The sequence below is a fragment of the Ovis aries genome, chromosome 24 (assembly GCF_016772045.2).
Source record: "Ovis aries strain OAR_USU_Benz2616 breed Rambouillet chromosome 24, ARS-UI_Ramb_v3.0, whole genome shotgun sequence".
NCBI classification, from domain to species: Eukaryota; Metazoa; Chordata; class Mammalia; order Artiodactyla; family Bovidae; genus Ovis; species Ovis aries.
This window is the reverse complement of record NC_056077.1, coordinates 27,658,640-27,794,863: the sequence shown is the minus strand read 5'-3', so window position 1 is coordinate 27,794,863 and position 136,224 is coordinate 27,658,640. Positions and strand designations below refer to the sequence as shown.

The window sequence follows — 136,224 nt, the reverse complement described above, 5'->3', positions numbered from 1 at the left end:
CGGATAATCATGATGGTGTGATCACTCATCTAGAGCCAGACATCCTGGAATGTGAAGTTAAGTGGGCATCACTACGAACAAAGCTAGTGGAGGTGATAGAATTCCAGTTGAGCTATTTCAAATCCTGAAAGATATGCCAGCAAATTTGGAAAGTTCAGCAGTGGCCACAGGACAGGAAAAGGTCAGTTTTCATTCCAATCCCAAAGAAAGGCAATGCCAAAGAATGCTCAAACTACCGCACAATTGCACTCATCTCACATGCTAGTAAAGTAATGCTCAAAATTCTCCAAGCCAGGCTTCAGCAATGAAGCCGTGAACCGTGAACTTCCAGATGTTCAAGCTGGTTTTAGAAAAGGCAGAGGAACCAGAAATCAAATTGCCAACATCTGCTGGATCATGGAAAGGCATGAGTTCCAAAAAAACATCTATTTCTGCTTTATTGACTATGCCAAAGCCTTTGTCTGTGTGGATCACAATAAATTGTGGAAAATTCTATGATGGGAATACCAGACCACCTGACCTGCCTCTTGAGAAATCTGTATGCAGGTCAGGAAGCAACAGTTAGAATTAGACATGGAACAGACTGGTTCCAAATAGGAAAAGGAGTACGTCGAGGCTGTATATTGTCACCCTGCTTATTTAACTTCTATGCAGAGCACATCAGGAGAAACGCTGGACTGGAAGAAACACAAGCTGGAATCAAGATTGCCAGGGGAAATATCAATAATCTCAGATATGCAGATGACACCACCCTTATGGCAGAAAGTGAAGAGGAAGTAAAAAGCCTCTTGATGAAACAGGAGTGAAAAAGTTGGCCTAAAGCTCAACATTCAGAAAATGATCATGTATGGATTTGAGATAGTCATGTATGGAGCAATGTATGGATGTGAGAGTTGAACTGTGAATAAGGCTGAGCGCTAAAGAATTGATGCTTTTCAACTGTGGTGTTGGAGAAGACTCTTGAGAGTCCCTTGGACTGCAAGGAGATCCAACCAGTCCATTCTGAAAGAGATCAGCCCTGGGATTTCTTTGGAAGGAATGATGCTAAAGCTGAAACTCCAGTACTTTGACCACCTCATTTAAAGAGTTGACTCATTGGAAAAAAGACTGATGCTGGGAGGGATTGGAGGCAGGAGAAGGGGACGACAGAGGATGAGATGGCTGGAAGGCATCACTGACTCAGTGGACATGAGTCTGAGTGAACTCCGGGAGTTGGTGATGGACAGGGAGGCCTGGCGTGCTGCAATTCATGGGATCGTAGAGTCGGACACGACTGAGCGACTGAACTGAACTGAAGCAAATAAGTGGGGTAGGAATTTGTTTCAGAAAGAAACGCCAAGAAATGAAAATCAAGTTGGAAGATGACAAGGACTGCATCCTGGCGTCAAACCATTTCCTGACTGTGAGAGCTACAGAACCCAGGCACTTCGTTTTCCATCTGCAAAAACTTGTGAACAGCCTATCTGCCACTAGGCAGGTGCTCAGTTTGTTTCTCCCCTTCCTGGGAAAAAAAAACCAACTGGTTAACTACATGATCTAATCAGGGTCAATCAAACTTGAGTATCACCCTCAAAGTTTGTTTGAGCCCCACCCTTAGAAAAGTGCCAGAACTCCTTAAAAGGAACAAAACTGCTAAAAATAAGCCCACAAAAATCAGCACATCAATCAACACAGAAGAAAAATTTCCACATGGCTGGACAAAAATGGGGGGCAACACACGATGTTTTTCATTTACCCCTTTCATTCATCTGATTTTGACTGTGAATAGAGAAGTTTAATCTCTACTTTCAAGGATACACTTGACCTTTGCTCCCCTGAACCAAGTATCAAACACTTTATTCCAGTTCCTGCTGAGCGGGAACAAATAAATTTATTCCAGTTCCCACAAGGCAGGTTGGTTGATCTGAATAGAGGAAAAACTCCCCACGTTCTTGACCTGGACATCCACGCTCCAGGAGAGTGAAGAGGGGGTAAAGGAAGAAAATTTAACTAAAATGATGGTTTTTAATGGGAACCAGAGGTATGGTTACAGTTACATAGTCCGACACAAAAAACCCGTGGGTGATCAGGAGGTGGAAGGTTACAAAATAATGAGGGCAGTAACACTGGGTACAGGAAGAAAGCTGCTCCAAGGCCTCGGGAGCCAGGCTAGTACGGCCTCTCCCTGCGATCCTGTCTGTGCTCACCCCTGCAAGAAAGAGCATCCATGAGGTCTGGGTTCCAACCTCTCTACCCATCCACCCCCAAAACCCAACCTGCCCTGCTACCCACCCCGAGAGACAGCTCGTCTCCCTGGGCACGGAGTGCACATGGGCATCCAGACTAGCTCCCCCAGGTAAGTCTCCTTCCCTTGTCTCCTACCCAAGTCTCAGCTTCCCAACCCCGCCCTCAAAATGAAACCACGCTCCCCAAACCCTGCAATCCCATGACCTCTGGTCAACTGCTCTAGTTCCCTTTCAATTTAGTCTTACTTACCTGGAGTCCATCTTGCCAGGGCCGAAACCACCTCTGTCCCCACCACCCCGGCCCCCTCGGAAGCCCCCACGGTCCCCTCCTCGGCCTCGGTAGCCACCCCGATCATAGCCTCCTCTGCCACCACGACGATCATCTCCGTAGTTACCCCCTAGGAAATAAAGAAACATGATTCAACCCTCTATCACATCCCCCAGACCCCTCCTCCCTCCCCCTGTCTAGCCTCCTTGCAGATCCCAACACCAGCTCTGCCTCTTCCTTACCCATATGAGAGCCTCCTGGTCCCCCTCCTGGGCCATCTGGTTTAGGGGCCTTACACTGGTTACATTCATTCCTCCAAGAGAAGTTCATGTTTTCACAGGTACTAAGGAAAAATAAGACAATTAATGTGTGTAGGAGGGGGGTGGAAATGGCCAAGACCTAGAATTATGAAAATTCCAGTGACCCCAGGGATACGTGAGGAAAATGAGGCCTCGGAAAAGCAAAGAGGCCCGTTTCTCAGGAGCAGAGACAAAGACTGCAGGTTACTGAGCCCAGTCTAGATGATTCCCAACCACGCCTATCCCTGACATTAGCAGAACTACAAGCTCTGTCCTAAGGTCAAGGTGGTGCTAGTGGGTAAAGAACCTGCCTGCCAACACAGGAGACATAAGAGGCTTGGGTTTGATCCCCAGGTTGGGAAAACCCCCTGGGGAAGGGAATGGCAATCCACAGTCCTTGGGGTTGCAGAGTCAGACAGGACTGAAGCAACAACTTGGCACATAACTTAACATCAAAGGGCACATGTACAAGAGGGCTGAGAAAAAAATTAAGCAGTTTCACTCACGGATTAGGACACTTCCAGTCCCCTGCTCGCTGCTGTCCTCCGCCACCGCCACCGCCACTGGGGAATCCTCCTCGGCCACCGCCGCCGCTGCCACCACCTCCATAGCCTCCACGGCCCATAGGTCCTAGAACAGAGCGAAGAACAGGTCTGCTCACCTTCCAAGTGTGGTTAACCTGTCTTTCCCACACAAGCCCTTACCATCCTCCTTCCCTCTTCTCTCCCCATCACTTCTTTACAGCAACACAAAGAGCTCCTTACCTCCTCGCCCTCGGCCTCCACGACCATTGCCACCACCCCGATTGAAGTCTGCTCGCCGAGTAGCAAATGAGACCTTGATAGGATTCCCAGAGAATTCTTTACCTATAAGAAATAAAGGAGGTATAAAAGAGACTTCTAATTAAGACCTATGACCTGTGGGTCCCAAAGTATACCTGGTACAATCAAGAGAAGACTCTGCCTTCTTACAAATGTTTACAATCTCACGAAACATAACCAAATATAAGACTACACCAACAGGGTAGTGCTGTTAAGTCTTGGAAGACTCAAAGAAACCCTCAAAATGCAGCCTGTTTCCCCAAGCTAGCTGCCCTCTCCCCCAGCCTCCTCAGACATACCATCAAACCAGTCAATAGCTGCTTTGGCGGAAGGTGGATCATCAAATGATACGGTGGCCTCTCCCTTCAGCTTGCCTGTTTCCCTGTCTGTGTACAGATTAATCATGGGCTGTCCTGTTTTCTTATTTGTCTGAAGAAAGCAACATGAGATCACATCAGTCTATCAGAGAATACAGCACTATCAAAACCATACCTTCCTATTTCATACATAACTTGAAAGAAAGCCATCGACTGTTAACTGCTTCTCCCTTCAATATTAAATGACAAAGATTATAGACTACAATTCAAAAGTTTTAATCATCTTTTTAATCAATTGTACCTTTTTGTGTTAAAATGATTCCCTTTGGAATGGCAACAGTTAATGCTTTTTCCTCAACAAATGAAGCAGGCAACCATTAAGATTTCTATTTTCACTAAGGTATGAAATCCCAAAGCCTGCAGCACTAATAGAATGTATCCACTCTGCCCCAGAAGTACCTTTCGGGGCTGGGGGGGACATAGCCACTCTTTATTGGGGCCGGGGGGATCTTAGTTCCCCAATGAGGAATCAAACCCGTGCCCTTGCAGTAGATGCGAGGAGTCCTAGCCACTGGCCTGCCAGAGAAGTTCCCATAAGTACCTTAATGATACCAATCTGCTTGAAGTAATCAGCTACAGACTCAATTGTAACATTCTCGCCCAGCCCTTGCACGAAGATGGTGTTGTTGTCTGAATTATCCTGTTCTGCTTGCCCAACACAGCAGGAAACATGGAGACAGAAAACAACCAGAGATAAAATAAGTCAGTGACACTTAGTAACCTGAACTTTGATACTTGATAGTTAGCTTTCCAAGAAAGAAAATTTCTAAACCAATTAATATAAAGCACTGGTGCTGTAGGTCCGACAAATCTCCAACTCTACTTCATTATGAGTGCCTGTATGCTAGCCGCTTCACCAATTAAAATTTAGGTTTACAACTACCCCTTAAAATATGTTGAAATTCGTAAAAGAATCCAGGGCTCAGGATTTAACTGCCCAAGACCACACCAGTGTTTGTCAACTTTCAGTTGAAGACCCCCAAAGAAACTAATTTTACACTAAAACGCAGCATTCCCACCAGGGAAGCCCTATACAAACATCATCAAAACAACACATACACTAAGTGCGTCCCTGTGTCTTTCTTGTTAAATACACTATTCAACACAGCTACTCCTAACTAAACGCTCTTCCCCGCTCTTCTCTAGCCCCGCTCTTCTTCAGATTCCCTTAAGTTTGAACAACATCCAAGGAAAGTCCTGCTACCACTTTTGCCTTTCTTTCCTGCCACCTGCGGACTTACCAGAGTCATGACGTGATCCTTGGTCCCGAGGGCCTTAAATGACATAGAAGAAAAAACAAAAACAAAAAAACAAAAAAACAAGGAAAGAGGAGCCGTTAGTTAAGAGGCTGAGAAAGACAAGCAAAATAATTAACACCAAATCCAAACTTTTGCAAAATATCAGGTAAGTGCTCACAGCCAGCCTCACTCCAAACCCTGTTCTGGGTCGCCTGCCCAGAGAAAACCCTAGGCAGGTCTGGGAAAGACACAGGCCCCTTTTCTTAAGGTCTGCATGTAACTTGAGTCCCCACAGGGACAACTCCACACTTCAGAAAATGCTGCCTCCCCCAGCTCAGGCTGGGAAATGTCCTCAGCACAGACTGGGAGGGCCAGGAGGGAGACCCATTGAAGTTAACAAACCAACTCATAGCTTGGCCCTCTTCTCTCGCCCCAGAGAGAAATGGGCTCACCACCAGCAATGTGATATGCATTCATACAGTTTCTCCAAACTTTAGCACCAAAGACACTTATCCCTTGTAGAACAATTTTTAATGTCATCTTTCGAAACCAGTCTTAAAACCATGTTGTTTCCCCAAAAACCACATGAAAATAAAAACCATACAAAATAGCTATTGTATGTTTTAAGCATGTCCCAGGGAACAGACCAGAAATCTTATTTCCATAATGCAGCCTCTATTTTTTTTTTTCCAGAGACCATCTTCGCCCAAAGTTTATCTGAATTCACCATATATAAATGTTGTACCCACACTCAATGACACACCTAAATCATGAACCCAAGCCTTTGGCTTTACATGTTGAGACAAATCAAGAAACCCTTTGTTAGTTAACCAGACCAGAAAAGTTCCAGCTTACTGGGAGACTTCTCCAATTTGCCATTTTTCCATGAATTCAGTTTGTGCTGTTATTAAGACCTGATTATTTCCCATGAGCCACACATGCTCCCAACCTTTCTTGGAAGCAGTTCACACCTTCCTGCCCAGAGCTAGTTGCTATTTAGCCCATCTGAGTTGAGTTTAAATACGTGTATGTAGGATTGCATTGACACCATTCAGTATTTAATACATAAATATATACCAACGTCACCATCCTCAGGGCAGGGCAATACTTCATCCCTCGTCCAGAATTAAAATGTTTGGAGGTTGTCACACACACACACACACACACACACACACAAGCCTCGGACACACTGATCAAAGGATCGATCCTAAAGCCAAGTTGGCACCACATGCTCCAGCACACTCTCCAGTTTCTCGCAACGGTGGTCACTAACTGCCGGGTGTGGCGACACTCGTCAAGAGGCCTCCTAAACACCGCTTATTAACCTGGGTCAAACCAATTTGGTACCAGACGACTGCTGAGTCTTACTCCCTGCCTGCCTCCAGGTTAGCACACATCTGGCAGCAGGTGGCATTCCACCCCACCCCTTTCTGGAGGTGGATATGGACACTCCAAAACTTTTGACACTTAAAACACGCTAAGACAACTGCAAATGAACAATCAGACAAAGCATTGCTGGGAGTTGGGAATTTTGGAAACTCTGTTCACTTACCACCAAATTTATTGAAGCCACCACGGTCACTTCCGCTGGAGAAGACAAGTTAGAAGAAAGGACATGAAGCTTCCAACGGCTACAAAAGGGCGGTTTTTGGTTTTGTTCAACATTCCCCAAACATAGGTAGGTGTTTTGGGAAAATGATAATGCAAGTGGCTACTAAAATACATTCCCCTTCCTGACCAACCCTTGTCTGACCTGTGAGCATGTCACACACACGTGTGCAATTTCTCAGACACAATTGTTAAGGATTTTGCTTAAAAGGTTATATATCTATTTCCTCTAGGAAAAAAAAAAAAATGACCCATTTTCCTTGGCCGTTCTTCCGACGTAGCAGATGTTTTTCCTCTTGTCGCAAGCAGTTGCCAACCCAGTAGTTGGTTTAAAAAACCCTACCCCCAGTTTACCCAGAAGACACTTCACACCAGGCTGGGGTAGCCCTGAACACATTTTTGTGATTTTTTTTTTTTTTTTGCTTTGAAAGCAGCAAGCAGACCCAACCCCTTTCCATAAAAAGTCAAAACCAAAGGCAATTTCCCCTTAAAGCGAGACAAAACTTAGCTAAGCCCTTCCCTAACTACTGAGCTGGTTTTGATCTCTCCCCACCCCCGGGGTCACCCCTTCTACACTGCGAGAAGAGCGGAGTATTTTGCAATGTCACCTTTCATACCTGTGGCACATAAAATGCAGAGCAAGTTAACAGTCACATAACAGTTGCTTTTCTTTTTTTAAAGTTTTGCATTATAAACACACGCACACAAGAGTTTTCCTTATTTCTGTAAGGTTTATGGCACTGCCCCCACCCCCCCTCTGAATACTTACCATACACAAACTCTTTTTTAAAAACTTACTTTTTCCCCAAAAGGAGTAACACACTGACATTCCTCCCCTTCTCAAGAGAGACAGAGAAGGGTGCCTCCAATCGTTATTTACCAACAGACTTGACAAATGTTCTAACATCAAATCTAAGGTTTTACTTCAGCTTCAGCAGGAAGGGGAGGAAAGACGGTCCAGCTGGACAAGTAACCGGAGGAAGGGGGACAGTGGAGCAAGTGGGTGGGAGACCACTGTCGAGTGTACTGTACTTTGTCCAAAAGGTCTGCACACTTCAGAGAGCCCCATGAACCAAGTCACACACAAAATCATTACAGTCCGTCAGATTAGTACAAGTCAAGTTCGTGGATTCAAGTGACTAGAGAATACAGGAAGAGAAAGTAGCCAATTCCTGGAAGCTCAAGTCAGGTTAACCATTGACAGCTCCTTTAGCGGACACATGGGAATACAAGTAACAAGTTTCCCTGTCACCAGGAGTGGGATCATCGGTTTCCCTTGCAGAGAAAGAAGCCTTTACTTCCATGTTTCTTGCCTAGGATATCAATGACTCCAATCCACATACACCCCTACATTTCTTTTTCTTTAGAGATGAAAGTTGTCAGTACTCAAATCTCTGTACAGAAGTGTGGGTAGAAGTTCAGGCTCCCAAGTTCTCACAAAAATAAAACGGGGATGGATGTACGAAAAAGAAACAGTCAAGACCCCAACTCAAAGCCCTTACAAATTCCCAGATCAGACTAACCATGCACTACAGGACTAGGCGTCAAGGGAGACTCATGCAACCCTCCTCCCGTCCCACTGATGGTACTCCCTGGCTCACAAGACACCTACCCCATGCCGCCTCTGCCTCCACGGCCACCTCCACGACCTCTGGGTTCATAGCCACCACTGCTGCGGTTGTAACCACCGCCACCGCCCCGGCCACGGCCCCCACGGTCCTGCTGGCCTCCCCCGTAGCCACCACTCTGGTCCTGGTTGCCATAACCACCGCCGCCGCCGCCACCACCACTCATGGAGGGCTGATCTTGGCCATAGCTACCTGTCAGGAAAGAACAGCTTGCCTTTAAAAAGGACAAAACAGACTGGGGGGTGGCATGAAACAGTTCAAGAGTGCCAGGGAATAAACTTCAATAGAAATGCAGATAAAGCTGGGGTTTTTAAGAACCCTTTCAGGGTAACGGCCTAGAATACAATTTCTTGCGAAAAGCAGGGATGAGACAGAGCAGAAGGAAACCTCTCACCTCCGCCACCCCCTCCGCCGCCGCCACCACCACTGCTGTACTGGTTCTGCTGCCCGTAGCCCTGAGGCGGGTTATAGCTCTGCTGCTGCCCATAGCCTTGCTGCTGCCCACCATAGCCAGACTGCTGGCCATAGCCTCCACTCTGGGGCTGCCCATAGCCGCTGCTTTGAGAACTGCTACCGTAACTAGGGGAAGAGAAAAAGACAAGAGTCACAACGCCAGTGTGTCCAGGACTTCACTTCTGGTACATCCCATTCTCTGCCCCAACAGAGACCACCTCTCCTCCATTACCCCTGATAATTACTCCCACTGCTGAACCCCTAATCTTTTCAGTCCTCTCCACACCCACTCCTTACCTTCCTGAGGTGCTGCTAGGAGCTGGCTGCTGGCCATAGCCAGGGTACGAAGACTGTTGCCCGTAAGACGACTGAGAACTCTGGCTACTGCCATAGCCACCAGTTGAGCCATATCCCTGGGGAGCTGACTGCGTGCCGTAGCCTGCTACAAGGAAAGGAAAAGGGAAGTCACAGAAGCTATGAGGAAAGAGAACAGGCAGGGAATGCACTGAGAACAGCCCTGTATACCACTTAGTGCTTCCTGTACTTGGTAAGTCAACTTCTTAGAAAATGCTTGGCAATCTTGCAACTCATAGCTAAAGAGATTACCTTTTCTACCTGAAAGCTGTGTTTCAACTTCTACTCAAGTTTTAAGTTCTAACCTCATACCACACACCCCCAAAGCCAGCCTCCAGGACCACCACTAGTCATAGCCCAAGAGATCTCTTGTCACTAACAGCACTTTAACCTGCCCGCCCCTGGCAGAACAAATAAAGACAAGGCGTTTTATTTACACTCCAGGGACCTCAGGGCAAATTCCACTTCCTGGTGTATCCACGTGATGCCACCTGACTTCAAATGTCTTCAAGCAAGTCATTTTCCCTCTTTAAAAGCCTAAAGCATTTCTCCCTCTAGAGAATATTCCTCCCACCTTCATTTCACTTTCATGCTTAGGGGAAATTGGGAAAATAGCAGCATAAACAGAAAAGTAAAAAGTAACAGAAAATAAAAGGAAGCAGGATTACAAACCAATTAAGTCTTTTTGTTTCAAAGGACTCAAAACATCCAAGAGCTTTAAGGGTCAAAAACCGGTTAAGGGGAATGTTTCAGCACTGCTTAGGTTTAAGAAAAGCAACATTCACAAAAAAAAAAAAAAAAAGAAAAGCAACATTCACAAAGAGCAGAAGAGGTGGGGTGACCCACTAAGACTCACTATTCTGGGTCTGTCCGTAAGAACCACCGTAGCTGCTCTGGCCATAGCCCGAAGTGTCTGCAGACTGGCCGTAGCCACCGTAACTCTGCTGCCCGTAGGGTTGACTGCTCTGCTGTGAGTAGCCTTGCCCAGGCTGAGTTGGGTAGGCCCCATAGCTGGAGAAAAAACAGTGCTCTCAGGAAAAGACATCTTAACCACCCTCACCCTCTACAAACTCTGGAAGTCCAGAAGGGACACTCACCTTTGGGTTGCTTGTTGGGTATAGTCTGCAAAAGAAAAACAGGATTATATTACCTTCAGCCATTTCTCAGAATAGACGAGCTAAAAGACTTAAGCTTCAGGGTCCCCAGATAAGAAAATCAACAAAGGAGGCATATATTCCCTCATGAAATTCTATGGAGAGGGGCAGTCTGTGAGACCCCAGACAAGTTTTCTTACAATGAAAAAGGCAACGAGAAAGCGCATTTCCACAAAACCAAGAAAGACGCCTTAAGTACTTGAAAAAGCAAGAGTGCTAACGGACAGCAGCAACCTGTCCGCAACTTCAATCGATGTCAGAACTGCAAAGATTTACGCATTTCTTTCCCACGCTCCCTTGAGAAAGAAGACATCGCCAAGAGTTAGGCTGAAACCACACAGCTGTTTCAGCAGGACAGGTTTTTAATTCAAGCCAGAGGCAGAACTGTTCCGAAGGGAGCCTCCGCTTTCTCAATCCAAAGAACAAGAATGTCTCACAAAACGCCACGCTTCACCCTTTGCCCAATCTTGGAGCCTGGAAATGGGAGCTTCTGGTGCAAAGCCAGCTAACCAAGGGAAGAGAGCACTCTGATCAGCACGTTGGCTGGTACTCAAGCCCCCAGCCCTGTGGCTCCCAAACGAGTGCGTTTTCCTGTCCCTCTTGGCTAACTCGGGGCTGCGGGAAGACTAGGCGAATCCAAAGCAGCGAAAGTGCTTTTTAAAACGCCACATGGAAGACGCACGGGCCTGATCCGCTCATCTCCTCGATACAGGAAACGAGGCGCTTCCCCCGCAGGAAAGAGCCAAAGCACCGAGAGAGGGTGTGGCCCCAGGCGACAGTTCTTTTCAGTTCCCACCTCTGCAAGAGGAAATTCAGGCGGGAAAGGCCTCGGGCCCAGTCCTCAAGACCGTTGGACCACTCCCCAGCCCCCCACCCCCAGCCGTTAAGCGGGCGCGCGGCCCAGACCCCGAGCCTCCGCCTCTGGCCGCGTGGCAAGCGAGGCGGGAACGAGGCGGTCCCGCCCCTTCCCGAAGGACCCCGGGGGCGCGGCCCACACCGGACGCGCGCCGCGGAGCCTCCAGCCGAGGGTCTCGCGACAAAAAGCAGGGCAGACAGGAGACCGGGGTGGGGGGGGCGGTTCGCGCCGCCAGAAAGGGGAGGAGGGGCTAGCAAAGCGCGTGCGCGCTCCTCCGAGTGCCCGGATGCAGCACTGCGACAAAGCGGGCCCGAGCGCGGGGCTGGGGACGAGGGGGAGAAGAGGATACGGAGGCCGAGCATTTCCATCCATGCCTCCCATTCCCAATCACTAAGCCGCGTCTCTCCCAACCCTCACCTCAAGGAAGGGGGCAACGAAGGGACGACCTCCCGCCCCACGCGAGGCGCCAGATGAGCAAAACAAAATGGCGACATCGGCCTCCCCCTTCCACCCCTCTCCGCTGCTTCTAGCCAGTGGTGCGAGGAAAAGATCCTGCACTCGATAGCCGCCCGGGTCCCACCGAAAAACAAAAGCCGGACTGGGAAGGAATGAGGTCCGGGGCCGGCGCGCCACGATCGCCTCGCGCCCTTACTTACCGTTTGAGGCCATGTCCGCGCACGCGCGCACAGGCCGACAAGCAACAAGGTTCCAACACTACAGAGCACCGACGCCTCGAGGACTGAGCAACCCCGCCTCCTGCGTCGAGGTTTATGTACGCCTCCCCGCCTACGTCTCCCGGGGGAACGTACCAACTACGGAAAGGAAAGGGGGAAACATGGCCGGACTCCTGGCACTCTTCAGGGAGTATAGAGGATCCTAGCAGGCAGAAAGGAAATATATTAACTAAGAAACGTTCAGATCATATAGATAACCCTTTTTTTTCTGACAAAGAACTATTTGCTTTGCAAGACTAGCCCACGTTTCACCTCCGCCCCTAGGATGGCATAATGGTACGATCCGATTAACCCCTGGGGGCGGGGCAAGGGGCCCAGGGCTGCTGCGGGCGGAACTGTAGTCAAAGCCGGGAGTCGTAGGGCGGGAACCGAAATTCCTCAGGCTGGCCCCTTTCACTGGGCCTCACTTTCACTCGGGGTGTGGAGTTCCTGCGTTCCGTTCCCCTTCCACTTTTTCAGACGCGAACTCCCTCCGGCACATCCTCCCTCTCTGGCTCTAATGTTCCTCCCAAGACAACAGACACAGACCCTCTCTCAGCGTCTCGGTTTTCACTCATCGTCTTTTTGGCTTACCTCTCTTGAGTCCTTATCAGGGTTTGTAGATTGTGCCTTTTGACATGAAAGAAATAAAGCAGGGAGTTTAGCCCAGACCCTTCGGTCCTAGTTTGATCAAGCACTGATCGCCCACCCAGCGTCCTCAAGCCTTGGCCCCTGACTAGCTGTTGGACGGGAAAGCCCAAACCCTCCGGATCTCAAAGAGCGTTGAGATTAGATAGGTATCTCCCACCCTTTCACAGATGTTTTCCTGAAACTCTATCAAGAAACCAATGTGGAGATCCAGTAGTAAGTGATATTTGTATAGAGCTGAAGTCGTTTCAAAATGCACAATTAAATGCTTTCCCAACACAGTCTTATGAAGAAAGTAAGCTATCCCCATTTTATAGAAAAGAGAAATAAGACACCGACCAAGAACAATCCGTGATTATAGAACAGGTATCCTGATTCGAATCCAGGTCTGTGCAGCTACAAAAACACTCCTTTTGTTGGTTATGTGAACACTTTGCGGTATTCTGAAGTCTTTTCACTCTCTACAAGAACGAGGACAAAATGTGAAATTCAAATTAACTTGCAACTTGCACTCTAGTCAAAGTTCCTAGAGAAGGAAATTTGAAAGTATCTACTAAAACAAGACAAAGGAGGTTATTCCTGGTACATGTGCCATACAGATGTTCCCTCCCAATTTACCTTTGACCTGAGTTACCAGAACTTTGTTTGTAGACACGTTTTAGACACGTTTTCCTAGAGAAATACTTGTGGACTATACCCACAAACTTCTAAATTTCTGATTTAGGCCCTAATGGCACTTGAACACCCTGTCACCCACCCCAGCCTTACTGGAAGGGCACTGTCACACTAGAATGAGGACAAACAGAGGGAATTCCATCACTCATGCATTCATTGATTCTGCAAATATATAAAAAGTATCTACAGAGTTCCAGGGACTGTTCTGAGTAACAAGGATGCTTTAGGGTACAAAATAGATGAAGCAATTTAATAACAAAGATAACATCTAATAATAGTATTTATAGGGTTTCCAAATCCACCTGCCAAGCAGAAGATACGGATTTGATCCCTGATCTGGAAAGATTCCACATGCATCGGAGCAGCCAACCCTGTGAGCTGCAACTGTTGAGGCTGTGCTCTAGAGCCAGGAGCCGTAACTACTCAGGCGGTGCGCCCTAGAGCCCATGCTCCACAAGAGAAGCCCCTGCTGTGAGAAGCCCATGCACCCTGACCAGAGAGCAGCCTTCACTCGCCACAGCTAGAAAAAAGCCTCCGCACAGCCAAAAATAAATAAATACTATTTATATAGAGAACGTATTTATAATAACATAGCACTTTGATAAGACTTTTTGAGTATTAAGCACTGTTCTGAGTGCCGAATGTAGCTTGTTTAATTTTCTTCTTCACAGTAAAATGTTGACCTGAGGATTACATTTTACAGATGAACAAATAGGGATGGAAAGGTTAAAAACTGTGCCCAGGGCTACGCAGAAAGTGGAAAAGCTAGGTTCCTAGCCCAGGCAACCTGGCTCAGAATTTCTGCCCTTAACTCCTGTGCTTCAGCAAACATCGCTTGAGCACTGCATAGTATGTACCAAGCCTGGGACAGACCTAGAGAGGGAAGGATTAAAAAGGACCTTATTGCCTGGGGGTGAGATGCAGGTGAGACCCACCGAATCCAAAGTGTACTTGGATCAAACGTGGTAACTGATGTAACTTGAAATCAATGACTGTGGAAACTTCCGGGAGAGCGAGTCATCCAGCAAGTAGACAACCACAGAAGAGGAAAGAAAGGTGGAAACACTGAAGCCAGGGTAAGGGGGAGTTCACGAACCAGCCAAGGAAGTGCTGGAACAGGCAGAAGGGATGGCAGAGTCAGGGAACCACACTCATAGAGCAGCACGCTAGCGCTCGCGAGTAACAGGCTCCAACTGTGACTTCTGAAACGCTCCCTCACATGACTCTTTTTCCAGGCTTATCTCTCTCAGTGAACCTCTTCTGAAACAAAGGGGCCTCTCACTTGTCCTTCAAAGTCTCCTTACTGGCCATCCCTGCTCCCCCTCCCACCTTTCCCTTTGGCCATTTAGCTTCTTCCCTGCCTTCTCCTCTGCTCGCCCTGCAGATAGCAATGAACCCTAGTACTTCAGAGTTCTGTCTTTTTTTGCTTCTCCCTCAAAGCCCCAAATGCAGTCTGGTGGTGTGAAATGCAGCAGCCCTCAGACCAGTTCTCTGTAGCCTACATGTTGTTTTTAATTTTTTTAATATTTACTTATTTGGCTGCACAGGGTCTTAGTTGCAGCACTTGGGTTCTTCGATCTTAGTTATGGCAGGTGGGATCTAGTTCCCTGACCAGGGGCCTTCTGCATTGGGAGTGAGGAGTCTTAGCCACTGGACCACCAGGGAAATCCCTCAAGCTTGACTGTTAACGTTCTCAAAAATGTGGTCACCCCCTACTATAATCCCTTTCTGCTTAAACTAAAGTAAATCATATCATCTGCAACTAAGAACTCCAATTTATACCACTGTCACTACAGCAGGGTCTATATATCAAAATATTAGAAACCACCTAAATGGTTATCAACAGAGAATCTGGCTAACTGAGTTATTATACAGCAAAATTTTTCAGTCTCAGCACTATTGGCAATTGAGGCCAGATAATTCTTTACTGTGGGGACTGTCCTGATATTGTTTCAGTTCAGTTCAGTTCAGTCACTCAGTCGTGACTCCTTGCAGCCCTATGGACTGCAGCACACCAGGCTTCTCTGTCCATCACCACCTCCCAGAGCTTGCTCAAACTCATATCCATTGAGTCGGTGATGCCATCCAACCATCTCATCCTCTGTCGTCCCCTTCTCCTCCTGCCTTCAATCTTTCCCAGCATCAGGGTCTTTTCCAATGAGTCAGTTCTTCGCATCAGGTGGCCAGAGTATTGGAGTTTCAGTTTCAGCATCAGTCCTTCCAATGAATGTGCAGGACTGATTTCCTTTAGGATGGACTAATTGGATCTCCTTGCAGTCCAAGGAACTCTCAAGATTCTTCTCCAACACCACAGTTCAAAAGCATCAATTTTTCAGCATTCAGCTTTCTTTATAGTCCAACTCTCACATCCATGACTACTGGAAAAACCATAGCTTTGACTAGATGAACCTTTGTCGGCAAAGTAATGTCTCTGATTTTTAATATTGTTGTTGTTTACTGTGTAATGTTTATTGTTGTTTAAATCCTAAGTCATGTCCAACTGTAGCCTGCCAGGCTCCTCTGTCCATGGGATTTCCCAGGCAACAATACTGGAGTGGCTTGCCATTTCCTTCTCCAAAGGATCTTCCCAACCCAGGGATCAAACCGGGGTCTCCTGCATTGCAGGCAGACTCTTTACCATCTGAACTACCAGGGAAGTCCTGTGTTTGGTGTGATATTTAGCAATATTCCTGGCCTTTACCCACATTGGATGTTTGTGAAAACCCCAGTCCTAATAACCAAAGTCTTCTCTTGACTGGAGAGGGTGGGATACAAAGTCACCCTAGATTGGGAACCACTGTGATATAGCTATAACATGAGATTAAGAGAATGAGGTGAGGGACTTCTCTCCTGGTCCAGTAGTTAAGATTCCACGCTTCCATTGCAGGGGGTGCAGATTCAATCACTAATCAGGGAACTAACTAAGGTCCTGCATGCCTTGCGTTGTAGTATGGCCAAAAATTAAAAACAAGAAAGAAAGATGGATCTAAGTGTACAGACACCACACCTTGAGACTTTTGTTATTTAATGAGGTGGATCTAAACCCACAGATATAAAGACTATTTAATCTCTATTAATAATGGGAAGGGAGGAGCAAGTACTAAACAATATATATGTAATATATTATTTAGGTTTTAAAGTAAGGGGGAAGTGTTACTGATTTACATGTTTGTTTATGCATAAAATATCTATGGAAGAAGAAAAACCAACTAGTAACAGTGGTTATTTCTGGGAAAAGAATATGTGAAACTTGGGATTGGGTGTATGAAGAAAACTCACTTTTCCCTGGATCCTCCTTTACCTTTTAATTAAAAAAATATATATATTTATTTATTTATTTGGCTGCACCAAGTCTTAGTTAGGGCATGTGGGGTCTAGTTCCCTGACCAAGGATGGAACCCAGGCCTCCTGCCTTGGGAGCGTAGAGTCTCAGCTGCTGGACCATCAGGGAAATGTATATTGACCAAAAAAGAAATTGACTCTTACAAAGTGACATAGCAGTAGGTGGTAAAAGGATATTGTAGGGTGGGACCAGTGGTGGGTAGTAAAAGGGTATTATTATAGGAGGATTAGTTTGGCAGTGGTGTGGAATGGATAAGCCTTCCCTGATGACTTTTCAGTTGGGAGTTTACCAGATGAACAAGGCATTTATCTGCCCAAGAATGACAGGAACAGAGGAAGAGGGAGGAGCCAACTTGACTGAGAGCCTGTCTTCTGGGCGCTGTGGCTGGGTCCCTGACTATAGGGCCCCAGCAGAAGAGCAGGCAACATCTGTCTTCTTAGGGACTTCGACAGGTATGGAGTGGGGCTGTGGGCCAAACCTCGGCACTTCTCACCTGCAGTGCATCTTTGTGTGACTTGAGAAGGCATCCCTTCCTCCAGGCCAGGACAAGCCATTCCAAGTCCAAGGCTTAAGGAGTAAAGTAGGAGCTGAACTTCACTCAAGGTGGGACAAAACCCTCACCAGCCTAAGCATAAACTCTGAGGTGTGAGAAGACCCCACTACTTCCTATAACTCAAGGTAAAAATGAAAGAAAGCGACCTGGTAGGTCTAATGTCAATATCAAATGATATTTCCACCTGCAAATCACCTGTATCTCGGCCTAGAACATAATTGCATGAATAAATGTCCTTCCTCTCTCTCATATGTCCTTCAAGATGCCTAGCCTCAAGGCTTCCCTGGTGGTCCTGTGGCTAAAACTCCAGGCTTCCAATGCAGGGGGCCTGAGCACCATCCCTGGTCAGGGACCTAGATCCCACATACCACAACTCAGAAATGAGAAATAACTGCTTTATTATTTCCCTGGGCAATGCCCAGGATGGGGAGTGTCTCTGTTGGCTGCTCTGGATTCGTATCTCCATATGAAGTTGTCATGGTAAACAGTTGTTGTTCAGTCACTAAGTCATGTCTGACTCTTTGCAACCAGCTAGAAAAGGGCACATGGTTCACTGGCTATGAGCAAGAATGGCAGAAGGCCTCCGAGGAGGCAGAGCCAGGAGACAGAAAGGACATGGGGTGAGGAGTCTGGTGGTTATGGTGGCATGAAAGGGCACAACTGTCCATTGGAGTGGTACATCCACTTCCAAAGGGGTTAGAGGTCCCTGGGGAACAAACCGGCCAAACCCAAATACTGGTCCCCGGTTCATGAAAATGAAACATGAAAGGCTCTGGTGGCATTTCCGCATCATTGCCTGTGAGGAGAGTCTCTTGCTCTGAAGACAAAGGAGAAAAGAGAAGGGCCAAGAAAAGGCAGCAGTACAGGGGCTTCCGGAGAAATAAGCAGAAACTCTAAGGAAACGTGTTTTTGCTTGACTTGTTTGTGCAAAGACCTGAACCCTGACATGCCAAATATATATATTTTTTCTGATTCATTTGCATGTTTTGACAGGAAGCAAATGCAAGTAAAAGTTCTCCTTATTTTCTTTATAGGGCAACTAAAATGAAAACTACACATATAAAAATATATCTTTAATGAATGTACAAAGGAACAATCTAGAGCCTTTAGATCCGCTTCTGTACTTTTAAATTTTCTAGGCCACATTTTAAGAAGTAAAGCAAATCAGTGAGATATTCTGCCCTATTATTTTTTCATCCTGTCTTCAGACCTAGTGAGTTACTGCTAGAACCTAAACAAACTGCACTTACCAAGAATATACAAACCGTCACAAACACACACCTAGAAGGGCCTCTGTTATAATTTCCACAAGGAATTATATTTCCTACTAAACAGCTTTTCTTTAAAATTCTTTTTAAGAATTTTACTCTAAGGCTGTCTCCTCTTAGCTGTCTAGAAACCAGAGAACTTAGCATCTCCTTTCTTTAGTGAAAGCTTCGTATGAAATAACTTAGGAAAGTCTTACTTAAAAAAAAAAAAAATGTGAGGACTTCCTGGTAGTCCAGTGGCTAAGACTCTTTGTTCCTATGCAGGAAGCCCAGATTCAATCACTGATCAGGGAACTAGACCCTATATGCTGCAACTAAGACCCAGCCTAGCCAAATAAATACATATCTATTTTTAAAGTGTGAAAAAAACATGGCATAACAGAATTAGATTTGCTTCTCATTTCAGGGGGTTTCCATTTTTAACATTATCTGTTTATTTTTTGGCTGCATCGGGTCTTAGGTGTGGTAGGTAGGCAAGCTCTTTGTTGGGGTGCTTGGGCTCAGTAGTTACGACATGCAGGCTCAGTCCCCACCTCCATCCGCCCCCCACCCCCAGCACATGGGATCTTAGTTCCTCGACCAGGGATTGAGCTGGCATCTCTTGCATTGAAAGGCAGGTTCTTAACCACTGGACCACAGGGAAGTGCCTCAAGGGTTTTCTTACCTGCTGATCCCTACTGAAATAAGACATTTCTATGGGTAAATTTTTTTTTTTAATTTTTGTACTTTACATGTTGTTTTTTGGCTACACTGGGTCTTCATTGTGGTGCATGGGCTCTCTAGTTGTAGACCTTAGTTGCCCCACAGTATGTGGGATCTTAGTTCCCTGACGGGATGGAACCAGCGCCCCCTGCATTGCAAGGTGGACTCTTAACCCCTAGACCACCAAGGAAGTCCCTCTGTGGGTAAATTTGGCTTTAGCAGTTTTTCAGTGGAGCAGTATTTCTTCTCTGCAGTAGAAGAAACACATCATTCCGTCACCCAGAAACCTAACCACCATGGTATGTAAAATTGGAGATACAAGCATGGTCACCCAACTGTATTTAATTGAGGCTTCTGTTCCTTTTTTTTTTTTTTTTAACGGTTTCTCCTTTTGATGAAGTTGTTTCTCTGAATGCATTGCTGGTCAAGAGTCAGTTTTCTAGTTTCAGCAGTTTTTGTCATAAAACACCAGGAAGGACCTTTCCTGGGTATAGTCTCTCTTGTCAGAGGGTACACAGACTGGAAACCTGTTGAGCTCACATTTGGGTGACAAGAAGAGGAAGGAGGGAGAACTCTCAGATGCTTTTAATCTAGAGTCCACATGTCATGCCTCGGAGCAGCTAAGCCCATGGCCCACAGCTGCTGAAGCCCACCCACTCTAGAACCCACGCCCCACAACAAGAGAAGCCACCGCAATGAGAAGCCCATGCGCTTTAACTACAGAGCAGCCCCCGCTCACCATACTAAGAGAAACCCACTGCAACAAAGACCCACAGAGCCTTCAGGGGTCTTCTCTGGTCTCTGTATGGGCCACCAAAACGTTGACCTAAAATAAACCCACTGCCAGATATTTTTCCAGCAAAGATGGGTTTATTTAGGATCAATGGCTGCACTTATCTCACACGCTAGTAAAGTAATGCTCAAAACTCTCCAAGCCAGGCTTCAGCAATACGTGAACCGTGAACTTCCTGATGTTCAAGCTGGTTTTAGAAAAGGCAGAGGAACCAGAGATCAAATTGCCAACATCCGCTGTATCATCGAAAAAGCAAGAGAGTTCCAGAAAAACATCTATTTCTGCTTTATTGACTATGCCAAAGCCTTTGACTGTGTGGATCACAATAAACTGTGGAAAATTCTGAAAGAGATGCGAATACCAGACCACCTGACCTGCCTCTTGAGAAACCTAGATGCAGGTCAAGAAGCAACAGTTAGAACTGGACATGGAACAACAGACTGGTTCCAAATAGGAAAAGGAGTATGTCAAGGCTGTATATTATCACCCTGGTTATTTAACTTATATGCAGAGTACATCATGAGAAATTCTGGGCTGGAGGAAGCACAAGCTGGAATCAAGATTGCCGGGAGAAATATCAATAACCTCAGATATGCAGATGATACCACCCCTAAGGCAGAAAGTGAAGAGGAACTAAAAGCCTCTTGATGAAAGTGAAAGTGGAGAGTGAAAAAGTTGGCTTAAAGCTCAACATTCAGAAAACGAAGATCATGGCATCTGGTCCCATCACTTCATGGGAAATAGATGGGGAAACAGTGGAAACAGTGTCAGACTTTATTTTGGGGGGCTCCAAAATCACTGTAGATGATGATTGCAGCCATGAAATTAAAAGACGCTTGCTCCTTGGAAGAAAAGTTATGACCAACCTAAATAACATATTCAAAAGCAGAGACATTGCCAACAAAGGTCTGTCTAGTCAAGGCTATGGTTTTCCTGTGGTCATGTATGGATTTGAGAGTTGGACTGTGAAGAAAGCTGAGCGCTGAAGAATTGATGCTTTTGAACTGTGGTGTTGGAGAAGACTCTTGAGAGTCCCTTGGACTGCAAGGAGATCCAACCAGTCCATTCTGAAGGAGATCAGTCTTGGGTGTTCTTTGGAAGGAATGATGCTAAAGCTGAAACTCCAGTACTTTGCCCACCTCATACAAAGAGTTGACTCTTTGGAAAAAACTCTGATGCTGGGAGGGATTGGGGGCAGGAGGAGAAGGGGACGACAGAGGATGAGATGGCTGGATGGCATCACCGACTCGATAGACGTGAGTTTGAATGAACTCCAGGAGTTGGTGATGGACAAGGAGGCCTGGCGTGCTGCAGTTCATGGGGCTGCAAAAAGTTGGACACAACTGAGTGACTGAACTGAACTGAATGGCAAATTGCAGTTCAGGGTCGGCAACCACTGGGAGCCACATACAAGTCCCTATATAGCAGGAGAAGGAGAACTCTTCTTTTTCTAGAAGGGAAAAGGAAGTTGGGAAGGTTGTAGTAATCAAAGAATCCACGGCTTTTCATTGACTAAGTCTTTTTGCCAGAAAAGAAGAGGAGTCTTTCTTCTTTCTGATGTTGCTCTCTTTCCTGTTGCAAACTCTTCTGGTCTCCCAACTCTATTTAATTGAGGTTTCTGTTTATTTTTTAAAAACCTGAAATAATGTGCTTGTTCTTTATTAATATAGTCTGAATGGGTTTCTGTTCCCTACAGCTTCTCCCCTCATACACACTCTCGTTTTGTATGTTTAAAATTCAGAAAACCCAAGAAATATACAGGAGAAACATCTGCTCCAGTATGATTACCCAAGGTCCCACCTTGCTTCATTCCTCATCTTTACAGAAGCGTCCAGTGAGCTTTCAAACTCAGACCTCCAAGTCAAGGCCTTGTTGCCATGGTTGCTTCTCAAAAGTCTTGCCCTTGGCGCCTCCTCCATCATCTCCTGGCCTCCTCTCTATTCCCAAGCGCTAAACCCCGCTCAGCCACACCCATCCAGTTTGGAGAGCCCCACAGCTGCTCTCCTTCGTGGCAGAGGATCTGTCTCCCAGACCCCAACCCAGATCCTTTCCGCTCTCTCAAAAACCACCCTCCATGTGGCACATAGCACATCTCACTAAAACTAGTACTCTTGAATTAGGACTGCTCGTTTGAGACCAAAGTGCTGAGTCCTGGGACAATTTCTGTCTCCAGTACTCCTCGGCTGCTTGGGGGCTATATTGGAGGCAAGGATGGGAGACCGCGGTGGTGACATTGTGCCAGCGTGGTCCCTGGAGACCACGTGATAGCGGCAGCGGTGGGGGTGGGGGTGTCTGGTAGAGTGAAATGGAAAGCAGAAGGGGTTATGTTTTCCTGCCACAAGGGGGAGCTTCAGGAGACTTCTTGACCATACTGTCAACTTGGCTTCTGGTACAGATTGAAATCAACCCTGTCAGACTTGATTAATGATCTTTCAAATATTCCCACTCAGAGGAACACTCCATCCAGTAATACGGTACATGCATTTTAGAACCCACCTCAAGCTATTTTGGAGCACACTTCAGAAAGTCTCATTCTTCTGAGTAGAGAGGCAATAACACAGTAACTTAGCAAGACAATGTTATAGCCAAGGGAATAGGATTGCCAAATTTAGCAAATAAAAATGCAGGATGCCTAATTTAACCTGAGTTTCAGATAAACACAAATAAGAATTTCCCAATATTGTATGGGACATAGTTATACAAGAAATTACTCGTTGATTATCTGAAATTCACATTTAACTGAACATCCTCTATTTTATCTAACAGTCTCACCAGGGGTTACATCTACTTTTAACAGTTTTCCAAAATACAAAATGTTTGGAGCCTTGCTGTGTGATGGTACCCTTCTGGTGTGCGTTAGAGCAGACACCCCAGATTCTTTTCCAATTTTTGCACATCCTCTTTTCACAAGATGGTGTAGGACTATCTGGCTTAGTCACATAGTGTACGTGGTCCTATCCTTAACCTGTTGAAACAATCTCCTGCTCCTTCTGCTCAGTTCAGTTCAGTCGCTCAGTAGGGTCCGACTCTTTGTGAGCCCATGGACTGCAGCACGCCAGGCTTCCCTGTCCATCACCAACTCCCAGAGCTTATTCAAACTCAGGTCCATCGAGTTGGCGATGCCATCCAACCATCTTATCCTCTGTCATCCCTTTCTCCTCCTGCCTTCAATCTTTCCCAGCATCATTGTTTTTTCCAGTTCTTTGCATCAGATGGCCAGAGTATTGGAGTTTCAGCTTCAGCATCAGTCCTTCCAATGAATATTCAGGACTGATTTCCTTTAGAATTGACTGGTTTGATCTCCTTGCAGTCTTCTCCAACACCACAGTTCAAAAGCATCAATTCTTGGGCACTCAGATTTCTTCTCAGCACCTTTCAAAAGCTTGGCTGAGATAAACAATATTTTTTTAAAGATTATCTGAAGAATGTCTTTTTTTTCCTAGGTCAGTGATTATCAAGTTTTTTAGTGAGAACACTGATTCAGAAAAACAGTAACTTGTTACCCAATTTTTAAAAAGAAGCTATCTTCTTTATCAGGAATGGAATATCAACAACTTTGTTTTACTGTGCTTTTATTGTTTCTCCAATCACTACAGGGCTTCATTCTTCTGGTTAAACTTTCAGAAACTATGTAGTATGCCAGCTCTGGTGTATCTGATGGAATGCGCCACCTTTTACCAAAGTCCATGGTCTAGGCAAGAATTTTTGGAGCTGACTCAGTTGTTTTTCCTTAACAGACCCTGGAATCCACTTAATTGTAAAGTGTGTTTTGTCATTGTTTATTCAGGCTAAATGACCATACAGTAAAATTGCACAAAGTGTGCTAAGTTTAAATCTTGATGAAATTCTACATTTGTATACATCTGAATAACCACCACCTAAATCACGATATAGAACTTTCCTGCACTCCAGCAAGTACTTTTGTGCTGTTCCTGGTCAATGCTTCCACCAGAGGTCACCACTATTCTGACTTCTATAATCATTGATAAGTTGTGTTTATTCTGAAATTGCATATAATTGGATTCATACAGTATGATACTGATATTCACTGAACATAGTTTCTGTGAGATCCATTCATGTGGGCACACGTATCAGTAATTCATCTTTTTTATTGCTGCATAGTATTCCACTGTATGACAATATCACAGTTGATTTACCAGTTTTCCTGTCACTGGGCATTTATTTTGGTTCTCATGTTTTGGTCTTATGAATACAGCTTCTACAGACACCCTGCGATGCTCACGTCTCTTGGTGCACTCATCTCTTACATCTAATTGTAAGAATATTGTTATTGAATCATGATAGAGGTATACGTTCAGCTTTACTGAATACTGCTGCTGCTGCTGCTAAGTCGCTTCAGTCGTGTCCGACTCTGTGCGACCCTAGAGACGGCAGCCCACCAGGCTCCCCCGTCCCTGGGATTCTCCAGGCAAGAACACTGGAGTTGGTTGCCATTTCCTTCTCCAATGCATGAAAGTGAAAAGCGAAAGTGAAGTCGCTCAGTCGAGTCCAACTCTTCACAACCCCATGAACTGCAGCCTACCAGGCTCCTCCATCCATGGGATTTTCCAGGCAAGAGTTCTGGAGTGATTACTGAATACTACCAAACAATTTTCTACCCACCCTCCCCACCCCACAGCAATGTATGAGAATTACACTCAGTCTGCACCTTTTTTTTTTTTTTCAGTTTATTTGGCTGCACCCATCTTAGTTGTGGCACATAGGATCTTCAATCCTCCTTGGGTCATGTGGGATCTTTAGTTGTGGCATGCTAACTCTTAGTTGCAGCATGTGGGATCTAGTTACCTGACCAGGGATTGAACCAGGGCCCCCTGCATTGGGAGAGTGGAGTCTTAGCCACTGGACCACCAAGGAAGTCCCTAATTATTTAATTGAAGTATTTTGCCTCCCAGGTGGCATAGCGGTAAAGAATCTGCCTGCTAATGCAGGAGAGGCAAGATTGTTTCAGGGTGCAGTTCCTGAGTGGACAAGATCCCCTGGAGCTGGAAATGGCAACCTACTCCAGTATTCTTGCCTGGAAAATTCCATGAACAGAGGAACCTGGCGGGCTACAGTCCATGGGGTCCCAAAGAGTCAGACACAACTGAGCACATGAACATGAGAGCACATATCTGATTTACAGTGTTGCGTTAGTTTCAGGTGTACAGCAAAGGGATTCAGTTATACATATATACATACAACATATAATAGATACGAGATACTATATTACGTTATAAGTAGATAACACTATGTTATTATCATAATAATACAATATATTATTAATATATTAGTATGATTATATTATTTAAATTATATATTATATAGTATATTATATTTTAATAGATAACATATAATAATATGACATATAATATAGTATATAATAATATATAATTACATAATATTGTAATATATAATTACTATAATATATAATATTATTATATAATAATATATTATTATATATTCTAATTATGGGATTATATAATAATTATATTTATATTTATATATTTATATAATTATAACATATATAATATATTTATAATTATATAACTATAATATATTATAATAGTATTACTATACTATAATATAGTATACTATAGTATACTATAAAATAGTATAGTATTAATATACTATAGTATATTATATATACTATATAGTATATTTTATATTATAGTATATTATAGTATATTAATATACTATAGTATATTATAATATACTACAATAATTATAGTCATATAATTATAAATTAATAATATTAATGTTAATAATTATTAAATTATGTGATAATATTTATAATTATATAATTATAACATAATAAATATATAATAATAGAATATATAACAATATATTATATTATATAATAATATATAATAATAAATATAATTATACATAATCTATAATATATCTATTATATTATAATATATTATGATAATATAATATAATATTTTAATATATTATAATTACATTAAATTTATATCACATATTAAATATATATTGTATATTAAATGTTGATATATTATATATTAAATGTATTAATATATTAATAATATATAATAATAAAATATATGTTATATAGTTTGTGTAATATATTTATACATAAATATATTGTATAATATAATTAAATATAATATGGAATGTTTATATATAGCACTGAATATATATATATTCCTTTTCAGATTCTTTTCCCTTATAAGTTATTACACAATATGGAGTATAGTTCTCTGTGTTATCTGTTTTACACGTAGTAATGTGTGTATGTTAATCCCAAGCTCCTCTAATTTATCCTTCCCACTCTTTGTTAACCATAAGTTTGTTTTCTGTCTGTGAGTCTATTACTGTTTTGTATATAAGTTCATTCATATCATTTTTTAATGGATTCTAAGTTACTAGGTTTGGGGATAGTTTATTACACACCAACAGATAACTGAAACAAAATATTTTGCCCCTTTTTTAAATTGAGTTGTTTTGTTTTTTTCCTTAATGATCCTTAATTAAGGATTCTTTAAAACAAGAGTTTTTCCACTGCAAATAAGACACACAATCATATCATATAAATCAATACCCTTAGGACCTCCCTGGTGGTCCAATGGCTAAGACAAGGGGCCCAGGTTCAATCCCTCAGCAGGGAACTAGATCTCACATGTTACAACTAAGAGTTCGCGTGCTACAACTAAAGCCCTGGTGCAGTAAAAAAATCAAAAGATAAATATAGTTTCCCACATGTGTGCATTAGCTGTTTCATAAGCCATCCTCCCAACCTCTGAAATGCCTGGAATGAGTCAGTATGTTTTCATAGCCTGCATGGACAAGAAGTGCAGAATTAGGCTAATATTGGTGTCAGGTGAGTTCCAATTTCCCCATTGAATATCTGGGACTTCCGAATATTTGATCTTAGAATACATTGGAAAGACAGGTGACATAGTGCTCACCACTTCTCTGGCTGTGGTAGTCAGGATAATGGACCCCAAAGAGGTTCACACTCTAATACCCCAGAAACTAAATATTTTACATTACATGGCGAGAGAGGCTTTATAGATATGATTAAGAGTGAGACTTTGAGGACTGCCCTCGCGGCTCAGTGGTTAAGACTCCACACTTCCACTGCCAGGGGCACAGTTTCGATTCCTGGTCGGGGAAATTCCACATGCAGTATGCTGTGGCCAAAAAAAAGAGAGGAGTATGGCCTTTGAGACAGGGAAATGGTCTTGGATAGTGCAGATGAGGCCAGTGTAATCACATGAATCTTTTTTTCTTCCAGTTTTATTGAGATATAATTGACATATAGCACTGTATAACTTAAAGGTGTACAGCATAATGTACACACGAAACGATTATCACAATAAGCTTAGTGAATATATCTGTCATCTCATATAGACACAAAATTAAAGAAATAGAAAAAATACTTTTCCTTGTGATAGGAACTCAGGATTGACTCTCTTAGATTTCATATGTAACACGGGGCACTGTTAATTATATTTATCTTGCTGTACATTACATCCCTTGTACTTATTTATCTTATAAGTGGAAGTTTATACCTTTTGACTACCTTTATCCAACTCTCCCCACCTCCACCCCCTCTGATCACCACAAACCTGATCTCTTCTTCTACGAGAAGTTTTGTTTTTTGAAGTGTAATTGACCTACAACACTATTTCAGTTCTTCGTACACAATATAGCTGGACTTCCCTGGTGGCTTAGATGATAAAGAATCTGCCTGAGATGCAGGAGACCTGGGCTCAATCCTTGGGTCAGGAAGAGCCCCTGGAGATGAGAATGACTACCCACTCCTGTAACCTCTCCTGGAGAATTGCATGGACAGAGGAGCCTGGCAGGCTACAGTCCACGGGGTCACAAAGAGTCAGATATGACTTAAGTGACTAACACATTTCAGAGGCAGCCTACATGAAGTCATAAGGTACTTGTCTTTCTCTGTCTGGCTTACTTTACAAAGCATAATGTCTTCTAGGTCCATCCATGTTGTAAATGGCAAGTTTTCATTCATTTTTATAGCTGAGTAATATTCCATTGTGTATATATATATTATATATATATACATTTTCTTTTTCTGTTCATCTACTGATGGGCACTTGGGTTGCTTGTATATCTTGGCTATTGTAAGTAATGCTGCAATGAACATAGAAGTGCATACATCTTTTCTTTTTTGCTTACTTACTTATTTATTTTGACGGCCCTGGGTCTTGTTTGCTGCATTCAGGCTTTCTCTGGTTGTGGTATTCGGGATTCTCATTCTGGTGGCTTCCCTTGTTGCAGAGTACAGGCTCTAGAGCATGGACTCTGTAATTACAGCGCACGAGCTTTGTTGCCCCCGAGACATGTGGAATCTTTCCAGATCCGAGGTTGAACCTATGTCCTGTCCACTGGACCACCAGGGAAGTCTGCATATACCTAGTCTAATTAGTGTTTTCACTTTTTTGGATAAATACCCAGGAGGAGAATTGATGGATCATATGGCAGTTCTGGGCTGCCCTGGTAGCTCAGCTGTTCTATTTTTAATTCTTTGAGGAATTTCCATACTGTTTTCTATGCTAGCTGCAACAATTTGAATTCCCACCAACAGGGCACAAGGGTTCAGATTCCCCTTTCTTTACATCCTCCCAAATCACATAAACCCTTAAGCTCAGAGAACCTTTCCTGGTTTTGGTCAGAGAGAAAGATGTGAAGACAGAAAAAGGGTCCGAGAGATGCTACAGTGCTGATTCTGAAGATGCAGAAGGGGAGCCATGAGCTGTGAATACAGCCTCTAGAAGCTGGAAAAGGCAAGGAAGTGGGTTTTCCCTTAGAGCCTCCGGGAAGGAACTAGTCCTGATGACCTGGTGATTTTAGCTCAGAGAGACCCCTGTCAGACCTCTAACCCTCAAAACTGTAAGGTAGCAAATTTGTGTTGTTTTAAGCAACTGAATGTATGGCATTGTGCTACATCAGTAGCAGAAAACTAACACAATAGCTGATCTATACGTTCCCCGCCACCAAATACAGCAGCAGTGAACCGCGCGTCCATGCACTGCCTCTCTTACCAGAGGCATCGCCGTATAATTAGTGTGTTGATGATATTTGATCACGGTGTTATTGGCTGACATTCTGCCATACTATAAAAGTCAACCTTATGAAACTTCTTGCTGTTTTTGCCAGAATGATACTGTTGAGGGAGATTTCCTTACACCAAGGTGTCCTCTCCATGAGGACCTACAGGAGAAATTTATATTCTGTCCTGGTTGCTCGGGTTTCCCTCTTTGTGTTGGCTATTAGGAAACTTAGAGCAGTGATTCTCAAGCTAGGGCATGTTGGGGTAGAGGAACTGTCAGAATCACCAGGGCAGCTTTTGCTAACTGCACTTGCACTCCCAGAAATTCTCATCTGTCTCCCTAGAGAAGAATGTTCCCTCTACTTCCCAAGATATATATTGCTTTGGTGACTTCCTGTCCTATTTAGAGAGGTAAGTTCTATTCCTCAGGCCTTTGGGGTTGGGGAAAAGGTAAGAATTATTGTCTTTTGGAGGGGGTACATCCTGTGTCAGGGAATTTTAGTTCCCCGCCCAGGGATGGAACCCACACCCCGTTCATTGGAAGTGTGGAGTCTTAAACACTGGACTGCCAGGGAAATCCTGGAATTAGTCTTTTTTTTTTTTAAGAATTATTGTCTTTAAGCAGTATTTCTCAAGTATTCTTGGTAGCCCCTGGAGAGACCCCAAGACCCTTTCAAGGGGTGCCCAACAGCAGAACTATTTTCATGACATTAAGTATACAGTGTAGGTTTCCAAAGGATTCTTGACAATGATAACCCAATAGACTGGGTGCAGAAGCAGATATGGGAATCCAGCTGTATTCTATTAATACAACTAAAGGAAACACTAAAGGGAAATCCACACAGTCTGGTGGTTAGGAGTCTGCACTCTCACTGTTGACAACCGGGTTCCATCCCTGGTCAGCCAACTAAAATCTCACAAACTGCCCAGCGTGACACTCTTATTAAAATCAGCTCTCAATGGCTGAGCTGTTGCCAGGAAGGGAGAAAACCTTTCTTCCCCTTGCTGGGGGGTAGAAAAGTAGTGCCACTTTCTGCTGGAGATGCAAAATACTCTAGTGTCTCTTCTGATTGGGACCTGTATAGACATCAAGGAGTGTGTGCATGGGGCTTCCCTGGTGTCTCAGATCATAAAGAATCTGCCTGCAACGCAGGAGACCCGAGTTCGATCCTTGGGTCCGGAAGATCACCTGGAGAAGGAAATGGCAACCCACTCCAGTATTCTTGCCTGGGAAATCTCATGGACAGAGGAGCCTGGCAGGCTACAGTCCCTGGGGTGGCAAAAGAGCAAGAGTTAGACATGGCTTAGTGACTGAAAAACCATAACCAATATGTGCATGAGAGCTCCTCCTTCTAGCCTCCCAACTCCATTTCAGTGAGGTTTCCCTTTATTAATTTTCACACCACCTCATTTACCTTCATTGCCAACCACGGATTAGCTAAATTTAGCAAGATTATCTGGAGAAAGCAATGGCACCCCACTCTGGTACTCTTGCCTGGAAAATCCCATGGATGGAGGAGCCTGGTGGGCTGCAGTCCATGGGGTTGCTAAGAGTCGGACACGGCTGAGCGACTTCACTTTCACTTTTCACTTTTCACTTTCATGCATTAGAGAAGGAAATGGCAACCCACTCCAGTATTCTTGCCTGGAGAATCCTAGGGACGGGGAAGCCTGGTGGGCTGCTGTCTATGGGATCGCACAGAGTCGGACATGACTGAAGCAACTTAGCAGCAACAGCAGCAAGATTATCAGTTGAATCCAGTCAATTGTTGGGTCTCTGTATTTGCATTTCCTCTCCCTGATCATTTCTCATTTTCCCTAACTCTTGCCACGCTGGGATTGTACCTCCCCAAAAAGCAAAAGTACTTAGGCTTTGCCTAGACCTCCCAAAGAAAGGCAATGCCAAAGAATGCTCAAACTACTGCACAATTGCACTCATCTCATACACCAGTAATGTTCAAAATTCTCCAAGCCAGGCTTCAGCAATACGTTCAAGCTGGTTTTAGAAAAGGCAGAGGAACCAGAGATCAAATTGCCAACATCGGCTGGATCATGGAAAAAGCAAGAGAGTTCCAGAAAAACATCTATTTCTTCTTTCTTGATTATGCCAAAGCCTTTGACTGTGTGGATCACAACAAACTGTGGAAAATTCTGAAAAAGATGCGAATACCAGACCACCTGACCTGCCTCTTGAGAAACCTGTATGCAGGTCAGGAAGCAACAGTTAGAACTGGACATGGAACAACAGACTGGTTCCAAATAGGAAAAAGAGTACGTGAAGGCTGTATATTATCACCCTGCTTACTTAACTTATATGCAGAGTACATCATGAGAAATGCTGGGCTGGAGGAAGCACAAGCTGGAATCAAGATTGCCAGGAGACATATCAATAATCTCAGATATGCAGATGACACCACCCTTATGGCAGAAAGTGAAGAACTAAAGAGCCTCTTGATGAAAGTGAAAGTGGAGAGTGAAAAAGTTGGCTTAAAGCTCAACATTCAGAAAATGAAGATCATGGCATCCGGTCCTATCACTTCATGGGAAATAGGTGGGGAAACAGTGTAAACAGTGGCTGATGTTATTTTTCTGGGCTCCAAAATCACTGCAGATGGTGATTGCAGCCATTAAATTAAAAGACACTTCCTCCTTGGAAGGAAAGTTATGACCACCCTAGACAGCATATTAAAAAGCAGAGACATTACTTTGCCAACAAAGGTCCGTCTAGTCAAGGCTATGGTTTTTCCAGTAGTCATGTATGGATGCGAGAGTTGGACTATAAAGAAAGCTGAGCACAAAAGAATTGATGCTTTTGAACTGTGGTGGTGAAGAAGACTCTCGAGAGTCCCCTGGACCGCAAGAAGATCCAACCAGTCCATCCTAAATATCAGTCCTGGGTGTTCATTGGAAGGGCTGATGTTGAAGCTGAAACTCCAATACTTTCGCCACCTGATGCAAAGAGCTGACTCATTTGAAAAGACCCTGATGCTGGGAAACATTGAGGGCAGGAGGAGAAGGGGGTGGATGACAGAGGATGAGATGGTTAGATGGCATCACCGACTCAATGGACATGAGTTTGGGTGACCTCTGGGAGTTGGTGATGGACAGGGAGGCCTGGCGTGCTGTGGTTCATGGGGTCACAAAGAGTTGGACACAACTGACCGACTGAACTGAACTGAAGACTGCTGTTTTCTAGGAAAATTGGACAAATTGAGTATTTTTAAAAATCTATTTATTTGACTGCGCTGGGTCTTAGTTGCTGCTCACAGCTTCTTTTAGCTGCATCATGAGAACTCTTATTTGCAGCAACCACACTCAGAGTTGGGGTTATGTGGGATCTAGTTCCCTGACCAGGGTTCGAACCTGGTTGAACTTTGGGAGTGCAGAGTCTTAGCCACTGGACCACCAGGGAAGTCCCTGGACAAACGGAATATTGTTAGTAGTGTTATTAGTTTATATTATTGTTAAGAAAATGGATGTATGTGTGTGGATACTGTTTGTTTGACCTTCCATTTCCACTCCCTATACTTCTCCATCCTGATCTGTCCCCTCAGAGGGTGACCTTTCTGGGCCACATCATGGGCTGTCTTGCACCCTGACTTCCAGTAGGTTTCAGGTAATGGGAGGAGCCGGCAGGTGACCAAAGGGTAGAAGAGTGAGATGAGGGCTTTCTTCCTCAGCTGCCTCCCTGCTGAGCCACTGGTTGATAAAGGTTTTTGTTTCTCCCCTGAGGCACTCCTATTGGCTGGTCCTCTCCTACAGCCCAGCGCTCTCTTTCCCAGCTCTAATATCTGCTTCCTCTCTCTGCCTCTTCAGAAGGGGCTCTCCAATATTGCTGGCCCCCAGGTGCTTCACCATCCCTGATGGTTGCCCAGTTCCCTGCCTACCATCTATAAATAGTTCCTTCCTTAAACTGTCCTCGATTCCTCTTTGAAGCATCGTATTTCTTAAGTCGACTCCTACTGTACCTGGGTTGAGTGACTTTCCTGAGGTCATACGAAGTAAGTGGCACACCAGCTGAGAGTACTTACGCTAACACAAAGAAGGGTAGAGCCTTTTTCGGGCCCTACCAGCCTGCCCAGCCCCCTCCCAGAATCCTCTGCCCTGCCCCAAGCTGCCGGAATCTGTGATCCCTTTGTTGGGATGGGATTGAATTCCCTAGGGCTCCCGTCCCAGACCTGGCCAGCAACTCCAGTAACCAGAGCTGTGTGAGAAGAAAAGGCCAACCCATTGGGGTAGCCGCACCCTAAAGAGAGATGAAGAATCAGGTGAGTCACACCACTGAGGGGCCACGTTCCCTGTCCCAAGGGCCACTGCTGACCTGCCTCACCAGGGACCCAGGACTTTGGCCTCCTAGCCTCTGGCCATCCTTCCCTTCCCCCCTTGGGGGTTCTCTGCTCCTCCCTCCCCCACCCAGTAGGTGTCCAGGAGCTATGACCTCTGCCTCCCACCCCCACCCCGGGCCTCTAGAGACGTGAGATGCGCACAGGGCTCTGGGTGGGGCCTTCAGGCTCCCTACTTCCTCCTTCCAGCCCCAGATCCACTCAGATTCCCAGAGATGGGCTCCAGCCAGGGAGGGCGGGGTTCTTTCTGGACCCTCACGAGTCACGGGGTGCCGAGGCAGAGACAGAGCTGTGTGGCAGGGAGTGGATCTTCACCCATCACCGTGCCTCCACCTGACTCAAACGGACCATGTCCCAGCACCTGCTTCTCCCGCTTGTGATCCTTGGTAAGCTCGGGGACAGGGCATGGCTGCAAAGGGCCTGGGTCCTAGCCTCTGGGGAGCTGGAAAGCAGGACTCCAGGGGTCCACCTGGGGAGTAGGGTGTCAGAGGAGGACACCAGAAGAAGATGAGAGAGAGGTGTCGGGAGGGGCAAGAGGAATAGCCTCTGAGAAGAAGGGGCATGGAGGTCTGGATGCCATGCGGAGATGGAGTACTTGCAAAGTTTGGGGGAGGGGGCCATGGAGGGCACATCGTCCTAACTGTAGGTCTCCAGCCTCTTCCTGCCTCCATCTCTCCAGCCATCAGCCCCATCCCGGGAGCCTTCCAGGACTCAGGTAAGGCAATGCCACTGGGGGAACATCACCGGCAGAGGCAGAAAAGATGGGACGGGTAGCCTGGGTGCTGGCAGGGCGGCTGAGAGAGCAAGGAATTGGGGAAGAAGAAAGCAGGAAGGTGGGGGCTGTGCATTGTCAAGAGCTGGAGGTCACCAGTATTTTCCTCTCTTTACCCCTCTGACTCCCAGCTCTCAGTCCTACTCAAGAAGAACCTGAAGATCTGGGTAAGGAATAGGGGTGGGGAGGAACCTCAGATCTTAAAAGAAGTTAAGGTTGGCTAGGCAATGAGGTTAGAGAACATCACCAACTCAGTGGACATGAATCTGAGCAAACCCTGGGAGATAATGGAGGAAGAGGAGCCTGGAGTGCTGCGACCCATAGGGTCTCGAAGAACCAGACAGGACTTAGAGACTGAACAACGAAAGGTGATGAGAGGTGGAAGTGATCAGAAACTTAAAAATGTGAAACTTCTGTTTGTTTCTTTGCGGGGGACGGGGGGGGGGGGGGGGGGGGGGGGGGGGGGGCAAACTAAGGGGAGTGGGCGATGGGGCTTTGTCCTGAGATACCTGGGCCTCCGGCGTGGGGGGCAGGGACAGGCGATGACCTCCACGGTACCCCTTGCAGACTGCGGTCGCCCCGAGCCGTCTGCCCGAATCGTGGGGGGCTCAGACTCTCAGCCGGGCACCTGGCCGTGGCAGGTGAGCCTGCATCATGGCGGGGGCCACATCTGCGGGGGCTCCCTCATCGCCCCTTCCTGGGTCCTCTCGGCTGCTCACTGTTTCGTGACGTGAGTATTCGCGCACGTCCAGTCCCTCTCCTTCAAAAAGCCGAGCCCGACCGGCAGCTGGACCTCGCGGACCCAAGCTTAACTTGGAGCCCGGCCGCCCCGCCCTCCCCACCCTCCTGACGCTAAGTGCTCTGCGGGGTATCCGGGTTCTGACTATCTGAGGAGGCAGCCAGCGGACTCGCCCCGTCACCCCACCAACTATCCGAATCTGAATTCCATCTTTCCAGTTCTCCGCCCCAACACCTCCAAATCGCATTCGCTCCTCCCCCTTTTACGAAGCTAGCTCAACCCGGATCGCCCCAGCCCTAAGTCTAGATGGGACGCACCCCTCCTGGGGTCTGGCTGACCCCACCTTTTCCCTGACTCCGAGCCCCCACCCCACGAGGGTCTGCCCGCTCCCTCGGGTCCACCTGACCCCCTTCCTGCCTCGGCGCAGGAACGGGACCTTGGAGCCCGCGGCCGAGTGGTCGGTGGTGCTGGGCGTGCACTCTCAGGACGGGCCCCTGGACGGCGCGCAAGTCCGCGCGGTGGCCGCCATCCTGGTGCCGGACAACTACAGCAGCGTGGAACGGGGCACCGACGTGGCCCTGCTGCGCCTGGCCTCGCCCGCTAGGCTGGGCCCCTCCGTACGGCCCGTCTGCCTGCCCCGAGCCTCGCATCGCTTTGCTCACGGCACCGCCTGCTGGGCCACCGGCTGGGGGGACGTCCAGGAGGAGGGTGAGTGGAAAAGGGGGGTGTCTCAGAAGGTGGGCGATGGGGTCCCTCCCCGGGTGCTTGATGGGGCCATTCCTGCGATGATGATGTCGGGAGAGGAGCCGGAGGGGACACTGATTTTGGATGTGGTGGGTTTAAATGCCATGGCGCAAGGAGACAGAGATGCCCAGAAGACAGTCGCAGGGGACCTAGCCGTTATTGTTCAGTCTCTCAGTCGTGTCCAACTCTATGGGACCCCAAGGACTGCAGCACTCCAGGCTTCCCTGTCCTTCACCAGCTCCTGGAGTTTGCTCAGACTCATCTGCATTGATTCGTGCCATGGCGCATGGGGACAGACATGTCCAGGAGAGCCCAGGAGGGTACCAGGCTAAGCCCTGGGGAAGAGAGAGCTGCGTCCCTGCCTCACAGCTTTCTTCTCTGGTTCTGTCCACAGAACCCCTGCCTCTCCCCTGGGTGCTACAAGAAGTGGAGCTGAGGCTGCTGGGAGAGGCTGCTTGTCAGTGTCTCTACAGCCGGCCTGGCCCCTTCAATCTCACTTTCCAGCTATTGCCGGGGATGCTATGTGCCGGCTACCCGGAAGGCCGCAGGGACACCTGCCAGGTGAGGGGAGGTGCCTGCACCTGCCTGCAGGGCCAGGCAGAGCCCTAACCAATAGGAAGCAGTGTGAGGAATAGACTAATCCTCCCTCTTCGTATTTCTGAACGTCATCCGCAAAAAGAGGGCAAGATTGCCAGCAGAAGGGATCGATGTGAGGATTATAAATGGACAGAACTTGGGGCTCAACAAACGGCCACTATTACTGATGGGCAGTATAGTGCAGTGGATGTCCAGTTTAGAAGCTCAGCGCCATTGCTTGTGAGCTGTGTGGCCTTGGCCAAGTTATTTAACCTCTCTGTGCAGACTTTCTCATCAGAAAGATGGGGATGATAGCGTTACCTACTTCGTCAGGAGGTTATAATGATTAAATAAATTTGTACATGTAAAAAGTATTTCTGGAATCCCTGATGGCTCAGTGGTAAAGAATTCGCTTGCAGTGCAGGAGACCGCCTGTAATACAGGAGACATGGATTCGATCCCTGGGTCGGAAAGATCCCTTGGAGAAGGAAATGGCAAGCCACTCCAGTATTCTTGTCTGGGAAATCCCATGGACAGAGGAGTCTGGTGGACTATAGTCCATGGGATCTTGAAAGCTGGACCCCACTTAGTAACTAAACCACCACCGAAAAGGATTTAGAACAAGGTCTGGTCCTTGTGCATGCATGCTAAGGCGCTTCAGTCATGTCCTACTCTTTGCACCTCTATGCACTGTGTAGCCCACCAGGCTTCTCTGACCATGGGATTCTCCAGGCAATTATCCCATACCATAGCCTAGAACACAGGACCTATTACTTAGTGGATACTCAACAAATAGTTCTTTTTAAAAGAGAATTAATCCTTCACAGAAGGGAATTTTCCGGATAATGGGCTGAAGGCCAAAACATGATATATTTTAACCATTGTCCCCAGAAATGTTCCTCAAACGGCACACATTTTTTATGGCACTCAAGCATGCATGGTAGTGATGGGAATTCAGTTTTGATGATTTTCAGGGTCCCTCCCAATTGATTTCAGGGTCCCTCCCAATTATGAAAAAGGGGATTCCGTGGTATAATGGTGAGCACTCCAGACTCTGAATCCAGCGATCCAATTTCATGTCTCAGTGGGAACTTTCTGTTTGAGCTTCCCTGGTAACTCAGCTGGTAAAGAATCTGCCTGTAATGCAGGAGAACCCGGTTCAATTTCTGGGTCAGGAATTCCCCTGAAGAAAGGATAGGCTCCCCACTCCAATATTCTTGGGCTTTCCTGGTGGCTCCGTCAGTAAAGAATCTGCCTGCAGTGTGGGAGACCTGGGTTCGATCCCTGGGTTGGGAAGATTGCCTGGAGGAAGGCATGGCAACCCACTCCAGTATTCTTGCCTGGAGAATTCCATGGACAGAGGAGCCTGGCAGGCTACAGTCCATGGGGTCGCAAAGAGTCAGCACCACTGGGTGACTAAGCACAGCACAGCACCCAGTTACGAGGTTCCAGAACCTATGGACATAATCCCTGCCTCTTGAACAGGATTGCCAACAACTCAGCTTCCTCTAGACCAGTGCTGCTGTCCAATAAAACTTATGATGATAGAAATGTTTTTCTATCTGTACTGTCCAGCATTATAGTCACTAGCAACACTGGCTATTGAACATTTTTTTATTTATTTTTAATTGAAGAATAATTGCTTTACAATATTATGTTGGTTTCTCCCATACATTATTGAACGTTCGAAAGGTGGCTAGTGTGATTGAGGAAATGAAGTTTTAATTTTATTAAATGTTAATTAATTCAAATAGTCACAGGGGCTATCACATGTATCATATTGGACAGTACAGTTCTGGATAATTCTGAGCTTTCTCTGTAACCCTCCTCAGGTCACAGAGATGCCTGACCTGGATTATAGTCATATCTTAGGGACAATGCCCCAGCAGTAAACGGTCCCAGAACCCTTGTTTTAATGTCTGTTTCTTGTAATTCTTCCTCCTTAATTTTCTACAAACCATTCTTTCTTGGTGCTTTTCTAACAGCCTTTTCCTCCTGAATGCTGACATCTCTGATTTACTTTTTTTTTTTTTTGGCTGCACGGGTTCTTAGTTCACTCGGGATCTTCAATCTAGTTCCCTGTCCAGGGATTGAACCTGGGTCCCCTGCATTGGAAGCAAGGACTCTGTCACTGGACCACCAGAGAAGTGCCTCCGATTTACTTTAACAGTTTAACAAGGAATTCTAACAGCTTAGAAACCAAAGACAGGGTTTAACAATTTATTGAGGAATCATTTGGCTCTGAATGAGACCGGCAGGCCTCTCAGATGTGGCCTTTACTGCATTAGCCTGGTGCTCTTGGCTTTGGTTCCTCATCAGCCTTTCTGTTCTACAAGGCTTTCTCCTGCTCAGAGCTGTAGGGGTCACAGAGAACAAGGCAAAGCCCACGTAGATTTCCAGGAGAAGGTGGCTGTGTGTAGGACCAAAAAGAAGAGGTAGTCCAAGATAAGCTGGTAGGTCCCTGGGCTGATCCAGTGACACTGAGTCATCTGCCATCAGGGAGACTCTGGGGGACCCCTGGTCTGCAAGGAAGGTGGCCGATGGTTCCAGGCGGGAATCACCAGCTTTGGCTTTGGCTGTGGACGGAGGAACCGCCCAGGAGTCTTCACTGCTGTTGCTCCCTATGAGGCATGGATAAGGGAACAGGTGTTGGGCTCAGAGCCTGGGCCTGCCTTCCCCACCCAGTCCCCAGAGGCCCAGTCAGGCCTCCCTGAGCCCATGAATGAGAACTGCACCATTGCCCTGCCAGGTGAGGAAGGCAGGACCCCTAGATGTCAGCTGGATCTGGGAGATTTGAGTTCAGGTGAAAACTGCCTGGGTTCAGGAGGCCCTCTGACTCAGGCCTCTCACCCCTCAGAGTGTGGGAAAGCCTCGAGGCCAGGGGCCTGGCCCTGGGAAGCCCAGGTGATGGTCCCAGGATCCAGACCCTGCTATGGGGCACTGGTGTCTGAAAGCTGGGTCTTGGCACCTGCCAGTTGCTTTCCAGGGTGAGTGAAAACCCAGTCTTGGGCAGATTCTTGCTCAGTCTGAGATACTATCTAACTGGCCCCAGCCATTCCCTTGGGTAGGATAGGGGTAGGGGTGTGGGGTCCCATTGGAGGTGTATGATCCAGCTCAAAAATCAGGGTCCTAGTCTCTCTGGGGCAAATACAGGGGTAATACAAATTCGACCCAGGATTGGGCGGAGGGGTGGGGGAAGGAGATGCAGAATCTTGCCTAGAGACCCAGACTCTAAGGCAAGGGTGGAGGTTTAGAGCTGAGCTTGCAGGATCCAGCTCATGTTCCCAGTCTCCCCATCCCGCAGTCACATCAGCTCAGCCCGCCCGCCCAGCGACCTGGACTACTGGCGCGTGCAACTGCCCTCGCGCCCGCGGGCGGAGCAGGTGGCGCGCCTCGTGCCACACGAGAACGCCTCGTGGGACGACGCCTCGAACCTGGCGCTGCTGCAGCTGCGCGCGCCCGTGAACCTGAGCGCGGCCCCACGGCCAGTGTGTCTACCCCACCCGGAACACTATTTCCTGCCAGGGAGCCGCTGCCGCCTGGCTCGCTGGGGCCGCGGGGGTGAGCCAGGGTCAGGCGCCGGCCGGGCGGGGCGGACCCGGGGCCAGACGCGGCGGGAGCGCTGGTTCCCTCCCCTTCTCTCGCAGAACCCGCGCCCGGAGCCAGCTCGCTGCTTGAGGCGCAGCTGTTGGGCGCCTGGTGGTGTCACTGCCTGTACGGCCGCCAGGGGGCGTCAGTACCGCCGCCAGGAGAGCCGCCGCAGGCGCTCTGCCCCGCCTACCAGGAGGAGGAGATGGAGGGGAGCTGCTGGGTGAGCGGCGGGGGCGGGGCCTAAGAGTTGGAGTAAGAAGGAGGAGCGGACTGTAGGCGGGGAGGGACGGGGCCAGGGAGGGGCGGGGAACCCGGAGCCGCGCTGTGGGGGCGGAGACGGGGTAAAGGCGGGGCCTGATCCTGGAAGCCTTTTGGGAAGCGGCCAAGACCCGCCAAGACCGTGGGACATTTTAACTCCTCTTGGTTTAAAGAGAATCCTAAAGTGAGGGCAGCCTTCTTACTCAGATTAGCGTTGGAGCCTGGCTTGGAGGAGGTGGGATTTCTTGTGTCCGAATGCGGGACAGTTTGGAGTCCAGGGAAGCTCCAGGACTGTTGCTGTCCCCTCACCAACTGACACACGCGCGTAAAGGCTGTTAACACACACACCCTCTTGCTACAGAACTACTCTCATTGGAGCCTGCTGTGCCGGGAAGAGGGGACCTGGTTCCTGGCTGGAATCAGAGACTTGCCCAGTGACTGCCTGCGTCCCAGAGTCTTCTACCCCCTGCAGACCCACGGTCCATGGATCAGCCATGTGACTCGGGGGGCCTACCTGGAGGACCAGCTGGCCTGGGACTGGGGACCTGAGGGGGAGGAGACTGAGGCACAAACCTGTCCCCCTCACACAGAGAATGGTGGTGAGGAGGGGGCTTTGGGGCTTAGGGGCCCCTGGGGGTGCTTAGATCCATGATAGGGGCTTTGAGGGTCAGCTGTGGGGTCCCCACTGAGGGGCTCATCTCCTCTCCCTAGCCTGTGGCCTGCGGCCAGAGCCGGCTCCGATGGGGGTCCTGTGGCCCTGGCTGGCAGAGGTGCATGTAGCTGGAGAGCGAGTCTGCGCTGGCATCCTCGTGGCCCCAGGCTGGGTCCTGGCAGCCACTCACTGTGTCCTCAGGTGGGTCTCACCCTTCTTCCTGGCAAGAGGGAGACATTGGGAGAGGGGCCAAAGGACAGTAGCGGGCTGTTCTCCCTTTAGGGCTTTTATTGCACCAGGAATTGCTTGAAGTGTTTTGAGACAGAAGAGAGATTTCAAAGGAGGGCTGATGAAGGAGTTAGTGGAGTGACCCTGGACATCCGTTCCACGCTTTCCCCTGGGCTGGGAAGGATTCATCCGCAGTGAGGGGATCAGGAAGTGACCCTGGACCTTGTTTCTGCAGGCCAGGCTCTACAACGGTGCCTTATATTGAAGTGTACCTGGGCCGGGCGGGGGCCAGTCCCCTCCCCCAGAGCCACCAGGTGTCCCGGTTGGTCATCAGCATCCGCTTGCCCCGGCACCTGGGACTGCGGCCCCCGCTAGCCCTCCTGGAGCTAAGCTCCCGAGTGGAGCCCTCCCCATCAGCCTTGCCCATCTGCCTTTACCCAGGGGGTACCCCCTTGGGGGCCAGTTGCTGGGTACTGGGCTGGAAGGACCCCCAGGATCGAGGTGAGAGCCCTGGGTCCTGGGGACGAGAAGGGACAGGATGCAGAATGCCTGGGACAACCTTCCTTCCTGTCTCTAGTCCCTGTGGCTGCTGCTGTCTCCATCTTGACTCCGCGACTCTGCCACTGCCTCTATCAAGGCCTTCTGCCTCCTGGAACTCTGTGTGTCCTGTATGCAGAGGGGCAAGAGGACAGATGTGAGGTACAGGGCCTGGGTATCCTGGCCCGGTCAGGGCAGAGGCTGTGCTGGGCAGCTGGACGCCAGGGGGAGAGCAGGGTGGGGCTTCGTAGGTGCTGGGTTTCAGATAGGAAGATGCAGTGCTTTCTGACTGGACCTCGGGAGAGACCAGGGGCCAAGATGCCTGAGGATGGAGAGGAACAGTGGTTTGTGACTGGGTCCTAGGAGGCGCAGAGGACCGGAAGGAAGAGTAAGGGCCCCTGTTGCTCTTGGCCCTGATGCTGCAGGTAACCTCAGCACCTCCGCTCCTGTGCCAGACTGAGGGAGGCTCCTGGGTCCTCGTGGGCATGGCTGTTCGAGGCAGCCGGGAGCTGTTTGCTGCCACTGGCCCTGAAGAGGCCTGGATCTCCCAGACAGTGGGGGAGGCACCTTTTCTACCCGCAAGCAGCTTCCCCCACTGGCTCCCTGAAGGCAGTGATCTCTGTCCCCCTGACATGGCCAGGGCCTCAGGTTCCCCGCGGGCTGCTCTTTTCCTGATGCTTCTGACCCCCCTGATCCAGGGCTGAGGGCCCCCCCACCACCAACCTCCCCGGGCCCCCAGGGCCCTGGGCTACCTCCCCTTCACCTCCCCCACCCCCTTCCACCTTCCACTTCCCGCCCAGTGAGGCTGGAATGTAGCCCAACCAGCTCCCATTCCCTTACCCAGAACCTCTGGAGCGCTCCACCCACCTAGACTGCAGCGGCTTCGGATAATTGGGCTTCAGTGCCCAGCTATTTCGGGCTCTGGCATTCTTGAGGGCAGCGGGAGCCAGCGGACAATAAACACGTAAACACAGACACGTGGCCTTGTGGCACGGCTGGAGGCAGGCTGAGGGGGCTGGGGGGCCCCAGGGCTGGGCCTCTCCCTCCTAGGCCTCTGTGAGTCAGGCTGTGGGCAACCAGGAAATGTGTCTGCGATAAGGTGGCAGCTGTCCTTGATTCCTGCCCCAGGGCGGGGAGGTTGGGTGGCCAGCTGGGTGTCACATCCCCAGTGGAATCAGCGTCCCTGACACCTGCTGGCCACCTCAGCCTTGGCCCTGCTGCCCCTCCCCCTCGAGACCAAGAGTCCAGGGGTCTGGGAGTCCCGGGTCTGTCTGTCATATTCTGCACCCACGGGGAGCCTCCCCCATATACACACCCTGATGAATGGTGTCCCAGAGTGTACGCCTCCGGTTTCCTCATACACACACCCCACTTGTACGCTTCAAGGGCCCATCACATCCTGCCCCAAGCCCCCAGGGTCTGGACCCCATCATGAGTCCCTCATCTGTACATCTCACAGCCTCTTCCCATCACTAACCTCTGTGTGTGTGTGTGTGTGTGTGTGTGTGTGTGTGTGTGTTAGTCGCTCAGTTGTGTCCGACTCTGCGACTCCATGGACTGTAGCCCACCAGGCTCCTCTGTCTGTGGGATTCTCCAGGCAAGAATACTGGAGTGGATTGCCATTTCCTCCTCCAGGGGAATCTTCCCAACCCAGGGATCCAACCCTGGTCTCCCAAATTGCAGATAGATTCTTTACCATCTTAAGCCACCAGGGAAGCCACAGCCAGTGTACCTCCATGTATTAATTCAGCCACGTTTCCTGCTAACTACTGACTCCTGGCTAACTCCAGCTAACTCAGGACTCTGCGCTTCCACTGCAGGGGGTGTGGGTCCCATCCCTGATCAAGGAACTATGACCCCCGCACTGCATGGAGCAACATGGCTGGGGCCTTGACAAGTCCATGAAATGCTCCCAGCATGGTGGGGAACACGTGGACTGGGGGTCAGGAGAAAGCCCCAGAGGAGATGATGTTCTAGCACAGAATAAAAGCAAAGGAAGAACCCTACGGGGCAGAAGGGTTGGTTGGGGTGGAAACCAGCCGCTAAGGGTAGCAATGGTTGCTACCCCCCCACTGAGGGCACCTCTGCAGCTGGAGTCACCGTTTGCAGCAAAGGGTATGAGCAGATGGCTGAGTCAATCATATGCAGCAGAAGGTTGACTAGGCAGAGGGTAGGGGGAGACATATAGGAAAGCTGGAAGTTCTTGAAAGATTGAGGGGCTGATGAGATGGACAAAGGATCTTCTTTTCTTTTTGGCTGTGCCAGGTCTTAGTCGCAGCACACAGACTCTTTGCTGTGGTTCGTGGACTTCTCTCTAGTTATGGCGCACAGACTCTAGAGGTCGAGGGTCCAGTAGTGGGGCTGCCTGGGCTTAGTTGCCCCCACGCCATGTAGTATCTCAATTCCCTGGCCAGAGATTAAACCTGTACCCCTTCACTGGAAGGTAGATTCTTCCAGTGGTTAACTGGACCACTAGGAAAGTCCCTGGACAGAAGTTCTTAAAGAACATGGGTTTTTTGTTTGTTTGATTGTTTGTTTTGGCTATGCTACCTAGCATTCAGGGATCTTAGTTCACCTGTCCATGACCACCTCCTGCAGTAGAAGTGCAGAGTTTTGACCACTGGACCACCAGGGAATTCTGGTGCCTGGCTTATCTTTAGCTGTCAGATCTCAAAGAGAATATTCCCTTGAATCTGTCTCCATAGGGACATACACCCCTATCTGTTCCCCATACCCAGTCAGTCACACATATGCCATCCTCCATAAGCATTTAATATGCCCCATTCTCTACCCAAACCCACCCATCATGTCCAGCGTCTTCCCTTCTCCACCTCAGCTTAGACTCCTTCCCAAGTCAGTCTCATCTCCTTTCCCAATCAAGGAATTCCCTGCCCTCCAGCCTGGGCCCTAAAGTCCTGGCTCAGAGAGCCAGATGCCTAGTCTCAGGGAAGGAAGGTCGGCAAATGGGGGCTCTCTTTTTCTAAAGCTTGAAGTCAACACACATTCCCAGTTGCCCGAATTTCTACAGTCACAGAGGAAGCAACCGACTTCCCAGACCAGGCACATTGGCCCCCTGCACCCTCCACTAGAGGACCCTTCACCTGGACCACCCTTCCCCATCTTTGCCTTGTTAACACCTTTTCAAAAGCCTTTGAGGTCTCAGTTTGAAAGGCACCTTCTTGAGGAGCCCTTCTTGATGCCAGCCCGGGTCGGGCTCCTGTCGATGGCCTCCAGAGCCACCCCCCACCCCGCCCCGCACTTCTTTCTCCATCTCCAGCCTCATCTGAAGTTATTCTGTAATTGCTTGTGTCATCCTGTGATTCAGGTCTGTCACCTCAACTTCACCATGAGCTCAGGGAAGGCAGGACGGTGTCCGCTTTGTCTCCTGTACCTGGGACATATTAGGCTCTCAATAAATATGTATGGAATGATGAGCATCCCCAGACACGTCATCACACCTCACCACATGCAGATGAGGTTTCAGGCTCCACAGTAGGGCCTGAAGGAGCCCTAGCCCCGGGGCAGAGCCGGGTGTCCCGGGGCTCAGACAGCAGGCTTCAGGAGGGAAGGAGGGAGCAGTAAGATAACAGAGGCCAGGCCAGGCCCTGAGGGGGCATAACAGGTATGGGAGATCTGAAAGACCTGGGCCCAAGAGCAGTTGGGTCAGGAATCCAGACATCCAGGTTTCCAGCCCTGCCTGGGGCTGCTTAAACAACAGCCCCCCCCCTCCTCCCACCTTCCTGCCCACCACACACACAGCCTAGGGGTCACACACACACACACACACACACACCCACAGCCTAGTCTGGTGAGAGAGGCCGGTGGAGCTGAGCGGCGGGAGTTGGGGGGGGCGGGGCCAGAGGCGGGGCAGGCAGGTAGGTGTCCTTTCCTGGAGCTGCCACTCCGGAAGGAAGGTCGGTGCGTACCCAGGGCAACCTGGAGACCGGTCCTCCCTGCCCGACTGCAGAGACCCCAGCATTTCCCTTGCGCTCGCTTCCTACCTTAGAAGCCAGCCTTGGACACCTGCTTCTCCTCCCTTCCGCGATCCCGACACCGGGAGCTTGCCTTTGAGCCCCAATCTCTTGGCTTTGAGGTCCCTTCCCCTGGGTGCCCAGGGCACCTGGTCCTGGGCCATGGCCAGGAGGTCGGGCCTGGGGCCCAGGTGGCTGGAGGCTGTGGCCACTGTGCTTTTGCTTGGATTATTCCGGAATGGGATAGGTGAGTGTGGGCGCGGGCGGGGAGCATGGGGCTGGCGAGGGTGGGAAGGGGAGGAGGGGAGTGCACTGGGGCCAAGAGTATAACCCTTTTCAGGGGTATGTCCCTTATTCTGGGCTCAAGAACCCCCATCTTCAGCCTCGCTGGCTCTTGGCCTGTCTCCTCAGCTTTGGTCTCCTGGGGCTAGGGTGAGGGGTGGGGGGGCCTGGGGTCTGAATTCTAGAGGTTTCCCTGCTTACCCCTCCCTCTTTCTCTCTCCCGCCAGGAGCCGTTGTGGCCGAAGGTGAGGCTCGCCTGGGAGGAATGGGGGAGGGGAAGGTGAGGGGTGGGGCCAGGGGTTCAGATTTCCATGGAGCATTGGAGCACCTGACCCTCTCTTCTGCAAAGCTGTTTCCTCCACTCCCGTGGTCTTATTTAGGTCCCTGGTAGCACTTGAGCGGGGACGATAGCCTCAATCTTTAAGACAGTGACGGGCAGATAAGTGACTTGCCCAACGGCACACAGCCAGGAAGTGGCTGCGCTGGGATTTGAAGTCAGGTCTGAGTCCAAAGGTGGGTTGTTTTGAGGGTAGCAAACCAAGGGTCAGTCTCCTTGGCAGTCTCTGCTTCACCATGTACTGGCTATGTCTCACGCGGCCAGTCCCCTCACCTCTAAAATGAAGTTGAAGGAATCCCCTGGCGGTCCAATGGTTAGGACACTGTGGTTTCACTGTCAAGGGCCCAGTTTGATCTCTGGTTGGGGAACTAGGATCCCACAGACCATGTAGAGCAAGCCAAAATAAAATGAAGTCAATTCTGTCTACCTCCTGGGGCTGCTTGAGGAGTCAGGAAGATGAAGGAAGTGAAAGCCCCTTCAGGGCCTGGCATTGCTTGAACTGTTGGTCTCTAAATGGTAGCTATTGTCCTTTTTACGAGGAGATGGGGAGGAGCCTGGCTGGGTGGTTTTCCCTGCACCTGAGAAGGTGACTTTGTGAAGGGCATTTGGGTCCTGCTCCAAACAGTGGCCTTCACAGGGGTGGGGCTGTCCTGGAAATGAAATGAGACGCTCACACCCTGGGATCCAGGCTGTTCTATTCATTTGTTCAACACATCCACAACTCCATTTGTGTGCCCAGCACTGGGGACGTGTGAGTCTGCCCTCGTCTCTGCCCCTAGGGAATGCCCAAGTTGGTTGGTTGAAGTAGACAGTGAGAATGCGAACAGCCCTGTCCAGGAAGCATAGACCCTGGGAGCTCTGAGGCATCACCTGTCTCAGCCAGCAGGGTGACGGCAGACTTCAGAGGCTCTGGTATTTGAACCACCTCTATAGGCAAATAGAAGTTGTTGTTATTGAACTCAGTTGCTAACTTTTGGCCAACTCTTTGCAACCCCATGGACTGCAGCACTCCCAGCTCCTCTGTCTACTATCTCCCAGAATTTGCTCAAATTCACGTCCATTGATGTCTAACCATCTCATCCTCTGCTTTTGCCTTCAGTCTTTCCCAGCATCAGGGTCTTTTCCAGTGAGTCAGCTTTTCCCATCAGGGGGCCAAAGTATCAGCATTTCACATTTCAAATAGAAGTGGGGATGAGGAAGACTACCCTAGGCAGAGTGATCTGAGTAAGCAAAGGTCTGAGGTCTAGTGTGTGGCCCGACGTGACAGTGAGTGTCCAGATTGTTGGCAGAGTGGACAGCAGCACCATGAGAGGGCCGGAATCTCTCTTAAGGGCAGAATGGAGCCAGGGAAGGATTTAAGCAGCAGTGTGAACTGGCCAGATGTGTAAGGAGTAGATCAGATGGAAGGCAGGAAGGCCCAAGAGGACAGAGGCTGGGTGAGACCTTAGGACAGCAGGTAACTGGTGAGCTGGGGGATGGGGACAAAGCCTCGCTGGCTTCTGTGAACTCACCCCTGAAGCTCCAAACCAGACTTCCTGGGCTGTGTCGGGTGAGGAAGTGGCCTGGTGGCTCCAGAGGTCCTGACCCTCTCCCCTTCCTCTCCCGGCAGACTCCTGTGGCATGGTCCCTCAAGGACGCATCACAGGTGGTACCACTGCAGCTCGAGGCCAGTGGCCCTGGCAGGTCAGCATCAACCACCATGGCACCCATGTGTGCGGCGGCTCTCTCGTGTCCAATCAGTGGGTGCTGTCGGCTGCTCACTGCTTCCCAAGGTACCCATAGGGTGGGGGGCAGGGTGGGGAAGTAGGGTGGGGGTCAAGATTCAAGGATCAATGTAGGTCAGACTGGGGGTTCTTGGGTTGGATCTAGGGTGTATCAATAAAGCCTGTTAAGGGTCTGTCAGGAGTGAAGGCCAGAGGTCACAGGTCACAGGATAAAACTAGGATGCAGAGTGGGACCCAAAAGGTCAGCTGCTCTGCCTTCACCCCTCTGCCTGCAGTGACAACAAGATAGAAGAATACGAGGTCAAGCTGGGCGCCCACCAGCTGGACTACTACAGCACCGACACCCAGGTCCGCGGGGTGGCCCAGGTCATTTCCCACGAGAAATATTCCCACGAGGGCTCCATGGGCGACATTGCACTCCTCCGGCTCAGCAGCTCCGTCACCTTCTCCCGCTACATCCGGCCGATCTGCCTCCCCGCAGCCAACGCCTCCTTCCCCAATGGCCTCCAGTGCATTGTCACTGGCTGGGGCCATGTGGCGCCCTCAGGTGAGGGACAGGGCTGACGTCTAGAGACACAGAGGGGAGCTGACTCAGGCTAGGAGACCCTGGGTAAGCATCTTTCGCCCCCCACAGTGAGCCTCCCGAACCCCCGGCCACTGCAGCAACTTGAGGTACCGCTGATCAGTCGTGAGACCTGTAACTGCCTGTACAATATCAATGCCAAGCCCGGGGAGCCCCACCTAATCGATCAGGATATGCTGTGTGCTGGCTACGTGAACGGGAGTAAGGACGCCTGCCAGGTAAATGCAGGGGGTCCGGGTGAATGGGGGAAGACAGGTGTGTCTTGGGAGATGAGGGCTTGAGGGGCTTGGCCTGGATGGTTGGAGGCCTGGGGTCCCTACCTGAAAGCTGGTGTGTGGATTTTCTTCTAGGGTGACTCTGGGGGCCCACTTTCCTGCCCAGTGGCAGGCCGCTGGTACCTGGCAGGCATCGTAAGCTGGGGTGATGCCTGTGGGGCCCCTAACAGGCCTGGTGTTTATACCCTGACCTCCGTCTATGCCTCCTGGATTCACTACAAAGTGGCGGAGCTCCAGCCTCAGGTGGTGCCCCAAATGGAGGAGTCCCAGCCCGATGGCCACCTCTGCAGCCGCTACAAGGGTTTCAACTCTGCCCCAGCACAGGGCTTGGTGGGGCCCATCCTTCTGCTGCCACTTGGCCTGACCCTGGGCCTCCTCCGCCCACTGCATGAGGACTGAGCTACTCACGCCTGGGAGCTGCTTTGCTTCTGAGACCTCCACATCACACCCAAGGACGGATGCTGTTCCCATGTTAGGCCCCACCTGGGACACTCTGGGCCCAGGGCCTGACTTGAGTCACTCCCTCCTCCCAGGACCCTGTGGGAGTTCAAGGCACCATCCTGAACTCTGAGCCCACTCTTCTGGATTGTTCTTTGGGACAGTAACCTCCACTCCAGGAGTTTACTGCCTGTGGTACTGGCTAGAACCTCTGGTCACTTCCATCTGCTGTCCACAAGCCTATCTGCTGGGCTCCTATGGAGCCCCCAAGGACCCTCTGCTACGAAAATGGGCCCTGGCTCCCCACCCATTTCTAGAAGACTGGCCAGATGACGGCCACTGAAGAAGGACTGGCTCAGCATCTCACCTGCTCTGTCTTATGAGCCCCATCACTTCACCCTCTTCCTGTCTTCTGGGCCAGGGCTGCCTCTGAAGTGTTTAAGTCACTTAGTTGTGTCCAACTCTTTGCAGCCTCATGGACTGTAGCCCATCAGGTTCCTCTGTCCATGGGATTCCTCAGGCAAGAACACGGGAGTGAGTGGCCACTTCCCTTCTCCAGGGCATCTTCCTGACCCAGGAATCAAACCCTGATCTCCTGCATTGCAGGTGGATTCTTTACCATCTGAGCCACCAGGGAAGCCTGGGGTTGCCTCTGGGCAGCAGGTTTTCAAGGACAAAAAAGGCCCCAATCTTGCCTCACTGGCTGCCATGCCCCCCCCGTGAGCCCTGACTCCTGGACTCCGGAGGACTGAGCCCCCACCGGAACTGGGCTCCAACATGCATCTGAGGTGGGGGGTCAGAAGGAGTAAAATGTTCTGAGCACAACTGGCTATGTGTGTGTGTGTGACATGAAATGAATGAAGCCCATCAGCTCTGGGACACCAGCAGCACTTACTTTATTTAAAAAAGTGATGAAACAGGTCTGTACATATTTACAGGCTGGGGGCAAGGAGGCACGGGTCCAGGAGCAGAGGCGCAGGCCACTCACTTCTTGGAAAGTTTGACTTGCTTGTGCTTGGGGGGTGCCCACTTGAGGCAGACAGAGTCCACTGCAGGAAGAAAAGACAGATGAGAGGCAGGACGGCCCCCCCACCCCCCTCCCCCGATTGGGCTGGTCACCCTGGCTGCTCTGCCCTGGGCCCAGGCCAGGTTTCACCTGCAGATGGGAACAAGGGCAGGCTGATTCCTGGGGTGGGGGTGGGGGGTGGGAAGGGAAGCCCAGGAATGAGTGGCCTGCCTCAGGCTTGGTCCTGGGAGCTGGTCAGACTGGTTTGGGATCAGGTGACAGCAAAAAGGAGGCCTTGGCTCCTGGAGGTCCTTACACCTATCCCCCACCACTCACACACACACACACACACACACACACACTCGCCCAGGGCAGCCCCTTTACCTACCTGTGATGGGTGGTTTCTTATACTGAGCACTTTTGAGGTGTTCCTCCACCAGCTTGGGTGTGACACAGATCACGTGCTGGCCCTTCCAGTACTTAACCATGTTGAGGGACTGGAGGGTGCTGATGATGTCATTCTGAGTGATGCTCGTCATCTGGCTGCACAAGCAGATTAGAGCAGATGCTGGAGAGAGGTCTACTTGAGGGGTTTGGCTGGGAGGGGCCAAGGAGAGGGGATCACGGGCAGTCGGAGGAGAGTCTTTCCCTCTGGAAGGACTTACCTAAGGTCCTTGATGGACAGGGTGCCCCGGAAGTCTCGCAAGATCTCCAGCAGGACCCAGGACCAGTAGCTGCGGTAGCTGAGCTTGCCCAGGTCAGACAGTGGCTTCTCAGGGGAGCCGACCGTGCTCTCCAGCTTTGAGAGCTCATAGCCTGGAGGTGGTGGAAACGAGGAAACTGAGGACCCACCCTGCCCTGGCACCCCTCATCATCGTCGCCCTTCCTGCAGGAACCACTCACTGAAAGCTATGAGGAACTTCCCGTAGCCACGGCGCTGGTAGGGGGGCAGCGTCAGGATGCAGGCCACGTTGTTTCCATCTGGGGACTCCTTCTCCTGCAGGGGTGGGTGGTCAGGGTCTCTGCGGAGACTCAGCCCCTACTCAGGTTCATCCACTCCCTGCCCCCCACCTCCCTCAACCTGGGCTTCCAAGCACCTTTGAGAAGTAGCCGACGATGTGGGCCCCCTGCCTGTCCACCTCGGTCAAGATGTAAAAGACGAATGGCTCCACGTCAAAGTATAGCGTCTTATGGTCCAGGAAGAGCTTGGCCAGCAGACACAGGTTCTGACAGTAAATCTGAGGGGTGGGGGTGGGTGGAAACAGGCTCAGGGGGCAGGCAGAACACCTCCACCTAGCTCCATCAAGGTCTGGGCAGGTGCTGTCACCCTGCCTGTTGCAAGTGCCAGGCTCCAGAGCATAGCCAGTGCTAGCCCGGTGAGAAGTGGGATCCTCACCAGAACGGCCGTGTTTAGCATTGCAAGGAGTCTTAGAGTCACTTTCTGATGGACGAGGAAATGGAAAATCAGATAGGTAGGAGCACTCAAGGAGGTCACAGCAGAGCTGGGCTACTCATGGCTACTGCTGCTGAGTGCTCAAGAGGAGTTTGCTCTTTAGAGACACAGACTTTTCTATTTCAGCTCAGGAAACAGGTTCAGAGACAGTGGCTTGCCCAAGGTCCCCCAGCTGGTGAGCGCGAGGGCGGGACTCAAGCTGGTGTGTGAGTTCTGTCTGCTCAAAGCCGTGCCCTCAGACCTAGCACATGGCGAAGGGTGAACCTGGGGGGTTGGTAAATGTCTGCAGATGAACAACCCTTGAGCCTGACTCCACAGCCCAAGCTATCTACCCCATCGGCCGTGCCAGGCCAGAGACCAATGTCAGGAGGGCCAGTGGGACCTTAAGGTTGGCTGCATGGCAGACATCAAGGACACCTTTTACAACCACTCTCATTTGACCCAACAGTTGTGTGAGCCCAGCACTACTGACTCATTTTGCTTAGGAGGAAACTGAGGATCTGTAAGGGTGAGGGACTGCCTGAGGCCTCAAGGCTGTATAGGATGGAGCTGAAAGAACACCCACGTCTCTGCTCTGTCTCTTTCTGCCCCTCCAACCCCACCCCCACCCCACTGATGTTCAGGAAGGCAGAGCAGGGGGCTCACGTGATGCTATTTAGCAAGCTATTCATCACAAGGCTGGCAAAAGCCCGTGTTTACTAAGTCCCTGCTCAATGCCAAGAACTGGGCTAAGTACTTGACTTTGCTGTTTCATTTATTCCGTTAACAAGTCTCGTAGGTAAATATTAGCATGACTCCTGTCTTAAAGAGGAGAAAACAGGAACAGAAGACCTTAAGTAACTTGTCCAAGGTCAGTAAGGAAGTGACAGGGCGATTTGAAGCCCAGAGCCACTCAGAAGCCAGCCCCTGCATCTTACACTCCGCTGTCCTTGCACAGGAATTGGGGACCCTCGGTGAGACCCTCCTAGACTGACCAGGCAAAGGCCAAGTTGTCCATGACAGCAAAGCATGCCCCAGAGACCATACACTGCCCCACTGAAGTCCTTCAGGAACAAGGAACTTGGCCTCAGAGCCACAGAGCTCTCAGGCAGGAAACCTCACACAGAGCAGTTCCCATCCAGGAAAAACAAACACCATTTCTTCAGGCAGAAAGAGAAAGCAGGTTTGAACAATACCCTGAGGCCGGACAATCTCCACTCTGGGTTCCAGAAGCACTTGAGCCTAAGCCACCCCCAGCTACCCCCTCAGAAGCCAAATCCCTCAGGGACAGAAGAGAAACCCAGAAGCTGAGGGTGGCACCATGGGGAGCTGACTTTGCACAGAACACAGGCTGGGTGCCAGGCTGAGCACAAGCCCGCAGGCCTCTTCTCACGAGGCTGGCCTCTGCCCTTTATCGATGGTGAGGAACACCAGGAAGTGCCTAGCGCGTCCCCCATTTCCATGGTAACTCTGCCCAAGAGCTCACCTTGTGGTCTTTGCCATCCACTTCATACACAGAGATGTTGCTCTTGCGGTAGATCTCCTTTCCCGGGGGTTGCCGCCACTGGCACTGGCCCTGGGTGGGGGTTGAGAGCAGAGAGGCACAGACGTGGGGTCCCAAGTTTCCCCGCTGGGCACTCCATCCCACCCTGTGTGGCTGACAGCAGGCCTCTGCTTCTCTCCACTTCCCCAGTTGGAGACCCTGGGGATCCACCCTTCACCTATATCAAGTAACTCACCCAACCATCTGAGGAGACAAATCCTATTTTACAGACGGAGAAACTGAGGCACACTAACAGGCCAGGTAGCTGGCATGAACATCACACAACTGGATAATTACAAGTCCAGCTCAGCCTGGCTCTGGAGGGCCAGCACCCATGACAAGGTTGTTTCCTAAACTACACACATCTGCCTAAGAATCCACCGTGGGGGAAACACACCACACCAGCCAGGTGGCCCATGTGTGTGGCCGAGCATTCCGACCGCCCAGGCGTCACGGTCCCATGGCTCGGGGCTGTGCTGACTTCCTCTTTTGCACAGAGGAACCTGGCACGGGACAGGCCTTAGATAAATACGTGGTGAGGGCCAGGGACCCCAGAAGGCCCCCACGCCACAGAAGAGGAACCTGAGGTCTGCGGAGGCTCCAGCCACCGCACAGTCAGGCCTGGAAGCCAGGTCTCTCCACCCAGGCCAGCTTTTCCTTGGATCTACGGCTTGTGAGCCTGTCTCTCCTGCCCCGGGCTGCTCTCTCAGGTGTCCTTCAGCCTCGACGCCCATCCCCTGTGCGTACCAGACCCAGCCCAGCCTTACCAAGTGGAAGCGGTAGCTCTTCTCATATTTCATATACTTGAGACAGTACTCGCAGAGCCAGAGCTTGGGCTGTTTCCCATAGTCTTCAGGGAATGGGGAGAAGTACCAGGCGTCGATTTCGTAGTTCCCAATGTGGATCTTGTCCACGTACTTCACCTTGGTGATCTGTGCGCGAGGTGGGAGTGGAGGAAAGTCGGGCTTGGTCAGGGCAAGAGGAGCAACAGGGAAGGGGCAGCTCCGCTTAGGAGCCCTCCCCCTACTTACCGCCTCATGTTCCTTCTCCAAGGCTGCTGTTGTGGGATCCATCTCTGCATAGGTCTGAGTGAGAAAGAGCAGTGGACGGAGGTGAATAGAAGGGGTCAGGTTATCCCTTCTGTTTTCCAGACCTCATCCCTTAAACTACAATAATAACAAGATCGAGCAAGCTCATTTTACCTGGTTTCAGAGCTGGCTGGTCCAAGTTCCTCTCCCATCTGCCCACCCACACACACATCCCAGAGCCCCCTGATGCTCAAGTTTGGACCATTTGCCTTTGGACCGATGAACAGGGCTAGGATCTAAAGGCCTGGCTCCACTCCTTAGGTTGATAACAGCTTGAGTGTTTGCAATCGGATCAATCCAGTTCTGCCATAGTTGTTGGGAGACAGGGGAAATAAGAGGTCTGGTCTTCTGTGTCCATATCAGGAACCGGTAGGGACACCCCAATGTGCCTGGACACCCTTCCTCCAAATGGGACTGCTCCCAGAGGCCCCTCCCACAGGTACAGCGAGCCCTAGGTGTCCAGAAAGGAATTTGGCCTTTCCTCCTACAAACCTGTTCATCCTCCTGGGTTCCTCAACTCACTGGGAAGCATCACCCTTGGGCCAACTGCCCCAGACCAATAATGAGCCTGCTCACAAGGCTCCTCCTCCTCGCTCAGCCTGGCATTCAAATAATGGCCACGTCGTGTCAGCTCTACCTCTTTGTCATCTCTGGAATTGGTTCCTTCTGCCCCACCCCAAATAGCCACTGCCACCATGTCAGATCTAGACAGCTGCTGACAAGGCCTCTGGGGATTCCCAGCCCTCTCTCAGCTCAACCCTGCTCTGCTGTTGACACTCCTGTTCCTGGTCTTCATGCCTTTGCGCATGCAGTTCCTCCCAGCCTCCATGTCCTTCCCTCTTCTACAGCTGCCAAAAAATGCTTACTCAGCCCGGTACTGAGCATGAGCCAGGCAAGTGCCTGACAGGGCAGAGTGTGGTGAGTAATCACGTGTCATTGTTTTTACTGTGCTCTTTCTGTCTTTGAAGGCCCAGCACCCTTTCCAATCCCATCCAAGAGGCCTGACTGGATTCTTCTGAGCCAGAATATATTCCTTCCCAGGTCAGGAATGCCTTGCTCAACAACAGTACCCACCGTCTCCCCCGTCTTGGTTTCCCTATTTTCCAAGTCTTTGGAAGGCAGGAATATAACTCACGTGGCAATCATAGCCTGCCCAGGTTCTAGGCCAGAGGCTAAAGAAGGAACCAAGGCCTGCCTGACAAGTGACCCAGGAAAGCCTGGGACCTACACCAGAGAAGACGGCAGCCTTGCCTTGTGGTTCAGAAGGGAGACAGGGGCCAGTGTCTTACCCAGAGCCCTTTCCACCAAGCACTTCGCCAGATGGCCTCATTTAACCCTTTGGCAATGTGGATACACAATGCTTTACAGAGAAGTAAACAGGGAGAAGTGAGGTCATTCACCCTTGGGGACTAGCCAGCTGCCATTTATTCCAAGTACCAAGTGCTCACATCACAGGCATTACTCAGCACGAGCCTGAGATGGGAGTGCTCACTATCCACACCGCACAGAAGAAACTGAGGCATGGAGAAGTAGGCTCACAGAACCAGGACCAAGCAGAGTGGGGCATGGGCCTCCGGTCTGTCCAACACCAAAGTTAAACCCCTGCAAAAATGAGGGAAGGGAACTTTTCCTTCTCATGTGCCTCTTTAAAGCACATCTCCCAATTCATAAATCAGTCCTCTTCTGCAAATGGGTTAAAGAACTACAAAAACACTACTTTTCATAAATGCTATAATTTATTTAGAATTAAACATTAATGAGGCCCTGGAGAACCTTGCTGATTGTTAACTCACTGATTATTCATTCTTTGGTTAACTTGCTGATTATTCATTCTTTGAGTAAACTGCTGGTTATTCATTCTTTGACCACCACTGGTCCACGGTCATCCACCATGCTGACTGCCAGCTTAGAAAGACATCTTTGAGACTTACTTTACCAGGGCAACCTGGCTGGGGAGCTGAGCAAACCTTAGACTGTGCTGTGGGATAAAGTAGCCACTAGCCACAAGCAGCTACTTAGATTTAAGTTCATTACATTCAAAATAAAATTCAATTCTCAGTACATTTCAAGTACTCAATAGCCACACGTGGGTAGTGGCTACTGTATCAGACAACACAGACAGAGCACATTTCCATTTCCATCACAGGATGTTCAGTAGGACAGTGCTGCCTTAGATGGTGCTTTACAGACATCTTTTGGGTTTTCTTCTCGCCACATGGCTTGTGGAATCTTAGTTCCCCGACCAGGGGCTGAATCTGGGCCATGGCAGTGAAGACGCCGAGTCCTAATCACTGGACCACCGGGAATCCCCAGTGAAAGATCTTTCTAATTCAAAGCATTAAAAATAATTTTTTTAAATGACAGCACTGTTAACCAGTTGACAGTCTGTGTATACAAACTATATTTGTATCTGAAATAAGAGCTTCTCAACTTACCTTTATTAAAGGACAATATACTCTGATAGTTTGTACCTTGTCTTAAGTTATTCCGTTTTTTAAATTTAAATGACCACAACCCAATGCAACTCATCTTGCATTCTACTAATAGCTGTGCCCCACAGTCTGCAAACCATTGCTGCAAAACCCACAATGAGTGCTCAGGATGCAATTGCACTGGGTGAAAATAACAAAAATCTGGGTTCCTTAAGAGCTTCATAAAGCCTCTTCTCATCTGCACACTCCATTTCACAAATCAAGAAACTGAGGCTCAAAGTGGGAGAAAAGAAACCCCCCAGGGGCAGGCTGGCTTCAAGAAAAGAACCCAAATTTTGTTTCTTTTTTTTTAGCCCAGAGGCATGAGGGATCTTAGTTCCCCAACCAGGGATTGAACTCACACCCCCTGCATTGGAAGGACAGAGTCTTAACCACTGGACCACTAGGGAAGTCCCCAAATCCAAGCTTTGGAAATAAATGGCAGGAGTTTCTAGGCTATTTCCAAGTCAAGACTAAGGGCTTGTGCCCCAAAGTAGAACAATCTAGTTGGCAAATCTAATTCATGACTGGGTTCCTAAAACTACCTGCACCTCCCTTATAAACTGGGGATATAGTTTACCTCACAGAGTTGCTGTGAAATTTCAATGAGATCATGTTCTAGAATACTTAGCCTAATACTGTGGCTCACAAGCCAATAAATGTGCCATTATTACTCTAATTTCAGCCCACCCTTTTATATACTAGCTGTGTGACCTTGGGCAAGTTACTTAACCTCTCTGAGTCTGCTTCCTGCTTTCCTCAAAAAGAATTAATTAGCTCTGTGGCATTAAGTTGTTACAGAAGACCTGATGAGCTTATCCAGGCACAGCACTCAGCACAAGGGTTGGCGATTGCAAGCACCCCTAAATCACTCATTCTCTTCCTTCCCTTGGAACTTGCAGGTCCGTTTGTCAATGTGGCACAGCCAAGAGGGGCATAAATGCTGCAAGAGGCCTGAGTTCCAGTCCCAGCTGTGTCAGTTTCTTGCCACAAGACTATGGCCAAGCTCTCACCCTCTCTGAGCCTCAGTTTTCTCATCTGTGAAGAATACCTGGGAGGAGATAGATAGTCCCCCATATACTGCAGGAGCTTAAGCAATGGGAGCTGCTGTGGGTGTGGCACCAGGACCCAAGTTAGTCTGGAGAGGATGCTGAGCCTCCTGGGGCCCTGGGAAAGGGGAGGGACCCGGGGAAAGGGGTGGGCCCAGGGGAAAGGGGTGGGACCTGGGGAAGGGGAGGGACCTGGGGAAGGGGAAGAATCCGGACCTTCTGCACGTGGTTGATCTCATCATGCTTGCGTTTTTGGTTGCGAGTGATCTTGCGCTCCGGCTGCTCAGCCAGCTCGCTCAGGTACTTCTCTGAGTTCTTCTGCACAGCATCTTTCACTGTTTTGGTCAGCGCCAGCCGGTTCTTGTCGACCCATTCATCCAATCGCCGGTTAACTGTGAGGATGGGTCATGAGGGTGCTGCCCTTTCACGTTCTCCCCCAACCCCGCACCCAGACCTGAATACCCTGTCACTCACAGCCCACGTAGTGTACATAGAATTCCTCTCGGCCTTCTTGATCGTTCACTCGAGACTGGATCACTTCAGCAGAATCTGTGAAGGGAAAAGGCTAGGATCACCAAGAAAGAACACCGGGCTGGAACGAGTGACACTGAGGGGCAGGTTGCCAGATTCTGAGGCCAGATTCCGAAGCTAACCTCATCTGTTCACCTCTGCCACTCCCTTCAAACACTGTCTTGAGGTGGGCCAGATTGGGGCTCTTATTCTTATACTAGGGACAAGGAAACTGAGGCTTACCCATGCTCACCTATTTGAAAAGTAATAAGCACTAATATTTAACCGAATTCAAGTCTGGCTCCAAATTCAAGGTCTGTATTAGTATACTCAGTCGTTCATTTGTTCAGAAGCCATGAGAGCTAGTTGTGGACTCACACAGCCTCACTTCCTAGCTATATTTAACTGAACAAGTTATTTCGGCTTTCTGAGCCTCAGCGCTTTCATGTGTAAATAAGGATAACAGCGCCCCCCTCAAACGGTGATAAGCTTTCAGTACAGCAGCACCAAATGGCAGACCATTCAACAAATGACTAAGGCAACCACTGCAAGTCTGGCCCTGAGCTGGGTTGCTGCTGGGTACATAAGATACACTGATGAATCATGAGCGGTCCTGCCCTCCAGAAGTTCACACTTTGATAGAAGACAGACAATGACAACACAATGGTACATATACCGTAGCTCAGGTATAAAGAAAATGTTGCAGGAATATACAGAAGGGAACGATGCACTCTGCCTGAAGGGAGTCAAGAATGGCATCACAGGGGATATGATGCTAAAAGGATGAGTGGGGCTAGCCAGCAGTAAAAGGCATATGGTCTTAAGAGCCTGGTCTGGTCCGTCAATGGCCTTTGCTAGGAGTGCTAAAAAACAGAAAGGTGACAAAGACGAAGGCCATTCTAAGGTATTTGGGGATTATTCTGGAAATGACGCAAAAAAACAGAAGGGAGGGGAAGTTAGTTTTTGTGTTCCGGGAGGTCCTCTCCGCTGGCGGCTGTAGGATAAAAGGGGAAGTCACAGACACAAGGGAGACCAGCGAGGAAGCAGGTTAACAAAAAAAAAAAAAAGGGAATGAAGCCTAAGACTTGGCAAGTGGAATGGGAGCTCTAAAACACAGAAGGAAGACTTTGGTTAAAGCCCAGGCGGCGGGGATTGTAGGCGGCGCCGGGGCAAGTCCAAAAGACAGTGTTCTAACCCCCTCAGGCCCCGCCCCGCCCTTAGGCCCCGCCCCCTGGCCTTGGGCCCCGCCCTCACGCCAGGTGCTATCGGGCCGCCGGCACAGGTAGGTTTCTCCGATCTCCACGGTGACTTCCGGCTCGCCGCGCGCCGGGGTCGGCGGAGAGATGCGGCCTGGGGACGGAGCGGTCCCCTCGACCGCCGCATTCTCCCCGGGTCCGGGCTCGCCCTCCCCCGAGACCCCTGAAGTCGCTGCCGCAACCGCCGCAGCTGCTCCCTGTGCCGCCATCGTTGTAGTGGAAGTGACGCCAGAATATAGCGCCGCGTAGCGCCTTTAGATCCGGGTCAGCGACGCGTGGCGGAGCCCGCAGCAAGCTGGAGGGCGGGGTCTGTGACGTGGCAGGAGCTCGTTGGTTAGTGTGAGTGTCTCCGCGGCGCCGGGCCAGATTGACGTTGACTGTGCCGGTTACATTGGAGTTTCCTGTTTGGAATTGTGGCTGCACCCTAGAGTTAAAAGAGAGGAGAAAGGCTTTCCTGATGTGATGTCTCAGCTCTATCTTTTTAAGACTTCTGGTGCCTGAGGAAGCCAAGATGTGCCAGTTATCGGGCGGCGCTGCCCCCAGTTTACCGGGGCAGAGCCAGAGCAGCCTCCCTGGATGCCTGGCTTCAGGGCAATGAGCCTGAGGTTAACACCCATCCCATGCAATTCCACCAGCCAAATACTGGTCTCCCGTTTTTAAAGACTGAAGAAACTGCGTTCCTTGTTCAGGATGGGAAAAGGAGATCGGATTGGGGAAGCAGGCCCAATTAATCACTCGCACAGAATCAAGCCTTTGTAAAGAAATGACCAAGTTCCCTAAAGAGAAACTAGTCAAAGGCCCTGGACATAATAGAGAGAGTCTTGGGCTTAATGAGTGAGGAATCCTGGGTTCTGACCCTACACTGGGAGTGTCCATTCCCAGAATGTCGTTAAATGTTACACTGTATAAGCCATATAACCATAAAGATTGAACCATATGTTTATCTCTACGTATATAAAACAAGTGCGTGTTGCACAATAGCAGACAGGGTAAGGTATTCAATAAACATTCCTTTTGGCCACTCTGAGTCATATCTGACTTGTAATTTGGCTATTGGGCTTAGAAACAATTCTAAGAGGAGTGGAATGCTTAAGGTCTAAGGATGAGGTTACCGATCAGGAAACATCTAAGTATCTGTGAGTGATGGCAGTGGGAAGAGCTGGTAACTTGGCTTTGGGAAAATAAAGGAGTTTGGAGGGAGTGGTAAATGCCCTTCTGGCAGCATATGAAACAGAAGAAATAAGTCAGGCAAGAAAAAAGTTTAAAATTAAGACTGTAGTACTTGTTCCCTCTCCACCCACCCCTAGAACTATGTTGATGATTCACACAGATCCCACAGAATCATTTTTTGTTGCTTCCTTGTGCTCATATTACCTTTGATGTGCTTTCAGAAGTCAGCACCAGAGGCTTGTTTGGTGAAAAGTCTCTCAAGTTAATGGAACTGTTTTGCTTTGAAAGAGCTGAAAATGGAAGTTCTCAGTCTGGGAGTTTTAAGTACCTGCCCAATCAAATATGGACAATAAACAAATGATATCCAGCAGAGGAGTCCATCAATGACTGTGCTGCTTACCTCTTTTGCCTAGCCTCCTGCCCTTCCCTTTCCTGCCTCCCCTACTCCCTTCTGGAAGCACTTTCTCAACAAATTGCTTGGGTACAAATCTTTGTAAGATGTGCTTCTAGGGAATCCAGGGCTTCTTTGGTGGCTCAGCTGGTAAAGAATCCACCTGCAATGCGGGAGACATGGGTTCGATCCCTGGGTTGGAAAGATCCCCTGGAGAAGGGAAAGGCTACCCATTCCAGTATTCTGGCCTGGAGAATTCCATGGACTATATAGTCCATGGAGTCACAAAGAGTCGGACACGACTGAACAATTCACTCTAGGGAATCTAACCTCCCTTCCTAGCTTCAAACCCTTCCATGGATCCCTGCTACCTCCAGGATATAACTCACACTTCTTGGGCTATAATTTCAAGGTCTTTCACCCTGACTCCCATCTGCCTCTCCAGCCTCCCCGTCCTCCTCCTCCCAGCACTGCAGCAACAAGATTTTCAGCCTGGCAAATCACTAGGGTTTCCCACCACCAGATACAATTTCTGTCTCCTCTCAGTCCCCCACTTCCATCACCAGTCCCACCAAGCAGGCTTTAGGCCTTCTTCCTTCCTGGCAAGATGGGTGGGAGGGGGGTCACCACCACCTGCTCCCTGGAGCCCTTTGCCCTCTCTACCCGGGCCCCACTGTCCTCTGGGGCCTGCCAGGGCACAATCCTGTGTGTTCTTTTACTTGGCAATAGCAGGCACGGCTGGCAGACAGTATTTTTAACCTTCCTTACTCAGGTTTAGGAATCAGGTGGCTCAGAAGAGTGCCCAATCGGGTCACCTTCACCTCTATAACCTGTGACTGCTGGGAAGAATCGGAACTGAGGCCTGAAGCTGGGCCAACCTGGGCCTTCCATATTGTCTGGGAGGCAGAAACATTTGGGAAATGAATGAGAGGTCTGCACAAACTGCCCAACTCATCCCCACTCCAGTTAAATTTACTGTGCAGGAGACCCAGGGCCAATTCCATTCCTGGTCTGCCAGGCAGTGAGGATGGTTACAAGACCAGGACATGAACTAGTTAAACCCAGGGTCCAGGGGACCTGAAAGAGGGCAGAAACAAAGGTTCATCTGCCCTCCCCACACACGGGGCCTGAGAGGGCATTCAAAATGTGAACTTTAATAACAAACAGCAGGTCAAAGTGGGGTTCCCCAGGAACGAGAATGACGGAGCTGGTGCGGGAGACCTCAAGGGTCCCCACTTCCTCCCCTCTAAGGCCTGGAGGCAGGGAAGCAGTGGACCCTATGAAAGAGGGCCGGTGCCTGGCTCCATGTAAGTCCACCTGTTTGGGGCCCTAAGACCCGAGATGCAGCAGTGTGGAGCAGGGTAGTACCCTGCAAGGTCCAGGAGGTCCTGGCAGGGAGTGTAGCCCAGCCTGGGCAGGCCAACTGGCCTAGGGCTGCGAGGTCAGATGCGGAAGCTTTCTTCCCGGCCATCGATGTGACGGAGCCGCAGGTAGACATCTGTGCCAATGCCCTGCAGTGACTGCAGCCGAAGGGAACCACCGAGGTACTCTGCGTAGGCCCGCGAAGTGGGCAGCCCGAAGCCAAAGCTGGGGGTGGGCAGGGGGACAGGACACGGGCTTCAGAGGCTTGAGTCTCCTGGGCTCCCCCCACCCCTCCGTTCTGGCCGGATGGGGCCTCACCCGTGCATGGGTCCAGACTGGCCACCACTTTGCGTGTCCAGGTGGCCGAAGAGGGGGCTGATCCTCGGGTCCTGGGTGCTGGCCTCAGCTGTAGTGAAGTGGTAGTCCATCACCCGATCCAGGTCTTTGTGAGCAATTCCCCCGCCCCGGTCTGAAATCCTGGCAGGATGATGGTAACGGGGGTTTGGCTCAGCTTTGGTGGGGGTTCACTATCTCCCAAGCAATGAGTGCTAAGTCGGCCTTCCTGTCCCTTCCACCCACCCAAACATGGAATGTGGTCACCTGGACTCTTGGGCCTTGCTTTTTGTAAGCTACTTTTCTCCACCCTCACTTCTGCCACTGACTGCTTAAACCTTCTCACAGGACTTGACATTTATTCTCCACCCAGCACCATATTTCTAACTTTCCCTTCTCTGGGCCCCACAGTTTCTGACAAAGACAAGCCCCTGGGGCCTGCAGGTGGCCCCAGATCCACTCATGTCCAGCTCATGGCAATCTCAGGACCAGAGACTGTCCTGAAACACTAAGTCTCACTAAGCTTGAGGTCATTCAGCAGATCAGGAACAGTGCCCAGAAACCCGCATCCATACCACCCAACTCGCACCCAAGGCAAACCTGATGACGAGATCGATATCATTGTTGGCGATGGTGATGACGACATCTGGGACATTGTAGGGAGTGTCAAGGTGACTTTCCATTGTGGCTCTGTGCAAGGGGCCAAATACCAGTAGGTGGTGGTGCCCCCGCCTCACCTCAGTTCCCATCTGCCCCCTTCCAATACATCCAGCAGCCCACCTCATGGCGTTCTTGAGCAGCTCAGGTAGGATGTAGTCCAGTGGCATCGGGATGAAGGGGAAACGGGCAGCCACGTGTCCGTTGATACGGACTCGGGGTGCATTGCCATACTTGTGCTCACACAGGCGTCTGTGGATAGGAGCAAGGGTTCAGACTCCAACCAGTGGGTCTCAACTGGAGCTGATTCTGTCCCCACCCTCCCAAGGACACTTTGCAATCCCTAGCAACATTTTTGTTTGCCATAACTGGGGAGTATTACTGGCATCAAGTTAGTAGAAGGCAGGGATCCTTCTGAACATCCTAACAAGCACAGGCCAGCCCCTTACAGAAAAGAATAATCTGGCCCAAAACATAAACAGTACCACAGTTGAAAAGTCCTGCCCTGGACCACATCCTGGGCAAGTGCTCAGACCCAGAGCTTCCCTGCCCAATGATGTCCACTTCCTTAACCGTTCTAGCCTCACCTGGCAAAGTCCACCCACTTTTCAATAATCTTCTTCGGTGACAGGCGAGTGCAGATGATGCCAACAAAGTCGGGCTGGTAGGAGAAAGAAGGTCAGGACCAGAGATCACCTCTACCCACACCTTGGGCAACAAAAGCTTGTAAACTTTAGACTACGGAAGCAGCCCCAGGGCTCTCCCCAGGCCTGCGGGCCAGGTCCCCAGTTCAAGGGGGCTCCTGGCTCAGCTCCCTCTGGTCCACTTGACATCCTCAGGTCCCGGCGCCCCACCTTGTCCTCGTGTAGCGCGAGATGGTGGGTGGCCAACATACGGATCCCAAGCCTTGAAGTCAATGTCTTGTCTAAGAAGTAGCGGACGAGCTTCTCATCCTATAAAGAGCAAGCCTCAGAAACCCGGTGCCTTTCCCAGGCCCCCCACCAGGTCTGGGCCCCCATTGCGCTGCCCTGACCTCTATGTGCTTCCGGCTCTCACGCAGGCCTTCCGCTAAGAGGGTCACCACATCCTTGTGGTCATCCAACAGCTGTCGCACCAGTTGGCAGTATCGGGCCTCATCCGCCTGGTCCTTGATCTGCAAGCCACAGAGTCGTGAGCGTGGATGGTCCAGCCCTGACCTCTCAGCCCCTCACCCTGCCCTGGCCCAGCCCTCACCGGAGGGAAGTCGGTCAGCTTCTGGAAGGCACGGATGTACAGCTCGTGCTGCAAGGAAGAGGTGTGGGAATTCACAAGGATGCTCTGGGCACAGGTAGAGAACAGTCAGCCATGACCACCTTTGGGGACTGCCATCCACCCCAGTTCATTGGGTTCCGACCCCATCATGGTCTTTCAAGTCTCCATGAAAGCTTGGGGCCGAGTCCTCTAGGACTCAGAAACCTTTAGGTAAGTAGGTCTCTACCACTCTGGTTCCCTCTCCCCATCTGCCCCATGGGTGGTGGGCACAATGATTTAAGGTCCTCTCCTACGCCCCCTTGAGGCCACCTTACCACGTGCAGTATGGTGGGGTTGCAGCCAATGATGAAAGGAAGGCTGCGGAAGCCCTTGATGCGGTGAGCGATCCTCACTGGTAACTCCTGCTGCAAGTAGCGGGCACTTTTCTAGAAGAAAGAGAAGAGGGAAGTTAAGGCCAGGGGCTGGGGGTCTGGGTCAGAGCTCCAGGGCCCAAGAGCAAAACAAGAGGCAAGAATCTTACCAGAAGGTGACTGCCATCCTGAGAGCGGCCTGAATACAGCATCATGGTTGGAGTGAGACGGACTGAGGGCTGGAGGGGCAGATGGCCTTTGAGCATAGTATCTCCCACACCCTGCCCCCGGCCATATTAGCTTCACCCCTTCCCTGGACCCCCACTCCAGCTCCAGACCCAGGCCTCACCGCCCTAGCTGCACACCTTCTCTGCTGCCACGTCGATGGCTGACTGGTTGTAAAAGGAGGTGACGGTCTTAGAGCGCTCCCGTGCCATCTCCACGTGGTGGGTATCAGTGGCTGATGTGGAGCGGGCCCGGAGCGAGAGTGCGGGCCCCAAGAGAGGCCGGAGGGGTGGCCCACTCCGGGGTCCGCTCCCCAGCACCGAAGCCAGAATCATCGTTCTGTTCCTTTGAACTGGACTGGGTGGCCAATGGGGCTGAGGACCCGATAGACGGAGGCGACCCCAAAACTGGGCAAGAAGGGTGTGGGTGGGCAAGGGGCACTTCTCGGACTTCAGGGGTGAGCGCCAGTTGAGGATGCTGACCAGCTCAGCCTCCGGGGAGCAGCTCCCATCTGCCAAGGCGGGGAAAGGGGGAGTTGTACGGATCTGAATCCAGAGGGGCCGTCTCTCTACGTGAGCACAGGTATAATCAGATTCGACCATCTCTGCCCAACCCCTTCAACCACCTCCCCCCCCCCCCCCCACACACACACAGAGGGAGCCTGGATCACCTTGCTTTCTGGAGTTACTATTCTCTAAGGCTTTATCTGGTAGCTTGGAGGGATGGAGATCCTTAGACCAGGCCAGCCCGAAAACCTTGCCCCAGATCTCTCGGATCCGCTGCACCCTCGTTCAGGGGGCGGGGCTGACCCCTAATCCGCCGCCTTCAGACCCCGGCCGGGGTCTGGCCTGCACACGTGTGGCACAAAGAATTGTGCACCGAGGGTCGGCTGCGTGGAAGCAGCGGCTCGGGAGTCCCTGTCTAGGTCCCTCCCTCCGCAGGGTCACTTGGTTCGGCCCAGATCTCCCCCATATGGTAGATGCTGGTCCCCCCACCCCCGCCCTCCACGCGCTCTCCAACGATCCAGCGCAAAGCCGGAGGCTGCGGTCGAGTGATGCGAAGCCTTAGCGGGCATGGTCTGCGCAGGTCGCTCCCCTTACCGCTGGGCCAAAGCCAGGGCCGGGGTCCGAGCGGAACAGCCCAACAGTCGACCGGGCCGGGCGAGCCTAGCCGCCTGCGCCCTCTGCCGCCGTGACGTCGCGTGGGCTATGGGCGCCCGGTGCCTCCTGGGAGTTGTAGTTTGGAGCAGAGGACTCGCACCCTCGCGCCCAGCCCAAAGAGGTTATGTCCCTGCTCCTAGACCACCCAAATAACTCCAGAGTTACCTGGTCTCTCTGGAAAGTGGGCCCTCGGGAAAGAAATGGGACAGGGCGAGAATACCCTGAGATGCAAAGTGCACAGACCAAACGCTATCTGGATTCCCTCTCTGAGGTCTGGTCCTTCTCCTCAAGGTCTTGACTCATTTGTGGAAAACCAAAGTGCCTGGTTCAAAACCCAGCTCAGTCACTCACTATCTGGGGCAACTTACTTAAACTACTCAATCCTTAAATTCCTGCCTTGGTAAAATGAGGTTGTATCAACCTTGGGGTTGTGTGGTTACATGAATTTATACATGTAAAGTGCCTAGAATAGTGCTGGGCATGGAATTAACACTATATTAGCTATTGTTATTAATATTATTACTAATTAATATCAGCAACAAACACTGATTAGGTGACATTTCTGTGCTAGGAGAGATTTGGTCTTGAGTTAGTAGGCCCTTCTCGACCCTGTAAAGGAAGATAGACAATTGATACACGTGCAGTGTGAGTAGGACTCAGCAACTCCTGGGAGCTGGAATGGGAAGGGCGTATCATGACAGAGAAGAGCCTGGAGCCTTGTGGAGTCAGAGGAGAGGGGCTGAATGAGGTGACCAGACCTGTATTTGTCCTGAGGTAGTAAGAAGTTATTGAGGGATTTTAACGGAATAGATCTGCGTCTTAGAACCCTTTGGCTACAGTGATTAGGATGTGAGACCAAATGCAGAGACTACTGAAAGGACAATTTTTTTTCCAAGCAGGAGATGATGGGAGAAAGACTTTTCAGTGTGTTTGTGTGTACTGACTGGATTCTAAATATTTTAAAAATTTAAAGAAGCAAGTAAGCAGATGTCTTTGAAGCTATCTTTTTTTTTTTTTTTTTTTTTCCTTTTTCGGCTACGATCTACCCCTTGCGGAATCTTGGTTTCGGAACCAGGGATTAAATCTGGGCCCTCCGCAGTGAAAGCTGGACCCTTTACCACCAGCTAGCCTGCCTGAGGAATTGGCTGGAAAGTCTGCACAGATCATGAGGAAGGGGCTCCCTGAGTCTCTGGATTTCTTCTTCGCCCTTCCCCACACCATTCCCACTCTCTTTTCCCGCATCCTGGCGCTATCCTGGAGTGAAGCTGGAGGAGGCTGAAGGCAGGCAGGGCTTGAGCCAGCGGAAGAAGGCAGAGGGGAGGATGCTTCCGGTGGGAGGCCAGCGTGCCCATAGAGGCAAAGAAGTGTTTGCAGTGTGCCAGAATTCTGTGCTCTCCTGGCCGCGGTGAGGCCGGGAATGCGGGAGACGGCTGCTGTCACAGAGTCTGCAGACATCCGGGAAGAGCCTCACCTCGTTTGACCCTGCACGCTGGCCCAGAGCCCTGCTGGGACTCGCTGCTGCCTCCCGGCGGTGGAGGTTGGACATGCACCACCGCGAGTGCCCCGCCAGTCAGGCCCTTGTTGAAGAGATTGACGTGTTCGTTTCATCTTCATAACAGTACCTCTGAGGTAGGTACTATTAATATCCTTATTTTTCACAGGACGGGATAGAGCCCCAGAAAGATTATACGGGAGATTTCCCTGATGGTCAGTGGTTAAGACTACTTGCTCCAGGTGCATGGGGCCCAGGTTCAATCCCTGGTCAGGGAAAGAGATCCCGCATGCCAGCAAGGAAGATTCCACCGTGCCCCAAGACCCGGTGCAGCCAAATAAATTTTTAAAAAAGAGATTAAATAACTTGTCCCCTCCCTCCTCTCTGTCCTTACCTCCCATTACACTGGCCCACCTATTTTCCCCCTCTCAGGAGCTGTTTCCTCTGTTTAGAACACCCTTCCCTCTACATAGCTTACTCCCTCACCTCCTCTAAGCTTTTGCCCGAATGTAAGTTGGACGAAGCCCAACTTGATAATCCTATTTAAAATTGCAATCGCCCTCATTCCCCTCTGGCTTCCCGGGTAGGGCTAGTAGTAAAGAGCCTGCCTGCCAATGGAGGAGACCTAAGAGATGTGGGTTTGATCCCTGGGTTGGGGAGATCCCATGGAGAAGGAAGTGACAACCCACTCCAGTATTCTTGCCTGGAAAATCCCATGGACCAAGGAGCCTGGCGGACTACAGTCTATAAGGTCCCACAGGGTCGGACATGACTGAGCAACTGAGTAGCAGTAGCAGCCATTCCCCTCACAGTGCTTTATTCAGTTATTTATTTATTTGGCTGGACTTCAAGGCTTTGAGGCTCTTAGTTCTGGGACCAGGGACTGAACCATGACTCCCTTCAGTGAAAAATGCTGAGTTCTAAGCACTGGACTGCCTGGGAATTTCTTCTGCTCTACTCTCTATTTCATCCATAGCACTTATCACCAACAACATATTATATGAATTTCTTATATTAATTACTCATTTTTCCCCTAAAATGTAAGACCAATGTATGAATATTTGTCTGCTATACTGATTTATCTTGTGACCCTAACACAGTCTCTGGCATGTAACAGGTGCTCAATAAACATTTGTTAAATCAATGAAAGAAACATTGGGCTCTCTGAGCTGTTGAAAGGCAGAGTGACAAAGCTACATCTTTATTTTATTTTTTATTTTTATTTTTAAAGGATCACTTTGATTGTTGCATGGAGAATGTATGTTGGGGTGAGGGACAAATATACCTGAGAGACCAGAGAGGAGGCTACTACATTTATCTAGGTAGGAGCTGATGATGGTTTGGGTCAAGGTAGTGGTCTGCATAAATTACCAGGAGTGAGAGAGACCTCCAGGAGGAGTGGTTTGGGTGGACTGAGGGAGGCCAAGGTTAAAATGGGAAACCCCAGAGAAGAGCCAGATTTGGAGAAGGTAAAGAGCTCAGTTTGCTCTTTGCAAACCGTTCAGATTTTATTTATCTTTTAAAGTTAATTTTTATTGGAGTATAATTGCTTTACAACGTTGTTAGTTTCTACTATGCTGCTGCTGCTGCTAAGTCGCTTCGGTCGTGTCTGACTCTGTGTGACCCCATAGACGGCAGCCCACCAGGCTCCCCCATCCCTGGGATTCTCTAGGCAAGAATACTGAAGTGGGTTGCCATTTCCTTCTCCAATGCATGAAAGTGAAAAGTCAAAGTGAAGTTGCTCAGTCGTGTCCGCAGCCTACCAGGCTCCCCCGTCCATGGGATTTTCCAGGCAAGAGTATTGAAGTGGGGTGCCATTGCCTTCTCCAGTTTCTACTATACAGCAAAGTAAATCAGCTATAGGTATACATACATCTCCTCTTTGGGGGATTTCCTTCCCATTTAGGTCACCATAGAGCACTGAATAGAATTCCCTGAGCTATACAGTAGGTTCTCATTAATTATCTATGTTATGTGTGTGAGTGCTCAGTTGTGTCCAATTCTTTGTGACCCCATGGACTGCAGCCCATCAGTCATCTGTCCATGGGATTTCCCAGGCAAGAATACTAGACTGGGTTGCCATTTCCTCCTCCAGTGGATCTTCCCAACCCAGGGATCAAACTCAGGTCTCCCATGTCTCCTGCACTGAGGGGGATTCTTTACCACTGAGCCACCTGGGACTCTATTTTTATACACAGTATCAGTAGTGTGGGGCTTCCCTTGTGGCTCAGTTGGTAAAGAACATATCTGCACTGCAGGAGACCTGGGTTCGATCTCTGGATCAGGAAGATCCCCTGGAGAAGGAAATGGCAACCCACTCCAGTATTCTTGCCTGGAGAATTCCATGGACAGAGGAGCTGGGCAGGCTACAGTCCATGGGATCGCAAAGAGTCAGACAAAACTGTGCAACTAACTTTCACTTTTTCATCAGTACTGTATATAGTCAATCCCCAAGTCCCAGTTCATCCCACCACACCCTCTTTCCCCTCTTGATGTTCATGTGTTTATTCTCTATATCTATGTCTCTATTTCTGTGTTTATATGTGTGGGGGAGGGTTGTTGGAGTGTTTTGAGCTGTGCTAAGTCTCCATGATGGCACATGGGCTTTCTGTTACACTGACCTCTGTTGCAGGGTTCGGGCTCTCTAGTTGAGGAATTAGGGCTTAGTTGCTCCATGGCATGTGGAATCTTAGTTCCCTGACTAGGGATCAACCTGGGTCCCCTACCTTGGAAGACAGAGCCTTAAATTGTAAACCACTATATCTGTTTTGCAAATAAGATCATCTATACCATTTTCTTGGAGAAGGCAATGGCACCCCACTCCAGTACTCTTGCCTGGAAAATCCCATGGACCGAGGAGCCTGGTAGCCTGCAGTCCATGGGGTTGCTACGAGTCAGACACGACTGAGCAACTTCACTTTCACTTTTCACTTTCATGCATTGGAGAAGGAAATGGCAACCCACTCCAGTATTCTTGCCTAGAGAATCCCAGGGATGGGGGAGCCTAGTGGGCTACCGTCTATGGGGTCGCAGAGTCGGACACGACTGAAGCAACTTAGCAGCAGCAGCATACCATTTTCTAGTTTCCACACATATGCGTTAATAAATGATATTTTTACTCTTTCTGACTTCACTCTGTAAGACAGTCTCTAGATCCATCCATGTCTCCACAAATGACCCAATATCATTTCTTTTTATAGCTGAGTAACTTAGGAGCTCAGTTTTGAGTGTGTTGCATCTCATCGGATTGAGCTGTGAGAATATCCAGATGGTGAGGTCCTAGAAGTGTTTCTATTATGGGGTTTGGAGCCCAGGAGCAAGATCTGGGCTCAGAGCTCAGAAGCTGTAATCTGTATGGAGTAAAAGAAGACGTGGGTTGAAAAAAAGCTGCCTCATGTGGCAGTTTGTATTTCCCAAAGATGCTGCACCCCACACACCCACATGAACTTCTCTTTTTAAAAAAATTAACTATGTATTTATTTGTGGCTGTACTGGGTCTTCACTGCTGTGCACGGGCTTTCTCTAGTTGAGGTGAGCAGGGGCTATTCTTTGTTTTGGTGTTCTGGCTTCTCATTGCTGTGGTTTCTTTTGTTGCAGAGTATGGGCTCTAGGGTGTGTGGGCTTCAGTAGTTGCAGCACGTGGGTTCTAGAGCTCAGGCTCAGTAGTTGTGGCACCTGAGCTTAGTTGCTCCACGGTATGTAGAATCTTCCCAGACCAGGGGGCAAACCTGTGTCCCTGGCATTGGCAGGTGGATTCCCATCTACTGCATCACCAAGAAAGTCCCTGAACTTCTTAGTTTATGATTTTGACCCTTCTCCTATCAAGAGGTGAAGTTCTGATTTCCTTCCCATTGGTTCTAAGCAGATTTGTGATTACAGTGGAAGGGATACTAAATGATCCATGAAGCTTGATCATAAAAGATGATACAGCTTCTACTTGGTTCCCTGGAGAACTTTTACTGGAGACCTGAGTCGTCACATAAACAATCTGATTGCCCTGTATTTTTTAATTATTTATTTTTTTGTAGTTATTATTTTGGCCATATAGGACCCTAGTTCCCCAACCAGGGATCAAACCCATGCCCCCTGCATTGGAAGCATAGGGTCCTAACCATTGGACTACCACAGGAGTCCCTGATTGCCCTGTATTAATTATCTGTTGTTGTGTGACAAATTACCCTCACAATACAACAGTTCAAAACAATAAATATTTATTATCTCACACAGTTTCTTTGGGTTAGGAATCTAGGAGCAGCTGAACTAGGTGGTTCCGGTTCAGGGTTGCTTACGCAGTTGTGGTCAAGATGTTGTCCAGTGGTCCAGTGGTTAGGACACCGTGCTTTCACTGGCAAGGACTTAGTTTCAATCCCTGGTCAGAGTACTAAGATCCCAAAAGCTGCATGGTATGGCCATTAAAAAAAAAAAAAAAAAAAAAGATGTTGCCTGAAACTACAGTCATGTGAAGTCTTGGCTAATGCTGGAGAATCCACTTCCAGGGTAGCGCTCTCACATGCCTGGCAAGTTAGTGCTGGATGTTAATAGGAAGTCTAATTTTCTCACGAAGTGGACCCCTCCCTCGGGCTGCTTGGATGTCTTCATAACATGGCAGCTGACTTCACCCAGAGTCAGTGATCTAAGAGGGAGCAAGATGGAAGCCACACTATCGTAATGACAGTCTCCAGACTCATAAACCATCATGTCTGCATTATCCCATTGGGCCAGGTCAGCCCTATATAGGGTGGGAAGAAATTACACAATGTTATATATACCAGGAGGTGGAAATCATGGAGGACAGTTTTGGAAACTGGTTGCTGTGGCCGGGAGTCTGCCATGCTGTGAGGAAGCCCAAATTAGCCCCTATGGAGGAGTGGCTACATGGATTCACGGAGAGTCCCTAAAGACTACACGAAGGGGAGGGGGCATAATTCTTCAGTAGCTCAGTGCTAAAGAATCCCCCTACCAGTGCAGGAGACACGGGGAAGATTGATCCCACATGGCACAGAGCAGCTAAGCCCGTGCACCACAGCTACTGAGCCTGTTCTCTAGAGCCCTTGCATCACAGTTACTGAGGCCTGTGAGCCTAGAGCCCAGGCAACGAGAGAAGCCACCATAATGAGAACCCCTGACACTGCGACTGGAGAGTAGCCTCCATTCGCCGCAACTAGAGAAAAGCCCACTCGCAGCAACAAAGACCCAGCACAGCCAAAAACAAAGAAGAGCGATAGAAGCCAAGTTATCAGCCTCCCATTGCTCCAAGATTAGTCATCATCTGACTGCCATTATGTGAGCCAGTACTGCCCAGGCAAAATTCTCATATCAAACTCCTAACCCCTAAAAACTGAGAGAAAATGAAAAAGTTGTTTCTCTTCAGTCATTATTTTTGTGGTAATTTGTTGAACAGCAGTAAGCCTTCAATGAGTCCCACCTCCCTGTATTTATATCCCTCTGGAGTCTCTTCCCACATTGGACAGGGCTGACCTGTCCCAGTAAGATAAATGACAACATGTGACTTTCAAGGCTGAGTCATAAAGATACTGTGGTTTCCACCTTACTCCCTCTAAGATCACTCATTTGGGAAGAAGTCAGCCATGAATAATAGGAACATGCCAGAAAACCGTGGAAAGAGCTGAGAAACTGGCCGAAGTCATAGTGCTTTTACTAGATTCCTATTGCTGCTATAACAAATTACCACAAACTTAGTAGCTTAAAACTACATGAACTTATTATCTTACAGTCCCGGAGTTCAGAAGTCTGGCATGGGTCTCACTGAGCTAAAATCAGGATGGCAATAGTTCCTTCCTGGTGAAGTCCCTGGAGATCCAGTGATTAGGACTTTGCCAGTTGTTAGGACTCTGCACTTCCACTTCGAGAGCAGGGGTTTGGTCCCTGGTTAGGGAACTAGGATCCTGCAAGTCATGTTGTGAAGCCAAAAAACAAAACAAAAAACTTCCTCTCTGCAGGCTCTAGAGGAGAATCCATTTCTTCAACTTTTCCTGCTGCTAGAGACCACCCACATTCCCTAGCTCATGACCCCTTTCCTCCATGTTCAAAGCCAGCAACATTGCATCTCTTTTTGCTTTTCTTCCGTAGTCACACCTCCTTCTGACTCTTCTGCTGCTCTCACTTTTAAGGACCCTTGTGATGACATTGGACCCATAGGGTAATCTGTTTTAAAATCAGCAGATTAGTAGCCTTCATTCCATCTGCAACCTTAATTCCCATTTGTCATGCAAACTAACATGTCCACAGGTCCCAGGAATTTGGCACTGACATCTTTGGGAGCCTGGAGAAGGGAATGGCAACCCATTCCAGTATTCTTGCCTGGAGAATTCCATGGACAGAAGAGCCTGGAGAGCTACAGCCCATGGGGTCACATAGAGTCAGACACGATTGAGCAACTAATACACACACAACACACACACACACATCTTTAAGAGCCATTATTCCACTGACCACATTGTCTGGAAGAAGAGAAGTGGGCCTGAGAAGAAGCAGCTAGGGAGGGAGGAGGGCCATTTAGAAGAGTGAAATATAACAAAAGCCAGAGGAAGACAGGGTTCTCAGGAAGGATTAATACTGTTGGGAAGTCAAACATGATAAGAACTGAAAAATATTCGTTGAATTTAGCTTCCTGGTGATACCAGTTATCAGGGGAGTATTGGAGGCAGGAGCTAGTTTATGTTGTGTTGGGCAGCAAGGAACATGTAAGGAAGTAAATAAAGACAGAGTGTAAAATATTCTGGGAAAAAAAAAAAAACTTGATTGTAAAGGGATATTTATTGCAGCTTCTAAAATGAGGGGGGAAGTTCCAATGCAAATGGAAGGAAGGGGAGGTATAGGTGAGGTGTGTGTGTGTGTATGCTCAGTCGTGTCCAACTCTTTGTGACCTGTAGCCCGCTAGGCTCCTCTATCCATGGAATTTTCCAGGTAAGAATACTGGAACAGGCTGCCATTTCCTATTTCAGAGGATCTTCCCGACCCAGGAATGGAATCCGCGTCTCTTGCAGCTCCTGCATCGGCAGGCAGATTGTTTACCACTGCGCCACCCGGAAAGCCTATCCTGGGTGAGATGGCTCATTAATAAATACTGGTGTGTGAAAGGGAGAGGTCAGCTAACCCATCAAAGGCTTCGAATGGAGGACTGTTGGGTTGACCTGGGCTCAGGTTTCGCCAGGTGGCGCCACAATAGAACAGAGGTTAGGATACTGTCCAGGATATGAAGCTGATGGAGCTGGAAATGTAGGAGAGAGACGTAGATATCGGCCAGCAAGAGGCGCTGGTGCAGCAGGAGGGAATGGCTGGGCAAACTAGGCGGATTGGAGGCTATGCTGTCAGATAATTTTAGGGAAAACGCTTGGTTCTTGATCAGATCGCAGTATGCCCTGGATTCCCTGATCCGCTGGTCTCTAGTTCCAGGATTCTCCAAAGTTAAAACAGGGCTTGGACTAGAGTAAACGCTATATATTGTTAGCCTGATTAATATAACTTGTAAACCTCCGGAGATTCCATTATCCTTGAGGCACTGCAGCCGCCCGGACTGCAATTCCCATCATGCCTGGCAGGCCGTCCAATCCATAAGTACCCATGTCCCTTAATTGGTTTTCCAGTCCCAGCATTCCTCAACTGTTTTCCTACCGCGGCAGCACGCATGCCAAATCATAGGAACAACCAATTAGATCAGGAGGGGCGAGACCAGTAGACCAATCGTTCAGTCAGAGGGGCGGGAGTGGGCGTGGTCAAATCCGGCCCCGCCCCTGCCCCGTGGCCGGTTCGTTTCCGGCTGAGGCTTTGGGCAGGACCCGAAGATATGGGCACTACCTGGCGGAGTCCGGGGTGGGTGCGGCTCGCGCTCTGCCTCGCGGGCTTAGTGCTCTCTCTCTACGCGCTGCACGTGAAGGCGGCGCGCGCCCGGGACCGGGATTACCGCGCGCTCTGCGACGTGGGCACCGCCATCAGCTGTTCGCGCGTCTTCTCCTCCAGGTGCACGGGGAGTGGAGGGCTTGGGGGACCGCTGCACGTGGGAGCGGTGCATGGGGTCCCGGTGCGCATGGCAGCCAGGCTGCCAGGTCAATCGGGGGTTGGGGTTCCCGGGGAGCGGACGCGCGGGACCAGGCTGCTCAAGGGAGCGTTGCCTGGAGAAACGAGTGTGTCCGAGACAGGAGTGTGGGGCTAAGGGGACAGATAGTTCTGGGGACTGGGGCTATTCGAGGGAATGCATGTGAATCCTGAAGACAAGGTATAACAGTGACCGGGCAGGACCCAGGGAGATAGGGTCGAGTGTAGGAACTGATTATGGTCTTAAGGATGGGCGTGCCTGGCGACAAGGTGGCCAGGTCTGGTTTTGCTTGAGGATACAGGGTTTGTGGGATGAGGATACAGGGTTTGTGGGATGACCTGAGACAGAAAAGGGGAGAGGGTGGCGGGGGCGCTGGAGATTTAAGGGTCCAAGGCAGAGAGATTCTGTCCTGGTTTCCCAGCCTCTGGTAAATAAGATGAAGGGTTAAACGCACCTTACCATCCTAGGATTTATTGAAAGTCTAGGATGAAAAGAAGAGCCTATGGGAGAGCCATGGCCAGGCCTGACCTGGGGATGGGGGAGGACAGGCAGTGACATGGACTCCTGCCTTGGCCAAAGAAAGGCTATGCTCGGAGGTCACTGACCCTTGGACTCATGTAGGGGTTGGGGGAAGGATGAGATGGGGAAGGACAGCCCAGCCGGCTTCTTGGAAATAACCCAGGATAGGGCTCAGGGCACTGGGTTGACACTCCTAACTTAGGCCCTCCCCTCCACCAAGTGTGGGCTTCCCTGCTAGCTCAGATGGTAAAGCATCTGCCTACAATCTGGGAGACCCGGTTTCCATCCCTGGGTCGGGAAGATCCCCCAGAGAAGGAAATGGCAACTCACTCCAGTATTCATGCCTGGAAAATCCCTTGGACTGAGGAGCCTGGTGGGCTATAGTCCACGGGGAAGCAGAGTTGGACACGACTGAGCGACTTCACTTCACTTCCACCAGGTGGGGCCGTGGCTTCGGACTGGTGGAACACGTGCTGGGCAAAGACAGCGTCCTCAATCAATCCAACAGCATATTTGGTTGCATCTTCTACACACTGCAGTTGTTGTTAGGTGAGTGGCCTCACCCTCTCGTGACAGCCCCCTTCCCCTCTTGGCCAGCCTAGCCGGAACTCTTGCAGTCTTGGTGACCCAGACATCTGATGGCCAACTAATTGCGCATCACTGAGCACCAAGGAGGTGGGAACTTACAGGAGTCTTTACTGTCAGAACCAGAGGGCCCTTAGAGACTTCCCAGGAGCCCGATTTTCTAGAAAAGACTCCCTTCTGGGGGAAACCCAAGGGTTGCTGTCTCTCATCTCACATAGAGCTCAGCAGGAAAATTCACTATTTTGGTCCCAGGGATCGTTGAACACGTAGGAGAACCAGGGTCGTGGTGGGGCCTGTCTGAGCTGCTCATTTTAGAGGCTCTTTCCCCAATAGCCCCTGCTCTCTGGGTGGCACCATGGAGTCATGGCATGTTCTAGTAGTGGCTAGTTCCCAGAGCCTACATCTGCCCCTTTTCTGCTTTACAGGCTGCCTGCAGGGCCGCAGGGTGTCTGTTCTACTGAGGTTGAGTTCCTTGGTGTCTCTAGCTGGTTCTGTGTACCTGGCCTGGATCCTGTTCTTCGTGCTCTATGATTTCTGCATCGTTTGCATCACTACTTACGCCATCAATGTGGGCCTGACGGTGCTCAGTTTCCGAGAGGTCCAGGGACCCCAGGACAAGGTCAAGGGGCACTGAGCCCTCACCCCAAGCCAGACTGACCTTTGCCCAAGAAGGCCACGTCTGGGTCCTTGGAAGAGTCTGCAAGTTGCCCCTGCCATACTCCCACACAGGACAATGAACCAAACATGCCACACTGTTTGCTCTACCTTAGTGCCTCTGTTTCTGTCCCCAAAGGCTGATTTCCAAAGCTCCTGCTGTTGCTCCAGGAGGGAAGGTTTGGAGCAATAAAATTTCTTACTTAAATTGGCCAAATCTGAGCCATCTGTCTGCCAGGGACCTTAGTATTGGGCTTCCCCTGATCTTTCCTCCTCTGGGACTGGAAGATATGAGTCAGAGGGAGAGTGGAGGGCCTGCCTGGGAAGGGTGATTAGTCCCTTCTCCAGTATGTGGAGTCAGCAAAACCTGGGGCGCCATCAGCCCCCACCCCCAGGAAACAGGCTGGCAGCTTGTGCCTGCTACCCACAGAAGCCAGGCCTCATCTTCTTGGGCAGCCAGGTATGTGCTTGCAAGGGCGAGCTGACTTTCTGGTTCTGTGCAGACGTGCCTGGAAGTTCTTCCTGTAGTCTAACCTTAACCCCTCCAGCTCCCTTATCTACCACTAGAAGCCAGTCTTGATAGCCTTGGAAGGACAGGCACAGGCTGTGTTTTTGTTTTGTTTTTCCTAATGTATACTAAGTACTTATCTACATACAAAGCACGGTTTAAGAACATGACATCTGTCTACTCATTTAATCCCTATAGCAATTGTATGAGGTAGGTATTATTACAGTCATCTCTTGGTATCCATAGGAGATTAGTTCCAAGACCCGTCCCACTTCCCAAACCAAAATCCAAGGATGCTCAAGCCCCTTGAATGTTGTAGGGAATTCCCTGGTTGTCCAGTGGTTAGGACTCCACACCTTCACTGCCATGGGCCAGGCTTCGATCCCTGGTTGGGGAGGTAAGATCCCACCAGCTGCACAATGCAGCCAAAAAATTAAAATGGTGAGGGAGGTGCACCCCACATAACCCTGTTTCCCAGGAAGGTGGCAGAAAGGCATTGAGATTTGCTAGCTTCAGCCAGCAAGAAGCAGAGAGTCTGACCTCTTGACACCCAAACCGGCACATACTGCCTCTGAAGCAAGATGAGAGAAGGTATGTGAAACCCACTTGGGCCCAAACCTGGGAGAGAGGTGGGAAAGGCCTGCCAACCATGCTCTTCACCTGTACCAGGTTCCCTGCTGGTAGCAAGTTCACTCTGCCAGGCTGCGGTAAAGGCATTTTTACATCCAACAGCTCTGAGCTTTTCAGACAAGGCATGAGGAGCTAATTGTCCAAAGTCATTCACGTGTTAGGGGGATCTGGGATGTGAACCCAGGCAGCAAGGCCACGGCTGAGGCCCAGCGAGAGGTGCTGAATAGCCCAGGGTCACACAGCCACAGCCCCAGAGCTAGAAACTGCTGGCCCCCTTCCAGCCCAGCAAAAGCAATGACACCTGACTCCTAGCAAATTGGGGGTGGGGCAGAGGTGGAGCTAGGGAGACCCAGGTGGCCTCTCTTGAGAACCAGAGCACAGGCGGCAGATTGACCTGGGGCAGCATGAAGCAGAGCTGGGGACTGAAGCTGTTCATCCTGGGAGCCGTGGTCCTCACAGAGGGTGAGTCACCCAGGTTTGGGTGGGGGGGTTACGGTGATGGTTTGGGGGCTGTCCTCTGCCGGAGCAGCCCCTGAAGCTGGGTGTGTGGGAGGAAGCCTGCCTGGGGGTGGGGGTGACAGTCAGCCTGTGGCAAGGTAACTGTGTCCGGGTGTGTGTGGGGGGGGAGGTGTATGTGGCCGCCTGTGTCCAAATGGGTGTGATTTCCTTGGACTGGATTATAATCTGTGTCTGCAGGAACTGTCATTATGCCTGTGTGTGTACCCAGTGCCCTCATTGGCCTCTCTCCTTCCATAATGGCTTTAGGCAAGTTCTAGGGCCCTTTGGTCTCAGGCTCCCCTTCTTTACATACATCCTGTCTCTCCCATGTTCAATGGGTGTGTCTGTGTGTGCCTGTGATGGGGAAGACGCAGGCCAGGGAAACCTTTGGTAGAGTCTCTTTCTAAAAAGACGGGGGAGGCCAAGCTGTCAGAAGAGGGGTGGAGTGAGTCTCAACTCTTGATGCCCTCCCCAACTTGGACATGACGCAGGCCTCTAATCCTTCCTCTTAGGCCTCCACAGCCCAGGGCACAATTAAGCTAATGCTCTCCACAGGCACAGGCTGCTCCCTGACTCAGCGGTGGGGGCAGGAGTTGGGGGTTCTGAAGCCTGGAGGAGGGTTGGCCTGGTCCCAAGCTGAACCCCAGGTCCTGCCACTCAATGCCCAGGAGTGCTGAGCACAGCTGAGAAAAGAGAATTAATGACTGAGTGTACACTCTGAATAGCTTCCAATAAAAGCTGTTTCTTGACCTCATATAAATATTTTCATTCTGGGAGGGGCCGGTGAGGTAGCCACAGACAGTCATAGCAAGGACCCAGGCCAGTCCCCCGCAAACCTGTCCCCTCCACCAAGGCTGGGCTGGGCAGGTCCCCTCCCCCAAGGCTTACCTGCGTCTCTCTCTTCCCAGGTCTTCAAGCTCAGCGTGGTAAGTTGTGGGGCCTGGGCCTTGCTTGGGTCTGGGTTGTGCTGGGGGTGAGGGCAGGCCAGGGCCCTGCTGTCAGCCTGATTCCTGCCTCTCCACAGCATGTGGGCAGCGAGGCCCTGGTCCCCCTGAGCCTCAGGAGGGCAACACAGTGCCTGGCGAGTGGCCGTGGCAGGCCAGCGTGAGGAGGCAGGGCATCCACATCTGCAGCGGGTCCCTGGTGGCGGACAGCTGGGTCCTCACTGCGGCCCACTGCTTTGAAAAGTGAGTCATGGCTGCAGTCAAAAGATTTCTGGCTTTGGGGTGGGTGATTTGTCCCCAAGCCCTGCAAGACTGAGCCCTGCCCCTAGAATAACAAGCTACCATTCATTTAAAATGTGCCACATGCCAGGAACACACTATCAAGTTAATGTCAAACTTTCATGGTAGAAGTCTTACAAGTGTGACAGCTGAGATTGGGAGAAGGATGGCCCTTGTTCACAACCACAGTTTTGTCCATCTGTCACCTCCTTGTGCTATCTCCTATGGTGTCAATGTCTCTGTTGGCACTCAATGTTTGGGTCTTGTCCCCTCTCCCCCTACCAGGGAGGCAATGACAGAACTGAACTCCTGGTCAGTTGTCCTGGGTTCTCTGCAGCATGAAGGTCTGAGCCCAGGGGCTGAGGAGGTGGGGATAACGGCTCTGCAGCTGCCCAGGGCCTACAACCATTACAGCCAGGGCTCGGACCTGGCCCTGCTCCGACTCGCCCACCCCATAGCCCACACACCTCTCTGTTTGCCCCGACCTGCCCATCGCTTCCCCTTTGGGACTTCCTGCTGGGCCACTGGCTGGGATCAGGACACCAATGATGGTAAGTGCTAGCCTGAAGCCGAGAGAGGTACTTGGCTTGCCCAAGGTCACACAACCTCAGCTGCTAACTGTTCCCATTCCCGGGCTCCCTTGCTCCTCTGGGCCCAGACTTTGGCCCCAACCCCCTCTTTTTGCCAGCTCCCAGGACCCTACGGAATCTGCGCCTGCGTCTAATCAGCCGCCCCACGTGTAACTGTCTCTACAACCGCCTGCACCAGCGGTCACTGGCCAGTCCCGCCCGGCCTGGGATGCTGTGTGGGGGTCCCCAGCCTGGGATGCAGGGGCCCTGTCAGGTCTGAGGAGGAGGACAGGGGAAGGGAACAGAAGGGAAGAGGGCCTGCCATAGGCTGGACACTCAATCCACAGGGATGGATGGAAGGGCGGCCCATGGAGGGTGTCCACCGAGGGCTGGGGCTCAGATGTCTGTCTCTGACAACACTGCCCACTCCAGGGAGATTCCGGGGGTCCCGTGCTGTGCCGCGAACCCGATGGACACTGGGTTCAAGCTGGGATCATCAGTTTTGCATCAAGCTGTGCCCGGGAAGATACTCCTGTGCTGCTGACCAATATGGCTGCTCACAGCTCCTGGCTGCAGGCTCGAGCTCAGGGGGCAGCCTTCCTAACCCAGAACCCAGACACCCCGGAGATCAGTGATGAGGACAGCTGTGTAGGTATGAGCAGTGGGTGTCAGGAGTGGGATGCGGGGGAACCTCCCCCTGGGCTGCATGAGGACTTCTGGGCAGCAGGTGGGAGCCATAGCGGAATAAATTTCAGTTCAGAATAGAAAACTGATTAACAAGGCATCCACACACTGCCACAGGCTAACAAGGGAATTTAAAGGACCCTTTCAGACCAGGATGGGAATAGCTCCATTTATGGCTGAGAGATAGACATTTCAGAACTTTATGCATTTGGATTCAGGTAAGAAGAGGAATTTCTGGTACCTGGCTGAAGGTCTGGGGGGGGTAAGATGCAAATTTCCAAGCAGGGACTCCACAAGATTGGAGAGGGCAGGGTTCCCACTTAGTGGGGCGTAAATTCTGGCATTAAGTGACTAACATGCAAATGGCATGCAAAATAATTCCTGGGACGGAAGGCCTATCTTGATGGTAAGAGAAGCATCAGTGAGCCAGGAGTTCTGGGGCCATTCCAAGCCCAGAGGGGTGCAGACAGGCGGGGTAGAGGAATGATGAGCGGGCCACTCCCATGATGCTGGACCATCAGGGTTAAAAGCTTAGGCCCTGCGTTTTGAATCCCAAGTTGGCTACTTGCCTGTGGTTACTGAGCTAGAAAGTCACTGAACTTCTGGAATGTTGGTTACTTCGGTAACGAAAATAACAAAGATTCAGCTTAAAAGGATAATGTGAGGATATTCGATAGCACAGGGGAAGCTCTTAGCGCAGGGCCTGGCATGCAGTGAGCATTTAGAGAGGGCAGATGATGTAATGCATCTGTTTCAGCCTGTGGATCTCTGAAGAGAGAAGGCCCTCAGGCAGGAGCTCCCTCCCCATGGCCCTGGGACGCCAGGCTGAAGCACCAAGGGAAGCTGGCTTGCGGCGGAGCCCTGGTGTCAGAGGAGGTGGTGCTGACTGCTGCCCATTGCTTCATTGGGTGAGCCCTGATTCCCTCACCCTGTGCCCCAACTTCTGATGGTGGCTCTGCTACCCAGTGCTGTCAATGCCGTCCTTGCACAGGCGCCAGACCCCAGAGGAATGGACGGTAGGCCTGGCGGGCGGACCAGAGGAGTCGGGCCTGAAGCAAGTCATCCTGCATGGGGCATATACCCACCCGGAGGGAGGCTATGATGTGGCCCTCCTGCTGTTGGCCCAGCCTGTAACCCTGGGCCCCAGCCTGCGGCCCCTCTGCCTGCCCTACTCGGACCACCGCCTGCCTGATGGGGAACGCGGCTGGGTCCTAGGGCTGGCCCGCCAAGGAGCAGGTGTGTGGACAGGAGAGGGCTCCCAGAGCTGGGCATGCAGCCTGGAGGCTGAGGTACCAGCTGGGTCCTCTCCCTCACCCTGCAGACACCGGCTCCCCTCAGACAGTGCCTGTGACCCTCCTGGGGCCCAGGGCCTGTAGCCGCCTGCGCGCAGCCCTCGGGGGCAACAGCATTCTGCCGGGGATGGTGTGTACCAGCGTCGTGGGCGAGCCGCCCAGCTGTGAGGTGAGACCCATTCCCCCTAACGTCGCCCCACAGACCCCTCGCCCTCCCACTCACAGCCTGACCTCCACCTGTAACTCAGGCTTTCTGCCAACTGGCTCCCAAAGAGCCAGACCCCCAGCCCCGGCCCCTCCTGCCCCATGCAGCTGCCTAGGGAGAAGAGGAAGTCAAAATCCAGTGTCCCCTGACCTGACCCCTTTCAGGGCCTGTCGGGGGCACCGCTGGTGCACGAAGTGAGGGGCACATGGTTCCTGGCTGGGCTGCACAGCTTCGGAGATGCCTGCCAAGGCCCCGCAAGACCTGCCGTCTTTGCGGCGCTCCCCACCTATGAGAACTGGGTCAGCAGTTTGGACTGGCAGGTCTACTTCGCTGAGGAGCCGGAGCCTGAGCCCGAGCCCGAGCCCGAGCCCGAGCCCCGAAGCTGCGCGGCTAACATGAGTACGTGGCCCTGGGGCCTCCTGCCAACACCTGCCTCCGCAGACCCCTTGTCAGCCGGCCTGAGGCCATCTGTCCCCAGCCACCTCCAGCTGCGGCAGGTGGAGCCGTGGACGGAGTCATGGGGATTCAAGTACTGGCTCTTGTCATTGACTGGTTAGGAGCACACCTCTTAACCTGTGCAGCCTTCACTTTTCAAATCTGTCACAGGGGCTCAGGGGCACCTCCTTCCTCTTCCTTTGAGGAGGGAGGGAAGCTGTGAGCTCGAGACCAACCCCACCCTCCTTCCTCTCCCTGACAGGCCAGCCAGCCAACTGTTGACAGGTGGCTCTGGGACGCTGCAGTCACAGCAAGGCAACTCCCACGGAATTGCCTCTCTCCCATCCAGCCCCCCGCCTTTCCCAGGCAGGTCCAACAGCACAAAGGGCTCTGGGAAGGAACCTGCCCTGAAAGCTCCACCCTGCAGGACAGGGAGATGTCGCCCGTGGATGCCCCCTACCCAGCTCTGCGGTCCAACGCAGGCGTCCCGAGCTTTTCCTATTCATCCCTTCAGATTCAATGACACCAGCCAAGTACTTTGAAAATTTCTTTTTTTGGGGGGAGCAATTTTCCTGTTTTTTTAAACTTAAATAAATTGTTACAAAATAGACTTTAGAAAATAAGTTACAAATTGTAGTAAAAGGCTCCCCGTCCACAGGCAACATTTCCACCTGTGGGGGCGCTCTTTAAATCTGCCTCTCCCTGGTGTTGGAATCTGGCTGGTAAGGGTGGCCCAGCATCGTGGCCAAGCTGGGCACTGGGTTTCTTGGTGCGGCTGGTCATAGCAAAGAACCTGTTGACAAAAACTGAGGCAATGGAGGTCCCTCAAGGACAGGACAGAAGGAACATCTCACCCCCTCCTTGGGAAAGAAGCCAGATCTGGGTCCTCTTTGAAGGAGGAGAGGAGAAAAGAGCTGGGGATGCCCAAACTACTCCTGAGCAAAACAAGGAGATCAAGCCTTTCCCTGCAACTCGCCCTGACCCCCCACCCCCCCATTCTGATCTTTGGAGACTGGAACTTCAGAGGGAGAAGCTGAGGTCTGTAGGCCACTGGGGTGAAGGGTCCAGGAGTGGGGCCGTGGGGGTGGGTGGAGGCGGCAATGACAAGTCCCCTCTGCCCGCCGCTGGTGCCTTTGGGGTTCCTGGGGAAGAGAGAGAGGAGGTAACTGAGGGGGCAAACCCCACACAGCATGTACCCAGCTCCCTACCCCACAGTCCTATATGTGAATTCCCAATTATTTTCCCAAACCTGGCTAATTAGCTCCTTGCTCATTCCCTTGGGGTCACAAGAAATCTTTTCTCCTAAAAGCCACCTTGTCAGCACTCTCAGGGGAATCTCACCGCTGTCCCCACCTGCCCTGATGATCCCTGGTCAAGGGGACCATCTACTCTCTCAGGGACACCCAGGCACTAGATGGAAGGGGTCTTGGGATAAGAGCTACAGGCCCCTAGAGGAGGAGGGTGAGCCTGCGACTTGCAGAGAGAACCGGCTCTCCCATTCCTCCACAAGTCTGGGCGGAGGTGACTTTCTATGAAGATTCCCCTGATTGAGGACGGGAGATAGGGGCTAATGACTGTTGTTGCCACAGCTGGGCCTGGCTTCAAAGAAACAATTATCTGTGACTCAGTCCTCCAGTTAAAGGTGTGCTGGCGGGGAGGGGGATGTGCAGGTGGAAAGGGTGGTTTAGTTGGATCCCAAAAAGGAAATGCACAGCACAGAGAGAAGGATGAATAAAGGGAAGAGGAGACGCGGACCAACAGGGGTGGGCAAGGGCCAAGGGTCCATTTTCCAAGAAAAGAGGAGGGGGAGCAGAGACAAGATATGGGGAAAGGGACAGGGCACTGAGTGCCAACAAGTGACCTGGTTTCCCTGAACAAGTTGGCGTGGAAGCCACAAAGCAGTCCAGCCTGGGGGTGCCTCCTATGCCCCCTTCCTCATTTCTGGGATCCTGGCTTACTCTAAGAGCAGAACTGAGATCATCTTTTTCTCTGGAAATCATTACTTAACTGGCTGGATCAGAAGGGTTTCCAGAGGTGTCTATAATAACCAGATGGTAGCTGGCTACCAGTCCCCCCCCCCAAACAGAAAGACCATTCATCTTTGGCTCCAGTACAGCAGGGGAGCCCTAGCAGTTGCCTTGGCTCCGACCCTGCCACCACCTCCCTGCACCAACCCTGGATGCTCCCTATATACCTGACTCAAGGGGTCAGATCTCAGCCACTCAAAAGGCAGCATCCTCGACCTAGCTTTCTCCTTATCCCAGCCTGAGCCGCCTCCTGGAATCCCCATGATCCTCTCACTCCTTGCTTTCCTGCCCACCATGGGGCCAGTGTTTACCCTCTACTGTGTGCCCACCTCCTCCAAGACCCTTCAGCCCTCTGCCCAAGCCTGCTGGTGCCCCCGTACCAGAGCTGGCCACCGTCCACTCTTCCTGGTGCTGCTGCTCGTGCTGCAGGAAGCTGATTCGACGGCGGAAATGGCGGGGACAGTGGGGGCAGGAGAAGGGCCCCTCCCGGGGTGCATGGACCCGCCCATGGCCCTCCAGCCGGGCCGCTGTCCGAAAGGCCTTGCCACAGATGCTGCAGCGATGGCGCTTCGGGTCCGTGTGGGTCCTGCCATGGTTCTTAAGGGACAGCAGGTTGGGAAGAAGTTTGGGACAGAGGGAGCAGGGGTAGAGTCCTGTAGTGTGAGCCTTCTGGTGGTTCAACAGGCTACCAGCATGGCGATAGGAACGCCCACACTGGGCACAGCGGAAGGGCCGCTCCTCATGCACAGCCACCAAGGACTCAACACCCTGGCCTCCATTAGCTCTCCCCACATTCTCACCTGGGGCCCTGGGGGGTTCTGATGGGGCTTTCCCTTTACCAGGGTGTTCCACCTCCTCAGGCCCTGCTTTGGGGCTTCTGGCCTCCACCTGGGGTGACACCTGACTGAGGCCCCTGGCATGAGTCTGTAGGTGGCTGGCAAGTTCATGGTGGGACTCAAAGGCCTCGCCACAGTCAGGGCAGGAGGTCTGGGCAGCTATGTGGTTGCAGTTGTGGCTCTTAGTGGCCTCAGGATTCAAGAACTCTTTGGAGCAGAGCAGGCAATAGTGACGGTCAGTCTTGTGGGTGCTGTGGTGGTTCGAGGGGCCCTCTGACTGGCAGGAGATCTTGCCACAATGGCTGCAGGAGAAGGAGTGGCTCTCTGGCTGGGGCTGAGGGCCACAGTCTCCACTGTCCCAGCTGTCCACTGGAGTCAGACTAGGTCCATTGGGCTGGGTGTTGCCAAGGGGACAAGGACTTCTGGGGACACTGTCCCCGGACTCATCTTCTGGCTTGGTCAGTACATGACCCCCAGGAACCCAATCTCCATCATGATTCACCGGTCCCTGGTCTGCTCGCCACTCATCTGCTTCCCCCATGCCCCAGGATGCTGGCTCTGTGGCTTCTAAACCCGCTGCACTGATGGGGCTCTGACTTGGCTCTGCTGGCCTTGTGGCTCCATCCTCCAGCTGAGGTCCTGACTCAGTACCACCCGATCTGTCCTCCAGTCCCTGGTCATCAGCCAGGTTCCCCTGACCACCCTCTGTGCCATCTGGGCCTCCCTGACCACCTCTGGTCTCTTCCTCATGCTCTCGCAGGTGCCGTTCCAGGGACCCTCGGCCAGGGAAGCCCCGACCACAGAGGGCGCAGCGCACAGCTGCCCGCCGGGACAGCCCGGCCCGCCGCCGCCGGCTCTCCAAGTGTAGCCTCTGGTGGTCTCTCAGGGCCATGCGGTTGGAGTAGGTCTTGGGGCAGGTGGGACAGCTGTACTGGCCTGTCTCATGGCTGCGCCGGTGGTTCAGGAGGCTGCCCGCGTGGCGATAGGTCCGCCCGCACTGCCCGCAACGAAAGGGCCGATCTTCCAGGGACAGCTTGCGGGAGCCCCCACCCCCACTGCGCTCCAGGTGGACCCGCTGGTGGCTGGCCAGCTGCTTCCGCAGGCGGAAGGCCTTCCCGCACTCGGCACAGCGGAAACGCCGGGGATCGGCGTGGATGCGCCGGTGGTTCTTCAGGGACATGAGGTTGGAGAAGCCTTTGGAGCAGGCCTGGCAGCCGAAGTGGCCAGTCTGGTGGCTCTGCCGGTGATTGATGAGGCTGCCAGCGTGCTTGTAGGAGCGGCCGCACACCTCACAGCTGAAGGGCCGCTCAGAGCTGGCTTCAGTCTGGCAGCCCTTCTCTGCTGTCTCCAACCTTGGCTCCATCTCCTCGCCCTTCACAGTCGTCTCCTCCCCCTTCACAGTCGTCTCCTCCCAGGCCTCTTCTTTCACTCTAGCCCCCTCCTCCAGGGGCTCCACTTTAAGTTCTTTCTGGAACCTCTCCACTTCGGCCTGCTCAAGGCCCTCCTCTGCCAGAGTTTGGGCTTCACTGCTGCCTTTTGCCTCTGGGACAGGCCCCACCTGGGGCTCCGAGCCTTTGCAGCGTGGGTGGTTTCGCAGGTGATTGCGGTAGGCAGCCAGGTTGGGGTAGCAGCGGGAGCAGACTGGGCAGACAAAGTCCCCGGTCTGGTGGATCTTGCGGTGGTTCACCAGGCTGCCCCCATGCCGATAGGTCTTGCCACACTGGTTGCAGCGGAAGGGGCGGGGCTGGGTCTCCAGAGAACTTTCCTCACCCTGCCGGCAAAGGCTGTCGGCAAGCGTGGCACCTACACCCTCACTGGGCTTTGCATCCCCACCCTCTGCAGGGAGAGAGGTCACTGTGCCCTCAAAGACACCGTCTGCCACCACCACCGTGGTGTCACCTGACTCTGCTGGGTGATGCAGGAGACTGGGAACCTCATCAGTGGTGTTCCCGGAATTCCGGCTTTGGTGGTGACGCTCCAGGCTCCCCAGGTCATCATAGGTCTGACCACAGCAGCCACAAATGTGGCCATACCCAGCGCCATCCAGCGCTTCCACCTCCCGCTGCAGCTGATTCAGCAGCTCGGCTTCTGAGAGCTGCAGTGGGGGGCTGTGAGTGGAAATTGCCCCTGCAGCTCCTTCCTCCTCCCCCTCCTCTTCCGAGCCCTCAGTCATGCCAGAGTCATGAGCCTGGCGCCGGTGAAGCCTGTAGCCAGCCCGCCCAGGGAAGATCATGCCACAGAGGCAACAGAGGAAAGGCTGGGTTGAGACGGCCTCCCCGGGCCCATGGTTCTGGAAGTGGCTGCGCAGGGCAGGCAGGGAGTCAAATTCCTTTGGGCAGAGGGAGCACTGATAGATGCCCGGTGGGTGGCAGGGCCGATGGCTCAGCAGGCCAGTGGCATGGGGGAAAGAATGTCCACAGTCAGAACACGTGTGGGAGACTTCAGCCGACCAGGCAGCAGAGCTGGCAGAGCGGGAAGGGGAGCTGGGCTGGCCAGGGGCTGGTTTCTGGTCTTCCTCCACCCCAGGGAGGCCATCGCAGAAGCGAGTCCCATTGCTTTCCTCAGCACCTGGGATGTCCACGTTGTCAAGGAAACAGGCCTCCATCCTTTCCAGTCCTTCCTCGGCGCCTTGGCTCTCTTTATCACCCTGGAAACAGGCCTCATTCCTCTCAATCCCACAGTTGTCCCTTTCGGCTGCAGGCTGCAAACAGCCCCCACTGCTTTCCATGCTGCCTTCAGCTCCACTCAGACTTGCCCTGGAAGAGTCTCGGGGACAGCCCAGGCCCTCACTGTCCACTGGCTCCGGTGCCCAGTTCCCGTCTGATGGGGGTTTGGCTTCTCCCCCGCCGCCAGCACTGCCAGCCCGCCTCCGGTGCCGCCTGCTCCGCCGTCGACTGTGGCGACGCAAATGGTTCTTCATGGCAGCCATGGTGTGGAAATGCTTGGCACAGGCCCCACAACTGAAGTCTCCCGTTTGGTGGGTCTGCCGGTGGTTGATAAGGCTGCCTGAGTGGCGATAGCTCTTGCCACAGTCTCGGCAAGCAAACACCCGAGGAGGTGACTCCCTGGCCTCGGTCCTGCTCTGTGCCCCTTCCCCGTGGGTCCGCCTGTGATGTTCAAGGCTCCGAGAGTCTTCAAAGAGCATCCCACACACGCTACATATCTGTGGCATGGTCCGATCTGTGGCTGGGGGGACAGCAGGGGCCCCCTCTTCATGTTTGCACCCAGGCCCTTGATCTGAAAGTAGAGTCGTCTCTGGCCCCGCTGGGTCAGGTGGGAGCTCCACCTTGAGGAGGCTGGGGGGCCCCTCGGGCTCTGGGCCTGTGCTGCGGCGAGCAGCCTTGCAGTGTACCCGCACATGGTTGCGCAGGGCCATGAGGTTGGGGTACTTGCGGGGACAGAGAGAGCACTGATACTCTCCTGTCCGATGGCTATGGCGGTGGTTCACCAGGCTCCCCCGGTGCCGGTAAGCCCGGCCGCACTCATTGCACTTATACGGGCGGTGGTCTAAGGTGCTGGAGGGGGCCTCTGTTTCTTTGCGAGTGGACTCCGCCAGAGGCAGGGGAGCTGGCAGCACTGACGGCTGCCCATCCTCTCCAGCTCCTGGCCGGGGCCTGTGGTGGGCCCGCACATGGTTTTTGAGGGCAGCTGCATTGAACAGCTGCTTCGAACAGATGGAGCAGGGGTAGACACCTGTCTGGTGGCTCTTGCGATGGTTGATGAGGCTCCCAGCATGGCGGTAAGTACGGCCACAGTCCCCACAGCGGAAAGGCCGGTATTCCTCCAGGCCAATGTCTTCCAGCTCCCCAGACGTGCTCAGCTCCCCTGAGCCATTCAGTATGTGGGTCCCAGGGAGCTGGTCCTGGCTGCTCTCATCTGTGTGCCCATTGGTGGTGGGCATCCCTTTCTCTTCCCACGGCTGCTCCTGACTTTCACCCTCATGGGACTGCTGGTGTTCCAACAGCTCTCGGGGGAGCCGGAAGGCACGGGGGCAGTGGGGACACTGGTAAGGCCGATACTGGGCATGGAGTCTGGAGTGATTCTTCAGAGCCATGAGATTAGAGAACTCCTTGAAGCAGATGGCACAAGGGTAGACACCCAGAGTGTGGCTCTGGCGGTGGTTGGTGAGGCTCCCAGCATGCTTGTAGGTCTTGCCACATTGACTGCATTTGTACCGCCGCTCCTCCTCAGCAGGAGGGGACTGGGTGGGCTCCTGGCCCCCGGTAAAATTCACTACTGATTCAGCCAGATATTGTTCCAAATTGCTAAGGAGACTGCTGGCTGGGGTGGGGAGTGGAGTGTCTCTGGCAGAGTTGGTGGTGGGACCCCAGCCCTCTACACCCTCCTCAGGATCAGGCTGGCTTTCCCAGCCTTCTCTTTGTCTGGTGGGTGGACCTTCCCATGTGCCCGCAGTTGCCCTAGGGTCTGGCCCAGACTCACAGCCAGATGTCTCTTCAATATGTTTTTTCTGGTTTTCCCAGCCTTCCCCAGGGCCAAGCCTCTGGGCCCAGGAGTCAGTGGACACTGTCTCCCCCTGGAGGCATGGAGTGGCTTCCTTGGGGCGGGGAGGCCTGCGCCTCCGACGGCCTTCAGGAGCATGAGTCCTCATGTGGCTCTTGAGTGCCATGGGGTTGGTGAAATCCTTGCCACAGGTGGTACAGGGGAAAAGGCCAGTCTCGTGGGTCCGGCGGTGATTGACCAAGCTCCCTGGGTGACGATAGCCCCGCCCACACAGCTGACAGCGGTAGGGCCGAGGGATGCTGTCGGCCTCAATGCCCTGGCTGGAAGATGGATGGAGCAGTTCTCGGTGCCGTGACAGTTCTGGGAGGCTAGGAAAGTGGCGCTGACAGTCAGAGCAGCTGAGTGAAGTGGGCGTGTCCTCCATGGGGCAGTGCGGCAGAAACCTGGAGGTTCAGGAAGAGCAGGCAAATGGCAGCAGCATCTTCCTCTGATGGAGGGTCCAAGGCCTAGGAAAAGGGGGCAGTGGTCAGAAGGAAGGCCTGAATTAACTTTGCCTCTTGATTTTATATGAGCAACAAGTTCACCAGAGGTCACAGAGTTACCCCCAAGTAGCAATGCCCAGAGACCTGCTCTAAACTAGACCTGTTCCCGGAAATACCATTTAAAATGTCTCTGAATACAGGTTCCCCAAATATGAAAGCTCTCTGAGGCCTAACTCATCTCTAGAAGTATATATAAGGAAACTAACATCTAAAGGATTGCATCCCATCTCTAATCACAAACCTTGCCTTCAGACCAAGACCCAAAAATCTTACCGTCCCTATCCCTCTGCTCTCTATAATTTTGAAACAAACAACCTATCTTACGGGACATCTTAAAAGGAAACTTGTACCTCTCCTAGGACCTTCAATAAGGTAAGTCCAATCCTCCATCTTTCATCCCTCAGCTAAATAAAGTAGCTTAAAGGCACTGAAAGGGGCTTCTCTGGTGGCTCAGACAATAATTTGCCTGCAATGCAGGAGACCCAGGTTCAATTCCTAGGTCAGTAAGATCCCTGGAAAAGGGAATGGCAACCCACTCCAGTATTCCTGCCTGGAGAATCCCATGCCGAGAAGTATGGTTGGCTACAGTCCATGGAGTCACAAAGTCGGACAAAACTGAGCAACTGTCATAGAGAGGCACTGAAAAAGCAGCCTCTTTCTCCAATAGACAGCCTAGGACCTGAGAAGTGAGGTTAGAAGCCTCTTACAGAGAAAAGGGCTGATTTGTTCCCCCTTCTGCCCTATTCCTTTCAGGGTCACAAAATCTCCTTTCTGAAAGACTCTCTTGGGTTCCCCGGGTTCCAAACCATCTTCCATCTTGGAAATTCCATCTCCTTTCTGGTACTTCGCCCCCTACCTTTTTCTTTCCCATTACTCATCACTTTTTTCTCTCCATCCCTTCTCGTTTTTCCTTCTACCTTCTCTTTTAATATTGATAACAGCAGCTACCCGTGCTACCTAAGCATTACCATGTGCTAGGCCCTGTGCTAAACAAATTCAGTGTCACTTAATTCTCACAACTCATTGCAATGCCTCTATTATTCCAGTTGACACACGAGGAAGCCCATTCACTCAATCTTCTTTCCAAAGCCCTTACTCCATAGCAGGCCCCCATGCCTCCTACATCACCTTGGTCTTCTCTGACTCGGACTCTTCCAACCTCCGGGGGCCCCAATACAACTCCTATCTCCGAATTTAAACCTCCTTGCTGAACCTGCTCCCAGAATTCTCACTTCTCACAAAGCCCCTTCGCTCAAGAGTCTCCTCTCCGAATCAACTACCTAAGAGGTCCTCATTTCATTCACCTCCTCAGCCAGTTTTCTCTTAGGACCCCTACCTCACACCGGTGGCCCCTTCTCGTTCCCGCCGCGGGTGCGTCCGTTGGGGACCGCGAACGGGAGTGCGCCTGCGCAATGGGACCCTCACCCTAACTGCAGCCGCGCGCCCCAAAGGGTGGTTGTGCGGGGGCTCTCGCGCTCCCACACACGCACACTCTGCAAGGGCTCAAGGAAGTGGAAGAGGAGGGAAAAAGGGAAAGGAGAGGGGGGAAAGGAAGGAGGTAGAGGGAAAAGGGCGCAGCTGGCACTAACCAGCCGTCTATCGCCCAGCTCCGCGGACACTTCCTATTGTTACTAGGAAACAGGAAGTGTCCTAGCCTCAAAAGCTTCCCCGCGAAACTTCCGCCTTAAAAATGCTTCTGTCCCGCCTCCAAGCAGCGGTTATACAGACACATTTCCGGTGCTAGGAGAGAAGCAACTAACGCGCGACTCCGACCCCGCCCACGTAGGTCAAAGAGCTCATTCTGCACTAACCTTAGCCACACTTCCGGGAAGATCCGCTAAAATCGTTCCGGTGCATATTGACTGAGCGCAGAAGAGGGAGAAAAAGCGTTCTGCAGCCCTGACCTCAGTACTTGGGCGACACTTATAGTGGGGCTCCTTGAAAAATTTCTCAAGCCAGATGGAGGGAGCGTCACTTAATGCTTTCTATTAAGGGAAATGTGGAATATAAGCGGATTTAGGTATTACAAATCTTGGGCATGGCGTTTCTGTCCTCCCACCTTCCAGTTCACGGTGATCTAGCGCCACGCCAGCAATAGTCGGTGCATCCCGTAAACCTATTCCCGTGTTCCTTGTCATTAGCACCCAGAGAGACCCCTTGCAAGGTGTTTCTCCGCCACCTTCTCTTGGGGCTGCTCCGGTGAACTTTGTCTTTCTCCCTTGCCGGGAAAGCTCTCTCCCACTTCCGCTCGCCGGCCCCGCCTCCTGTCCCTCCCCTTCTTCCCTCCCCCACCCCCACCCCCCCGCTGGGTCCTAGCGCCTGCCCCTTGCTGGCAAAGTCCCGGGCTCTGTCGGTGAGAGGAGCTGCAGCTGACGCCACGGAGCCAGCCCAACTCTCTTCAGGTAGGAAACGCCGGCGGGAAGATGCAGAGATCCCTGGGCAGCCCCAGTGCAGACGCAATCCCGCAGGCCTCAGTTTCCCTTTGGGTGCCTAGGGCGGATGGGGTTGGCCTGGCGCGAGCGGTGCGGGCGGGGCGGGAGGAGTGCGGCCCCGGGCGGGCGCGGGCGGGCTCCAGGCCCAGTGGGTCCTAGAACCCGCCGGCTGTCCCGGCGGGGCGGCAGCGGCTGACGCCTGGGCTTAGGCGGCACGGCTGCCCGCGTAGTGCCGTGCGGACCCGAGGGTCCTAGAGCCCGCCATGTTGCGGGCTTTTGTCCCAGGCGCGCTGCCCGCCTAGCACGGTCCCTGGTGCCGGCGGCCCCCCCGCCCCGGTCGAGGGCCTGGCCGCCCCTCCCGCGGTCCTAGAGAACGCCATCTTGCAGGCCTTTGTCCAGGGTCTGGCCTTCGGTCCATTCATTTGTTCATTCTGTCATTCTTCGTTCACCTTTTTGCTGTGTTCTCCGAGGCCACGTTTTCCCAGGGCATTTCCTGAGAAGAGCGAGCCCAGGGCCCTGCCATGTGGGGTTGTCTGTCTGGCAGAGGCGCCGACACGTAGACAGTTGCAGGGAGCAAGCAGCACAGGGTTTCCGTAGCTCTTGGCTCTAACGCCCTTAAAACTCCCACACGCCTTAGAGACCCCATTTTACTGATGAGGAAACTGAGGCCCAGAGCGCCATGGCGCTCTTACCTCTACTGCCGGTTAAGTCTTCCTGAGGACGTTGGGGAAGCAATTTATTTGAAGAATCAGAAAGAGTTTTACCACTGGAGAAAGCAGAGGGAACTGCATATGAAGATGGATTTAGGTGGGGAAGTTTGAGAATTGTAGCTGGAGCTGAGGTCGCTGTCGGGAGGGGCACACTGCCGCTAGAGGTGAGGCCGGAAAAATGGGTTGGGATTACATTGTGGACTGACCAGATTGGATGCCTAGGAGACGATTAGCTCTCATCTCTGCGTGGTTCACAGTTCCCCATCTGCCATCTCACCGGATCCCTCATGGCCTGTGAGGCCTTTTGGTAACTACTTGTTTAGACGTTGGGAGACTGAGGTCTGAGAACATTAAAAAAAGTGGCTCTTCACTGTCCCTGCCCGCAGGGTTTAGCTTAAACTCGGAATTAAATCTCTGGATCCCTGGCGATAAGAGTCTGTTCAGGCAACAGGAAGTCATCTCCCTCCTAAATCCAGTAGTAAACAAAGATAAGGCTCCCACACCAAAGCAGTGAATCCACTGGGATATTTGGACCTTGTGAACTTGGAAAGGCAGAGAAATTCAGTACAAATTCCTGTTATGGGAGAGGTGGAAGCTAGAGACCTGGGTTCAGATACTGTCTCAGAGGTTGATCTGTTCAGTTTGTTTTGGGGCACCAAGCATGGTTCTACTTGTAGAGGGTACAAAATAAAGGTACCTAGCTCTGTGCCAGCCTAAATGCTTGCTCTGGAGACAGAGAATTAACAACTGAACCATAAGATGTGTAAGTGCTAGCAAAGCAATAATCAGGAGACAGAGCAGAAGTTTGGGAGGCAGACCACCTGGCTTTGAGTATGGGCTGTGACCATGACTCATTACTTCCCTTTCTGTGCCTCAGTATCCTTGTCTGGAAAATGGAGGAAAATGGGGAAAACACTACCTAACGTAGTCTGTTCAGTATATAATAAGTCTGTTATATAACAGGCTCTACCAAGTCTGACTGTAACCAAAACAAACAAACAAATGATAGCAGACTGGGGGCACAGTGGAAGTTTATTTCTCATGGTTCTGGAGGTTTAGGTGTCCAAGATCAAGGTGCTGGCTGATTCAGATGCTGGTGAGACCTCCTTTCTAGGATTATATATGTGACCACCGTCTAAGTTCTCACATGACCCTTTCTTCCATGCCTGCACATGTTCATTCATAACAAACTCCTAGGCAGTCCTGAAGCTTAGCTTGAGTAGTACACATAAAATGCTTAGAATGATACCTGGCCCTTGGTAAATTTGCAAGAAATGTTATCCAGATGAACAGCACGAAGGAGATTAAAGAGGAGGGGAACAAAGAGTGATTAGCAGGGATGCATATAGAACTAAGAAAGGTGGTCAGGGACTTCCCTGATGGTTTAGTGGCTAAGACTCCTCCCATTGCAGGGGATCCGGGTTCGATCCCTGGTTGGGGAACTAGATTCCACATGCTGCAGCTAAGAGTGCGAATGCCACAACTAAAGGTCCTGCATGCCACGTATAACACCTGGTGCAGCCAAGTAAACTTAAAAAAATTTTTTTTAAGTGTCAGGAAAACCCTCTTTAAGGAGGTGACAGGGAGCTGAGACCCAAATGGAATCAAAGAGATAGCTACACACAGATCCTTGGGGAATAGTGTTTTTAGCAGTGGACACAGTTAGTGTGAAGTCCCTGAGATTGGAAGGAATTTAGGTCTTTGAGGGTGGAAAAGGGGGAACCTGTGTAGGTGGAGCCAAGTGAGCCAAGGAGAGGGGAGTGGGAGATGGGATAGGCAGGAGTTAGGTAGTTCAGGGCCTTTCTGGCCATGGTCTTTGTCTTGGGAGCCCTGGAAGGTCTCATGGTTTGGTTAATAACCCTTAAGTAAATGAAGAACTGTAGAGAAAGAGCCCAGCCCAGTTCAGTTCAGTACAGCCGCTCAGTCGTGTCCGACTCTTTGTGACCCCATGGACTACAGCCCGCCAGGCCTCCCTGTCCATCACCGACTCCTGGAGTTTACTCAAACTTGTGTCCATTGAGTTGGTGATGCCAGCCCACCATCTCATCTTCTGTCATGCCCTGCATGAGTTATTAGCTATGTGATCATGAGTTAATCACTAACCTTCTTGGAACCTCAGTTTTGTTTTTAATAAATTTATTTATTTATTATTTTAGGCTGTGCTGGGTCTTTGTTGCTGTGCACTGGCTTTCTCCAGTTGCGGCAACTGGGGGCTACTCTCTAGTTGCGGTGCTCGGGCTTCTCATTGAGGTGGCTTCTCTTGTTGCGGGGCACAAGCTCAATAGCTGTGGCGCACAGGCTTAGTTGATCTGAGCATGTGGGATCCTCCCAGGTTGGGGATCAAACCCATGTCTCCTGCATTGGCAGGTGGATTCTTAACCACTGGACCACAGGGAAGTCTAGAACCTTAGTTTATTTGTCTGTAAAATGAGAATAAACAATCCTGATCTCAGAAAGCTATGAGAGAATAAGGTAGCACATGCAGCAAAGTGTCTGGCTCTGATAAAATTCAGTAATTGAGGGTAGTAATTATTATCTCATTGAGCCCTGCCCAGCCCTGTGAAGTAAGTCCTGTTATTACCTCCCTTTTTTCAGGTGAGAAAAATTGAGGTCCTGGAGCAGGAAGTACATTGCTCAGGGTCAATGTACAGCTAGGAAGCAAGCAAGCGAAGATTCAAAGCAAGGCAGTTTGACTTCAGAGACTGCACTTAACCACAAAGCTACATTGTTTCTCTGGGCCTCAATCCCTTATCTGAGAAAGAAGGGTAATGATAGAACTTATCCCCTGGTGTTCATGTGAAGTTCAAATGAGTTAATACATGTAAAGAGTTTAGGATATTGTCTGTTATTTAGCAGGCGCTCTGTACATGTGAGCTCTTATTTTTATTAAGGAGACTGTTCAGACTGTCCAGAGTTGATCTGGGAGGGAGGTTGTGAGAGCCTCATCCAGGGATAAGCAGATCCCCTGAAAACTGTAGGCGGAATTCAGCCCTGGGGAAGGTGGGGCCTCAAACCCTTAATTCAACTTCCAGTCCTAGAATTTAGTGGGAAAAGTACAAAAACCAAGCTGGGGGTGGAACAGAGCTATGTAGGATGGGGCCAAAAACCAACGGGAGATGCAGGATGAGCTTCCTTTGGGAAGTAAGGCTCTGAAAGGAAGGATTGGTGAGATCCGTAACAGCCAGGAAAGGCCTGAGAACTTATGTGGTGTGGTGGAAGCCATGGGAAGTTCCTGAGTAGGGCCTGAGCATTACATGGCACCTTAGGGAGAAGACTCTGGCTGCCTGTGCATGCTAGACTGTGTATGTAGGGGACAGGAACTGAGGCAGGGCCGCTAGGCAGAAGGATGCTGATTCTAAAGATGCACCCCTTGCCACTCCCCGTCAGGGACTCCTGCGTCCTCCCTGGGTCATAAATTAAAGCCACCAATCCCTGAGGTATAGGATGAGGAAACAAGCCCAGAAAGGAGAATCCTGACCTCCCACCTCGAGGTCCACCTTCTGGGCACACCTTGCTCCCCTCCCCTCTCCATAGCATTGTCCTCCCCACCCCACCCCCTGCCCTGGCTGCCCCCAGCAGCTGCTGCAAGCACTCCTTAAGTGGATCTGCTATAATCCTCTTCCCTTCATCCCCCAGGGAGGATGAGCTGGTGTTAAGACTAATGTAGCCATTAATCCTATTTCCTCCCATCCATGATCCCCAGGAGCAGCTGGGTGGAGGGTGTCTGGACTCTGAATGGAAAAAGAAGGGGTGGCTACAGCCGGGTGTCCCAGGAGGCCAGGCCAGAGCAGATACATTGAGTAGGAGACAGAGGCTTCTAAGTTCTGCTAGCAATGACTCAAGCCGCTTGGAGAGTGACTGAGCTCCCCATTACCAGAGTTATGGGAGCAAGAACCAAAGGGCCATTCCAGAACAGAGGGTGGACCAGGATTCCTATCCGGGGTGGAGTATCTTACAGCTGTGCAAGGCCAGAATTCTGTGTGAACAGTTGTTGCCTCTGAGAGCTAACCAACCATAAGGGAAAGACAAAATAAACATGCTGGGGACCTACCCTTCCAGACAGATGATGCCAATCACCACATTTAGCCCGCTGGCTCTGCCCTCCTCTGGACCCTTGTCTGTCTTTCCTGAGAACTTAGGGACTTTCAGGCCAGACTCACATCTGGGTAGCCTCCGTCCCTGCAGCCTGGCACAGGTCTTGGATGCTGAGGTCAAGAACGTAAAGATGGTGAGATGGACCAAGCCTGGGCCTTCTCTGAATGCCACAGGGCTTGGAGAAGCCCAGAAGCTGGGGAGAAAAGTGCCAGTGAACATTTGGATGATCCCAGCTTCCCCCCTCAGCTCCTCTGAGGTCACCTAGTCCAGCCCCTTTCATCAGTGAACGGACCAGAGGGGCAACAGGAGCACAGACAGAAAGGACATGCACCCGGGTGGGACATGCAGATAAGAGTTCCTTCTGAGGCCTTCGAGGGCTTTGGTGAGGAGAGAGCCCTTGGAGAATTCGGAAAGGGGTGTGGCTCCTAACTTTGCTTCTCTTGCAGAGAAGATCCGCCCATCGAGGCCATGGAGGTAGAGTCTCCGGAGGACCGGTCCCCAGCCCCGGGCTACAAGCGCTCAGGCCGCCGCTATAAGTGTCTGTCCTGTACCAAGACGTTTCCAAATGCACCCCGGGCAGCACGCCATGCTGCCACGCATGGGCCTGCAGACTGCACTGAGGAGATGGCCGAGGTGAAGCTGAAACCAGAGACAGACCCCAAAGCAGAAGATGCTAGCGGGGACAAGGTGTCAGGTGCAGCGGCCAAGCCTCGGCCCTATGCTTGCCCGCTGTGCCCCAAAGCCTATAAAACAGCACCAGAGCTGCGCAGCCACGGGCGCAGCCACACGGGCGAGAAGCCCTTCCCTTGCCCCGAGTGCGGCCGCCGCTTCATGCAACCCGTGTGCCTGCGCGTGCACCTGGCCTCACACGCTGGCGAGCTGCCCTTCCGCTGTGCGCACTGCCCCAAGGCCTACGGCGCGCTCTCCAAGCTAAAGATCCACCAGCGCGGTCACACGGGCGAGAGGCCCTACACCTGCGCCGACTGTGGCAAGAGCTTCGCCGACCCCTCGGTGTTCCGCAAACACCGGCGCACGCACGCAGGCCTGCGACCCTACAGCTGCGAGCGCTGTGGCAAAGCCTATGCAGAGCTCAAGGACCTTCGCAACCATGAACGGTGAGGGAGGTGGACTGGGTGGGGGCGGCTGAAGGGGTTGGGAAGAGTGCACCAATAGGTTAAAGGCGTTGAGTCCCAGAGAGCCGAAGGAGCCAATGGGAAGGCGAGTGAGGCGGGTCTATGGGAGCTGGAGGGTAAATCTGGGATCTGATTGGCTTGGGTTCCTAGCGTGCAGCGAAGGGGGCAGGGCTTGAAGTTGGGCTGCTCCTAGGGTCTTTGGTCCGTGCAAGAGGTGCGAATGGGGGCCGGGTCTGTGGCCTCCAGTGACGGATCTGGAACCTACACCTGTCCTGAAGGCTTTTTACTCGGGTACAGCGCCGTGGCCCGTAGACCAAGGCCCCAGAGAGGTTAGGGGGCCCTAACTTACAGTGCAGACAGGAGCGGGGGTCAGGCAATGGGCTGCCACCTTCACACTGGGTCTCCGCACTTCCACAGGTCCCACACGGGCGAGCGCCCCTTCCTCTGCTCAGAGTGCGGGAAGAGCTTCTCCCGCTCTTCCTCGCTGACTTGCCACCAGCGCATCCACGCGGCGCAGAAGCCCTACCGCTGTCCAGCCTGTGGCAAGGGGTTTACGCAGCTCAGTTCCTACCAGAGCCACGAGCGCACGCACTCAGGCGAGAAGCCCTTCCTGTGCCCGCGCTGTGGCCGCATGTTCTCCGACCCCTCAAGCTTCCGGCGCCATCAGCGGGCACACGAGGGCGTGAAGCCCTACCGCTGTGAGAAGTGCGGCAAGGACTTTCGGCAGCCGGCCGACCTGGCCATGCATCGGCGGGTGCACACGGGCGACCGACCGTTCAAGTGCCTGCAGTGTGACAAGACATTCGTGGCGTCCTGGGACCTCAAGCGGCACGCGCTGGTGCACTCGGGCCAGCGGCCATTCCGCTGTGAGGAGTGCGGGCGAGCCTTCGCGGAGCGAGCCAGCCTTACTAAGCACAGCCGGGTGCACTCGGGTGAGCGCCCCTTCCACTGCAATGCTTGCGGAAAATCCTTCGTGGTCTCATCCAGCCTGAGGAAGCACGAGCGGACTCATCGAAGCAGCGAGGCCACAGGGGCTCCCCCGCAACAGGAGCTGGTGGTAGAGCTGGCACTACCAGTCAGCATGGCTGGCGAGGGCTCAGCCGCCCCAGCATCAGGGGCGGCGCTCGGAGACCCTCCAGCTGGGCTGCTGGGGCTGCCCCCGGAATCGGGTGGTGTGATGGCTACCCAGTGGCAAGTGGTAGGCATGACGGTGGAGCACGTGAAGTGCCAAGGGGTTGGGGAGGCTCCTGGTCCCATGGGGGCGGCAGGTGAGGTGGGGGGTGAGGAGGTGGATGAGAAACCACCCCAGTTTGTGTGTCGGGAGTGCAAGGAGACGTTCTCCACGCTGACATTGCTGAGACGGCATGAGCGCTCACACCCAGAGCTCCGGCCCTTTCCCTGCACCCAGTGCGGCAAGAGCTTCTCAGACCGGGCTGGGCTACGCAAGCACAGCCGCACCCACAGCTCTGTGCGCCCATACACCTGCCCCCACTGCCCCAAGGCCTTCTTGAGTGCCAGCGACCTGCGCAAGCACGAACGCACCCACCCTGTGCCCATTGGAACCCCCACGCCCCTCGAGCCCCTCGTGGCTTTACTAGGAATGCCTGAAGAGGGACCAGCCTGAGGTCCAGGTCCCCTCTGCCACACTCCTGGGAACCTTGCCCCTATGAGGTGCTTCCCGAACCCCCCTTTGCCCCAGATCACTCTTAGACTTCAGATCCATCTCTGTGCCCAGGCAGCTAGCTCATCTTCCTGACAAAGCTGGGGACAGTGGTGGCTGGTAGCAGTTGGCGGGAGACCTGGCTCCCTCCAAGCACCACTCATTAAAGCATTCACTCGACACTGGGTTGTTTTCTGTGTTCTGGTTGGGGGTAAGTAACAGAGCAGTTTGGGCACCTGATAAGGTTTAGTGGAGATCCCTGGACTGACAAGTTAGAAACTAGAAGGGTCTTTGGGTGCATTGTTTTCTCTAAATATGTTTTCAGAATATCTTGTGATGAAGGGTTCCATGGTCAAGTGAGTACCAGGAATTCCTGTACCTTCTTGGGAATTCTTCGTGATCAAAGTATATTAAAGTCACTGATAAGTCCTGCAATGAACAAATCTGTTTAGCTTTCTTTGGCGCATACTTATTTAACCTTTTACTGAGAGTTCTACTTCTGTCTTTTACAGATAATAAACTGAGGCCAAAGTTATATTTCCTGTAAATTACAATAACAGACTAGAAAATATACTTGGAGTCCCATTCTCAATAACAACAAAACCCATAAACTACATAGGAATAAAGCTCACACACAAAAAACATACAAATCCTACATAGAGAAAATGGTATCTCTATCCTGAAGGATATAAGACCTAACTGAATGAGGACATACCATGTACCTGAATGGAAAGATACTATTAAAAGCTGTTGATTCTCAGTTTGATCTTTAAGTTCATTGCCATTCAAAAGGATATTTTTAACATAACTTGAAAATCCTAAATTCCTGTGCAATACATATTTTCAAAAACAGTGGAAGTGATGTATTTAACACTAAAGTAATTTTTCAAAGACCAAAAATGGAAAAACAAAAATGAGGCCCTATAGTATAAATTGGTACAGCCTCTTGGAAAGATGATTTGATGTTTATCAAAAGTTAAATGCTTTGTGATGTATGTGATCATTATACTGTACACCTTAAACACAGTGCTGTATGTCATAGCTCAGTAAAACTGAAGAGGAAAAAAGAAGCAAGCAAACACATTTTTTTTAAAGTAAAAGGACTTCCCTGGCAGTCCAGTGGTTAAGACCCCTCACTTCCAATGCAGAGGGCATGGGTTTGATCCCTGATTGGAGAACTAAGATCCCACAAGCCATGCAACACAGCCAAAAAAAAAAAAAGCATACACTTTTCAACTCAGCAAATACACCTCAAAGAATTTACACCACACATTTCTTTTTCCAATTCTGTGACAAAACTGAAAACGAAAGATTGTTCAGTGCAGCAAAATGTGTGATGACTGGGAACACCCTCTATGTCCATTACAAAGGACTAAAAGCCACTGTAAAATATATTATGCAACAGTTTTTTTAAAAATTAGGCCTAAAAAAAAATAAATAAAAATTAGGCTTATCTATCTATGTCGTTGAATAATATCCAAAAAAATGTCAAATGAAAAAGTGAAAGCAGTGTGGTTAGTATCCTCCCATTTCGGCTGAATTACTCATAAGTGCTCAAATTCAAGTGCACGGAGGAGCCTGGTGGGCTGCAGTCCATGGGGTCACTAAGAGTCGGACACGACTGAGTGACTTCACTTTCACTTTCCTGCATTGGAGAAGGAAATGGCAACCCACTCCAGTGTTCTTGCCTGGAGAATCCCAGGGACGGGGGAGCCTGGTGGGCTGCCGTCTATTCAGACACAACTGAAGCGATTTAGCAGCAGCAGCAGCAGCAGCAGCAGAGTATTTCTAGGAGGATACTCAGGAACTGATTCTGAACTATAAATTCCAACTACTAGAGCCTTTCATAATTATAAGACAAAATAAAGCAAAGGTCACAGTGAACCAGATCCTCCTTTCCACACTGTCACCTGTAGACTTGGGGGCCACCAAGTTGGCAGCCTTAGGAAGTGTCTGGTGTTCAGGCCCCCTCCAGCCCATGTGCTGGTAGCACCTGAAGCAGAAGTAGTAGGTATCACCTTAGTGTCAGGGACCTCACATCCATTCTCCATAGCAGAACAAGGTAGCCACATGGCAACAGCAGGGACCAGGGTGTAATGGCTGCAGAAAGAGGGCACCAGTTTGACCAAGGACACTCACTGGCCATACTCACACCCAGAGCAGGATAAGCACTGTCCCTGGGCCTCCTTCCTGTCCAGGCTGGGATCAAAGTCTAAGGGTCCAGGAAAGAAACAGACATCAGATTGGGAGATTGAAAGTAGAACTTCTGTTTACTACTGACTTGATTTTTGGCCTCGAGCAAGATGATTTATCTTGGGGGTTGGGGTGGCATCTTTTAAAAATATATTCGTGTAAAGATACCATATGGGCTTCCCAGGTGGCATAGTAGTAAAAAATCATCTATCAAACAGGAGACTCAAGAGATGCAGTTTCCATCCCTGGGTGGGGAAGATCCCCCAGAGTAGGAAATGGCAACCCACCCTAGCATTCGTGCCTGGAAAATCCTGTGGACAGAGGAGACTGGTAGGCTCCAGTTTGTGGGATCACAAAGAGTATTGGGCACAAGTGAGCATGCGTACGTACACACATATACACAAAGAAACCATATACACTAATCGATAGATCTCCCTGGCTATCTATTTGCAATGAAGGATGGAGTGGGTTCCCCAAATGTTTGGAAGAGACCCACAACTCCTGCTCCCTTTCTGGGCCCAGACAATCCGCCCATCGCTTGGTCCCCCTTCTCTGACACCCCCAGCATCCTATACCCAAGTTCCTGCTCCCTGAGGACTCAGGGACTTTCAAAAAAATTAACAGTGTTAGTAAAATAAAATTCATGGAGAAGGAAATGGCAGCCCACTCCAGTATTCTTGCCTGGAAAAGCCCATGGACAGAGGAGACTGGTGGGCTGCAGTCTATGGGGTTACATGACTGAGCACGCACACACATGAGGCGGGTGGAGGGAGATGGGTTGGTAGCAATAAACTGGCAAAACTAAAAAAAAATTAATATACCCTACAATTAACCTGTCTGAAGTATATAATTCAGGGGATTTTAGTATATTCACAGAGTTATGCAATCATCATGATCTAATTTTGGAATATTTTCATACCCTCTAAAAGAAACTCCATAGCTGTCACTTCCTATTGATCCCAAGCCCCCATTCCCTGACAATCCTTTACCCTCAGCGCTAGGCAATGGATAATTTGCTTTCAGTCTCTCTAGATTTGCCTGTTGTGGACATTTCATGTAAATGTAGTCATACAATATGTGGTCTTTTGTGACCAGTTCTTTTACTTAGCATAACATTCTCAAGGCTCATCCATGTTGTACTGATAGTTTGATCAGTTCTTATTTCCTTCTTATTGTCAAATAATATTCCATTGTATGGATATACTACTCTGTTTATCCATTCATCAGCCAAAGGACATTTGGGTTTCCATTTTGGTTTATTATGAGTAAGGCTGCTGTGAACATTCATGTACAAGTTTTTGTGTGGACATCTTTTTAAATTCTCTGTGTATATATCTAGGGATAGAATTGCTGGATCATATGGTAACTCTATGTTTAACCATTTGAGCAACTGTCAGGCAGTTTTCCAAAGTGACTGCACCATTTTACATTCCCACCAACAAGGTATGAATGTTCCAATTTCTCCACATCTTCATCAACAGTTGTTATTATCTGTCTTTTTTATTACAGCCATCTTAGTAGGTGTAAATTCGTGGTTTTGATGTGTATTTTCCTGGTGGAAAATGATGTTGAGGATCTCTTCATGCACTTATGGGGCATCTGTATATCATCTTTGGATGAATGTCTGTTCAAATCCTTGGCCCACTGTTTTCACTGGATTGACTCTGTTGAGTGGTTAAGACTTATGTATTCCAGATACAAGTTCTTTATGATTTGCAAAACTTCCTTTCCATTGGGTGGGTTGTCTTTCTACTTTATTGATGGTACTCTTTGAAGCACATTTTTTTTATTTTGATGATGTCCAAATTGTCTATTCTTTTTCTTATTGCTTATTGTTTTGAGAGGGACTTCCCATGTGGCATTAGTGGTAAAGAACCTACTTGCCAATGCAGGAGACTTCAGAGACATGGGTTTGATCCCTGGGTCGGGAAGATCCCCCAGAGGAGAGCACGGCAACCCACTCCACTGTTCTTGCCTGGAGAATCTCATGGACAGAGGTTACTGTCCATGGGGTTATAAAGAGTCAGAGATGACTAAAGCCACTTAGCACCACGCACTCACGCATGTGTTTTGAAAGCCATATCTAATAACCCATTTTCTAACCCAAGGTCATGAATATTTATGCCTTTGTTTTCATCTTAGAGTTTTATAAACATTTACAAAGTTTATAACTTAGTTATAAACTTTATAACTTAAAAGTTTAAAATGCATAAAAGTTTTTTTTAAATAAAGTTTTTATAGCTAAAAGCTCTTCTGTTCAGATTTTTGACCCACTTTGAGTTAATTTTTGTATATGGTTTGAAGTAAAGGTCCAACTTCATTCTTCTGCATATGGATATCCAACTATCCCAGTTCCATTTGTTGAAAAGCCTATTGTTTCTCTATTGAGTTGTCTTGACTTCCTTGTTGAAAGTAAACTGACTATAAATATGAGGGTCTATTTCTAGACTCTCAATTTTATTCCCTGGGTACATATCATTCTTTATGCCAGTATCACACTGTTTTGCTTACTGTAGCTTGGTAGTAAATTTTAAATCAGGACATGTGAGCCTTCCAACTTGTTCTTTCAAAATTATTTTTGTTTTTCTAGATCCCTTGCATTTCCATATGAATTTTAGGATCAACTTGTCAACTTTCGCTAAAAAGAAAAGGAAACTGGCTGGGATTCTGATAGGGATTGCACTGCCTCCATAGATCAATTTGAGTGTTTTATAGTTTTCAAGAGTATAAGTCTTACATTTCTTTTGTTAAATTTATATAGAAGTATTCTTTCCTTTTGTTGCTACTGTAAATGGAATTATTTTCTTTCTTTTTTGGATATCTCATTGCTACTGATGAGAAATACAATAGATTTCTGTACACTGTTCCTATCTTCTGAAACCTTGCTGAGCTGGTTTATTAGCTCTAATCTTTTTGTGTATATGAATTCCAAAGGACTTTTTATATACAAAATCATGTCATCTGTAAAATGAGGTTGTTTAGTTCTTCTTTTCCAACCTGGATGCCTTTTATTTATTTTTATTGTGTTTATAATTAGCAAGTTAAGAGAATTCCCTCTTATTCCTAGTTTCTTAAGCTTTTTTAAAAATCAAAGTTGTTGGATTTTGTCAAATGTATTTTCTGTGTCTATTGAGATGATCAAAAGATTTTTGTCCTTTATTCTATTAACAGTCTTTATTATTATGACATTAACTGATTTTCAAATGTTAAACCAACCTTGCATTCTTGAGATAAATCTCACTTGTAGAGTCATTTTTATATATTGCTGGATTTTGTTTGCCAGTATTTTGTTGAGGACTTTTACATCTATGTTCATAAGAAATAGTGAGCTGAAGTTTTCTTTTCTTGTGATGTCTTTGTCCCCATTTTGTTATCTGCGTAATTGCAGACAGCCTGACTTCTGGCCCTCACTTTTCTTCTGTCCCAACTTCCTTTAATTCCCTGACTCTGCCAGGACTGTTCCAGGTAGTGAATGCATCTTGGGAATGCAAAATCATAGCCCCCACTGCTAGGGCAATAGCTGACATCACTCCTTATCATGGATTGCAGTCATCATCCCCTCCCCAGCCAAGTGGCTGGATAAATTAGAATTTCTCACAGGAGAAAACTCTACCACCAGGGCCAGAGCAGGGGTAAGGGAAGGCAGCAGACTTTGTAGGTGGGGCAGTGATTCTGGATTCAACCAAGGAAATTTGGTGACTTGTTCTCAGTTACTTATGCATAACCCACTCTCAGGCTTCCCAAATGGTGCTAGTGGTAAAGAACCTACCTGCTAACACAGGAGACTGTAAGAGTCTCGGGTTTGATCCCTGGAGGAGAACATGGCAACCCACTGCAGTATTCTTGCCTGGAGAATCCCATGGACAGAAGAGCCTGGCAGGCTACAGTTTATAGGGTCTCAAAGAATCGGACACAACTGAAGCAACTTAGCACAGACAGACAGCCCACTTCAACAAAAATCCCTCTCCCTGGAGCCTGCCTTCCATTCAAGTCCTATCCCAGTTCTGACTAATCTCTTACCTGTTCTTTATACTCAGCAGGCTCCAGCCATGCTGACATTCTGTTGATTTGTTTCTTCTCCGTCTTGGAACCTTTGCACTTGCTCTTTCCTGGGGATGGAACCCATCACCCTAGATTTGCCCATGATGTTTTCTGTTCTTTCACACCTCAGCTCAAATCTTGCTGTTTCTACTGCTGCATAATAAATGACCACAAACTTAACATCTTAAAAACAACATATATTTCTTATCAATGGTTCTGTAGGTTCCGAAGTCCAGGCTCTGACTGGGCTTCTACTTAGTGTCTCACAAGGCTGAAGTCAAGGTCTTGCCCAATGTGAGCTTTTATCTAGAGGCTCTGGCATAGAATCCACTTGCAGACTCACCTGGGGTAATAGAATTCAGTTCCATTTGGCTGTGGTACTGAGGTCCCTGTTTCTTTGTTGGCTGTCAGCCAGAGGTTTGTTCTCAGTTTCTATAGGCTGTCTATATTCCCTGGCTAGGAGCTCCTCACTCTTCAAGGTCAGCAATGGTGCATTGAGTCCTCCTGCTTCAAATTTCTCTGACTTCTGTCTTCCTCTTCTGTAGCTAGCTGGAGAAGCTTCTCAGCTTTTAAGAGCTCATATGATTACGTTTAGCCCATATGAATAATTTAGGACAATCTCCCTGTCTCAACAGATTGGTGAACTTAATTACATCTGCCAAGTCCTTTTTGGCACATAACATTCACAGAGATTAGGGCATGGAATCTTTGGGGGCCATTATTCTCCTTACCACAGTTCACCCTCTAGGCCTCAAAGGTGCACATCTGTCCCACAAGCAAAATGCATTTACCTCCTCCCAGGGTCCCTAAAAGTCTCATCCCATGGCAGCATCAAGTCAGAGTAAAAAAAAAAAAAAAAAAAACAACCTCATAAATCTCATCAAAGCAAAAGTCCCAAATCTCATTATCTAAATTAGATGCAGATGAGGCTCTGGGTATAATCCATTCTGGATTCACAGTTCCTCCCATCTGTGGACCTATGAATCTAAAAAAAACAAGTCATGGGAACTTCCACGGCAGTCCAGTGTTTAAGACTCTGTGCTTCCAATGCAGGGGGCTTAGGTTCAATCCCTGATTGGGGAATGAAGTTCCCACATGTTGCACCATGCCACCAAAAAAGAAAAAGAATGAAACAAGTCATGTACTCCAACATGCAATGCTGGGACATGCATTTTTTGTTGTTTAGTCTCTAAGTTGTAACCCACTCTTTTTCAACCCCATGGACTGTAGCCTGCCAGGCTCCTGTCCATGAGATTTCCCAGATGAGAGTACTGGAGTATGCTGCCATTTCCTTCTCCAGGGGATCTTCCTGACCCAGGGATTGAACCTGTGTCTCCTGCACTGGCAGGCAAATTCTTTACCACTGAGCCACCAGGGAAGCCTGGGACATGCATCAGGTAATAGTAATAGACATTCTGGTTAAAAAAGAAAAGAAATGGAAAGCAAAAAGGAGTCATTGATCCAAAGCAATTTCAAAAACCAGCTGAGCAAATTTCTTTAGCTTTCCAGGCCTAAAAACAATCCTCCATAGTTTTATTCTGCTTTCTGAGCTGTCAGTTCTGCTCTTTGAATTAGTCACCTTCCCTAAGGAGCCATTCCTGACTATCTTTTACAACAGCCCCTGTAATTTTTTTGTCACAACACACTGATTAATTTTTTAATAACATATCCTGGTTTGGGGATGTCTTGACTATTTGTTTATTTTTAATATTTATTTGTTCACTTTATTTATTTGGCTGAGCCAGGTCTTAGTTGTGGCCTGAGGGACCTTTCTTGCATCATGCGGAACCTTTCTTTGCTGGGGATTAGCTCCAGAGCACGTGGGCACAGTAGTTGTGGCTTGCAGGCTTAGTTGCTTTCAGGTATGTAGAATTTCAGTTCCTTGATGAGGGACTGAACTCATGCCCCCTGCCTTGGAATTGCAGACTTAACCACTGGACCATCCAGGAAGTCCCACAAAGATGAGTTTTAATGAAACTTCGTGGCTTAAGGGTCTTGTCAGTTGCATCTTTCACTGGTTAAAAATTTGGATCAGGGAATTCCCTGGGACTCTTCACTCACACTGCAGGGAGCACAGGTTCAATCCCTGGTAGGGGAACTAAGATCCTGTATGCTGCACAGCACAGCCAAAAATGCATTCTTTTTATCATTTGCCTGGAGTTTCTATACTCTCTTCCATTTCTGCTTAAAAAGTGGCCAATTATTTTCTGAATCATCTTTCTTATAGTAACTTGTCAGATGCACCCAACAGCAACCAGGGCATGCTACTAATATTCTTTCCCCATTTTTTTTGCCTAAATCTCTAAACTCAGTTGGACATTATTTGTACTCTTAGTTCTATTTCCAGCTTACAGTTTAAACAAATGTTAGTTTCCTCACCAGCCACTGTCCAGATCCAAAGTTAATGACACACAACTCAGGTTTTTCTTTTTATTGTAGCAACACCTCACTTCTGGCTACTACCTCTGTAACAGCTGACTAGACTTATGATAATGTGGTAAAAACCAACCTCCAAATATCAGCGCTCCCAGCAGGAGAAGTTTCTCATTTACATTATACCTCATTTTACAGGTGGGCTACAGATCAGCTTCATGTCCTGTTAATTCTGGGTTCCAGGCTGAAGAAGTCTTCATCTGGCAATTGATAGGTTCGTGGCAGAGGAAAAAGAGATGGGAAACCGCCAGACTACTCATTGGTGCTTAAAGCTTCTACTTGGAAGTGGTGTCTTAATATCTACTCAGATTCGAAAGCATGTTATATAGCCAAGCCTATTGTAAGTGGGCATGAATGTATAATCCTCCTCACGTGAGGGGCCCAATAGGAAGAACAGCATATATTTGGAACAACAATATAATCTACTACAGGGCTGTACCAGAAACGTCAATCACTGAGCTCAACCATTCTTCCTTCATACACACTGTGCTGACGTGTTTTGTACCTTGTAACATCTCTCATACGTCCTGTGTATTCGCTAAGTCACTTCAGTCATGTTCAACTCTTTGCGACCCTATGAACTGTAGCCCACCAGGTTCCTCTGTCCCTGGGATTCTCCAGGCATACACCTTGGTCAAGGGTAAAATCTTGACTCAAGGTCAAGGTCAGACAATTCCCAAGTAGGTCAATGTTAACTTGACCTAAATCAATCAGGTCCCTTTTCTTAAGAATCTGAACCATGAAATATTCAGTGGGTGAGGAATAAGTGGAGAAGGCTACAGCTGAAAGGTTGTGATACAAGATGGATTTGGAAAAGCCACAACTCACGCAGACCATGTTCCTTGAAAGCTGGGCTGACAGCAGCACCCAAGCCAGGATTTCAGTGAAAAAACCTTCCCATGGCCCCTCACTCAGGTTGATTTCTCTCACAGAAGGGGTATACACAAGGGAACTTGTAAAACCTCCGCTTCCTGGGTCCACTTGCCTACTAGGTCTGCTCCAAACCTGCCACTCACCTGTTCAGAAACCTTCCATGGGTCCCCACAGCCCACCGGAAAAGTTCAAATTACTGAACCCGCCATCCGAGCCCTTGCTTGGCCGTCTAGCCAACTCTTCTGAGAAGTTCTGGATGGCGTCCTGAGACAAGTAAGCAGCCTTTCGGGGGTGGCGCTGTCCAGCACTGCCAAGCAGAAGGCACATGCTCTACGTGGACACCCAGCTGCGTAAACGTGGCAATCTCCGCGTCGGTTTGACAGTCTCTGTCAGATCCCGGTAGGCGCCACGGGTTGTCAACTTCAGTTGATTCTGAAGGCAGAAAAGTGAGAGAGTGGGTAAAGGCGACCAACAGAACAGGATTCCGCTGAAGAAGCAGGCCGTAGGGGAAGAGATGGAGAGTGGAGAATCATGGAAGCCCAGAGTCCAAATCAGTCTTCTGCTGAGGCAGCATCCAGCCAGTCTCGCAGTTTCCCCACTGGGTGGACAATCTAGAGTGTTTGCACGCTGCTAAAAACGAGGGGCTTCTTCCTGCAGGCATATAGTTTCTTCTGTACACAGGACACAGGACCTCAAGCAGGACTAAAGCATGGGTACACTCCCAGACTCACTCCCGGACTCTCTAGCAGCCACAAGTTCCGGCTGCTAGGGGGCGGCACCCGGCCACGCCTTCTCGCGTGAGGTTCTGAGCCCCTACCCTCATGGGTCTCTCCCAGGCCAGCCCCCTTCCGCCTTATTAGGCGTTTTGATCACGCCCCTTGCGTTCTGTGATCCAATCGCTTTTCGGTGCGACTGCGGTCTCGCTTTGAGGCCCCACCCACATCTAATTGCAGTTTAATTCCGGATGCTCACGCCTTCAGGACCTGGAACTTTTAGGTCCGCCGGCCAATCCGAGCGGTCCGTTTTCTAAGTGTCAGCCCGGCCACGCCCTCAGCCACGCCCCGTACGCTCGGTGCCAAGTGTACACCTCGGACCTGGCGCAGGCCCCGCCCAACCGCCGCTTCCGGGCCACAGGGAGTCGTTGCAGGCGGGCGCCCAGCCTCGGGTAGAGGCGGGGCAGGTCCGATCGCACGCCACTGCGGCCCAATCCCGCCCCCCCGGTCCCTTCCCCAGCCCGGGTTCAGGAGCGGGGCCGAGTCTGCACCAACTTCCACTGGCTCTTCCACTGGCTCTTCCACCGTCCCTTCCTTTGCTCGCGTCGCCCCGGCTTCCACGTGTGTACCTCGTACTTGGCGGCCGAAGCAAGCGGTACAGTTGGGCAGCCAGGAGCAGCAGCGGCAACCAGTGGGATCAAAGGTGGGATGGGACAAGGCGGTTGGAACCCCGCCCCCAGACCTTGGTCAGGGGTCAGGCCCTTCCCCATTCCTACCAGGTTTCGGAGGCAGGAGCCCTGAAACCAAGTGTCTGGGGACGGGCGCTACATCCAGCTCCAGAAACCAGGCATGGGGCTTGGAACTCTAGAAATTTCGAGCTGGAGTCTGGGACTCAGGTGAGCCACAGAAACTCGGCTCCTCAGCCTCCTCTACCCGCTTCAGCCACAAGACCCCTGAGAAACAAGGTGTGGGCTGATTCAGAGTGCCTCCCTCTCTAACCTGAACTCTTATATAAAAGGCAATGCCACACCAAGTCGGGAGAGGGAGCGGTGGGCAGATGACTGGGAGATTGGCATTGACATATATACACTATTGTTTTGGGGTTTTGTTCAGTTGTTCAGTCGTGTCTAACTCTTTGCACCCCATGGACTGCAGCATGCCAGGCTTCCCTGTCACTATTGTTACACTACCGTTACTATGTATAAAATAACTAAGAGAACCTACTGCATAGCTCAGGAAACTCTATTCTTTGCCCTGTAGTGACCTTAAATGGGAAGGAAATCCAAAACAGAGGGGATAAATGTATACATACAGCTGATTCACTTTGCTGTGCAGTAGAACATTGTGCCTGGAAAATCCCATGGACCGAGGAGCCTGGTGGGCTGCAGTCCATGGGGTTGCTAAGAGTCGGACACGACTGAGCGACTTCACTTTCACTTTTCACTTTCCTGCATTGGAGAAGGAAATGGCAACCCACTCCAGTGTTCTTGCCTGGAGAATCCCAGGGACGGGGGAGCCTGGTGGGCTGCTGTCTATGGGGTCGCACAGAGTCGGACACGACTGAAGTGACTTAGCAGCAGCAGCAGCAGAACACTGTAAAGCATTCCCTTGATCCAGTGATTAAGAATCTGCCTGCCAATGCAGGAAACAGGGGTTCGATCCCTGTCTGAGAAGATCCCACATGCTTCGGGGCAACTAAGCCCCAGCACCCTGAAGCCTGTGCTCCACAACAAGAGAAGTCCCAGATAGGAGAAGCCGGTGCACCATAACTAGAGAGTAGCCCCTGCTCACCGCAACTAGAGAAAGCCTGAGAGCAGCAACAAAGACCCAGCACAGTCAAAAATAAGTAAGTTAAATAAATGAATACAAAGGAAAGAAAAGGCAATGGTTTTTTCTGAGCACAAGGCCTGGCCTGTTGAACCCTCTGCCTGGCAATCTCTTCACTGATTCTTCCCATAACCAGCCACTGGACTCCTCGCTTCCCATTGGACTCAAGTATGGCCACCTCTGAGACAGGCCCTTCCTTGTCCACTGTATCCAAAGGAACAGACTCAGTTCCTTTTTCACAGTGCCTCTTCTTCTTGGCCTCAGGAATGCCCACAGATGCCACACACACATCTCTGTGTCCCAGCCTGGCCTGGCTCAGCCTCACTGTTTTGGGCTTAGGTCCTCACAATGCTCTTTCCCCAGGGACAGTACTGAGTCACATGTCAGTGTCATCTCTTCCAGGCCCCACCCATTCTCGTGGAAGAGTAAAAGGGAGCTGCCAGCCTGGCGTGGTCACCTGAGACAGTCTGATTTGAGTCTGTCTGCCTGGGCTGGGTCTGTCCTCCAGGGTGGCTGGGAGGTGGAGAGGCTGGACACCTGAAGGCCCTGGACCAGATTTTTCAAGGACACACATGCACAGGGGAATCTCCAAGCTTTTTTTTTTTTTTTTTAATTTCTTACAAAACCACGTCTCTGCCAAACAGGACACTGCAGGCCTTCCCCCAGGCACTGTGACCCAGGGGTGAGGACCCCATGGATGAGTGGCTGCCGACCCCAGAAGAACTGTCTGCCTCTCTGCACAAGGCCACTGTGAGGAAGGGGTCTGGCTGGAGGCTCTGTCCAGCCCATCCCCAGCTGCTGGGAGAGAAGGCAGACCCTGGGTCCCTGGTGCTCTTAGTGTCTGCAAGGGAAGGTGGCAGAAGAGGGTCTGAGAGGAGGAGAAAAGGCTGGGGTCGGGTATGGGGCAGGCCAGGGGGCAGGCCCATGGTATCTCACCAAGAATATGCGGTGCTGTCAAATCAACGAGAAGACAATGATGACCACCAGAATGAGGACAGTGATGGACAGACAGATGGCAATAAAGACTTTCTTCTGTGGGAGAGGAAGAGGGGTGGGGGGGTGGGTGTCAGGGAAACTCAGGAGTGGAGGGAGGGCCACCCAGGGGGAGGGGTGGCGGGGGGAAGGGCGGAGGCTCACCTTGCGCGCCTTCTTCTGGTTCTCCAGCGCCACCTTGACATGTTCCTGCCCACGTTCCACATAGTCGGCTGAGCTCAGAATGTTCTTCTCAATTCGGTTGATCATCTCCCCCTGCTCGGAAGAGGAGGCGGTTCAGGCAGGAAGGAATGACTGGAGGCGGAAGGCCCAGCAGCTCCTCTGCCCACCCCAACCAGAGGACTGAAGGACACTCCTGGCAGAGAACGGTGCACTAAGGAAGAGGTGGACAGGACCGCATCTGCCAGAAGTCCACACGCCTGGGGATGGCTTCCAGGCTCCCTCCTACCGTATGCTCCCTTCTGTCCTGCGCCCTCGCCCCATACAATTTCTACTCGCAGTGCTGGCTGGGAGCGGAGCACCTTGACTGGCTCACAGAGGGTGAACTTTTGTCCCCTCGCAAATCTGTCTGAAGTCCCTTGTTCTTTAGGCCTGTCTCCCAGCTGCCGGAAAGCCCTCCCTGTCGCTGCCTCCTCATGGTACCACCAGGCTTCAGATCCTGGACTCCTACAGAGTGAAATCTCTCCCTCAGGACTCCCAGCTGCAAAAGGGCACTGGGGTCAGCTCCCCCCAGATGGGGCTGGAAGCTCCCCTTATCATGAGATAAGGGCTGGGGGAAGAATACCACCTCCCACCCCATCCTTGTCTACATTTTAGGAGGCAGGCCCCTCTAGGGGGCAACTAAAGAGCTCTTAGGTGCGTAAGAATGGATTCTGTTGCTGGAGGAGCCAGGGTTGGGGCCAAACGTGGTGTGGGCTCCAGTTCAAGGGATGGGGTACAAGGTATAGAGCAGTAATCATCTGAGTAGCTAAGGATGAAATCTGGGAACACGGCTAAGGATGGAAGTAAGGGCCAGTCTGGAGGGTAACAAAAGCCCTGGTGAAAGGGGCTAAGTGTGGAAGCAGGCTGGCAGTCAAGACACGCTCTCACATCTGGGGACTGGGTCAAGCCCAGCCAGCGGCCTCAGGCACCCACCTGCATCTCCACTTCAGTGGCCAAAAAAGTGAAAATCTCATGAAGTTCACGGATACTGCGTTCCAGCTGCTGGATCTCGCTGTGTCGGGCCGAGATCTCATTTAGGGCCTGTCGAGTCACTTGTGTGTCCTTCAGGATCTGCAGAGTGGACAGGAGCGATGGGACAGGTCACAAGGAAATCAGCGGCACGTGTAGAAGTTCCTGTTCAGCTTCGGGGCAGCCCTCGGGCCTAGAACTGGGGCCCAGGCCTTAATGAGGGATGCCAGGCAGGCTAATATGTTCCATTCTGGGCCTCAGGATTCCCTCCATGAAAAAGGGCCAGGAGGGCTTCCCTGGTGGCTCAGTGGTAAAGAACCCGCCTGCTAATCCATGAGACACCAGTTCGATCCCTGATGGGAGAAGATCCCACCTGCTGCGGAGCAACTAATCCTGCACGCCACAACTACTGAGCCTGTGCTCTAGAGCCCAGAACCACAACTACTGAGCTCATGGGCTGTAGGGCCTGTGCTCTAAGAGAAGCCACTGCAAGGAGAAGCCCATGCACCACAACTGGAGAATAGCCCCTGCTCGCTGCAACTAGAGAAAGGCCTGCACAGCAACGAAGACCCAGCACAGCTGAAAATGAATAAATAAAATTTTTTTTTTTTAAAGGACTCAGAGAGGATGGGGGGCCCAGCAGAGGGAGCCTGGTGGCGGCCACTCACATTGGACACAAACACCTCGCTCTGCCCGCTGTCCAGCATCTGCTCCAGCTCCTCATCAGACACCATTCCAGCATTTGCTGTGAAGGAAAAGGCCAGGCTCAGAGCCGGTTGGGTCAGCTGACCCTGTGTGCCGGGCACCACAACTCACTGATCTTCAGCTGCCTCCGAATCCGCTCCACGTTCTTCTCCCGGTATTCAGACTGCATTAAGTTGCACTTGTTGATGAGCTCCACGAATTGCTGGGACAGGACCCCGTGCTAAGGAGGGAGAAGAGAAGCTGGGGACCCCTGGGAGGATCCCTGCCTGGTCTGGGCCTCAGCAGCCCCTTGGGTACAATGAGCAAAGAGCATGAGCTCAGAGGTGCCTATGGCCTTGACCTCCTTGAAAGGCTCCCCTGGTCTCTCAAAGTAAAAGCCAAAGCCCTTCCCAGGGACTACAGGGCCCTACAGGACCCGCCCCTTCCCACATTCCCTCTCTCATTTTACGTCCCCACGTCCCCACGCTGTCTCCCTCACTCCTTCCCTCCAATCACAGTGGGCTCCTGACTCCTCCCTGGTCAGAACACAGCCCCACGTCAGGCCTCTGCAGTTGCCATTTCTTCAGCCCAGAATGCGCAAGCCCCACAGAAGCCTGGAAGTCTTTGTTCCAATGTCACCTTCAGAAGTTTTCTCCACCTTGTTGGAACCTGCCTTCTCCCGCTGTTCTCAATCCCTCTTCTCTTTTCCCTTAATACTTCTATTTCTACAATAATTGACTAATTTATTATGGTGACTCTCCCCACTGGAATGAAATCTCCATGAGGATAGAGATCATTTGTTGACAGCTGTTTCCTAAATAGCTAGAAAAGGGTCTGGCATACAGTAGGCCCTCAAAGAATATTAGTGGAATGCTTGCTGAACACCAGCCTCCCTGCTTAGACTAAAGGTGTGCCAGGATTTTGCATTTCCCAGATTTTGCAGGCCCACCTGGGCACTCAGCCTCTCACACAATGACTACCACAAGCCCCCCACCCCCTGTAAATGCCTTCCCTGCTTGTCCATTTTCCTGATGCCTAAAATCTGCTCATTCCTTGGAGTTCCTTTCTCCAGGACACATCTGCTGTCCTGGGTTCAGTTGCACCCTTTCAAGATGCCCAAATTGTGGGGGGGCAGTTCTTGAGGCACTAGCCTACTGTGTTCCCCCCTTTGTTTGGCAAAGTAATAAAACTACTCTTTCCTTCTCTTCCATTAAAAAAAAAATCCCCAAATTGTTTAATCTTCAATCTGGGGTCTTTGCTGATTTCTGGGCCCACCTACTCCAACTCTGACCTCCAAGAACTCCAAACCATGCCTCTCTGGGCACCCAGAGGACACTGCTCAGACCATTTCAAATCTCCTTATTAAGATGATGATTCAGTGACCTTCCCCATACACACACACCAGGGAAGTTCCTCTTCCTGACTTGAATTCTGTCCTTGGGGCAGAGGATGTCCTCATCACATGGGTAGGAAACCACCCAGTCACTTGACTGCACCCTTTTTTTCCCTGGGCAGAGCCATTAACTACCAAGTCCTACCTGAGTAATGTCTTTGTCATCTATGCAAGCTTAACTCCCCATCTTGGCTTCTAGAAAGTATATCTCCTACAACCAAGCCCAGATCATGTCTGGGGTCTCAGCAACTTCTCACTGAATGGAGGAGAAGAAGGCAAGGTGTTATAACAGATTGGAAGTCAGGAAACCCGGGTTCTTGACCTTGGGGTAAATCCTTTTTTATCTCTGAGCCTCAGTTTCCTCATTTGGAAAATCATCAGGTTGGATTTAATGATCTCTAAGAGCCCTGCCTTCTTACATCTGCCATCTAATGATCTATTGAACACTTGCTGAAATGTCCTACTTCTGGGAATAATGAACCCACCTGGGTTTTTCTCATTCTTGTGTTGACGGAGTTATAATTCTCATCAGCTTCCTCCTTCTGGGGCTCTATGGCTGTGGAAAGACACAGAAGTATTGGTAGAGGAGGGGGTTTGACCTCTGGCTTCTGAAATTCATTTGGGGACTGGGACCCAGCCATGCAGCCATACAATAGAGAGAGATACAATATCTCCACAGAGCTTTTTTTTTGAAATAAAATTCATCATAAATGACTACTCTTGAGCCTCTGACAGGCAAAAGTATATTTTTCTTTGCAATAAATACATCAGAGAATTCCCACATGTTTGGAGAAGCTTCCTAACAAAACCCACATCTTCCCACCCAAAGAATACACACTGGGCAGCAAGAATTGTAGGAGTACAGATGATCCTTGCACAACTGTGGGTCCACTTATACCTGAATTTTTAGAAAATAAATGCATACTACAGTACTACACAATCCATGACTGCATGAATCCACCCTTGCAGAACCTGGGATGTGGACGGCAGACTATACAGTTATATGCAGATAACGACCTGAAGGTGGAGGTAGCAACGCTAACCTCTGCCTTGGACAAAGATCAAATGGACATGGTTTCATTATAAATAAGGGAACTTGAGAGGCAGGCATATGCTGTGGAAAGAACTTTGGACCGAAAGCCAGGAGATGGAGATTCTAGACGTTGGCCTGCTGTGTGACCTGGATATATATCACTGGCCTCTCTGGACCACACACTGCCCAGAAATACCAGGAGTTGGGCAGGATCAGAGGAAAGTATCTGGCTAAAGTCCTAGGAGCTCACCCTTCAGCTGCGCGCGGATGTCCCTCCCTAGCTGTTTGATCTCGTCACGCAGGTTCTGCAGGTCCTGCTTCATGCCTAAACAAGAGAAAGCCATGATGCCCAAATAGCAACCTCTACCTCAACAAATCTCCCTGGCCACCACCTGTGTGGAACTACAACCCCCACAAGCCTCCAGCTGAGCATGCGTTCTGCACCCGGGGTTTCACTCACTCTCCTCGGGAAGGGGCGTGGCCAGGATGGTGACCTGCTGCTTCTCCAACTCTCGGACTTTATTCTCTAGCTTGACGATAGTCTGCCGAATTGTCCGAACCTGGGGACGATGACCGAGAGGGCTGAGGGAGATGTGGGCGCTGCTCCAGGCTGCTCTGCTCCTCGGGCCCTCCAGGCCCCTCGTGAATCCAGGCCGAGACTCCAGCCTCTTACCTTCTGGAAGAACTCATCGTCCGGGCTCCCCAGCCGTGCAGTACCCGGGTGTACCACCAGCGCGACTCGCTCCTTGTCTTCATCGTCCGAGCTGTCATCCCCCTGCCAGGGCCGGGGTCACTGGCATCACTTCCTTGCTACTGCTCTCCCCCAGTAGAACTCACGGGCTTCCGGGACTTTCCTTCCTAGCCCACAGTCATCCCTCCCGGCCCCGAGGACCAGGAGTCCTGCATTCCAGTAGACCCCATCCCGTCCACCCGTCCCCAACCCTGCTGCGCCAAATTCTCACCTGCCTCAGCTCGTGGGTCCTGTCCCGCATGGCGGCCCGAGATCCCTCTCGCCGGCGCCGGAGCCCGGCGGGCCTCAAGATTCTAAGTTTGGAACTCCCGTACCCAACTCACACTCTGACACTCCCCTCCGCCCTCACCCTGCAGGCCCCAAACCCTCCCCCAAGAGTCGCTAGAGGCTCTGTCCCTGGCACCATTCACAGTTTCAAAGGGAAGGAGCCGACCTCGGGGACCCCCAAGATTCCACAGGTTGGAATTCCCTTTTCTTTCCCCCCGCCCTCTCCTGTAGCCTCAGCCCCGCCCCCTCTGGAAAGACTGGAGCATGCGCACCGGATCGCGTCCCTTCCCCACCCCAGGGAAAGGCCGAGGTCGGAAGCTTCAGCGCCCCGAACGGAAGCGAAATTGCCAGGACGTGAGAACCCGCCCCCTTTGCCGGAACTATCGCATCTTCCAGCGGAAATCTAGTTGCCAAAAGGGGTGGGAATGCGTCATTGGTACGTGATCTGTGAGGCCCTCTCAATTCGCATCACCCCATAGTGCAAACCCCCCCGCGCGCGTCATGTGACCGGCCTGGTCCCAACCTCTCAGACCACGGAACGTGACGCTTCGACTGTCACATGTCTCTGCCCTGTCAACTCCATCTCTGGAACACCCATCTCCCCACGACGTCCTCGGCACCCCGCGCGCGAGTTACCTCTCTTCAGAACCCCCGCGAGGCGGGGAGGGGGCGCTGACTACCCCCAGAGACAGTGGGTGGTAGGACCCAGGCTGAATCCGGCTTCCTTTCTTTTGGGTCCGCGAGTGTGGGCAGACTGAGGACTTAGAATTTGGAGCTGTCAACATCATGAGACCTTGAAATTCAGAAAAGAATAAAATACAGCGTCAGAGACTTGCGAGATTTTGTAGGCAGAGCATCTGGGGGTGGGAAGTGACCTCACCCGAGGCGGAACTCTCTTCTCCCGCATACTCCTGGCACAGTTTCTGACAGGTGGGCGGCTGGCTGGCGCCCGGCTTGAACACTGCAGTCCCGCTGCACTCACCACCTTTGAGCAGGGCATTTCAGGGCAGCTCGGGCTTAGAAAAAAGTCTGTTACATTGAGCAGCATGTCACTTAGACAACCCCCTCCCCAGACCCCCACCTTGCACTGGGGGTCTACCCTCTGGAACCCACAAAAATATTACATATTATCGTGGCCTGTGAGTTACTAAAGTGAGGGCATGATTGTGGACAGAGGAGCCTGGAGGGTTACAGTCCATGGGGTCACAAAAGAGTCGGACACGACTAAGTGACTAACACACACAAATTGTAGCCCACCAGGCTCCTCTGCCCATACAATTTTCCAGGCAAGAATACCAGAGCGGGTTGCCATTTCCTCCTCCAGGGGATCTTCCCAACCCAAGGATCGAACCAGCATCTCTTGTGTCTTCTTCACTGGCAGACAGATTCTTTACCACTGAACCAACTAGGAACCCCAGCACATGTTAGGCCCTCAGTAAATATTTGTTGATAGAGTCTTAGCCTCTTATATAACTGAAGATGAAGCTTATGATTCCCTGGTCTTCTCTTTTATGCTTCAGGCTTTTGGTGACACTTCCCTAACCCTAACCCTGTAGGCATTTATTCATTCAGTGGATATTTATTGTATGGGCCAGACACTGTTTTAGGGCCAGAGATATAACAGGGCAGACAAGAATGGCTTGCCCTTTTGGAACCCACCTTCTATAGAAGGATGCCCCAAAGTCACTCAGTGAGTCTCAGAATAGCTGAGAGGAATATTAGTTCTCCTGGATCCCAGGATGTCAATAGCCCGGGTGTCTCTGCCAGGGATTCCATGCTGCTACTCCTCCAGGGTCTTTCTTCCTCTTTTCATCTCCTGAGCCCCACCGTGCACCAGATCCTTGCCAACTCCTGCCCATCTCTCATGTCTTCACTTGGATCTAACATACCATGTATTTTGCTAATTTGTGTTATCTATTGTCTGCCTCCACCCCTCCTCTCCATCCTACTAGAATGTAAGCTCCAAAAGGACAGGGATTTTCACCTTAATTATTCACTACCATGTCCCCAGCACCTGCAACACTGCCTGGCACATAGTAGCTGATTAATAAATATTCATGAAGGAACGAATTTTTTTTTAACCACATCATGCAGCTTGAGGTATCTTAGTTCCTCAACCAGGAACCATGGAACCCAGATCCTTGGCAGTGAAGCATGGAGTCCTGACCAGTGGACTGCCAGAGAATTTCCCAATTTCTTTTGTTTTTTTAATTAATTTATTTGACTGCATTGGGTATTAGTTGCAGCACTCGAGATCTTCTGTCATGGAGGATCTTCTGTTGTGGTGCATGGACTCTCTAGTTGTAGCATTTGGGCTTCTCTTCTGGTTGTTTGGAGGGCTCCAGAGTTTGCGGGCTCAGGAGTTGCCCCACGCGGGCTTCGTTGCCCCACAGCATGTGGGTTCTTAAGTCCCCAATCAGGGCTCGAACCTGTGTCCCCTGCATGGCAGGGTAGATTCTTAACCACTCGACCACCAGGGAAGTCTGCCCAATTTCTTTTTAATTGACGTTTACTTAGCATTTACTGTGTGCCAGGCACCGATATAAGTACTTAATAAAAATTTACTCATTTCATCCTTATGTACATTCTGTGAGATTGGTACTATATTACTGTCCTCATTTTACAGAGGAGGAGGCTAAGACACAGAGGCAGTAAGTAACTTGCCCAAAGTTACACACTAGCAAATATGAGAGCCAGGATTTGAAACCAGAGAGGAAGCTCCAGACTCTGTGCTCTTAACCAGTACACTATGATCCAAGAAAAACACCAGCCAGGAGTGGCTCCCTGTGTTGCACCCACCCTTGGGGGACTTGCCACCACCTATTAATGCTCTACTTAGGATCATCTGGTGGGGAGGTGGGGCCCAACGGCAAGACGAGTCTCTTCCCTTTTCCTGTCATAGGGTCTCCCTTCCACATCTGTTGGGTGGGAACAGACTGCTCGGGAGGTTGTCGGTCCTCCTCTCATTCCCTATTTGCTGTCTTCCCAAGAGCCAAGGGTTTTCCTGGTGGCTCAGACAGTAAAGAATCTGCCTGCAATGCAGGAGACCTGGGTTCAATCCCTGGATTGGGAAGATCCCCTGGAGAAGGATATGGCTACCCAGTTCAGTGTTCTTGCTGGGACTATTCCATGGACAGAGGAGCCTGGCGGGCTACAGTCCATAGGGTTGCAAAAAAGTTGGACATGACTAGAAGACTAAGCACACATACACACCGAAAACCAAGATATCCACGCATGGGTCACATAGGGCTTCTGTGTGCCCTCAAATGTCTCTGAGGCTAGTTTTGTGCCGAAAACCCAAGGGCTACAGCGATGAAGCCCCCACCACTCTCTCCTCATGATGTGTCTTCAGCCTGACCTTAATCACTCCCTAGAGCGCCACCTGGGAACCTCTTGTCTCTCATGGCTTTAATCGACATCCATATTTGGCTCCCAAATCCATATCTCCAGCCCCCACTTTTCTCCAAAGCTCTAGACCTCTGAATCCACTTGCCTTCTGGACATCCCCTCCTGGAGTTCCATGACTGTCTTAAACTCACCATGTTCCAAACACCACACATCGTCTCCCCTGAGAATCTCCTAAATTAACTTCTTGTTTCTCCTGTTTCCTTTCTGTGTGGATGACACCAGGTCACCTGTGCCATAACCTTGGCCTGGAACTTCATTCTGAAGGTGATGCATCACACAGCTGGTTAGGATAACCCCCATAAAAATGCTAGAAAAAAAAATGGACAAAATTCTTTGTAAGTCAGAATGAGGAAGGCCTTTCTAACTACAGCTCAAAATTTAGAAACTACACTCAATAGTTTATAATAACCTATAAGGAAAGAGAATCTGGAAAAAAACAGACATATATATATAATTGAATCACTTTGCTGTACAGCTGAAACTAACAAAATATTGTAAATCAAACTTCAATTAAAAAAATAAAAGCACATTAGAGAGTGAAAGTGAAAGTCACTCAGTCATGTCCAACTCTTTTTGACCCCATGGACTACACAGTCCATGGAATTCTGCAGGCCAGGAAACTGGAATGGGTAGCCTTTCCCTTCTTCAGGGGATCTTCCCAACCCAGAGATCGAACCCAGGTCTCCCACACTGCAGGCAGATTCTTTACCAGCTGAGCTACAATGGATATAAAAAAATTCAGAAAATGTAAAATAGAAGATTAATATATTTGTCTACATGAAAAAGTTTTACATGGCAAAAAAATGAAAGCACAATCAAAAGACAAATTGGGAAAATAATATTTGCAATTCTTATCATACACAAAGGGCTAATCTCCCTACTATTTAAAGAGCTCCATGTAGTAATAATGGAGAAGGCAATGGCACCCCACTCGAGTACTCTTGCCTGGAAATTCCCATGGGCGGAGGAGCCTGGTAGGCTGCAGTCCATGGGGTTGCTAGGAGTTGGACACGACTGAGCGATTTCACTTTCACTTTTCACTTTTCACTTTCATGCATTGGAGAAGGAAATGGCAACCCACTCCAGCGTTCTTGCCTGGAGAATCCCAGGGACAGGGGAGCCTGGTGGGCTGCCGTCTATGGGGTCGCTAGGAGTTGGACACGACTGAAGTGACTTAGCAGCAGCAGCATGTAGTGATAAGACCAACAGTTCAATAAAAAAAACAATGGCCAGAGAACATGACAGATCACAAAAAAAATAAAAACTTAAATATGCAGATGTTCATTTTTGTATGTAAGAGAAGTGAAAATTAAGATAATACTGAGATATATTGCATTAGCAACATTTTTTTTTTCTTTTTTGGCTGGAATGCCAAAGTTTGTGGGATCCCAGTTCCCTAACCAGGAATGGAAACCATGCGCCCTGCAGAGGAAGCACAGAGTCTTAACCACTGGACCGCCAGGGAAGTCTAACAAAATTCATATTTGGCAACCCAGTCTTTTGGCAAAACTGTGGGGAGACAGGGACTTTCACTTGTTGATGGGGCCTGCAAAATGATGTAACCCAGACCATATGTGTCAAAATTCTGAGTGCATATACTGTTTCTTTTCTTTAATATGTGTTTATTTGACTGTGGTGGGTCTTCACTGGGACATGCAAAATCTTTTATTCGTGTCATGTGGGATGTAATTCCCTGACCAAGATCAAACCTGGGCCCCCTGCATTGAGAGTGCAGAGTCTTAGCCACTGGACCACCAGAGAAGTCCCCATATACTGTTTCTGAATTCTGAATGCATGTATTGTTTCTCCAGATTCTAAGGAGAGCTGGGTGGTTTTTCTGCTGGTCTCATCTTAGATTTTTCAAGTAGCAACAATCTGCTTGTACCTTGGCTGGAGTTAGGTGGCCCATGATGACCTTTCTCACATTTACATGTCTGGGACCTAAGCTCTGATGGTCCAGTTGACCAACACGGCTGAACCACACACTCTCTCTGTGTGGTATTTCAACCTGGGTTTCTTCAGAGTATAGCAGCCTCAGAGTTCCAAGAGGGTGCGAGTAGAAGCTGCAAGGTCTCTTGAGGCCCTGCTCAGAAGTTACACACTACTGGCACCATATTCTATTAGTCAAAGCAAGTTTTAAGTCCATAAGGGCTGCAAAGGGTGAGGAAATGGAATTTGAAGTCACCAGATCTGCATATGTGTGAAATGACACATACATACATCAATACTATTCATTGGGTATTGTTTGCAATACATCAGAAACTTGTGCATTAGTGGATATGCAGCCATCAAAAAGAATGAAGGCATTCATTATGTATAAATGTGAAAACGTTTCAAAACATGTTTTTAGTTAAAATGCTAGAACGAATGTATCATGCTACTGTTGTATAAGAGAAAAAGTGTATGTGTGAGTGTGTGTGTGTGTGTGCACGCGTGTGCCCATAGGTATTTTTCCTGTAACCTCATAAAGAAATCTTGGAATGTTGCATAAATCAAAAAAAAGTGGCTCCTATGGGTGGTGAGTACAGTTGTTAGAGTAAGAATTTTTACAGTAAAACTTAAATATAATTTAGATTTTTGAACCGTGTGAAAGTATCATTTATTTTAAACAATTGTATCAAAGAAAGAATGGTAAAGGGGTACCTGCGAGTAATTTTAAGCAAAGGAATATGTCTTATTAGCTTGGGCTGCTCTAACAAAGTACCATGTAGTTGGTGGCTTAAACAATAGATATTTCTCACAGCTGTGGAGGCTGGAAAGTCCACGGTCAAGGTGCCAGTAGATTCAGTCCTTGGTAAGGGCTCTCTTCCTGGCTTGTGCTCACTGTGTCTTCACATGGCAGAAACAGAAAGTTCTGCTGTCCCTTCCTTTGCTTATAAAGTCACTAATCCTGTTAGAGGCTCCACTCTCATGACCTGATCTAAATCTGCTTACCTCCCAAAGGCTTCACCTCCTGATACCATTACATTAGGAATTAAGGCTTCAACATATGAATTTGGGGAGTGGGGGGACACAGACATCCAGCCCACAATAGAATACCATGATCAAACTTTCATTTTATGGAGATATCCTCTGGTGGCAAGGTGTAAGGCCATCATAGATGACTGTACAAGTACACACTACACAAGGTACCCCACGAAAGGGCTGCTGCTGCTGCTAAGTCACTTCAGTCGTGTCTGACTCTGTGCGACTCCATAGACAGCAGCCCACCAGGCTCCCCCATCCCTGGGATTCTCCAGGCAAGAACACTGGCGTGGGTTGTCATTTCCTTCTCCAATGCATGAAAGTGAAAAGTGAAAGTGAAGTCGCTCAGTCATGTCCGACTCTTCGTGACCCCATGGACTGCAGCCTACCAGGCTCCTCCACTCATGGGATTTCCCAGGCAAGAGTATGAAAGGGCTAGCAACATGCAGATACCACGTATTCCATGTTTGAACATTTATTACAAAAATTATCTGACAGAAGGATGTAGAGTGTTGTGGGGAAGGGACACCGTTTTCTAACTGCACAAGGATGCAGTAAGCGTTGACTATTGCCCTCCCTGTGTGAAGGTTGATTGGGAGATCAGTTATGAGACAGGCCCTAAATAGTGAGGCCTACACTGAAGCCTGGAGATAGGGATGGAACATTTACTAAAGAGACAGAGTCCAGAGGGACTGCCCTGGTGGTCCAGTGGCCAAGACTCCAGGTTCCCAATGCAGCAGAGCTGGGTTTTATCCCTTGTCAGGAAATTAGGTCTCACATGCTGCAACTAGCCAAATAAATAAATAAAAATAAATATTAAAAAAAAGAGAGAGACAGAATCCATCAGATTTGAAGGGAAGGTGAGATAGGAAGAGGGTCCTACTTCACTCCTGAGTTTCTGGCTCTGGCTGAATGTGGAGGCAAGCTGGAGGGAAAAAGAGAAATACTTTAAAATAAACTGCCATTATAAATCATAGCAACAAACTGTTAGGAAATGTAAAACACCATTTGAAGAAATATATGATGCCAAAAAATAATCTTTTAAAAATATGTTAATGGCCTTGGAACATCCCTGATGGTCTAGTGGTTTAAAAATTGGCCTTTAACAGAGGATGTGAGTTCGATCCCTGGTCTTGGAGCTCAGAGCCCACATCCTTCGAAGCAAAAACCAAAACATGAAATAGAAGCAATATTGTAACAAATTCAATAAAGACTTTTAAAAAAATGGTCCTTATCAAAAAAATCTTTTTAAAAAGAATACATTAAGGGCCTTTATGAGAGAAAAATTTTAACTTTATTTGAAAGACTTTAAAGAAGTCCTAAACTAATGGCTAGATATACCATGTACCAGGATAGGAGGAGACTCGATATTGTAATGCCATCAGTTCTCCCAAACTACATCTACAAAGTCAGTACCATGCTCTAGTCTCTACGGCATGACGTTGACTCTGGTTTTGATGGAGAGAAGGGTGAGAAAGAGCCCCCTGGGAGGCGTTTACCAGTTGATTAGAAGAATGTTTCAATACGCCACAATTTCTGCCTGGTTTGAATCCCTGCTCCTGTCTCCAGTAAGTTACTTAAACTTTTTGCTTCAGTTTCCTTATCTGTAGAAACAATATTAACAGTACCTCCAGATGGTTATTGTGAAGATTAAATGAATTAATGCAAATGAAACACTTAAACAGGGACTTTCCTGGTGGTGCAGTGGGTAACACTCCACACTTCCAATGCAGGGGGCATGAGTGTGATTCTTGGGCAGGGATGCACAGTGCAGCCAAAAGATTTAAAATCAAAACTGCTTAAACTTAGCTCGACACACGATAAGGACTATGTAAGTGATCAACATTATATTCACTTTCAGATTCAGGATGATTTGAACAGGTAGTGTAAAAAACATGTAGAGGGATGTGGACCAAATTCCACAGGCCTAATGAACATAAGGGCTTCCCGGGTGGCTCAGCAGTAGAGAATCCGCCTGCAATGCAGGAGGTGCAGGAGATGCAGGTTTGATCCCTGGGTCGGGAAGTTCTCCCAGAGTACAGCATGGCAACCCACTCCAGTATTCTTGCCTGGAGAATCCCATGGGCAAAGGAGCCTGGGGGGCTACAGTCCATAGAGTCACAAAGAGTCAGACACAACTGAAGTGGCAGCACGCAGGCAATGAATATAACCTGGGCACTGGATCTGAAGGGGTGGAGGCACAGGGAGGGACACACAGCAGAATATCAGTCTCTTCCACATCTGCTTGAGTTGAGATCTTTCAAATTTACAAATGGCTTCCATGCTCATTTTCTCAGTAAATCCTCATGTTGTACTTGAAGGGTGAGGATTGGAGCCCATTTTACAGATCTGGAAAATAGGCCTTAGAGAAATTAGGTAACCAGCTCCATGTGGACAGGTCTGCCGGGGTCCTGCCCCAATGGATCCAGGGAATTTGAAGGGGAGACGGTGTAAGCGAGGAAAAACTTATTTATTTAGAAATATAAAAGAGATTAGGAAGAAATAGTATAGTAGGAAGATTAGTAGAGAAAAGAGACTGAATAACTTGGTTTACGTGGAAAGCCAATAAAGATCCAGACAAGGAACTTGCACCATCTACGTTAGGCCACCGGGTCCTCTTGAATAGCGGGGCATACCCCACCTTGGGCTCCCTCTCGCGTGGATCTTAGAAGCCGGGGCAAGTAAGCAGACATGGTGAGCCTCCACGCCCTAGATGGGAATTCAGCCAGAAAAGGAGAGAAGGAGAATAGACCACACAGGGGAAACCAGTCCAGTGACTGGCCCATCCCCTATTGTCCGTCAAGGCCTTTTATACCTTTTTTGTACATAGAGATCAATGGATAATATAAAATTATGCAGCATCAGCAGCCCTGACTCTTATCAAGACCAGGCTTTCTCTCTGCATACCTAGTTGTATACACAAGTCTTAGGTGATTTACATCATCTTTTGGCCAGAGGGCCAATTAACATTTTACAGCCCTTTTTCTGATAAGGGTTTGTCAACCAGAAGACTTATTTGCCCTAACGGTGTTGTTCTTCCCAAAGTCTGGTGCCACTCTCAGAAAGCACTAAATAAAGTTACATTCTTACATAGCAAAGATACAATGATTTATAACAATGAAAATGAGTACAGTGATTTATAAGGAGAAAAGTAATTAACTCAAAAGTCTAGTGTTGCTAACATCAAAACTACTATATTCCTTTTTCTATATTCCTATTACATTGATTAATATCCTTCAGGTGCCTAAAAGATAAAGAATATGGAGGCCTGGCAGCAGTCATTGAGTCAACAGTGAAAATCCATCACCAATATAATTTTTAGCTCTTTAGAAAAGGCTCTGTATCTTTAATATGCTTTAAGCTTTGTGCCTCTCACGGTTGGGGGGCTGTAAGAATTCACAAATTGTAAAAAGTCTGGGGGAACCTGTCAGGCAAGTTAGAGAGCCATCAAAGGGGTTCGAGCTGATGCAGGAGACTGAAGCCCTGAATTAACTTTTTTCCAGAATTAACTTTTTTCCAGAGAATGTCAGAAGAGTGAAAAGCACAGTAATAAAGCAGGCAGACTCTAGTTTTTGGGGGTAGATGTTCAGGAAAGCTCAGGGGGAACCCTCGAAGCTGGATCACGCCTTTGCGTTTTGTCAGGCTTCCTTCCTCATGACCTTTGTCACAGGCGGGATTCCTCACACAGGCTCCCGGCACAGGTCGATGTTTGTTTTGCCCTCCTCTGTGTCTTTAGCCACAGAGCATAGTCCTGTCACAAACAGCAGTGAAAATGAAAGTCACTCGCTCATGTCCAACTCTTTTCGACCCCATGAACTATATAGTCCATGAAATTCTCCAGGCCAGAATACTGGAGCGGGTAGCTGTTCCCTTCTCCAGGGGATCCCCCCAACTCAGGGATTGAACCTAGGTCTCCCACACTGCAGGTGGATTCTTTACCAGCTGTGCCACAGGGAAGCCCAAGAATACTGGAGTGGGTAGCCTATCCCTTCTCCAGCAGATCTTCTCAATCCAGGAATTGAACTGGGGTCTCCTGCATTGCAGGCAGATTCTTTACCAACTGAGCTATCAGGAAGGCTCTTGGCACAAACAGCAGGGTTTCAATAAATACTGGTTAATGTATGAATAGGTCAAATGGGTATTTCTTCTTCTGTTTCTGAGCAAGCAGGTGCATTATGTCCTATATCAGGTACCATGGGGAGGCAGAGATTAATCAGATAGAGTCCTTCAATATGAGGTACCTGAGCCCACTAGGCTGATAAGTCTCTGAGTCTCCCTTGAAGGACAGGTGCTCTGGGAAGTAACTCAGGCCCATGGCAAAAATAAACCTTTGTTGTATTATATCATTCAGATTTGGGAGATGTTTGTTGTGTAGCATAACCTAGCCTTAACCTTGCTTATCTGATTTACCACAGTTCCCAAACTTGACTGAAAATAAGAATTGCCAGAGGTCCGTGCTAAAAACCCAGATCTACTGACTCAGAATTTCCGAGGAAGAGACCTGGTCATCTCTATATGTAACAAGCTGCTCTCCAGCTTCAGGAGTTCAAGAAAGACTCCTGCAGCTAAACTTGGAAGGAAGAGTAGGAATTAGAACTGGGGATGGGAAAGGGAAGGGTATTCCAAGAGTCAGGAATAACATGAAGAAAGGCATAGAGGTGGGGAGACTACCTTGGGACTGGAATCAGGTACATGGGGGATGCTAAAGTGGAAAGTAAGGTGCGGAAGTCTGGATTTTATCTCATCAGCAACAGGGAACAGGGTAGGTTTTCAGAGCAGGGCCTGACTATGGGGCCCTAAACGGGAAACCTTAAAAAAGAAGGGTTAGCTTTGCGGTAGGAAACTAAGATGGCGCCTGGCAGAAGAGATAGGGGCGTGGTCTATTTAAAGTTTTTGATTGGCTCTCTTGATTTCCGTGCATGTGGACAGCGCGTGATCACCATAGACTCCTGTTATAATGAAGGCACATGACGATTTGACCTTTAACGAGATTGGTGCAACTATGGCATATTATGATTTGACCTTGAACGTGATTGGTACAACTATGGCACATGATGATTTGACCTTTAACATGATTGTGCAACTATGTAAAGGCCCTTGCAAAACCCCCCTGCTTGCCTATATAAACCAAGAGTTTGTGGCAATAAAGCGGAACTGTTCAGACTGAATCCCTGTGGTGCTGGTTGTCTCTCGCTCCCGAAGGGCTGGGTTGGGGGACAGCAAGCTCACCTCTCCTCAGGACCCCTCGTCTTTGATGAGGGAAGTTCCACTGCCTCTCTCTTTCTGCGGAGCGCCCGCTGCAGCTGACCTGGTGACACTGATGCTCTAGAAAGGCCACTTAGGCAGAGAGGCTGGTGTGTGTTCCAGGCAACTCACCTCGCAGGGGAATTGAGGAGACTTTAAGTGATCATGGATATGTTGAGGTCACAATCACTGACGCATGACGGAGACTATCGTTGCCATCACACTGTGTGTGCCTGTGTCCATCCTAAGAGCTGCAGCCAGGTTTTGAGTTGTGCATCTTTCATGCATTCACTCCTTTAATCAATATTTAGTTTCTTTTTAAAAATATTGACTGCAGCACACAGCATGTAAGATCTTAGTTCTCTGACCAGGGATCAAACCTGCATTTTACACCTGCTGCATTGTAAGTGCAGAGCCTTAACCACTGGACTGCCAAGAAAGTCCCTGTGGGTTTTTTTTTTCATTTAATGAATATTTATTGAGCACCTACTGTGTGCCAGGTGCCATAGTGTCATTAGAGAACCAGCAATGGACAAAACAAGCGAAAATCCCTGTCTTGAAGACCTAAATAGGTATTATTCCAACAAGGATACACAAATGGCCAACAGATACATGAAAAGGTGCTCAATGCTGCTAATCATCAGGGAAATGCAAATCAAAACCACCATGAGAAACCATCTCACACCACTCAGAACGGCTATCATCAAGAAAAAAAAAAAAACACAAATGACAGCTGTTGGTGAGGATGTGGAGAAAAGGAAATCCTCATACACCATTGATAAATTGTAAATTGTTGTAGCCACTAAGGAAAACATTATGGAGGTTTCTCAAAAAACTAAAAATAGAACTACCTTATGACCCAACAATTCTACTCCCTGGTATATAGCTTAAAAAAAAAAAACCTAAATCAAAAACATATATGCACCCCAATGTTAATAGCAGCATTTTTAGTTATATTACAGTTATACAGAAGCAACGTTAGTGCGCTTCAACAAATGAACAAATAAGGTGTGGTGTATGCACACACACACACACAATGGAATACTACTCAGTCATAAAAAAAAATTGTCATCTGCAACAATATGGATGGATTTGGAGGGTATTAGGCTAAGTAAAATAACTCAAAGATAAATACTGTATGATATCACTTATATGTAGAACCCAGAAAACACCAGAAACTAGCGAATATAACAAAAAAGCAGAAAACAAACTAGTGGTTAACAGTGGGGAGAGGGTAGGAGAGAAGCAATATAGGGGAAGAGGATTGAAAGATACAAATGCTTATGCATAAAATGACTAAGCTATGAGCATATATTATATATATACCATAGGGAATATAGCCAATGTTTTTATAATGACTACTGCTACTGCTACTGCTAAGTCACTTCAGTCGTGTCCGACTCTGTGCAACTCCATAGACGGCAGCCCACCAGGCTCCTCAGTCCCTAGGATTCTCCAAGCAAGAACACTGGAGTGGGCTGCCATTTCCTTCTCCAATGTATGAAAGTGAAAAGTGAAAGTGAAATCGCTCAGTTGTGTCCGACTCTTGGCGACCCCATGGACTGCAGCCTACCAGGCTCCTCTGTCCATGGGATTTTCCAGGCAAGAGTACTGGAGTGGGGTGCCATTGCCTTCTCCATAAGGAATATAACCTTTAAAAATTGTCAAACACTATAGTCAGGAAGCAACAGTTAGAACTGGACATGGAACAACAGACTGGTTCCAAATAGGAAAAGGAGTACCTCAAGACTGTATGTTGTCACCCTGCTTATTTAACTTACATGCAGAGTACATCATGAGAAACGCTGGGCTGGAAGAAGCACAAGCTGGAATCAAGATTGCCGGGAGAAATATCAGTAACCTCAGAAATGCAGATGACACCACCCTTATGGCAGAAAGTGAAGAGGAACTAAAAGACTCTTGATGAAAGTGAAAGAGGAGAGGGAAAAAGTTGGCTTAAAGCTCAACATTCAGAAAACGAAGATCATGGCGTCTGGTCCCCCCATCACTTCATGGGAAATAGATGGGGAAACAGTGGAAACAGTGTCAGACTTCATTTTTGGGGGGCTCCAAAATCACTGCAGCTGGTGACTGCAGCCATGAAATTAAAAGACGCTTACTCCTTGAAAGAAAAGTTATGACCAACCTAGATACCATATTCAAAAGCAGAGACATTACTTTGCCAACAAAGGTCTGCTTAGTCAAGGCTATGGTTTTTCCAGTGGTCATGTATGGATGTGAGAGTTGGACTGTGAAGAAAGCTGAGCACCGAAGAACTGATGCTTTTGAACTATGGTGTTGGAGAAGACTCTTGAGAGTCCCTTGGACTGTAAGGAGATCCAACCAGTCCATTCTGAAGGAGATCAGCCCTGGGATTTCTTTGGAGGGAATGATGCTGAAGCTGAAACTCCAGTACTTGGGGCACCTCATGCGAAGAGTTGACTCATTGGAAAAGACTCTGATGCTGGGAGGGATTGGGGGCAGGAGGAGAAGGGGACGACAGAGGATGAGATGGCTGGACGGCATCACGAACTCGATGGACGTGTGTCTGGGTGAACTCTGGGAGTTGGTGATGGACAGGGAGGCCTGGCGTGCTGTGATTTGTGGGGTCGCAAAGAGTCAGACACGACTGAGCGACTAATCTGAACTGATAGCCTACATCTATAAGTTATACTGTATATCAATTATATTTCAATTTTTTAAAATCCTTGCTCATGGAACTTGTTTCCGTTGTCTTTATGCTGGGATAACGGTATGAGGGAATATGCTATTCATTCTTCTCTCCATTCAGATTTTTAGTGAACATGTATCTTGTGCCTCACCTCGTGTTGACTGCTGGGGAGAAGCAGAAATGAGTCGGGCCCAGGCTAGTCTAAGGTGGAAGCAGACTCTGCCCAATCCTCGTGAGGCTGTTTGCCTGGATGGCTGGGAGAGGCTGGAACTAGGCCTTGGAGGATGAGAAGTCTGACTGTCAATGAAGGGAGAAAACAGCATACCTGGCAGGGGAAGCCACACAGCCAAAGACTCCCAGGTGTTTGGGGTCCTTGGTGTCATTAAGGCCTGGGGTCCATGCAGCAGGGAAACAAATAGTAAGAGAGATGAGATTGTGGGGATGGGGACCAAATGAGAGAGCAGCTACTGAGTGTAATCCGGGAAGCTGTGGGGGCAGGGGACGTTGACTTTGTTGATGTTGGGGATTGATATTATCTCATTTATTAGGGAAGCACTAGCATCTGAGGCAGAGAAGGCAATGGCACTCCACTCCAGTACTCTTGCCTGGAAAATCCCATGGATGGAGGAGCAGGGTAGGCTGCAGTCCATGGGGTTGCTAAGAATCGGACATGACTGAGCGAGTTCACTTTCACTTTTCACTTTCATGCATTGGAGAAGGAAATGGCAACCCACTCCAGTGTTCTTGCCTGGAGAATCCCAGGGACGGGGGAGCCTGGTGGGCTGCCATCTATGGGGTCACACAGAATCGGACACAACTGAAGCGGCTTAGCAGCAGCAGCAGCAGCAGCAGCAGCATCTGAGGATGTGAAGGGAAAGGGTTGCAGGTGAGAGGAGCAGAAAGAAGGGTGTTCTTTTTTTTGGTCACGCTGCATGGGTTTACACTTCCCTGGTAGCTCAGCTGGTAAAGAATTCACCTGCAATGTGGGAGACCTGGGTTTGATCCCTAGGTTGGGAAGATCCCCTGGAGAAGGGAAAGGCTATCCTCTCCAGTATTCTGGCCTGGAGAATTCCATGGACTGCATAGTCCATGGGATCGCAGAGTCAGGCATGATTGAACAACTTTCATGTTCACTTTGCACAATTTACGGAATCTTAGTTCCCCAGTGAGGGATTGAACCCTGGTCCCTGGCAGTGAAAGTGCTGAGTCCTAACTACTGGACCACCAGGCAAGTCCCCAAGAGGGGGCTGCTCTGATGGTCTGGATAAAAACCAGTGAGTGCCTAGACTGACAAGGGTGGTGGGGATGGATGGAACCCAGGAGACAGCTCTAGATTTGACCGTGGAGGGAGGGGCTGGAATCTTGTGGTTTTACGGGAATGGGCTTTGTCATCAAAAGGTGCAGGCAAGGACTTCCTTGATGGTCCAGCGGTTTAAACTCTGCACTTCCAAAGCAGGGGGTGGGAGTCCAATCCCTGGCTGGGGAGCTAAGATTCTGCATGCGACATGTAGGCAGAAAATAAAAATTTAAAATAAAAAAGTTGCAGGCAAGAGCCCCAGCCCTGCCCTTTGCTGTTATTTAAGCATTTCAAGCCTGCTTCCTGATGTGGATGCTTGGGATAATGGCAGTAGCTGTTATGAGTTTGGGAGAATTATGGGGGCTCCTCAGTGGAGCACCAGGGACTTGGCAGATGCTTGGAACATGGTAGCATTCTTTGGATGGGGAGGGAGCCAAGAAGAGCTCTCTATCTGCTTTGAGGGGCTGAGTGGACAGAGATGCCCTCGTTGATGGTGAGCACAGGAAGGGGCTCATTGGGAAAAGGGGAGGCCACCACAGTCTTGGTGGTCAGTGCCAAAGCCCTGGCCTCACTCAAAATAGTTATGGATCCCCACATCTGAGATTGCAGTTTTGGTGTCTGTTCTTGGTGCTCACTCAGTGCTCAGGCACATAGTAGGTGCTGCCCTGAGGACCTGGCATGCAGGTATAGAGTGGATGTTGTA

At 50.1% G+C, this 136,224-nt stretch overlaps 10 protein-coding genes and 2 long non-coding RNA genes across 33 annotated transcripts; 6 read left to right on the top strand and 6 right to left on the bottom strand.

Moving 5' to 3' along the window:
* Nucleotides 1–1,984: 1,984 nt before the first annotated feature.
* On the bottom strand, nucleotides 1,985–12,022 carry FUS (FUS RNA binding protein). Of its 2 annotated transcripts, none has more exons than XM_012104405.4 (15): nucleotides 11,938–12,022; nucleotides 10,369–10,393; nucleotides 10,128–10,282; nucleotides 9,215–9,359; nucleotides 8,859–9,043; nucleotides 8,449–8,656; nucleotides 6,781–6,815; nucleotides 5,232–5,264; nucleotides 4,532–4,635; nucleotides 3,913–4,042; nucleotides 3,557–3,658; nucleotides 3,299–3,422; nucleotides 2,736–2,836; nucleotides 2,476–2,623; nucleotides 1,985–2,188 (listed from the first exon to the last, which is right to left on the bottom strand). In XM_012104405.4, exons 1-15 carry the CDS (start codon nucleotides 11,948–11,950, stop codon nucleotides 2,149–2,151), a joined length of 1,548 nt encoding a protein of 515 aa, XP_011959795.2. In that variant the 5' UTR covers nucleotides 11,951–12,022; the 3' UTR covers nucleotides 1,985–2,148. The 2 variants fall into 2 exon arrangements, with proteins under 2 accessions (XP_011959795.2, XP_011959796.2); XM_012104406.4 differs by having other exon boundaries at nucleotides 9,215–9,356.
* A 21,252-nt stretch (nucleotides 12,023–33,274) lies between these two features.
* PRSS36 (serine protease 36) lies at nucleotides 33,275–42,431 on the top strand. 9 transcript variants are annotated; one of them, XM_027961538.3, is made up of 15 exons: nucleotides 33,275–33,745; nucleotides 34,039–34,074; nucleotides 34,263–34,298; nucleotides 34,699–34,861; nucleotides 35,298–35,578; nucleotides 36,009–36,175; nucleotides 38,690–38,939; nucleotides 39,048–39,177; nucleotides 39,495–39,751; nucleotides 39,838–40,001; nucleotides 40,401–40,638; nucleotides 40,751–40,892; nucleotides 41,155–41,420; nucleotides 41,497–41,618; nucleotides 41,882–42,431. In XM_027961538.3, exons 1-15 carry the CDS (start codon nucleotides 33,709–33,711, stop codon nucleotides 42,158–42,160), a joined length of 2,568 nt encoding a protein of 855 aa, XP_027817339.2. In that variant the 5' UTR covers nucleotides 33,275–33,708; the 3' UTR covers nucleotides 42,161–42,431. The 9 variants fall into 9 exon arrangements, with proteins under 9 accessions (XP_027817339.2, XP_042096272.1, XP_042096271.1 ...); XM_042240338.2 differs by having other exon boundaries at nucleotides 34,006–34,074; nucleotides 40,401–40,635; XM_042240337.2 differs by having other exon boundaries at nucleotides 34,006–34,074.
* Nucleotides 38,397–42,543, bottom strand: LOC121817869 (uncharacterized). The gene is made up of 2 exons (XR_006057956.1): nucleotides 42,324–42,543; nucleotides 38,397–41,585 (listed from the first exon to the last, which is right to left on the bottom strand). It is a non-coding gene; the product is annotated as an uncharacterized LOC121817869 (long non-coding RNA).
* Nucleotides 42,544–45,373: 2,830 nt separating this feature from the next.
* PRSS8 (serine protease 8) lies at nucleotides 45,374–49,891 on the top strand. 2 transcript variants are annotated; one of them, XM_042240335.2, is made up of 6 exons: nucleotides 45,374–45,674; nucleotides 45,937–45,954; nucleotides 47,656–47,818; nucleotides 48,046–48,317; nucleotides 48,405–48,571; nucleotides 48,704–49,891. In XM_042240335.2, exons 1-6 carry the CDS (start codon nucleotides 45,590–45,592, stop codon nucleotides 49,025–49,027), a joined length of 1,029 nt encoding a protein of 342 aa, XP_042096269.1. In that variant the 5' UTR covers nucleotides 45,374–45,589; the 3' UTR covers nucleotides 49,028–49,891. The 2 variants fall into 2 exon arrangements, with proteins under 2 accessions (XP_042096269.1, XP_042096270.1); XM_042240336.2 differs by lacking the exon at nucleotides 45,937–45,954.
* A 47-nt stretch (nucleotides 49,892–49,938) lies between these two features.
* Nucleotides 49,939–59,648, bottom strand: KAT8 (lysine acetyltransferase 8). The gene is made up of 11 exons (XM_027961920.2): nucleotides 59,420–59,648; nucleotides 58,130–58,204; nucleotides 57,872–58,047; nucleotides 54,079–54,132; nucleotides 53,815–53,979; nucleotides 52,991–53,080; nucleotides 51,170–51,310; nucleotides 50,976–51,069; nucleotides 50,738–50,888; nucleotides 50,461–50,615; nucleotides 49,939–50,115 (listed from the first exon to the last, which is right to left on the bottom strand). The coding sequence occupies exons 1-11, from the start codon at nucleotides 59,628–59,630 to the stop codon at nucleotides 50,051–50,053; spliced, it is 1,377 nt and encodes a 458-aa protein (XP_027817721.1). The 5' UTR covers nucleotides 59,631–59,648; the 3' UTR covers nucleotides 49,939–50,050.
* Nucleotides 59,649–62,116: 2,468 nt separating this feature from the next.
* On the bottom strand, nucleotides 62,117–66,345 carry BCKDK (branched chain keto acid dehydrogenase kinase). Of its 2 annotated transcripts, none has more exons than XM_012104404.4 (12): nucleotides 65,831–66,345; nucleotides 65,301–65,671; nucleotides 65,106–65,174; nucleotides 64,900–65,010; nucleotides 64,568–64,615; nucleotides 64,368–64,487; nucleotides 64,189–64,287; nucleotides 63,922–63,995; nucleotides 63,458–63,586; nucleotides 63,278–63,367; nucleotides 62,663–62,821; nucleotides 62,117–62,569 (listed from the first exon to the last, which is right to left on the bottom strand). In XM_012104404.4, exons 2-12 carry the CDS (start codon nucleotides 65,493–65,495, stop codon nucleotides 62,425–62,427), a joined length of 1,239 nt encoding a protein of 412 aa, XP_011959794.1. In that variant the 5' UTR covers nucleotides 65,496–65,671; nucleotides 65,831–66,345; the 3' UTR covers nucleotides 62,117–62,424. The 2 variants fall into 2 exon arrangements, with proteins under 2 accessions (XP_011959794.1, XP_004020969.1); XM_004020920.5 differs by having other exon boundaries at nucleotides 66,261–66,345.
* A 9,239-nt stretch (nucleotides 66,346–75,584) lies between these two features.
* On the top strand, nucleotides 75,585–77,843 carry VKORC1 (vitamin K epoxide reductase complex subunit 1). Of its 2 annotated transcripts, XM_027961874.3 has the most exons (3): nucleotides 75,585–75,792; nucleotides 76,827–76,936; nucleotides 77,398–77,843. In XM_027961874.3, the coding sequence occupies exons 1-3, from the start codon at nucleotides 75,620–75,622 to the stop codon at nucleotides 77,604–77,606; spliced, it is 492 nt and encodes a 163-aa protein (XP_027817675.1). In that variant the 5' UTR covers nucleotides 75,585–75,619; the 3' UTR covers nucleotides 77,607–77,843. The 2 variants fall into 2 exon arrangements, with proteins under 2 accessions (XP_027817675.1, XP_027817676.1); XM_027961875.2 differs by lacking the exon at nucleotides 76,827–76,936 and having other exon boundaries at nucleotides 77,398–77,503.
* A 1,293-nt stretch (nucleotides 77,844–79,136) lies between these two features.
* On the top strand, nucleotides 79,137–84,280 carry PRSS53 (serine protease 53). Its single transcript, XM_060405846.1, has 12 exons — nucleotides 79,137–79,226; nucleotides 79,461–79,529; nucleotides 80,171–80,188; nucleotides 80,287–80,449; nucleotides 80,771–81,036; nucleotides 81,174–81,328; nucleotides 81,487–81,706; nucleotides 82,496–82,646; nucleotides 82,730–82,974; nucleotides 83,060–83,199; nucleotides 83,400–83,634; nucleotides 83,933–84,280. Exons 1-12 carry the CDS (start codon nucleotides 79,169–79,171, stop codon nucleotides 83,950–83,952), a joined length of 1,740 nt encoding a protein of 579 aa, XP_060261829.1. The 5' UTR covers nucleotides 79,137–79,168; the 3' UTR covers nucleotides 83,953–84,280.
* ZNF646 (zinc finger protein 646) lies at nucleotides 84,205–93,776 on the bottom strand. 4 transcript variants are annotated; one of them, XM_027961871.2, is made up of 3 exons: nucleotides 93,348–93,776; nucleotides 86,078–91,500; nucleotides 84,205–84,812 (listed from the first exon to the last, which is right to left on the bottom strand). In XM_027961871.2, the coding sequence occupies exons 2-3, from the start codon at nucleotides 91,416–91,418 to the stop codon at nucleotides 84,691–84,693; spliced, it is 5,463 nt and encodes a 1,820-aa protein (XP_027817672.1). In that variant the 5' UTR covers nucleotides 91,419–91,500; nucleotides 93,348–93,776; the 3' UTR covers nucleotides 84,205–84,690. The 4 variants fall into 4 exon arrangements, with proteins under 4 accessions (XP_027817672.1, XP_042096096.1, XP_027817671.1 ...); XM_042240162.1 differs by having other exon boundaries at nucleotides 93,596–93,776; XM_027961870.2 differs by lacking the exon at nucleotides 93,348–93,776 and adding an exon at nucleotides 92,873–93,169.
* A 91-nt stretch (nucleotides 93,777–93,867) lies between these two features.
* Nucleotides 93,868–102,009, top strand: ZNF668 (zinc finger protein 668). 2 transcript variants are annotated; one of them, XM_004020918.6, is made up of 3 exons: nucleotides 93,868–93,938; nucleotides 99,220–99,888; nucleotides 100,324–102,009. In XM_004020918.6, exons 2-3 carry the CDS (start codon nucleotides 99,242–99,244, stop codon nucleotides 101,528–101,530), a joined length of 1,854 nt encoding a protein of 617 aa, XP_004020967.4. In that variant the 5' UTR covers nucleotides 93,868–93,938; nucleotides 99,220–99,241; the 3' UTR covers nucleotides 101,531–102,009. The 2 variants fall into 2 exon arrangements, with proteins under 2 accessions (XP_004020967.4, XP_042096102.1); XM_042240168.2 differs by having other exon boundaries at nucleotides 93,868–94,842.
* On the bottom strand, nucleotides 101,997–120,694 carry STX4 (syntaxin 4). 6 transcript variants are annotated; one of them, XR_009598373.1, is made up of 12 exons: nucleotides 119,882–120,196; nucleotides 119,593–119,694; nucleotides 119,380–119,479; nucleotides 119,170–119,244; nucleotides 118,372–118,442; nucleotides 116,626–116,734; nucleotides 116,478–116,554; nucleotides 115,774–115,911; nucleotides 114,784–114,894; nucleotides 114,583–114,678; nucleotides 111,250–111,538; nucleotides 101,997–103,778 (listed from the first exon to the last, which is right to left on the bottom strand). XR_009598373.1 is itself a non-coding variant. In XM_012104399.3 (11 exons), the coding sequence occupies exons 1-10, from the start codon at nucleotides 119,909–119,911 to the stop codon at nucleotides 114,601–114,603; spliced, it is 891 nt and encodes a 296-aa protein (XP_011959789.1). In that variant the 5' UTR covers nucleotides 119,912–120,196; the 3' UTR covers nucleotides 110,217–111,538; nucleotides 114,583–114,600. The 6 variants fall into 6 exon arrangements, 4 of the variants coding, with proteins under 4 accessions (XP_011959789.1, XP_011959788.1, XP_060261831.1 ...); XR_006057913.2 differs by having other exon boundaries at nucleotides 101,997–103,666; XM_012104399.3 differs by lacking the exon at nucleotides 101,997–103,778 and having other exon boundaries at nucleotides 110,217–111,538.
* On the top strand, nucleotides 112,219–118,667 carry LOC132658566 (uncharacterized). The gene is made up of 2 exons (XR_009598374.1): nucleotides 112,219–112,715; nucleotides 113,464–118,667. It is a non-coding gene; the product is annotated as an uncharacterized LOC132658566 (long non-coding RNA).
* Nucleotides 120,695–136,224: the final 15,530 nt, after the last annotated feature.

Bases quoted from the DNA above. Each gene is read 5' to 3' on its own strand.
- FUS (XM_012104405.4), bottom strand. The intron at 3,423-3,556 runs GTAAGGAGCTCT...GCTCTGTTCTAG, and splicing joins TGGAGGCCGAGGGCGAGGAG to GACCTATGGGCCGTGGAGGC. The intron at 2,189-2,475 runs GTAAGTAAGACT...TCTTTCTTGCAG, and splicing joins CCTGGCAAGATGGACTCCAG to GGGTGAGCACAGACAGGATC.
- PRSS36 (XM_042240337.2), top strand. From the start codon at position 33,709: ATGTCCCAGCACCTGCTTCTCCCGCTTGTGATCCTTG. The intron at 35,579-36,008 runs GTGAGTGGAAAA...TTCTGTCCACAG, and splicing joins GGGGGACGTCCAGGAGGAGG to AACCCCTGCCTCTCCCCTGG. The intron at 38,940-39,047 runs GTGAGGAAGGCA...CTCACCCCTCAG, and splicing joins CTGCACCATTGCCCTGCCAG to AGTGTGGGAAAGCCTCGAGG.
- PRSS8 (XM_042240335.2), top strand. From the start codon at position 45,590: ATGGCCAGGAGGTCGGGCCTGGGGCCCAGGTGGCTGGAGGCTGTGGCC. The intron at 48,318-48,404 runs GTGAGGGACAGG...CGCCCCCCACAG, and splicing joins GGGCCATGTGGCGCCCTCAG to TGAGCCTCCCGAACCCCCGG. The intron at 48,572-48,703 runs GTAAATGCAGGG...ATTTTCTTCTAG, and splicing joins GGAGTAAGGACGCCTGCCAG to GGTGACTCTGGGGGCCCACT.
- KAT8 (XM_027961920.2), bottom strand. From the start codon at position 59,630: ATGGCGGCACAGGGAGCAGCTGCGGCGGTTGCGGCAGCGACTTCAGGG. The intron at 58,048-58,129 runs GTGAGTGACAGG...CCATCCTCACAG, and splicing joins CTATGTACACTACGTGGGCT to TTAACCGGCGATTGGATGAA. The intron at 50,616-50,737 runs GTAAGTCCTTCC...CTGCTTGTGCAG, and splicing joins CTGTCCATCAAGGACCTTAG to CCAGATGACGAGCATCACTC.
- BCKDK (XM_012104404.4), bottom strand. From the start codon at position 65,495: ATGATTCTGGCTTCGGTGCTGGGGAGCGGACCCCGGAGTGGGCCACCC. The intron at 64,616-64,899 runs GTAAGGTGGCCT...TCTTCCTTGCAG, and splicing joins ACCCCACCATACTGCACGTG to CACGAGCTGTACATCCGTGC. The intron at 62,822-63,277 runs GTTTGCCTTGGG...TCATCCTGCCAG, and splicing joins GATATCGATCTCGTCATCAG to GATTTCAGACCGGGGCGGGG.
- VKORC1 (XM_027961874.3), top strand. From the start codon at position 75,620: ATGGGCACTACCTGGCGGAGTCCGGGGTGGGTGCGGCTCGCGCTCTGC. The intron at 75,793-76,826 runs GTGCACGGGGAG...CACTTCCACCAG, and splicing joins TCGCGCGTCTTCTCCTCCAG to GTGGGGCCGTGGCTTCGGAC. The intron at 76,937-77,397 runs GTGAGTGGCCTC...TCTGCTTTACAG, and splicing joins CACACTGCAGTTGTTGTTAG to GCTGCCTGCAGGGCCGCAGG.
- PRSS53 (XM_060405846.1), top strand. From the start codon at position 79,169: ATGAAGCAGAGCTGGGGACTGAAGCTGTTCATCCTGGGAGCCGTGGTC. The intron at 80,450-80,770 runs GTGAGTCATGGC...TCCCCCTACCAG, and splicing joins GCGGCCCACTGCTTTGAAAA to GGAGGCAATGACAGAACTGA. The intron at 81,707-82,495 runs GTATGAGCAGTG...CATCTGTTTCAG, and splicing joins TGATGAGGACAGCTGTGTAG to CCTGTGGATCTCTGAAGAGA.
- ZNF646 (XM_027961871.2), bottom strand. From the start codon at position 91,418: ATGGAGGACACGCCCACTTCACTCAGCTGCTCTGACTGTCAGCGCCAC. The intron at 84,813-86,077 runs GTACGGGGGCAC...TCTCTTCCCCAG, and splicing joins GTGGACGGTGGCCAGCTCTG to GAACCCCAAAGGCACCAGCG.
- ZNF668 (XM_004020918.6), top strand. From the start codon at position 99,242: ATGGAGGTAGAGTCTCCGGAGGACCGGTCCCCAGCCCCGGGCTACAAG. The intron at 99,889-100,323 runs GTGAGGGAGGTG...GCACTTCCACAG, and splicing joins GACCTTCGCAACCATGAACG to GTCCCACACGGGCGAGCGCC.
- STX4 (XM_060405847.1), bottom strand. From the start codon at position 119,911: ATGCGGGACAGGACCCACGAGCTGAGGCAG. The intron at 116,735-118,371 runs GTGGGTTCATTA...CTCCCTCCTTAG, and splicing joins CAAGAATGAGAAAAACCCAG to CACGGGGTCCTGTCCCAGCA. The intron at 116,555-116,625 runs GTGAGTTGTGGT...TTTCCTTCACAG, and splicing joins TCGGAGGCAGCTGAAGATCA to CAAATGCTGGAATGGTGTCT.